Below are 144,179 nucleotides of genomic sequence, written 5' to 3'. Positions count from 1 at the left end.
GTGAGGGTAGACACAACCACATCTGGAGCCTGCTTTGGATCTGCCTCAAAATGGGTCAGAAGCGAATACCTCTTAATGGGTGGTCTCCCTTACATTTTGGGCCAGAGTTTTTGTTCTCCAGAACATTTTCTGCTGATGATGCAGCAACTGCAAGTGGCTAGAAAAATGAGCTGGCTGCGACACATGGGTTCGGGTGTCCCTGGGCATGTCACTTTGCTCCTTTTTCTCTACCAGCCCAACTCTATTGAGCAGGGATCATATCTTCAGTGACTCGCCCAGAGTGGAGTGAGGGGAACGGGGCATCTCCAATTTGGACTGGAGCTTGACCCCTCCACCATAAAATACACCTGTAGTGACTTACAAACCAAACAGTTTACTGCAGTGCTGCTGATCAACAAGGCCAAGTTGCATTTTTGCCTGAGGCAAAATCTCTTTAGAAGGTAAAGCACTCAAACAGCAAGAGACATTTCTTTTGCAGTTTTCCGCATCTGGACCTCCCACCAGGAGACAGTTCAATGTCTGAGAAGCTTTGAGTAACAGAAGGAAAGAAATAATATGTATTATTTAACATGTTAAAAAAGAAACAAAGTAAGATTTGCATATTGCTTTGCTTACATATTTTTTTAAGGCGGTTTAATTCTGCGTAAAACAGCTCATAGGGACCTTAAAGAATAACTCGTATGCCTAGCACAGATAGCATAGTGGGAAAATCAATCAAACTTGGTAAATGTACACACAGTTCACATCCAGTGATTGCCTGGTTAGTACCAAGGGTAATTTTGTGCACTAAGCATAAATTATGTCCATCTGCCAACAAGTATTATAACTTTCCTGGGGACTTATCATCAAACATAAAAGCCTTTTCTGTTAAAGATAAGTGTTGCCACTGATCTGTAAGCAGCAGGCTTCTTTTTGTTATCTAGGTCCCAGCACCAAGGATTGGTATGACCATGTGCAAAAGACTGATCTCTTTGAAAAACAAGGTGGGCATAAAGCTGGGGCCATTTCATGAAATCTCAGGCAAAAAGCCTTCAGAGGGTTTGCCCAAACATCTTTAATGGTTACAAAAGAAAGCACCGCAGCTCAACTGACAGATGATTGGCAAGAAAGAGTGATGAAAGAAAAGAAAAAGATGACAAGATGAGTGAAAAAATAATATTCCTCTTTATTTTCCAAATAACAAAGAAAGCAGTCGAACACAAAGGGCAGCACAGACACATGGAGCTGACAGCTAATGTGAACACTGAAGAGGATGTGTGGGCCCTCCTGTGTGAGTCCGTTTTTGCAGGTGAAACGTCAATATGTACAAAGTAAAACCACAGTGGGCACTGACATTTGAACAAAAAATCAGGAAGTAGAAACATACTCATGCGGCCACTTTCCAGTGAGGTGTTCGATATGTTGCCTTTAGGAAGAATAGGCACCTACCTCGGGGGAAGAAAAATGTGCCAGAAGCTCATATTTGAGGTATCTTTGAGTACATCTAACATGCCTTTATACGCACGCAGGTATCACTGATCTGTGGGTGCTCGTTCTGCATCGGCATATTTTAATTCTGCATCAATTCTGGCGGTCGCTGAATGAGCTCCTGGCAAAGCGATCAGGGTCGTGGCAGCTCAGAGGACCGAAACATGCTGTTCCCTCCGGGGACGCATCCAAATGCCACGAGTTTCCCTGCCCAGCAGAACTGGAGGGAAATCCTCCCCACCTCCAGCCATTGCAGTGTTAGGAGTTTGCATTCATCTAGCTGCGCCTCTGATAGGGTTTGCTTGGGGTGAAGCCTGGTTTTCATTATGAAATTCTAAGGAAATAGTACCCGGGGCCAAGTTGATCCCTGGTGATGTAAATTCCCCTAACTTAGAGGCGCTGCCTTACTGCTGGCCGCAAATTCCTCCACAGCCACGTTTGCTTTGGTGTAAGTTAGTAGCCAAGTTATATGATGCAATAATCAGAACCCCCTCCCCCCAATCCAAACCTTCACAGAGTTGTGTCTTTAAATGAGGAAAAATATGAAAATAGCCTGTGGGAAGGGTAGGTTTACTTACAAGCATTAGTAAACACTTTCAGGAAAAATGGGATTTTTATAGCATAGGATTTTTATTGTAAAGCTAAAAATAGGGATATATATATGTTTTTTAACAGAATACTGTACAGACCCAGTGTGTATTTGGGTGTCCCTCCAGAGATGTTCCCAGTCACACAGGCCACCCCATGCAGCTGAAACCAACCTCCAAAGCTTTGCAGCAGCAGCACAAAGGGAATGAGGCCAAATCTTTGCTGCCTGAGGCACAGTTTTCAGCCTCACTTCTCCCATGGGCAAAGACATGCCTGTTTACCCTCAGCTGGAAGCTCGGCTAGTTGCACTCCTGCACAGTGTGACCACTAGCCAATGGCTAATATCCATGGGGCTTCAAATCCTTGCACGCAAACTGGGGCTAACGCCAACTCCTCATCTGTACAGCAATCTGGCAATTCACTTTGACAGGTCAGGAGCAAGGCAGAAGTATCGACTGAGCTAAGGACCACCACTTTCCATGGCACCATGTCCTACTGCCCTTGAAACAGGACAATTTCACCTGTAACACCATGACAGTGTGTAGCACCTTTGCTAAACCCCTCAGAAAACCTTTGGAAAACAGCTATTCATCACAAGTATGCACCTTTAGAAGATCTGTATGTCTGTGCTGCTGGCACCAGAGGAGTAAATGGGATGGTGTACTGGCTGGGGTTTGTAAACTGCTGACTTCACTTCTCTTCCACAGTTATTCCAGTTGATCTGTGGCCTTGTTCAAACCACTCCTTTTCTCTATTTTCATTTTCCCTCCTTGCAAAAGATGGTCATTCCTTCTCTAGGAAGAAGATGCCCCAAGCAACCAACTGAAGCTAGTGGCAGCCAGGTCCAAAGCCAAGCAGGGGAGGTGGTGTCAAGCAGGGGAGGTTGCTCCTCACAGGGTGGGTGAATGCTTCCCCACAAGCTGTCACGGACACAACCAGTGCAAGGGGAAACCACGACCACTGTACGGCTTCTTCCTCTCTCTCTCTTGGTGGTGCCTTCACCTGAGGACCACCACCACATTGGTGCAAGAGTCCTGTGTGCCACAGGTAGCTGTAATGGCAACAGCTGCACAAGAAGGTGATGCCTACAGTGCCATGATTATAAACTGAAATCACAGCTGGCTAAGGACAAAAATACATTAATAAGGTATGTAACAAGGTGAACAAAAGTACCTGGAAATGGAAGAAAAGAACACCTTTATCAGCCTAGCACCACCTTCCTTGATAATGTTGTGTGCTTGAAAGTGGACCACTGCTGCAGAGACCTGGTCCTCAACAACCTACTGAAGGTTGCCTAAGGAGTGCATAATTTCTGTGCCTGATTGTCAACAGCCAACTTTGTGACACAGGAGCACTACCCTACTGCAGGGCATCCTGCTTCCTCAGCTGGATGGGAACTGGCTTTCTCTGGAGGTGTGAGCACTCACAGCTTTGCTGATACCAACTGAATATCATTTGTGTACTTAATATGGTTCCTCAGGCATGTGCAAGGGCACGGAGCCTCTCTGCCTGCATCATTGCCCATGTTTTCACAGTGCAAGTTAAGTGTCTCCAGTTGTTTTGTCTCTGACTTTCTGTTTTCAGAGGTGTTCAGGCATCTGCATGCTGCTGCTGCTGGAGAGGACCAGAATGGCTGAGGCACTGAGCAGGGACAAACCTTGCTGCCTCCAGCTCCAGCTCTGCATGTGGTGAAATCACACCTTTCAATAGGAGAGAGAAGTACTCCAGCACCTGACTTCTAGCTTTGGCTGCAATCCTCTCCTCCCCTCTCTCTGCGTTGAAGGTAGAGGTCTCCAATGAGCAGCACACCATCAGCGATGTCTTATTTTAATATGAGTCCGAGGGCTTTCCTTGAACCAGGGATTTGGCATCATTGGAGCAGCATAGTATCAAAGGTTGGGGTACCTTGGCAGCACTGCAGCAATCACCGTGCACAGGAAGATCTCCAGAGCACCAAGAGGTGTGCTCTTGTAGGGATCTGGGGTCCCCAGATGATACCAAGCTGTGCTGCACACCAACAAGAGCCAAAACAGGACCTAGGTGAGAACAGGACCTGTGTGCATGGGTCTGCCTTGTGGGGGAGATGAACCAACACGAGGCTGTATCTTCACCTAACTTTGCTGGTGCAGGTGGATGTGCACATCCAGCAGCCTCACTGGCTTTCACTTACCTGCTAAACATCTGCTGAGTGGAAAGAAGAGATTGTCCCACCATGCCACCATCCCCTCAGATCTCTTGGACAAAGAGTTGGTTGCTCTTCCCACTATGTACTGCAAAGAAGCAGCACAGAGCCCAGAATCCTACCCAAATGCTTTCCAAAACTGGAAGACTTTCCAGAGCTGTGCTGCCTGTAACAGACTCAGAGGAGTCACTGCTACCCATCTTGGCCATGTGGAAGAGCTTGACCAGATGATAACCTGAGGCCTGACTTTAAATTTTCCACTAGCTTGTCAGAGACATCACTTCAGAATCTTATCAGGCACCTTCTCTTTTTCCAGTTCATCAAACCAGCGTGATCTCAGAAACCCTTCACAAGCTTGCAGTATGGCACAAGTGCACATGAAAACAATCTGCTCCATTGCACCAAGCTGGGAGGTACTGAGGGCCAAGTCTCAAGTGCCTGCCAGGGGAACAAAGCCTTTAGACTGGAGGGACTGGTCTTTATCTCAGCGCAAGCAGCCTCCCCTGAGATGCCTGCCAGTCTTGGAGAACACCAAGATCTAAATGCGAAGGTCTAAAAGGAAAGGAACTCCTTCCAGCCGCTCTCTCAGAAAAGAAAATATTTCAGAGGGAAAAGGAGTGCAGAGAAGAAGAGGTGGATCTGGTAGAGACAAAGGGAGATAGACAGAAAGAACTGGTCTGGAAAGAATTTTCTTTTAATAATTTTTGTGGAAAGGGAGTAATATCATAGAGTGGGGAAAAGTTAACAGTTGCAGCAGGTGCAGAAGTCCAAGCCAGCTAATCATCTGAATGTGCTTAAGCATCACCTTCACTTCCAGCAACAGCCTCCAGCACTGCAGTAGAAAGGCTTGCCCAGAGAAAGTAAACAAATGAACCAGCTGAAATAAAATGGGAAAAAGGGGTAGGAATACTTGATGAGGAGCTATTTTAGAGAGAGCAGAAGCAGTCTGAGAGCCTCTTAAAACTTGAGAGGTTGTGTTTAGGTTACAGCACTACATATCTTCTGCTGAGTGCTCAGATAACAGAACCCATTTAGTGGTTGGCAATGTTGGCTCGTGCAGATATTGGGGTAGCGCAAAAGTTGGAGAGGAGCTGGGAGTGTGGCATGCAGCAGGAGGGGTTGGTAAGAAAGGACCGAGTAAGAGAAACAGATTGTTCTGCAACATCCATCCAGCACCACCAGACCTTGTAGCCAGAGTGAGTTTTACAGTCTGAAAATCTGTGAAAGTTATGTTGGGAGGGTTTATATTGAAATAGTTTTATTATCTCCAATAATTAGTTGGAGAAAGCAAGTTTTTATTGTTTTGTTCATGTTTGCAAGTGGGGAAAACTACCTCTGCAAACACCACAAAGTTTAGATTAAACATCACAGATTTTGGGAGAGGTGTTCAAGCTCAGGCTTTTTGCAGTAAGCCCTATGTACACCAAGGCAGTCACTGAACCCACATAGTCATCTCCACCACAGCTGGAAACAGAAGGAGATGGCAGCTGAGGACAGAGGGAGAGGAACCATGAATCTGTTCCCAAAAGAAATACCAAATATTTTTTTCAGTTTTACCATTCTTTACAGAAGCCTTTCCTGTTTCAGTCACGTCAATTCGTGTTGCCATCCTGCTGCAGTCAAGCCAGGCAATCAGATATCTGATGCTCCTGTGCGAAATATCAACATAGTCTAAAAAAGCAATAGCAAAGCTGAGTAAGTACACAGTTTTTGTTTGGTGCGCTGAAATCACTGAAATCTTTGAAAAACATTGAAACAACCGCTTGCATAAGAAAAATATCTTTAAGAGTGTCATTCCCTGACCTCCACTTTTACCCTGGTTGTAGTGGGAAGTTGTAAATACTCAGTCACCCTTGGATCTGCCGGAGACTGCTTTCCCTGTTGGCATCAGCCAGCACAGTCATAGTAACTTTAAATACAGGTGACTCACTATTAGCTGGGCTGTTGCAGGCAGTGTGGGGCTCCCCTTTTAGCCTAAACTTAACGCTCCTTGAATTACAGGCAGTGCAGAACTTAAGCTAAACTGGGACTGTACAATCTGCTTGCCTTAACCCTCTGTACATAGCTATGTGCATTTCAGATTTAAATAAGAGCAAAAAATAAAGCTCAAGGGTGAGGCTTTGCAGGTGGGGAGGCAAAATTGGTTTGTTTTCCTTCTCTATCTAGATTGGTTTTGATAGCGGTGACTGCAAACTGAAACTTAAGAATGACTGTTGCAAGTTCCAACCAGTGCAAGTCACAGTTTTCCCTGTCTTGTTTCAAGTGAGTTAATAATTGTTTATCTTTTGGTCCCTCCATTTTTACAAGTTTACAAAGTTCATTCCTGCAGGCAAGTCAGTATGGCAGCATAAGGCCAAGCTTGTTTTTTCTATTTCCTGTAAAGCCTAAAGAAATTACTCTCTGATCCGTAAAGCAGAATAAAGTCCCTTTTGGAACCTCTGACACAAACCAACATGTGATCAGCCCAGCAATAATCTTATCAGGCTGCCATTGTGCTTTGCACAAGCACCAGCAAAAAAAGGGCAGCTGGCATTTATTTTTAAACTTAAAAATGATCATGAGAGATGGAAGTGCTTTGGGAGGAATTAGTCATGCTTCACAATGATAATCTTTGTTAATGAAGCTCCAAGCAGGCTTCTATCCAGAAGTGACAAATAATGAGGTGCAGAAATGTTTACAAGCCTATGGAGAATTCATTAACGAAGATCCTCCAGTAAAAGAGCTGAAGGAGTCTGCAGGATTTGAAGAGTGATATTTATACCAGGGACAACATTAGAATGCCAGGCTGGCGGTACATGCACAGGCAGGAGCTCAGCTCATTAGGAGATTGCTGTCTATGCTTGTAAAAGTCTTGCATTCCCCCCAGTGCCCTCCTTCTCTGCCTGTTGAGGGAGCAGCAAGAAGGAAGGCAAGCTTGTGGTTGAAGTTACCTGTGATTTGGAAATCTCTGCAATTTACTCTGTGGCAATATCGCCTGGGGTCTCCATGGGTGCCCCCCAGTGCCAACACATATGTGTGACTTTACAAGCAATTGCAAGCCTGCTATGTGAGGTTTCTCCCTGAGAGCTGCCCCCTCCTACCCTCATTGCTCAGTGATCCAAAAACCAAGCCATCTGTGAGATCCCAGCAGCCACCACAGAACAGCTATGGAGAAGTGCCATCTGCAAGTGGATCACCACCTGGGTCAACGGATCACAGATGTATGTGAATGGTCTTTTCTGAGTAGCAGAGGGGTATCCCCCATACACAGGCATCATAGAGGCCAAGTGGATGTTCACACTTGGGAGGTTAAAGCTATAAAAAAAGCTATTTAATCTCATTCCCTGGGCTAATAATCACAGAATCACAGACTCACAGGATGGTATGGTTGGAAGGGACCTCTAGAGATCATCTAGTCCAACCCCCCTGGCAAATGCAGGTTCACCTACAGCAGGTTGGACCGGAACACATCCAGGCGGGTTTGGAATATCTCCAGATATCAACAATTACAGATGGGAGATCTTCCCAGGGGGGTCATGGCTTGTGACGGACAGTGTGTTGCAGAAGCTAGACATACTAGATCTTGGACACTCGATTGTTGCTAAATCACAGCACGTATCTACAGACTCCCAAGCCTGCCATAACTATGGAGGTTCCCTTGATGTTGCCTCTGTTTGTGGCTTTGAGGAAAGCACAAAAGCTGTGTGAAATGCAAGGGTATACATGAATTTCAGTGCTCCTTGCTATTCAAAAATGGGAGGTACCAAGTCTCCTTTGTCTGGCACAGACAGGCAGCACTAACAAATGTCCCGTGCTGTGTTCTTTTCCCAGGAACAAACTCTTTCTGAAGTCTAAGGGAGTTTTGTCCAAAGGCCAACCATAGGAATGAAACCCAACTTCCAGTAATTGCAAAGTGCCATGGCCAGTTCTCAAACGCATTGTAGCAGGAGCACAGTGATTTAAGGTGCCAGGCAGAGCTCTGCCCTGTGCAGGTGCTGGATTCTGGGCGGAGGGGGGGCAAGGGTGGGTCAGATCCTCTGCAGCTCCTGGCCAACGAGGTGACTTACAAGCAACATTCGTCATTCCTCTCTCGTTCCTGCAAAAGATGGTCTTACAGCAGCTGAGCCAAGCTGAGACTTGCCAAGCCTAAAGGAGGATCACCAAGAAGATGGAGCCGTACTCTTTGCAGCAGTGCACAGCAAAGGCAACTGTAAAACGTCGCAGTAAAAGAAATTCTGGCTAGATGCGAAGGCAAAATAATTTACCATGAGGACGGTGAAGCAGGGGAGAACAATGCCGAGAGAAGCAGTCCAATTTTCCTCCCTGGGAGCTTTCAAAACCAGGCTGAACAAAGCCCCAGTCAACCTGACCTGGCCCTGAAGGTAACCCAGCCTTGTACAGGAGGCTGGATGAGGGGTTTCTAGTGACTCCTTTCCACCCAGACTAGTCTATGTGTCTGCACTTTTTTCCTCCTGAAATTATGAGTCACTGCAGTAATTCCTCTCACAAGATCTTTCGGACTGGGAAAGAGGCTTGTTAGGAATGTTGATTTTAAACTAGAAATGCCAGCTTGCAGCAGATTTGCTTGTTTAGGAGAAGGAAGAAAATTTCCAAAATTTCCAAAATTACACAAAGTTATTGGAGCCATTTTCCATAGCATATACAAATTCAACATAACCCAGCTGTCTTTAGTTTATTGTGTGTAGAGGTCTGGTCCCACGGATCTTTTTGCAAGGTTGCTTGCCTAGATTCTGTCTGAAACACACAAGCTTTCTGAAGTCCACCACCACAGTTGTCAATAGGCAATTTGGTCATGAATGAAGTGTTTAAGGGAGTGATTTGCTTTGCCTTCTTGTTTTTTCTTCTTTTTTTCTTATTTCTTTCTTCTTCTCTCATTTCAGATTACTGAAGCAGTTTCTTAGCCTTGATTGTATTTCATTAAATACTTTACAAATAAAAAAAAAAAAACAAACAACAAAAAACACCAAAAACAAAAGAAGAAAAAACATTCCTTGCAAATATTGGACAGCTGCAGGTGACACAAAATGGGAGTGGACCAACCAATATGCACAAGGTCTGGGCTGCTGTATGGAGGGGCTGGGGCAGGGCGAGGAAGAGGACAAGGAGGACCCATGCACTTGCGCAGGAGCAAAGTGCAGCCCTCCCCCTGGCAGGCAGAGCCTCGGCAGTGATGCTGGTGGGGTCCAGGCCTGAAGCAAGCATCACAGGGACAGCACAGGGAGTTAATGCCGCCTCTGCCCTTGGAGATTTCCAAACCTCAGCTGGATAAATCCCTGAGCAACCTCATCTGATCTCACGTCTGACCCTGCTTGGAGCAGAAGATTGGTCTAGAGACGTCCCAAGGTCCCTTCCCCTCCCTGCTACTTCTGTTTTATTTTGTTTGTTCTCTTCTTTGCAAGTCTCTGGAGAGGATCATTGCATAGATACAGAAGATATGTAAGCCTTATCTTCAGGCTGGGGTGGACATTTATCTTTTTCGAAGACCTTGTTCTTCCAATGCTTTGTCAGATGCTCACAAAGAACAATAAATTGAGGAAAAAAAATCCTTCAAACTGCGGCGTCCTTCCTGATTCAAGTCTGGTTTGCTTTTGAATATCATTGTATTCCAGTACTCCTAGTTCACTGGATATCTAGAAGCTGCTAGAAACAATGGATTACACAGATTGAATTCTACCCTTTTTCCAGAAATATGCAAAAAGTTCCATATATAAGAAAAAAAAAATAATCCATTTGCTTTTTCCTACAGAAGGCCTTTAAAAGCTGCATCTGGACCTCTGTAGCTTTTGTGAGTAGTTCTTTTCTCCAAGAGAATAATATTACTTTCAGCTTTCTATTTAAAATTAAAATTTCCTTTGCCTTGTCTCTCTTAGGATTTTATGCAGAAAATCCAACTTGCTATAAATCCACTCCTGTACACACAATTTTTTGCACAACCACTAATGATGCAACGGTGAGTTGCTGGAGCTCTGCAAGTATTTTAAGATTGTTTTCAGGAGCTGATCACATTATTATCATGGTCTCTGTCAGAAGGGTGTTTGGGGAGTTTTCAGAGCTTTATTCAAAGAGGGAGGGAGAATATCCCAACCTGCTGTCACACTGGCAGCTGCTCTTCCCATCTGAAAAGTAGTAAGTAGATCTTTTTCTATTGTGGTTGGTTCGGGGCTTTTTTTCTTTGTTTGTGTGGTTTTGTTTTGTTTTGTTTTGTCTTGTCTTGTTTTGTCTTTTCTTGTTTTGTTTTGTTTTGTTTTGTTTTGCTTTGTTTTGTTTTTAAAGGGGTTTTCTTTGCATAGCTTAGAGGCTGAATTGGAAAAGAATAAAAGACCAGGGAGTGTTTCTGCCCAGCCATGGGGAGTATCTCCGGTGCTACATGAGTTTCCCAAGGGTACTTCCCGCTCTGTCCCACACACTGCCTCTCTGCTTCCAGCACCACCAAAGCCCATATCCTGCACAGCCTGGATGGCAGGGACAAAACCATGGTTCTCTTCCAGGAATGCAGATGCTGTGCAGCTATGAAGACCCAGCGACTTTGCCCCCTGATGTGGATGCTCAGAGTTGCCTGTTCCCTCTTGTGGAATATTTAGCAATGTTACCATCAGTGCACTTGCCAGCACGCTGCCCTGGTTCAGTCCTCCTTAGTACTTTCTACAAGTCACACCATTTACTCCTGAGACAAGTATGAGCCAATCCCCAAGCAGCAAAACATGATCAAGCTAAAAGTGGATACGCAGCTTGTGTCAGGAGGGGGGGGAAACGGAAGTGACAGCCCAAAGCTAGAAACCTGGAAAAATCAGCTGGGAACTAGCTGAATTAGCCAACATCTGCTGTGCTGCCAGGCACTGGAAATAACACTGCTGAAATAAACCCAGACCAGTGGATCAGCTGGTGTAAGATGGAAGCAGACAACCACTACAATAACAGGATGCACCACTGGCAGGCAAGCTGTTGAGCCAACACTTTTCAAAGGTGCAGCCACTGCAATCTTGCCTTCATGTCAGGAAATGAAAAAGAAAAGGCTGTTTATTGTAGAAGCATCAAAAATGCTGAGAGAGCTTGCTCCTCCCGCTGTGGGAAGCAATAGCAGCAGCGCTGAGATGCTGGTGGGACGCAGGAACATAGGAAGTCATGGGAAAGCCTGAAAGGCAAAAACAAAATCATCCCTCCAAGCCTAGGCTCTTCCTAGGTTAAGAGGTCTCATACTGTGACTGCACATTGCTGCTGAACTGGCACTGAACAGTTATTATATTAAATATACACTTTGGGCCATCATACCGCCAGGAATACAACAACATCTTCAGCCAACGAGCTGGGTGTTGATGGTGCACAGCTGTTACACAGACTCACAGAATGGTCCAGGTTGGAAGGGACCTCTGGAGGTCATCTAGTCCAACCCCCCCACCAGAGCAGGGTCACTTACAGCAGGTGACACAGGATGGCGTCCAGGTGAGTTTTGAATGTCTCCAGAGTGGGAGACTCCACAACCTCTCTGGGCAGCCTGTGCCAGTGCTCGGCCACCCTCAAAGGAAAGAAGCTCCTCCTTTTGTTTGGATGGAACTTCCCATGTTCAAGTTTGTGCCCGTTACCTCTTGTCCTATCACTGGGCACCACTGAAAAAAGACTGTTCCCGTCCCCCTGGCACTCTCCCTTTAAGTATTTATCAGCATTGATAAGATACCCCCCAGTTACCTGAGGGCTACTAAGCCACTGTCAACATTGCTGCCTGCCCAGGCCTACAATTCTTACTTATTTTATTCTCACACAACATAATACCAAGAAGAGAAGGTTAAACAGCAGAGCTGCTGACTGTTCTCTTCAGCCAACTCAGTGAAATAGGAAACCACGGACATTTTCCAGCTATTTGCAGAGCTGAAAGCTCATGGCCTTCATAGATGTTCCACGAGGTAAATTAGATACTTGACATATTTTATGCTAATGCTTGGTCTGCTGACAGCTATCAGGTGATAATTTGTTAGCCTTGTAATATAAACAGCACTGAAAAGCCATCACAGGGCAATTAACAACTGCCTCAGCAATTATTTATTCTTTAAATCTCCATTATTTCTGCAGAGGGGAAGTTTTTTTTATTTTAACTTGATTACTCAGTGGGTGCCTTAAGATTTGCCTGATCTCCATATTAATCTCAAGTCTTATAGGAGAGGATTTAGGTTTTTGTTACTCTAAATCTAATGTAGGGACAGCAGCTCTGAGGGTTAGAACGGCTTCTTTGATTTTTGCTGGGAGTTTCGATTCTCTACATGAGACGACATGCAAGTTTGCCTGCTGAAGCTCTGGTTTAAAGCAAAATGTTGTTATGGGACTCTTAACAGCTTGTTCTAGCATAAGAATTTACTTTCCAGTTAGCACCAACAGACTTCAAGCTGTCCCGAACATAAGAGACTTCCTCTTTTTCTCAGCATATTTCTCTTTTTATCCTCACAAGACGTGTGGCTGAATCACTTGACTGTCTGCAGACAGGAAAGGCTGTCCAAAATACAGTACGATGCATTGCAAGGGTGTCCCTCCTGGGACCAAACTGCTGATTATTCAATCTTTCTATGCTGGATGTAGGTTAGAAAGCTGCTAGCAAAGGCAGGCCAGTTTTGGAGCAGTGGCTGCTGCCTCTTACATGACCGAGGGTTGTATAGCTCATAAATTTATAAGCACCGCAGTGCCCGGGTTGAGCCTGAGGTATACTGTGTGAGACAGAGCTGCCTGCACATCTGTTGGGTTTTGATTTGGGCTGCTCCCTAAACACACTGAGCAATGTTGCCCGGTGTTTTCTAGAATTTATCTCCACAGAGAGTGGAAATGAAGTCATTGATTTATTTTATGCTGGTTATCATTAAATTATTAATTTAGCAAATAGTTGGATATTAAATACAGAAATGTTTTTCTCAAGCTATTGTCTCTATTCCTGAAGTTATGAGATTTTGCTATTTTGTTAATATCTCCTTGTTGATATGGAGCCTTATGCTTTTCAATTCTACATGATACAGACGTTCTTGAGCTGCACCACCAGCAAGAGTTCCAGTTCCGCACAGAGTTTTTCCCAGTGTCCTCTTCAATTGTGCTTCATTTCTGCATTTTCTATCAAAAGAAAATATTTAAACAACCTTCGGACTGAATGAAACAAATCCACCTTGACATCCTTACAATAAGGAAAAATATCCATGGTCTAGTGAATGTAAATTTAGAATTACAGAAAAAACCCCACCATTCTTTATTAAAACTGCAGAATAAAATGAGTGAAAGTGAAATCTGGTTTGTTTGTTCTAAAATACTTATTTATTTCTAGGCTTGGGTGGCATATGTCTTCATTTGGCAAATCTTGTATTTAACTTGAGGCCTAGATACAGGCTTTCAGAAATGGAAATGGGATTTGGTGCAGGTTTCATGTCTCTCTGTACTTAGCAATCAAAAATAATAAAATTGAAAATAAATACTATCTAATGTATAAGAAGCATTTTTTTCCTGACACAATTGTGTCAGGATGCTGCTATTTGATTTGAATGTGAACTCTTTTTCTGAGCTTTGTGTCTTCCTGTTAACAGACTAACAGAGACAAGATTTGATCCTTTCTAATATAGTATTTTAATAACTAATATTTATTTTCAGTAAAAAGCAATGCAAAATAATGTTTTTTAATACTATTCCAGGAACTAATTGGGTTTTTGTTTGGGGTGCATGTATTTCCTTATGATTTAGCCTTTTCACTCTAAGGAGAAATATGTTTAAAAAAAGACATAGGAAAATTTCAATACTGATCTTCCGAGAAACACTAGATATAATTCATTGTTACCATTTGCCTGGAGAATAAAGTAAAATTATTTGTCTTTTAAAATCTCTAGTAAATCTGCCTTATGAATGTCTCTGAGAACAGTAGTAACCATAGCATTAGACCAGCTAGTAATGGATATCCCACCCGTAAACTTTGTATCCCTCTACTTGAATTAGTCTATCATAAGGTTGATGTACAGCTGGAAGGTTTATTCCTGCTTATGACAAATATTCTCAATATTCATTGATACAAGTATTTCTGAATATAAAACGTCAATATTTTTGAAGTCTTCAAAGGAGTGTAGAGCACCTGACTAGTGAAATCACGTTTAGCACAGGTTTGTACTGTATAAACCGTCTCATGTTGGTTAAAAAATCTGAAAGATGATTTCCAGAGGGTCAAAGCTCCTTTAGATGTTCCTCCCCATAGTACAGGGAGTGGCTACTGCACCGTGCTAAATAGAAGCATTTTTCTGGTATCACTATGCATGATTTGTGCAATAAACTTAATGACTTTTTTTCAAATGGGCATATAAATTTTATTGACAGAATTACAGTTTGTCCACAGTTTTACAGAAGAAGCTAACCCAGGCTGTGCAGTGGTTTTATCAGATCCACAGTTTTCCAAGTCGTATCCCTTTCAATGCTTTTCAGATAATGGTTTAGCTTTCTGAATGCCTCTCTTTGGTCTTTCAGCTGCCGGACCTCTTCGAGATGGATAATTACCGTAGAAAGGTATTGACCATTTCCAGCTCACCTGTAGTCAAAATAGTCCAGCCCTAAATGAACAGCGTGATCCAGAAGCAGCAGCTGAGGCCCAGTAAGGACCTCAAAAGTAATTTTCCCCAGGACTCAGCCTGCAGACAGGAGGTCCCAGTTGTCACCACTGTTTTTTTAAACCTATTTAAGGATCCAGTTTATTCTTTTTACTGTACAAGACCTTTGAAGTCAGTAAAACAAGTAAAGCTTTTCTTCAGTGTCCAGTAATTGTGTGAGCTGTACAGACCTCTCTGCCAAAGGATGATCTTTCACCAGAGCTAATTTTAAAGCCAAAGTGCCCCTTCACTATAGATGAACTCTAGCAATGACTTCTGCAGTAATATTTTTTATTATATACCCTGGACTTCAGGAAAGCAGACTTTGGCCTCCCCAGGGATCTGCTTGGCAGGGTAACATGGGACAAAGCCCTGGAGGGAAGAGGGGCCCAAGAAAGCTGGTTAATATTCAAGGATCACCTCCTCCAAGCTCAGGAGCAATGCATCCCAACAAAGAGGAAGTCAAGCAAAAACACCAGGAGGCCTGTGTGGATGAACAAGGAGCTCCTGGTAAATCTCAAACAGAAAAAGGAAGCCTACAGATGGTGGAAACAAGGACAGATAGCCTGGGCGGAATACAGAGAAACTGTCTGAGCAGCCGGGGATCAGGTTAGGAAAGTTAAAGCCCAGATAGGAGTAAAACTGGCCAGGGATGTTGGGGGCAACAAGAAAAGCTTCTATAGCTATGCCAGTGATAAAAGGAAGACTAGGGAAAATGTGGGGCCTCTATGAAAGGAAATGTGAGGCCTGGTTATCCAGCATATGGAGAAGGCTGAGGTACTCAGTGACTTTTTTGCCTCAGTGTCCACCAGCAAGGGTTCTAACCACACTACCCAAGTCACAGAAGGAAAATGCAGGGACTGGGAGAATGAGGAACTGCCCACTGTAGGAGAAGACCAGGTTCGAGACCAGCTGAAGAACCTGAAGGTGCACGAGTCCATGGGACTTGATGAGATTAATCCCTGGGTTCTGAGGGAACTGGCGGATGAAGTTGCCAAGCCACCATCCATCATATTTGAAAAGTCGTGACAGTCCAGTGAAGTTCCTGCTGACTGGAAAAGGGGAAACATAACCCCCCATTTCACAGAATCACAGAGTTTCAGAGTTGGAAGGGACCTCTAGAGATCATCTAGTCCAACTCCCCTGCCAAAGCAGGATTGCCTAGAGCACATTACTCAGGACTCCATCCAGGCGGGTCTTGAAAATCTCCAGAGAAGGGGACTCCACAACCTCCCTGGGCAGCCTGTGCCAGTGCTCTGTCACCCTCACCGTAAAGAAGTGTTTCCGTGTATTTGAACGGACCTTCCTGTGTTCTAACTTGTGCCCATTGCCCCTCGTCCTGTCACTGGGAACCATTGAGAAGAGCCTGGCTCCATCCTCCTTCAACCCACCCTTTAGATACTTGTACGCCATAATAAGGTCTCCCCTCAGCCTTCTCTTCTCCAGGCTAAAGAGTCCCAGCTCTCTCAGCCTTTCCTCATAAGGCAGATGCTCCAAGCCCTTAATCATCTTAGTTGCCCTTCACTGGACTCGCTCCAGCAGTTCCCTGTCCCTCTTGAACTGGGGAGCCCAAAACTGGACACAGTATTCCAGTTGTGGCCTCACCAGTGCAGAGTAGAGGGGGAGAATGACCTCCCTCGACCTACTGGCCACACTCTTCCCTATGCAGCCCAGGATTCCATTGGCCTTTTTGGCAACAAGGGCACATTGCTGGGCCATGGATAATTTATTGTCTACCACAACCCCCAGATCCTTCTCCTCTGAGCTACTTCCCAGCAGGTCCGCCCCTAACCTATACTGGTGCTTTGCATTCTTCCTCCCCAGGTGCAGGACCTTGTACTTGCTTTTGTTGAACCTCATTAGGTTCTTCTCTGCCCAGCTCCCCAGCCTGTCCAGGTCACGCTGGATGGCAGCACGGCCCTCTGGGGTGTCAGCCACCCCACCCAGTTTGGTATCATCAGCAAACTTGCTGAGGATACACTCTTTACCCTCATCCAGGTCATTAATGAATATATTAAACAAAACTGGACCAAGTATTGACCCCTGGGGGACACCACTGGTTACAGGCCTCCAACTAGACTCTGTGCCGCTGATCACAACCCTCTGAGTTCTGTCACACAGCCAACTCTCAATCCACCTCACTGTCACCTCATCTAGCCCATACTTCCTCAGCTTCCTAATGAGGATGTCATGGGAGGCAGTGTCAAGAGCCTTGCTAAAGTCAAGGTAGATGACATCTACGACTCTCCCCTCATCTAGCCAACCAGTTATAACATCCTAGAAAGCTATCAGATTGGTCAAGCATGATTTACCCTTGGTAAATCCACGTTGACCACTTCCAATAACTTCCTGTTCCTCAACGTGTTTGGAGATGACATCCAGAATGAGTCACTCCATCACCTTCCTAGGGACAGAGGTGAGACTAACTGGTCTGTAGTTCTCTGGGTCCTCCTTCTTGCCTTTTTTGAAGATTGGAGTAATGTCAGCCTTCCTCCAGTCCTCAGGCACCTCTCCTGTTCTGCATGACCTTTCAAAGACGATGGAGAGTGGTCTAGCAATAACATCCGCCAGCTCTCTCAGCACTCACGGGTGCATGCCATCAGGGCCCATGGACTTGTGAATGTCCAGCTTGGCCAAGTGGTCTCTGACACAGTCCTCCTCAACTGAGGGAAAATCTTCCCCTCTCCAGACCTTCCCTTTTGCCTTCAGAGTATGGGATTCATGAGGGACAGCTTTAGCAGTGAAGACCGAAGAAAAGGCGGCATTCAGTAACTCTGCCTTCTCTGTGTCTTCCACCACTAGGGCACCTGTCTCATTCACCAGTGGGCCTACATTTTCCCTAGTCTTCCTTTTTCTATTGATATACTCAAAGAATCTCTTCTTATTGTCTTTAACTGCAGTGGCCAAGATGAGTTCTGATTGAGCTTTGGCCCTTCTCATTTTCCCCCTACATAGCTTTGTTATACCTTGATAGTCCTCATAAGTTGCCAACCCCCTTTTCCAGAGAATGTAAACTTGCCTTTTTTTCCTGAGGTCCAGCCAAAGTTCTCTATTTAGCCAGGCTGGTCGTCTTACCTGTCTGCTCGTTTTTCGAGACAAGGGGATGGCCTTCTCCTGCGCTTTTAAGAGCACCTGCTTGAAGTATGCCCAGCCTTCCTGGGCACCTTTGCTCTTCAAAACTGCCTCCCAAGGGACACTCTCAACCATGCTCCTAAACAGGCTAAAGTCTGCCCTTTGGAAATCCAAGGTGGCAGTTCTGCTGGCTCCCCGCCTTACTTGATCAAGAATTGAAAATTCTATCAATTCATGATCACTCTGCCCAAGGCGACCTCCAACCTTTACATCCCCCACAAGACCTTCTCTGTTAACAAACAGTAGGTCCAGTAGTGCACTTCCCCTAGTTGGTTCCTTCACCAGCTGTGTTAGGAAGTTGTCTTCCACACACTCCAGGGACCTCCATGACTGTTCCCTCTCTGCTGCGTAGTATTTCCAGCAGACGTCTGGGAAGTTGAAGTCCCCCACAAGAACAAGGGCAGATGATCGTGAGACCTCTGCCAGCTGTTTATAGAATACTTCATCTGCTTCTACATCCTGATTAGGAGGTCTATAACAAACTCCCATCACGATGTCTGCCTTACTGGCCTTCCCCTTAATTCTTATCCATACACACTCAGTGTTGTCATCCACACTGTTAAGTTCCAGACATTTTTAAAAAGGGAAAAAAAAAAGGAGACCTGAGGAATCACAGGCCGGTCAGTCTCACCTCTGTGCCCAGCAAGATGATGGAGCAGATCCTTCTGGAAACTCTGCTAAGGCACATGGAAAACAGAGAGGCGATTGGTGACAGCCAACATGGCTTCACCAAGGGAAAATCATGCTGCACAAATTCGGTGGTATTCTATGACAGCATTGCAGCATCAGTGGATAAGGGAAGAGCAACTGACATCAACTACCCAGACTTGTGCAAAGCATTTGATACTGTCCCGCACAGCATCCTTGTCTCTAAATTGGAGAGACAAGGATTTGATGGATGGACCACTCAGTGGATAAGGAATTGGCTGGATGGCTGCACTCAAAGAGTTGTGGTCAACAGCTCAACGTCCAAGTGAAGACCAGCGACAAGCGGCGTTCCTCAGGGGTCAGTACTGGGACCAGCACTGTTTAACATCTTTGTGGCAATATGTGGTTGGTGGGATTGAGCATCCCCCAGCAAGTTTGCTGATGACACCAAGCTATGTGCTGCGGTTGACACACTGGAGGGGAGGGGTGCCACCCAGAGGGACCTGGACAGGCTGCAGAGGTGGGCCTGTGTGAACCTCATGAAGTTCAACAAGGCCAAGGGCAAGGTCCTGCATCTGGGTCAGGGCAATCCCAAGCACAAATACAGCCTGGGCAGAGAATGGATTGACAGCAGCCCTGCCAAGAAGGTCTTGGGGGTGCTGGTGGATGAGAAGCTCAACATGAGCCAGCAATGTGAGCTCACAGCCCAGAAAACCCTTCAGAGACATTTTTCAAACTATTTTCTGGCAAACTCTAGGGTCACTCTGAACTTACAGAGTAATACCACTATCTCATGCACTTTGGTGTCCTGGTGAAAATCTTATTGGCAGAAAAAGGCTGAGTATTTTGAAGAAAATTGCTAAAAGAGTCTTAAGTCTTTGAATTTTAGTTGGATTTTTTTTGCTTTCAGAAATATTCTACTTTCTCTAAATATTAAAAATCTGACTCCAGTGTCTACTAAGTCTTTTTCTTTCAGAAGAGTTAAGGGTCTTTTAGAAATGTTTGAATGGGAAGTTAATTTCTCTAAAATGGCTTCTAAACTTTCCCCATAGTTCCTGTACACAGTTTAACTGGCAGCTAAAATGGCAGATCTTGGATATTGTTTTTTCTTGCAAGGAGATGATGTCACAGCTATCAAATTTAAAGCATGATTTCTTTTTCAAAGGTATAAAGACGCTGGCATAACATTGCAGTGTTTACAAAATCTAGGTTTTAGTATTAGCCACAAGGACCTGATAAGAAGTTTTCCTTCCACCTGTGCTGAACTATGTGCTGAGCTATATGCTGGCGATTGCTGTTCGGATGAAAACTATGAAATCTTGCAAGTCTGCGGATGGTAGGATTGGTACGCATACTAAATTGGCTATCTTTGTCCTTTTGTTTGTTTGCTTTTTTTGTTTGTTTGTTTGTTGTTTGGTTTTTGTTTGTTTGTTTTAATTTTGAAATCTTGAGCATCTGGAGACTGGGAAAGTTTTCTCTCTGTGGTTAGAAGGCACAATGTCTACCATAGCAATTAACTGTCAAGTATTACGAACTTCCACTCCACAAACAGACTGCTTTCTTTCAGAAATTGGGATGGGAAAGGGGGACGGCCAGGAATTTAATTTGCCTGATTTAATTGCGACCGGTTAAGAGACCAAGGAAGAAGAAATAGTCCTTTTTTTTCTATCGTATTTCTTCTTCTAAGCTGAAAACGTGACCTGCACTTCTAATGAACCTCTACCTCACTGGATCTCCTGTGGTCCAGCCACCTGCCCCCGCAGCAGCAGGAACAAGACAAATCCTTGCAGAAACAGGCTGGCAGGTACCTCCTTCACCGTAGTCTCTGACCTGTGATCCTTCCCACCCCCCACAGCACCCAGCGTCTAGGGCAGTACAGTGGGTCAGAGCTACTTGCATTAACTCCTTTCTGCGCTGTCTGAGACCTGTGCATTAATTGGGAACAGCCACTCACAGGGACCTGATCTAACTCTTCATGTACCAGAGGCAAAAGGAGGATTTTTTTCCTGTTGATTTGAAATAGGATTTAAGAAATCTAAACCATTTTTTTTTTTTGTCCTTGGAAAACACATAATTGTTTTGCTGTTCTCCTTTCATTTAATGTTTTAATTGCTCCCAGAGTCAAGAGCCTTGACACAGCTGGAGCCTGGCCTACTTGCCCTATTTACCCAAATAGCTTCAGGACAAAGAAAGTCTACCACTGATAGCAGCACACTCCTGACCTTGTGTCACTATGCTCTGGCATAAACGAGGACTGACCATGGTCATGAGCTAAGCATAACGCGGTGTTGTGCACTGGAATTTGCTCAATCTCTCCATGGCATTTCAAAGTTAAGATATTATAATATTTCAAAAGCACTCATTAAGTTTCTACCTAGAAGTGTTAAGACATTTTAAAATAGGCCTATTTGTTCACACCACGTTTCAAAAGTTTACAGTTTCTTTTCAGTATCTTTTCCCAAACCAATGCAAGATATAACTGACAAATCCATAAGACTCTCCAAGTTGACCGTATTTTTACTCCTTGTTCAGATTTAGAAACACTGATATTGACAAAACCTTTAGACTGTGGTAATTTTTCTGCAGACATTACCTTGGCTTCCTGCTCAATGTCATAACACTTTAAAACTCTGGGTTGTTTTGTCTCTTTTCTGTCATCTCCTGAACTTTTCCTACGTTGAGGATCTTCTGGAAGGGAGCTCCCTCACATCTCCTGCTCCAGCCTCTTCTTGAATTATAACTTGTATACTCTTTACAAAGCAGGTATCAACTCTTAACAAATACATTGTATATTGATTTCATGTATCTCACTCAGGAAATAACAACTCCCAAACACCACACAGGCCACACAGCAACAAGGACAGACTTCTTGATTTAATTTTAAATTCGTCTGTGTGCCTTGGCAGCAGAGTTCCTCACACAGAGCACCAATCCTCTTATAAGAACTGGCCTTATAACTGGCCTATAAGAACAAGCTCTTAACTTGTAGGCCACACTTCTTCTGATGCAGCCCAGGATGCGTGTGGCTTTCTGGGCAGCAAGCGCACATTGCCGGCTCATGTTGACCTCCTCATCCACCAAAACCCCCAAGTCCTTCTCAGCAGGGCTGCTCTCAATCCATTCTCCTCCCAACCTATATTGATAACAGGGGTTGCCCTGACCCATGTGCAGGACCTTGCCCTTGGCCTTGTCGGACTTCATGAGGTCCATATGGGCCCACCTCTCCAGCCTGTCCAGGTCCATCTGGGTGGCGTCCCATCCCTCAGGTGTGTCAACCGCACCACTCAGCTTGATGTCAGCTGATGACTAATATCCCAATAGTTTACTATACCTAAGTTTCTTACAGTTAGACTTTCTGTTTTGCTAAGCTGCTGATAGTGCTGTTTTGCCCTGTTTTTAATGTTACCTGTGTAATACAGCAAGGCTTATTAAAGCAGTTAAGAATAATAATACATCTAAAAAACATGTGCCCCCCCTCCTTTGTGAGGAGCAGGGAAACACTTTCTGTTTATGCTCTGCCTTGCTCTAAAAACTGGTATTCACTCGGGAAGCTTTGAAAATCGTTGTTTCTCAGCACAGACGAGCAGAGACAGGATTGGAATCCTGAGCAGGGAAGGAGCAAACCAGCCGGGCAGTTGTTGCAATTCTCCGTGTCGCTGGGTCTTACCAGCCTGGTTGCCTTCATGTCCTGCCCACCCCATTGTAGAGCAGCGCACTGTGGTTTTTTCCCTCCTGCAGCTTACTCCCAGGTGTGCACCCTGCTCCTTGCCCCAGGGATGCTGTGCTAGGAGCTCCGGGTGTTGCGGCTCTTGCTGTATGAAAACGCCAGTGCCTGTGAATGCCTCTCTGTCAGCGTGAAAGCTGCAACCAGCAACCTCTTCCCTAACGGGCCATTACAAGGAATTAAATTGATTGCCATACTGTTTACTTTGGGTGGATGTTTCACAGAAGAGAAAAAAGAAAAAGAAAATAAAAAAAAAACGGTGTATTTCCTCATGCCTCTTTTTGTTGAAAAAGCACCTTGCTGAGTTTTCCCTGACCAAATTCTGCTCCTCTCCCATGGCCAGGTATTGTGTCGGGGCAGATGAACAGCTGCCAGTCCCCTGTGTCCCATGTCCCCTCCGGCCAGCTCCTGGTCGAGCAAAGGGTGCCCGCGAGGTGAGGGGGGGAGGCAGCGGTGCAGCGTGGTGAGCAGGGGCTGGGGACGTGGGAAGCGGCTGCCATTGCCAGGCTGGGTGCTCGCCCCGCAGCCCCAGCACGGTGCTGCACCCTGGCGAGGTCCTGACACTGGCTGAGGCAGCAGGGCAGGAGCAGTGGCGGCTGTTTGCAGCACCCCAGCACACACTTCAGCCGAGGTTAGGGTGCTGTCACACCAGGTCCACGCTCGTGGAAACACCAAAGGTGCCCCTAACCCAACCCCCCTGAGCAAACAGCACCCAGCTCCCATTCTGCTGGCGGACCATGAACACCTCTCACTGGGCCCGCAGAACAGCAGGAGTGAAAACTCAAGTGTTTCATAGTTTGCCTTTTATGTGCTAGGCTTTTGTTCCTAGAGATCACAAGGGAAGGGTGCCACAGGAAGAACCAGAGGAGATGACAGCAGATGATAAGCCATTGAAATGTTCAGGTAGAGATGAGCCAGGAGACAGGGATCAAACTGGCTCACATAAACACATGGCAGCAAAATTAGATTAAAGAATCAGGTGTAAAGTGAACAGAAATGGGATGACAAACTAGCCATGTGTCTGCTTTCCAGTCCTGTCCTTGGACTCTGCCCCATTCCTGTCCGCCACTGACCTGCTGGGCAGGGCACTCTGCATTTTCTTCTTTTTTTTTTTTTTCTGCTTTACAGCTGCATATCAAAAACACGAGCAAGACTTATCTCTGCCTGGCCGTGTATGTGTTTCTTATCATCTGGGGGCAGTCGGTGGCCGGCACAGCCTGGCTCCGATCTCGCTCTGCCTTTCCCAGCCTTGCCTGCCCCAAGCCCCCTCCTCCCTGGGTCGGCTCTTGGGCTCTGCCCTTGGGAACCTCAGAGCATCGCCCTGCCTGCTCCTCCGCCTCGGGGGCAACACGCGACCATAATGCGATCTAGAAATGGCCTGTACGAGAAAAAGCAAGATGTAGGAGGATTTACTTTTAAGGGAGGAGTATCTGGCAGCCTAAGCAATGCGAGCAGGCTCCAGAGAGAGCTGTTTAAATTTGTGACACGTCAGCAGTGGTACTGTGGCAGATAAACACTCTCTGACTCATCCTCCTTCATGTGCTAGGCACAAGCTCTCAGGGATTGCTGCAAGACAGACCTTCAGCCTGGGTGCAGGACTTGGGTCAGAGGCGGCACCCACACGCTCAGTGTGATCCCGTCCCTGACCCTGCACCCCGCCGAGCTGCCCCCTAAACGTACTCACCATTGGAAACCCTCCCGCAGCTCCCTGATCGGAGAATTGCTGGGAAAAAAGATCCACGTGTGGCCGGGGCGGGGGGGGCTCTTCCCCTCGAGGGAGGCTCTTCTTTTCAGTTTCCCTCTTCAGCAGCCCCCGCCCCGAGTGACATCCCCAGGACTGGCCGTGGTCCGGGACCTTGCTGCTGCAAAGCCACAGCAGTGACTGCGTGGTGTCAGCTCCCCTGGGGAAAGCCTGAGAAGGCCATTTTTAGAGAAACTGCTAAGTTTGAGTGCCTTTATATAATTATTGTGACATGAACAATTCAGCAGTTCATTTATCTTCTCTTTCTTTTAATTTTTTTTTCTCATAAGCTCATATATTCTCCCTTCTCAATACTGCCAACTCTTCCTTTCGCAAGAAAACTCATTAGCTCGCTGACTGCTAGCAGATACCAAGTATGTAGCTAAGTACACAGAGATTTGGGTTTTAAAGGGCTCCCGGAAAATACACGTTTAAAGGCTTGCTCCTGAGAGATGCTAACTAGCTACACCTCTGAGCAATTTTAGGCTATACCTAACCCCCTGGGACATCATGTCCGTTAGCCCATGACCTTCTGTGTTAATAAACCCCAAATGGCATACACCGATGAATGTACACCAAGGTAGGCAGGGTCACCTTCTGTGTGCACCACGTACCCTGGGCAAGCCCTTCCCCTGAGACAGGCCAGCCCAACTGGGTGGCTACAGCTGGTGCTCCCCTGGTCACTCCTCTGCCAAGCTGTAACGGTTCCCCGGCTCTGCCCGCCCTGGGCAAACCCTGACCTCAGGGGGACAGCAGGTATTCTGGTATCCTGGATGCATGAACATCTCTGTGAAGCTGTGGGCCCAGCTTCAGCTTTGCAGATGTAAATCAAAAGTGCTTCTGTTACGTTAGCTGTGAATTGGAAACAGGACCAGGTGTAGCTGCTCTTACCATAATTTGGACTGGTTTTCCCTTGGATGGTTAAATAAACACTCATTGCAGTTGCATCACTGCCTGCAGGTGCTCCCATTATTATGGCCTGGTGACTTAGTGGTTACACTAGGCTGAAGAACACGATTTGATAGGGCACCGACACTGCCCTGCGATTTCCTAGGACACAGATTTTACTTCTACCCATGGACCCAAAGAGGCTCCATTCTGCTTCGTCTTACGAGAGCCATGCCTGAACAGTTCGTCTTTGCACAGCTCAGGAAAACAGCACCTTTGGCAAATACCGCACTATATTACTGCGACAGGATTTCAGAGAAAGTCCTTGCAGAGCTGATCCATGTTGCCAAAGGGCAGAGAGTGAAAACATAGTGACTGAAGGGTGCTCAGCTGGAAAGCAGCCATGTGAAACTGAGGGTCCTGCAGGATGCTTTTGCTTTGCCTTGTTTTTCTGCTTCACAAAGTTTTTCAGTCCTCACAGTCTGAGCAAGGGAGACATTCCAGCCCTAAAGTGAACCTCCTGTTTGTCTTACCCATCCCATTACACAGGAGTCTCCACCCCTTGTCAGCCTCACTGCAGCCCATAGGGCTTTGCAGAGGAAGGAGCCCACAAAGCTGTGCTCAGAGCTCTTCCCTGTCCAGCATCCCCTCTTATTTCTTGATGCCGAGATGTGGTCTGCAGCTTGACTCAATCCAGTTTCAGAACCTTGCTCTGACAGAGAAAACATGTGAAGGTGCACAAGCTGGCTTCCCATCTGTTGTGTGGCTGTGATTTACACCAACTTATGGGCATGGTGGCAGGTCACTTGATGGTATGTTTAAGACTGAGAGGTCCCAGTCAAGATCCCCTAAACCACATCTCCCTGCTTTCATCTTTCCTTCCTTCCCTGGGACCATTTTACTTCAAAGACATCCTGCCCTGGGCAGTATTTTCCCTAAGAGAAAAGACTTTTTGTAAAGCAGAGTTCAGTCTCACACAGCACATGAGCCAAAACCACAGGAGGCAAAGCACACCACTGCATGCAGAGCTGTGCCTGGCTGGTGGCACAGCGCCGAGCGCTGGTTCCCTTTCCATTTTTACTGTCTGCCTCATTGAATTCATACCTTTCCTGTGATGAACGGGATGGTGTGACATTCAGCCGCAGATCAGGAGAACAAAGGCCACAGTCAGCAGAGGGAATCACATGAATGGGATTTCCAGAGATGACCAGTTCTGTTGCCAGATACAACTGAATGTGGGCTGAGCTCTAAATAAATTAAACAAAAAGACCCAAACAAACACATACTGGGTTTTGTTTTCAGATTACTGAAAAGGAGTTAGCAACTTCTATGTGATGCTGGATGACCTGATGAAGATACAAGTGTGCTCTTAGCCTTGATGCTGTAGAAAGACTGGCTGCAGTTTGAAGAGGACCCAGCCTCCTCCTCCCCTGATGCCATTAGCTAAAACCCCTTCTCACTGGTACTCAGCATTAAGCAGTCCGGCTGTCTGTGGATCTGTCAGATATGCTCACCAGGTGGTATTTCCCAAACCGAACTAAATCATATTTATCATAACAATTTCCAAAAAAAAAAGAAGGCAGAAGAGAAATGTCAAAGATGGGGATTTTTAAGTTTATGGAAAATCTGGTGGTGCTGGCATAAAATTACAGGTACTCTAAGGGAGAATGGGAATTCAGCTTCATATGGCTTCAAAACAGCTTAGAACACGTGTGCATATTTGTTGGAAAACTATTTCTGCCAGACCAAGCCATAAAGATATGCCTGGTCCCTGACAGTTCAGGGGGAGCAGCTGGAGGGGGCAGGCAGCCCAGGTACAAGATGTTGTGTGGAAGAATTGACCCTCTTCCAGTAGACCTGCTTTGCAGCAAGGCTGATGGGGGTGATCAGGCTCTACTGCTCTTCACCAGTATTTCCAGGCATTCTTGCCAGGGTCTTAAAGGAAGAACAGTCATAATCACCCGTATTGCACAGAGGGGAAATGGAGACAGGGAGGATATAATACATACCCTAAGGAGGTGAAAGCTGAAGACTGACGGAACAGCTCTATAGTGACTCCTCTGCTGGCAGAGGACTCACAAGTATCTCTTTCTACTGTGTGCTTTAACAACACCTGTCCTCTTTAGTTCACCCTTTTTAGACGCTACTTGTAAGACAATGGCTAAAACTATCTCAGCAGCTAAGCTCCCTGCACTCACTCTACCATCCTCCCTCTAGTGAGAGAGCATTATTAAGTGCAGTTCCACATCATACAGTGGTGTTGCAATGAAAAATAAACTACAGGTGCTGTGCAGTCAAACACACGGCAAAGGAACCCATATAAATACACGCAAAGCTAGTGCGAGACACAGGTCTACAATTGTATCCACCATTCATCCCTTCTCCATGTAGGTGTATGTAAAGGGACACCAGAAGGCTAATAATCAAGAAATGAATTTAAAAAATATTCATCCCTAAGCAAACATTTCTGTGGTTTGGGCGTCATCCCAAGAGCTAAAGGGAATTGTTCTTTTTACGGATGTGCTTTGGCTCATACGCTGCGGGCTGTTCTTTGTTTGCTTGACCCTTTCCCGCTGGAGAGTAAGTAAGAAGTCATTTTTCGCTTCTAACACCAGAACTTTCTAGGCCTTTAATTTTCCAGCTTGGGTGCAGTAGCTGTACCAGGTACTGTCGGTTTCGGTTCCTGTAAAACTTTCTGTTGTTTGTAGATGCCATTGCGGCTTTCACAACTTCATCAAGAAAAGCAAAGACATCAAAATGGCCCAGAGGTGATCAAAGAAAAGCTGTGCTGTGGCAAACTGCAGTGGAAAGATCTTGTGTTTCTCCGCAAGTGCTCTATCAAACAAGAAACAGGCTTTGAATTTGCAGGGGGCACCTTCAGGGAGTTCCTGGCAGGACGCAAAGTTTCCCCTTGACAACCCTAAGCAGCAGGACAAAACATGAAGTATCTCCCACCTTCCTGAGAAATCCGCACCAAAGGACATCAGATCAGTTCATTCGGCAATGACCTGGAGGCATACTGGAACCTGGGGTTCTCCCAGCTGCCACTGCACCTCCACAGCTGCGCGGGTATGCATCCAGCCCTCTCAACAAGCTTTCAGCCGTGCAGCTATGTTCTTAGGGGTGTGGCGATGTGATGTGCTGGTAAAAACACCGATGGAGGAGTTAGAAACCCATACTGCCCCTTCTTTTGCTACAATTTAGGTGACTTCAGGGGTTGAAAGTAATTTTATGCAGTCAAAAGCCTGTTTATGTAATGTGAAAACCTTTTATCAGAGGCAAGAAAATGCAGCATCAATATATATACAAATGTATATTTATATATGCAACTCCCAGAGACTGGCAAACACGCATTCTCTCGATGCCTGTGGCTGTAAAGGATTACTCATTTGCCACCACAAACACCCATTAAACAAATATTCCTCAAGCACTTCACTGCATCTCCCGGTTTGATGCTGGTAAAACCTGCACTCTTAGTTGGGTTGGTTCAGCTTTTCATGGGCTTCACTTCCTAGGGAGAGCGCTACTGGAGCGTCACTCCAGTCCAGACGTGCCTCTCCAGTTACTGTCGTCTTCACACTCAACCACCGGTGGGCAAGGGGACTTCTCCACAGCACTGTGGGACTCCAGCAGAGGCCCACTGATGCCACTGCGCTGTTTCTCATCAGAACCACCTTTACCTCATCTATAGCACACAGTAAGAGCAGCTATTGCCCTTTCCTCTCCTACTCATCCAGAACAGCTCCAGACATCTCCATCCTCAGGAAACCTAATTTGTGTGGGTGCAGCTACCCAGTTAGATGTTCATGGGCATTTGCCTATCCCCCAGAAGAACTGCTAGCGCCTACGCACCTTAGAGAATACTTTGTGGATAGAAAGCCCAACAGAGCAGCTCAGGCTGAGTGCTTGCCTTTGGATGTGAAGATTAAAGCTCAGGCGAGCACAGAGGCGGAAGAGGTACTCTGACTCTCCCAAGGGATACTTTTCTCTCTCCAGCTGTTCCCTTACATGGGGAACACTATGAAAAAAGGTGGTTTTAAATCGTTGGACTTTCATAAAGTTTGTACTTGACAAAATGTCTGTTCATTTAATTATTTCATCAACCTTTCTGTAAAACTGTGTTACTCCATAGGAAAAGGATTATTTTTGTTACAAAATTATTATTGTGCTTGACAAAAAAATCCTGAAGCCAGTAGAAGCCCTGGGGTAGGTAACTACCAACAACCATCTAAAAGCTGGGAAAAATAATATGAGGCTGTGAAACCTAGCTGTATCAGATTTTAGTCATCTCACTTATCTCACATTTCTCACTTATGTTAGCATTTGGGTAAATCAAAGTCACAGTCTTAGGGAGACCCTATGTGGTGACAGCAAGGCCACTACTGGTCAGTAGTGCCAAAGCAGGAGCTGTTTTTTCAGTTTGTTGGCATCTCTCAACCAAACCAAACCAAACCAAACCAAACCAAACCAAACCAAACCAAACCAAACCAAACCCACACAAAAGAGATACTTTATTTCAACCTACAATGTTTTAAATTTTTTTTATTGAAAAATGTGAGTTGTGAAAGGGGATGGGGGCTTCAGTGCCAGACACAAAATGGATGAGGGATGGTAGAGCTCCGTATGGGCACACAAGAAGCATCAAGGTCCCACGAGCATCAGAGGATGCAGCCAGTCTTCCCACGCTATGTAGCACAGACTCAGCCACGCAGCTGGTGTGCAGTTCCTGCCCACATTCAGATCATCGCTGTGTTACACCTGCAGATTGCTAGAGCACAAGCACTGGCTGTGTGCTTGGGTATTAAAACAGTGCAAACACACTGCTTGTTAAAAAAAAAAAAAAAGAAAAGTGTAAAACAAAAGCAGCAGAAAGCCTTGTTTCCTTAAAGGGATCTCAAGAAGCTTAGCATGGAAGGCACTGGAACATGATTTGGTGGGTGGATGGGGATGCAATTTCTACGGTTACTATGAAAGTGTCTAGTGTTATGATATTTGGGGCCTTCTGCAAGGGAAGAGATTTAAGTTGAAGCTGCTGCTCTCAATGGTTTAAAGAGAAGATCTGAATTTTGATGGATGCCTGAACAGCCAGGCTAGAAAGCTGTCTACTGGTGCCTGCTTCCCCCTGAGCTTTGCAAAATTTAGTCAGGGGCAGACTTTCTGTATTTCTGGAAGGGAAAAAAAAAGTTTTCAGGGGAAAGTATGATCTGATCTCTAACCCAAAAGCTGCTTCAGCTGTCCCCACTCCTTCCGCTGCACGATTTTTTCTCTGTAGGTAAACATTTTGCTGGGGAAATAAAATTTCTCCTGCTCCCCCCACCAGCACAACCAGAGTGACCATGATGTTGCAATTGCTATGCACATGATGCTGACTTGCAGATGACCTGTCTGGCTACCCCTTCAAATTGACAACTAAACATGGGTGGCTATGACGGACCCCAACAAAGATGGACATTGCAAAAAAACAGCACAAAAAGCAGAAGTGGTGCACTCATCTTTTCCCAGATTCTGTCTGTTTTCTTTTCCTGTATCTCTTGTGCAAGTCATTCCCCTCCTTACTCATGTTCTTGTGATAGAGTTTCTTTTCCCTGGCCTCTCTCCAAAGATTCCTTCAGTGATAACTGTCCTTTCCCCTAGAACATGTCTGTATTTTCCACCAGTGACTTCGCTGTGGACTGAGAAGATGATTGTCAACCACAGCGTAGCACTGTTTTACAGTTGTCAATGAGGTGTTTCTCAAAGCAGAGCAGGAGAAAGGCAAAATTAAAGTTTCACTAAAGTTGGCTGCATTTATTGTTCTTACTCCTCCTTGGACCTAAAGGATTTTCAGACATTTGTCATGCAGTGGCCAGAGTATTCAGATGACAACCGTATGCTCAAAGCCTAAGGCCCTGCTAGGAGATGCTTCTGACATTTCCAGTCTCTGCATCTGTTAGCTTGTACCACACACTAGCAGACAAAAAGTATCAGAGAGAGCAGATAACTCCACTGGAGTCCCACAGCAAGTACTGTCTTGTTCTGCCTCCCACTACCCTTCTGGAGGTGTGCAAACCAAAGTACTATGGGTTTATCCAATTCAAAGCAACAGAAACTGCAAAGATCACATCATAGCTGAGGCGAAGTGCACAGGAAACACTGCCTACTGTTGACACCACATTTACAGAATGCAGACAGGTTGCTTTACTTATAGTTTCTTTATGTGAGTAAGCTAACAGATCTAGTAGAGGCTTATGACCTTCTCCTCTTGTCCAGAATCAATACCAGGCACATAGCTACAGAGTACACAATATTTTAATATTTTTTTTCACAGCTATAACACCTTCCAGTGTAACATTCACACAGGTCACTTTCATCAGCTAAAAATAAATAATGCATGAATTCCTACAGCATGGAATATTGTTACTTTCCACTTACTTTCAAAATGTGTCACTCTAATGACGCACACAAAGGTGACTAAAAATCCATGTGAAATACCCCTATATTAGCACGCACCTTATGTAACCACCTTGTTCACCAAAGTAATGTAAAACTAATCATCTGTGTCATGCTACTGAAAAATAGGTCTTGATCAAAGACAGGTATGTGCAGCAGAAACACCCTCTAAGCCATAAAAGATGGTTATCAGAATACAAAGGGATAGCATTGTCTAAATCAGTGCTCATGATACAAAACTGACAAACCACAACAGTATTATGTTTTTAAGAGTTCACTCTGCAGCAGACAGTGCAATCCCTAACTTCTCTGTTCCTCGTGCTTTCTTATGGTAAAGTGTTTTGAGTTCTTCAGGAAAAAGATGTTGTGTGAAGAACAGGTACTGAAGGCAGGGAACAGACTGACAGGCGTGGGAGTAAGATGATTATCTACATTCAGAACCAGAGACAAGGTTCTTCATCCCAGTGAGATGCACTCTAAGATAATGGGGGCAGGGAATAACTTAATGAAATACAACAAGGGAAAGTGTAGGGTCCTACATCTGGGCAGAAACAACCCCAGGTTCCAGTATAGGATGGGGAGCTACCTGTTAGAGAGCAGCGTAGAGGAAAGGGACCTGGGGGTCCTGGTGGACAGCAGGATGACCATGAGCCAGCACTGTGCCCTTGTGGCCAAGAAGGCCAATGGCATCCTGGGCTGTATTAGAAGGGGGGTGGTTAGCAGATCGAGAGAGGTCCTCCTTCCCCTCTACTCTGCCCTGGTGAGACCGCATCTGGAATATTGTGTCCAGTTCTGGGCCCCTCAGTTCAAGAAGGACAGAGAGCTGCTGGAGAGAGTCCAGCGTAGGGCAACTAAGATGATTAAGGGAGTGGAGCATCTCCCTTATGAGGAAAGACTGAGGGAGCTGGGTCTCTTTAGTTTGGAGGAGACTGAGGGGTGATCTTATTAGCGTTTATAAATATATAAAGGGGGAATGTCATGAGGATGGAGCCAGGCTCTTCTCAGTAGCAACCAATGATAGGACAAGGAGTAATGGATTCAAGCTGGAACACAAGAGGTTCCACTTAAATTTGAGAAGAAACTTCTTCTCAGTGAGGGTGACAGAGCACTGGAACAGGCTGCCCAGGGAGGTTGTGGAGTCTCCTTCTCTGGAGACATTCAAAACTCGCCTGGACGCCTTCCTGTGCAACCTCATCTAGGTGTTCCTGCTCCGACAGGGGGATTGGACTAGATGATCTTTTGAGGTCCCTTCCAATCCCTAGCATACTGTGATACTGTGATACTGTGATAATTAGCCCCAGCTAACCAGCAGAGGAAACATAAAATTAGTTTAGTTGTACAAAGGGAAGAAAGAGCATTTGGTACTGACAAGATTTGTCCCCAAGTACAAAGGAGAAGCAGCAGTTAAAAAAGAAATAACTGAATGTAGAAATGCCTAGAAATACAGTTTGCCCATACCTCCCATGTTTCTGTTTCTAAAAAAGCAAAATTGGGTGATTTAACAATGTTTTTTCCACAAAGCTCCATATTTATTTTTAAAAAACTCTGTCAAGATACATTTTTTTATTAGCATTTTTCAAATGGATGAATCCATAAATGATTCAAAGGGGTGCCAAAGCCTCAATCCTGCAGAGCAGCACAAGCAAATGTGCAAACCCTGACCACAGACACATATCCAAGTCCTATTTCGAAAACACTAGGACTCTCCTTTTGCTCAAGGTACATGCCCCAGACTTGCTTTCCAAGCAGAACTTGCCTTGGTGCAAACCCTAATTTACTTCAGCAACACCTTAAGATCTTGTCTACCTTATTCTTTTCCTTCTTAATCAAGTTTTCTGATTTTTTTTTTCCAAGTGAAGCAAGGAGAGAAAGGTACAGAATTTGAAAAGAAATCTAAAGAAGTTAAGAGACAAAGTCTCTCCCTGAGCCAGTCAAGGCACTTTTAGAAACTGCAGCTTCAAAATGACAGCAAACCTTCAATCATCTCTCAGGAGACTATGTGGATAGAAATGCTCAGTCTTGACACAAACACTGTTTTCCTTTAAAAGCTCAACAATTACACAAAAGAACTCCTCTAATGTCTGTCAGCCCAATCCCTCCATTTAGTTGGATCTCTAATTCTGTGGTAATGCTTCCCTACTGACATATATGAAAGTTGCAGTCTGCAAGGCGGTCTTTGGCACCCTGAAACCGGAGTGAAGAGAGTGGTTCTATCATTTGCTCAACATTTAATTTGCTGATTCCTTGATTAAAAAAAAAAATAATCTATTGGTTCTATTGGTGAAGATTATCTCAAAAGCAAGTATCTGAGAACTCTTTCTGCCAAACATGCTAGAAAGATTAACAGCCATGAGCACTGGTCTTGAGTCACAGAGAGTCTGTTAACACTGCCATGGAGAAACATGAAAGCTAGATAAGCAGTGGATCCTATGCTTCCAAAAAATAGATTCTTAAATGCGATGGCAGACATCCTAAGAGTCTGCAGGGAACCATGACAAAGGCAGATCCCATGACTGAAGCAGAAGAAGCAATTCCTTTGCAAAATTCCAGCAGGAGAAGAGGCAATTCCTTTTAGGATGGTGCTCTTACACAGTTTAGGACAGTCTGCCTCTGTACTTTTTAAATATGAACTCTCCCTAGGATTTTTTCTTAGACCAATCATCTATCATGAAGAATCAGGAAAGTTTTGTTTGTGTCAGATTGCAAGACAAGGACTGAAATTATATTAGCAGGCATTTTTTTCTCTCTCTCTGGTTTTCCTGCTGCTGGACAGAAAGTTCCAAATTTAAAGTATATCCATGCACCTTTTCCGCCTTGATTTGAAATCTGAGAGGAACAGTGCAAAAGAGCAAACTCCATAGTAAGCACATTTGAAATCCCAATCTCTAACCTCAGACTGGAAGACTTTTAAAATACAATGTATTTCCTAGGGATTTAACTGATAATTTTTTTTTTTCTCAACAGAAAAAAGCCATCACTCCTCCCTCCCTATGAAGAGGAAAACAATGCAATCATATGCTCCCACAGGATGTGGACTCCATTGGGAAAAGGACAAAAGGAAATAAATGTAACTTATAACGTAGAAGAAAATGAATACAAGATAAAAAGGTATCAAAGTGAAAGTCAAAGAACCGTATGTTTGCTTAAGGATGTCAAAGGCAGGAAGAGAAAGATTTATATTGCTTTTGAAAGTTGCTTGTTTACTTGGAAAAACAAGGACTGATTATAGTGATTTGCACTCAGGAATGGCTGGAAAGAAACCTGCTGCTTCTGCAATTTCAAGACTTGCATCTGCAGCCTGCGATTTCCCAGCAGCCAATAGCCACACTTCTACAGCTGTGAGAAAGGCTAAGCCTGAAGTGGAAACTTCTCCCAGATTCTCTTTTCTCACCAAAAAGCAGCAAATTTTTGCTAGAGCCGGGCAACAGTGGAATTAGCATATAAACTATAAGCTGCGAAACCAGCAATAAAGTGCAGCTAACGCACACAAGGACCTGTAATCAGCAGCCTCTAATACAAAGCCTTAGAGACATTGGTACCTGCAGACTCAGCACAGTCCCTGGAAAGAGCATAGATGTGTAAAAGCATGAAGAGAAATGGTTTTAGAGGTCACCTTTAAAACCCACTCTAAAAGTCTGAGACTTAGAGGCTTTTGTTAACTGAATGAATCTAATCATTATCTTGCTTCACATTTAAAATCTTCTACACTGATCAGTTCATTACAGCATAACTGCAGACACCTATCTGATTCCTCTATTCAAATGAACACCAAGATTTGTTCTTGTAAACCTTGTCCTATGCACTCCTTGTTCCCTGGATATTGTTTGTGCTGTGTCCATCTTTCTGAGAACACCAGAGCACTGGGAAAATATGTTCCTTGAGGAAGCCTGAGACTACCTGTGGTCTTCTGCTTACATGCCATCATTCTGGACCGGCAGTTATCAGATAAGACCTACTCAAGGAAAGCCTGCACTTGCATTGATTTTTTCCCTTTTCAATTCAGAGAGGTGAGTTCAGAGAACGTCACTGTTCTTTTCTAGTGAAAAAACACTTCCGTGATTCTCTATGACAGCCTTCTTCAGGTCCACTGATTCTTCCGATGCTCATAACAGGTTTTAACAATTAACAGACTGCAAATGAGTATTAAAAAACCACCAACATTGCTCTATAACTGTTTAAATCTGTCTGCAGAGAACAGCCTGCAGGCATGCTGAAAAAGTTCAGATAACAAGCAGATCTGTGAACACTGGGCTCAAACAAGCCTGGCTTTCCTTGGATTTGTATCTTGTGATTGACCTGAATTTCTAACAGAACTAGTACATTGCTGTTAAATGAGCTCAGCCTTTAGCAGACACAAGAGACTAATCACATACTAAGCAGTAAAAGATTGTCATTGCTGTTTGCATGCAAGAGACGTAGAGAATTGACTGTGCAGTGGATTCTTCTGTATTGCATGTTTCCTAACGCACAGACAGAGCATTTGTAACATCGTTTACTTGTGCAGTGGATCCTCTGTTGTCTGGCAAGCAAGGAGGCTGGATCCTAGTCCTTCTCAACTGCTCACTTTCCCTGAACTCGCAACATGATGACTTTGTGATTCCTGTTGCTCTTGAATGTGCTGCAGGCAAAGACATTATTATTGGGAAATGGACAGAGTTTGTAACAGGCTCATTTCTTTAGAAATCAGTAAAACTGTGAAACAGTTACTACATTCAACTAACACAAATGAACTTGGGACAAACTGATCCCAAGCACACAAGAGGGCAGCGGGGGGCAGCAGAGAGGGAGGTGATGATCTCTCTCTGGTGACCAGCAATAGGACACAGTAAAATGGAAAGGAGCTGTGTCAGGGGAAGTTCAGATCTGACATTTGGAAAAGGCTCTTCACTGAGATGGTGATCAGTCACTGGAACAGGCTCCCCAGGGAAATGTCATAGTACCAAGCCTGTCAGAGGTCAAGGAGCTTCTGGATGGCACCCTTAGTCATATGGTTTAGTTTTAGGTAGTCCTGCAAGGAGTAAGGAGTCGTACTCGATCACCCTCTATGGGTCCCTTCCTACTCAAGATATTCTAGCATTCTATGATTGTAAATCTCGACTCACATGCCACAGGTAGAGCATACTATCCAGAGAACGGAGGGCCTGTGTTGTGAAATAATGTCTTTTTTAGGTATTGCAGTTTCCACACACTGTACCAAAGCACTTCACACAAATTTCACCAGGCCGTTATTTCTGTAGAGAAGCATATCCCAACTTTACCCATACAGAAAGAGCAATTTAGGATATGACTGGATATGACTAAACAGAGGAAGCAATTACTCAATACCCAAGGCAGACTTAAGAGGAAAACATCCGAGAAGGGAAATTCCAGGTACCTGATAAAAAGCCTGGAGGCAGAAATATTTCACTATCATACTAATTTACTATCATCTGCTGGGACATGTTTATGGATAAATGCAAAACAGAGTGACATCTAAATGGTATTAAATTGGATCACTTCTCATATTAATGTAGTATTCCTGCTTGCTGATGCTCTACCAAGTATTCTGGTTTCATCACTTCCATGATTACAAAATCACTGTCATTTAAGCTTTACGTTGTAATTCTAAATGCAAACCCTTTTCGATGCATGAGCTCTGCCTTTTGTTTTGGAGGGTGAACCTGGGCAAAGCAAGAACTGGTGCTTGCATTAAGTCATATTATCAGATAAGATACTTGTCAAAGACAACACGGCTTTTCATTGCAAAACGCCCAAGCCAGTACATGAAAATGTGTTCAATCTGGTCTGTTTGAAAAACATGAATCAGTCCTGCCGTGGTAATTATCAGGAGGGACGTGGGATTAAAAAACAAACTCCCAGGACTCCAAGCAGAAAGCAGAACAGATCATCAGGATCCTAAACTAACTCAAACAATCCTACTTAGTCTCAAATGCTGTTGGACTGACCAACAGAAAAATCTTTTAAGATGGAAAAAGAACAGGATGAAATTACATCTCCAAACAAGAAAGGTAGTCACCACAAAAGCAATGTGCAGCTGGAAATTCCCATCTACCTTGCTTCACACTGACCTCCTGCGTAGACAAACAATGGATAAATAATAGTACTGCTAAAGAGTCTTTGGATACTGCTGTGGCCATACTAGGAAACATTTTTACAGCTACTGCTATCAATCTCTGCAAAAACACAATGTACTCGTCTCTCTGGTCTCCTCTTTGTGTCTTGAGTGAAAACATAAGAGCAGATTCTGAACTAATGTAAATATGTATCAATGCACTAAATTTAGAAAGAACAATGTTAAGTGACACTGGGTGAGAACCTGGATAATTCCACAATTTCAAGGGAATTTCACAAAAATATTGGGCAGAAAGCTACATTCCTTAGAATATCTGGATGTATGTCCAATTTTGAGCCTGTTTTATTGTAATCAAAATTAACATCTGGCAGATTAAAGCCATGAAGAATAAAGGGAATAAGGTAGTATTTAACCAACTGGAAAGAGCCAGATTTCATTTAGCCACAAAGCACTCAAATCACCATTCTGAAATATGCTGCATAATCACATAATAATAATTTTATTCATTTGCCAGTAAGAGATTGGTATACTGCAAAAATGCAGAACTGCTGTTGAAGCACTTTTTCCCTGCCTCTCAGCAGATAATTGCTGCTCATTTGGCATTCCACATTCACCTGGCTCTGTTTTTGTGTGCCTGAATCAATATTCCAGGTTATAGGTATTGTACACATGAAAATAAAATGGGTCAGAATTCACAGGAATGCAAAACAAAATGGATATTCCTAACATCTTCATTAGCCCAGAGCCAAACCAAGTTGGTCATTTCACACAGCTAAAAGGGAAAGCTGAGAACTGGCTTATACCATCCTTATGTTCTTATAATGTTAGGCGATATCCAGTATATTGGCACAGCTGATTTGTGCCCATTAGCTTGGAACATCTTCACCAGACCACTCCAATCCATTTTGCTCTCTTTTCACTTCTCCCAGGATAGCTGCAGGAGAGACTTTTATATGAACTGTCATTAAAGTCAAGCTAAAACATTCCAGGCTAAAAGCTGCTCAGGAAAATCTGGGCCTTTGGAAATACTTTCTATTAAGAACTGACTTTACTTCTATAATCCTTTCTCTGTTGCTCCCCAGTCTATTAATATTTTTTATACTCCTGGGGGCAGAAACTGAACTTCCCCACCCTTGCTGTGAAATTCTGACTATATCTTCAGTTACTTCTTAAGTGAAATGGAAGAAACAGAACAAACTACATACATGTACACACACACACACACATATATATTATATATATATAATGTATACAGTTTTTCACAATGTGGTGATCCAATGAGGGCACCAGGGAACACAAAACATGAACTGCAACTGAAATACATCAATTGTGCTGCCTTGAGGTGGGAAAACACCAATAAAAGGTCACTCTTCCTTATTCAGCTGTGAGACTGCAGGTACAAAAGCAGCATTTCTGGAAAAAATACACACAAACATCTGGGGTAGGAGGGGGAGGAGGAAACCCGTAACTTCAGAGGAAATCCCCCTTTTTCTGTGACCGTAAAGGTGCTGTTTCTGTGAACCTCAAAATGGAAATATCTCCACAATAGCCATACCACAAATACTGTCATTGCCCTCTGCCTACTCAGATCTCACCTCCGTCAGAGTCAAAAGGTGCAAGTGTGTGTGCTGTACACAGAGTAGTTCCCCAGCTACAGGAAACTGCAGTTGTGGAGGTGCTTTTGCAACGCTGACACTTGTTCCTTTCCACTACAGCTCAGCACTGAGAACACTGACTTAATTTCAAAGCATCTCCTCAGAGTGTCATCAGAAGGCACCAGCTCTACCCTTGAAAACAATGCAACAGTTACTTTTTTCAGAGACTTTTATAACGTCCTAGAAATGCTGTCTCTAGGATCAGAAATATTTCCATCTGAGCTAGAAATCATGGATCTCCCAGTGTACACTGGACTCTGGCTGAATTCTGCTGAACATGAAATGGCTCTGCAAATTAGTGCAAGACCTGGGAAACATGAATAGTGACTGAGAACAGTTTAATCTGAGACTACACATAGAAACAAGGAGCACACTGGCCCACCTATCTGGCCCTGTATGTACAATTGATTGAGACTATAAATACTGAAACAAACAAACAAGCTTTGTATGGCTTCTGGCTGTCTCTATCATGCCTAGAACAAAGAAATCTCACCAAAAGATTTAAAGGACCTATCAGTGACATGGAGTAGCAACTGTATTTTACAATAAAATTTTTTTCATTCTAAACACCATCACAACGACATGCATAAATGCTCAATTTTTACAGTAACATGTATGTTATCTCACTATTACAGAATAGCAGATAAAAAATAAAGCTTACACTGGTTAAGTTTATCCAGGGCTAACAATTTCCTGTTTCCTCTACAGATGAAAACACTTTGGAGATAATGCAGACATTGGTATGTATCTAAACCAAACAGTTTCTCAATATAGCACATCTCAATATAGCACCATGAATGGGTATAGATCAGCAGTAAAAGCAGAGCAGCCTTTTGGTTGGCTTTACCTTACTTGGCCTGGGTGTGGAACAAATATCCAAGGAAGCAGAGCAAAAAACATTGAAAGAAAAAGAATTTCAGTGTTAACCGAATGAACAGAAATGAAGGATCATTAGAAATGTCTCTAAAATGTCTCGAACACACACGAGGGTGTGATTACATCAATGTTGCAACGGATGCTATGCATAAAATACAGAAATACAAAGCTGCTAGATCATTCCTTAAACTTCAGTGTAAGAATTATAACTCTGAGTAACAAAAGTATCCCTACAGACACACATTTCTTACTCCAAAGTCCCATTCAAAGTGGTACCAGTTAGGACTACTTTCTACCAAGAAGTAGCTTTGTAAATCAGCTATCTGATCAGAAGTCCAAAAGTTCTTATTTGCAGTGAAACCCCTTCTAGCATAGTGGCGTATTTCCTTCTAATGAAATGTCAGAAAACTGGCCTTCATTAGCATTACTCTTAAACAAGATTAATTTCACTGTACAAGCTTGTTTATGTAACAGACAAAAGTAAGTACAGCCACTACAATTTAGTGTTGTTCTTTTTGTCCAGTCTTATAACAGTTATTCTGAGTAAAACTTTTAAAAACCTTCTTAAAAGGTTCAAGCTACTTCTTAATTTCCTACTGTTTAAACTTTTTTACTTTCCCTAAAAAATAATTCAATAAATATAAGTGGAAAGCTTGGGAGCAATACAGCAACGTTTCTTAAAGAAAGAGGCTTTAACAAATGAACTGTTAACAACTATACAACTATCTGAGGAAGACAAGGCTAAATTATTTCTCTATGCTTCCCACATTAAACAGAAACAGATGTAGATGGAAGAAAGATAAATACATGACAGATGAAGACAGGCGCACAGTCAGAGGTAGGTCTGCCAAGAGTGACAAAGGAGGCAGAGGCAAAGAGGGGAAACTTGCAGAACTGTAGCTATTTTTGAGAACTTAAGATGGCAGGGAGTCCTCACTCGTGTCTTCTCCCTTATCAGTCCATTCCCGAGTACTAATATGCTGCACTGCTCTGCTGTGCAAAGACGTCCAAATGAGTCGTTAAATGCATTATGTAAGTCCCAGCAGAAGTGTGGACGTTTGGTAAGAAGAAACCTTGCTCTGAAAACTTTACATTATGAAAAGACAAGCTAGGTAAAGAAGAGGCACATCAAACAAATTACTTGAAGTTTACACGAAGACCTCCAACTTTCCAATTATACCTACTGACAAGACAGACTTTATGGTCCCGGTCCTGCATAATGTACTGGAACACTGCTGGTCTTAATAAAAGGTGAAAGAAGGAGAATAGCATGTCTGTCTCTTTAAATCACTTCCTCCCTCTCCAGCTCTCCCTTATTCAGGAACAGCTGCTGATGAACTCTCACAGGACGAGGGCAGCAGAAGAATGAACCAGAATGAAGTGGTACAGCTTGTACTGCTATGCCAAACCTTGGCAACCTATTCCATTGAGAAAGGGAAGTAGGAGCAGGATGTGTGAGAATGCAGGAGAAATCAAAAAATGAAGTAACAGTAGCTCAATATGAACAGTTACGTTGTTCTTTCTCCGTCAGTGAAGGAAAACCTTACCAACTCTTAATTGCTAATGTAGACAAAGGTGTTCTTACTCAGGTACTAATTACAGAAAACTTAATAACCTGAAGGGCAGATTCAGTAAGCAGTGGAAATGCTGAGTAACAGAAATTATATCAAAGTACTGCTACTGCCCAGACCTTAAAAAAGTACCCCCAGTTAGCTGCAGTCGTTAGAAGCTCTTTCCTGTAACTCCAATTGTAATTCCTCCCTGGTACCAACGATGAAGTCCGCTGTTATACTTTAAAATACCCTTTTTAAACACCAAAAAAAAGGAATTACACAACCCAGAGAGACAAAATGTCTAAAATTATAAAGCAAGGAAGAATCAGAAACATTTAGAATTCCAAAAAGGGGTATCACATTTTCAAAGTAGTGAAACACAAAACATAACTCGGAAAAAATGACAAAACTTGAGTAAAGCCCAAAACTCTCATGTCTTTTATTTCACCAGTTAACAGAATGATTTTGATAGTATATCTCAAAGCAACTTCTGAACAGGAGTGGAATTAATCAAAGGCACTTGATTTTTTCTTACAGAGGAAAAAAATATTAACGCCATAGGAAATTGGTTAATTGTACTTTATTAAGTGACTCTAACCAGATGTTACACACCAGCTCATTAACCAGACAATGATTCAATGGCTTTATTCAGCTGTAATTATAGAACAGAGATTAACAAAACTGCACTTAACACAGGTACCTTCTTATTTAAATTAGTTTCAGATGCCATTAAAGCTACTCAGCTTTTTGGCAAACTGCAGTTTTATAGGTTGGTATATTATTTGCATTTATTGCTAATTGCTATGAGCAATGATTGCAGTATCTCTGGAACACATCTGTTGCTGATACTACTTAAATGCGACGATTTCATGTACTTATTATTGAACTACCATTACCTATAAATGACTGATGAAAGTCTTCTACCTTTATACTTAGAAATGCAATAGGCACCTTATCTGATATAAGGGTTTATCTGTATTTTGTCTCATAATGGGCCAGTTTATTTGTCCTAAGCTATGTAAAACTAGCAGTTGATCCTCAGACAGTCTCAACTGGATCAGGGGATTGTTCATGTAATAAAGTACAACACAGACACTCATTATGAGGCATTCATGTGGCTGGAATAGCGGAAAGCCTGTGGTCAACACACAGGACAAATGCTAATGTCTCTAACACAAACCTGTTTGTGAGGGAAGGTTCTCCTTTACATACCACACCATCTGGAAACAAGGGGAGACAATAAACATCTCACTCCAAATAACAAACACATTTCAACTGCCCATACTATAGTACATATGTGCCATGCAGATATGTCTATACCCAACAGATGCCAGCTTTGGTAAGAAGAGTGCATTTACTCTATGCTGACTTCATGGGATAACACGTCAGAGAAGAGAGACATTTTCAGTCTCTAGGAATGATGATGTAATCCCCGTTTGTGGCATGTCCATTGTAGCAGACAAATGTACAGCCTCGCAGGCTAAAGCAGCAGGCGGGGAGTGCACTGTGCTGTGGAGATAAGAGCTGGAGAAAGATAAAAAAATCCAGTTAAAAAAAAAAACAGTTAAAAACCCTTCAAGACACAAGCATGAACCTGAAAGAGAACTTGCATCACTCATATGGATTGGATAAATCACAGTTTCTGAAGTGTGTTGAAGAGCTAAGGTGCTAGTATAAATTCTGAACACTATAGGCAGTGTGAGATGGGTGGGAAACATTCCCATAGGGCCTGATGATTACCTTATCTACATTAACCTTGGCATCAACAACACTCATGCCTAATGCAGATCTTCAGCAGGCTGAAATTTTTGGTACTGTCTTTATCCATCTGAATGGGCAATACATATAAAAGGAAGCAAAGGATTAGGAAGAATGAAGCAAGGTGAATGTGTGACAAGGCGCCTTAATGATCACAACTGTGGGCCAATGTATTTTTTAAATTTAAAAAAATCGTAATATCTAAGGACATCAGCAGTCAGGCTGTGCACTTTGTGAATCCAGTGTCAGACTTTTACCAACTAAGGAACACTTAAAACTTCTGTCAGTAATCATGCTAGTGGGAATTCACAATCTGTCCCACTGTGGTAATATAATCCCTAAGGCAATAGACATGTGGTAAACGGGTGAGCACTTGAATACAGTGGTTCTTTGTGACGGAAGCTGCACAACAGGAAAGCTTACAAGAACCCCAAGAAATAATCCAAGACCATTCACCTAACACCATGTCAGGATCAGCTGTAACTGTGTCATTCCTAACAAATGTTTGTTTAACCTGCTTTTGCAGACCACCCAGAAGCCGCGGTGTCACAGCATTCACAGCAATCTGTTTCCATGCCTCCCTCTCCTACTGTTCAGAAGCAGACGGGTATACTGCCAATGGATGGCGCATGCACCATGTCCACTATGGATGAGAGGAAATTGGTCTTTCTACAAATGCTTTTTGTATGTTTGTCTATCATACTTCTTGGCAGTCTTCTCTGCCCAGGTAAGCAACCTACTAGTAGATTACACTACTTGCAGTTGGATCAGATAGATCTCATGTCTCTCTTGTTACATTCTTCTGTCTCTTTCTCCTGATGGGCCACATCTTTCTTGGAGTACAGTGCCTAAAACAGGACCATGGCCTTACAATGGACAGGGCAGAAGGCTGACTTCACATGTTTTTTCAAATTACATTCTTACTCAGAAAGACATTAAACTGATGCTTATTTAAAACTAAAAGAGTATTTGTTATTTATGAACATTACAGCTACTTCTTGTGAGCAGTGTGAAGGGTCTTATCACAAACGACATCTGGGTTTTCCCTTCTCTGCCTCTTAGTGGGACGGGTCAGCTTTAATTTCTGCCAAGGATTCTGTCTGATCCTCTCTAAAACAGGAGAATGGATTCAAGAATTTCTCTGTACATGGGATTGAGGACCTGAAAGATATTTGTTGAATTATCAAGTCCTCGCCCCCAATATTACACCACATTACAGCATGACCCCCATCAAATGTACTCAGTGTGCTCAGCTCCCTAAGGATGTCACCTATTGGGTTTTTGCTCTCACTCCTTTTAAAAGACGACTGAAATGGAAATTCAGGACCTAATCTCTACACTCATTCACAACTGGTTCATACTCACACGATTCGTCCAGTACTGTCTGTTACCTTAAATAGTTCTCCTATCATCATAATGTTAATTGATTTGACATAGTTTTATTTATAAAAAGTATTTATATCCTTCTGTCACATTTTTGCCAGAGAAACTGAAGTAACTGAGGAGTCTTTCACACAGGACAGCCCAGAGCCGCCCTTCCTCCTGCAATAAGCCCTCTGGCAAGAGTGCTAGTTTAGACACCAAGATAGCAGATCTGCCTCAAATGTCAAAGCTGATTCTGACAATGTTTTTCAAAAAGCCAAAACCACTCAAGACTGCAAGCTCAAGTTTACCACTGCATCCTATTACCAAGGGAATCCTGCATTCTATTTCTTTGATTACTCAAAGAAAGACACCATGGAACGATTATTTTGGAATTTAGATTGTAAGAACTGATTTGAAATTTAGACAACTACAAATAAACCAAATAATCCTATTTTCTCTAGCCCTGTATAAGACTAGCCCCTTCTGTTTCTGAATGCCAAATAAGCAGCTTAATTGATCAATGCTCTGTACTTCACAGCCCCCAAGCTGGAGGCTCCTGACCTTTCCAGGGACATAAATCACAAGACTATTCTTAAACATAATAAAAAACCAACAAATATATATTTTTTTTTGTCAGATTTTACACATACACAGACATTCACAATTACTTAAAGCCACATGTTTGGTTTACCTTTGAAAGAACAGTTATAAAGTTACTGCCCCTGCATGAAGGATCACAAAACAGAAAAATTAATTTCTTAAAATTTTCTAACACTTTTTTTTTTTTTTTGTGGCCTTTAGCTAAAGATCAACCGCTACTGAAAAAGAATCCTTTTAGGCCTTTTGAAGGAAGTTGGGAAGACTAGAAATTGGCATAAGATATAAGCAAAGTACATCAACATTTCTGTTGGTATGACTTCACTTTTAGAGTAGCACCCAAGAGGCCTAAACCAAGCAGGTTGGCAAGAAATACTGTCTGAAAAGAAAAATATGTAAGCCTTGTGCAGGACTACAAAATTGGAGTTATCAACAATACATACCGTGCTGCTGAGAATGACAGGAACAGTATAAGGCAGACAGCAGCAACTGACCCTAATCCAACAGCAGTCATGTATTGCAGAGTGGGTGATAAATCTGAAAGAAAATATCAAACCGTTCAAACAAACAAATATCAAATAGTATAGCTTCAGTCTGGTGACTGACCAACCGAGTCTGCTTAAAGTACTGTAACAAAACTCAGATGTTGGACTTACTGCTCGGTCAAGTGATAATGGAGCTGACTATCTAGTAGTTACCGTTCAGTTAAGGAAGTAGATTAAACAGTGTTTCTCAAAAGTGATTGTACTTCTCCATCACAGAGATTCCTGCCGCCTTCTTTCTTTTTTTTAATTCAGATACTCAATGTCAACATCTTCCTCTCTCACCCCTGGCAATTTCAGTCTATATCATATGCAAAGGTGGTCTTGGGTCCCAGAAAATCCTAGTGCTCTAGTAAACGGCTTGATGCATCTGTTTCAAAATTTTTTATGATCTAGGCATTATTTCTCTTTTTTTTTTTTTTTCTTTTTCCTCTCCAAGTGACAGAATAGAAATAAAGCTGGCAATGACAGCCTTACTCAAGCCCATAATACCAGAAGCCACCCAGGGACAGAAGAGAAGACTTACAGTGATTTGCTGTCAAAACCAGAATTACGAAGAAGTACTGGTGAAGGTACACTGAAAAAATAGAAACTCAACCCTTTCCAGCCACCTCTATCCCATTTTCAGCATTTGTCAACAGTTACCTATTTCTTACTGGATTTCCCACAGGCATATAGGATGCTGGATCTTATTCTTGCAAGGTTCCACAACTCTACTTGGTGTTAAATTGTGCAAGCATGAGTAATGTTTTAGCAAAGTTTAAATTCTTGCACAAATGGCACTTATTCAGTGAAATTACTGTATATGTCTGTGATGAGACTCCAAGTGCCTGAACACCAGAAAAGCAACTTCTGTTACTTCTGTTATCCTTTTTTGGCTCATCTGAATGCACAGGCACAAAGCTGGCTGGGCATTTACCCAAAACACCCTCAACAATTGATCTGAAGCACAAAAAAAATCATACAAAGCCATAAGGAGAACCTGACCAGTTTACCATCTTTGCCTAATGCTGCTTAGTGAAACATGGCTTGTATTTGTGCAGCACCTCCCACCTGTAAAATTACTGTGAGTCTGGCAAAATTAAGAATTTCAGACAGGGACTCTACAAGGAAAATCTGTTCAATCTACAAGCATTTTCAGTTTTGGTAAAAATTATTCCTGTCCTTATATTACTGTAACACCAGTTCCCATAAGCAAGTTATGCATCTGTAGAGCAGATGTCAGCCCTCCGTGAAAATGACAGAACTGTCTTCCCTACACATTGTAGAATATGTATTTGGTGAAACACCTTCAAAATTCATTTCACTTACTTGTGACAGAAGGAAGCATGCTTTTAACAGCCTTATACCACTTTTTATGACAATGATTTATCATACGATGTGTAGCTTTGTCTAGACAGAATCTGAAACAGGCCAATTTGGTTTAGACTTAATTTACAGGTTTGTCTTCCACACAAGTTGAATTAAGAAACACTCATCAATGGATTCAGTGAGCCAAAAATATTCTGAGCCTGTCCAGCTGCAGTACATCAGGCCAAGGACACCGTTTGGCTAGAAGTACACTCAATATAAAGGCAAACAAGTTTACAATAGAAAGCCAAAGGCCTGACCTGTCCTACTCTCATCTTCCAATGCCCATTCTTTTCATCCCAAAACCAAAGTCCACCTATACATAAAACAGTCTCTGACAATGGTCTATAAGCTGATAAAGGACAAATTCAGGAGAGGACAGTTTTCTGTCTTTCCAGAGGTGTTTTACAGCTCTTGCCTATACAGGTCTAGTAATTGAGCCCTCAAATCTAGGCAATCCTAGGTATTCTAAGTGTGGTAGTAAATGAACTATGTCACAAGAGTAAACAACAAAAGGCAAACAATAAATAAACAGATGGTTGTCACCAAAAAATCAGTAATAGCAGTAGTCAGATGTGGGTTTTGTGAACAGCGGAGAAGATGCATCTCAAGCACTCCATGCACCACATGATTTATTATCATTCCAAAGTACTACCTCACTCTCCAGTGTCACTGCATTTCCTAACTCCAATTCATCAGGCTTTCAACTCAAAAGCAGTATTTAGAGTTTGTAGGGGATGCCAATGGTGCAACTTTCTTTGTCAGGAGACATGAATGTTTGCTTTTCGCTGAAATGTGATGAAATGGGTGGAAAGGAGGGAAACTTGATCTCTGGTGGATTCCAAAATCCTCTGAGGTAAACTCATTAACTGGAAATATTTTATAGTCAAAAAGTAAAACAAGGATAAAACCATGCTAAGAAATTCACTGGCTTTTAAAGTTATGTCATTATACTTATCAGAAACTGTACTTACAAGTACAAAAATTAGGCACATTTTTCATTTTTGCATGGTGACTTTTATTTTCCTAAATTCATAAAAAGACTTAATTCTCCAAGGATCACCCGAAAATAAATAATCTGGCCTCTAAAAGCTAGAAAACATCTTTAAAAGAGATATCTTTACGCCAATATAGAATTATCTTAAAACAGGCTTCTAAAACTTCACAGCTTCTGTGCTTCAAATCCTTTGTGCAAAAAATCACTGTAAAGATGCATGGATGTGATGCACAGAAAGAGTACTATTGAAACCCAGGGAGAAATCAAATAATCTATTTTAGAACGGGTTACTGAATCCATTAGAATGGAACACTGAAATGCAAGGCAAATTTTCTGCCTCTAACCTTTCCAATCCTCAAAGTCAACTGACCATTAATGGCAAATGAAGAAACAGCCACAGCAATTATTAGTTTATCCTGCCAAAGCCATGACAACTTCTGTTTTCTCTCTGAAGGAAAAATTAACTTACTTTTAATTTGTGCCCAAACAGCACAGGACTGTGTTCTCACCTGAAAATGAAAACATAAAAATCATTGTTTCTCATGAGAGAAATTTATTATCACTAACACACTCTGCAAGAGCAGCCATCCACAACAACTGTACTTTATTACTACTGGGAATTCAGTTTGTTACTCTCCTGGTAGCAGCCTCTAGCTTGTCTAAAAAGATTATAAACTGTAAAGATAAGATTAGAGATAGAGAGCTTTGATGAAAGCCTGGCTCTAGTCTTTTAGATCATCACTCTTCCTTTCTTTCTACAACCTAGGCATGCAAGTAACATGAAAGGATATTTAAAGCTGCTTGGATAAAAATTCAGAATTTGTGAAATGCTAAGATAAGGCTGAACATGCTGTATTAACTCTATCCTCGTGTTGAATATGTATATTAAAATATGGTACTCAATAGAATGTTTTTCAAATACTAGATGTAGAGTTTTTTCAGTTATGACAACCTGCTTGGTAATTTTTAAAACAATTTTTCTAGAATACTTATAGTTGTTAATGTTCACAGTAGACGTTTATCAGGGGTCTGCTTTTGCAATTGTTTAGCAAGTTTGTTTGGGGTTTTTGTTGGTTTGTTTGTTGGTTTTTTTTTGGTTTTTTTTTTTTTTGTTTTGTTTTTTTTTGGTTTTTTTTTTTTTTTTACAGTAACCTTTGGTCCCTGTAGAGTTTTTTCCCCTAGCATTTCACACTCATACGCACACAAGAAGTTCTATTCTAAGTTCAATTGTCCATTGTATAATTACTGTGAAGACTATTTTTGTAGTGCTTCTGTATGTGCTTTCCTGCTAAATGACTTTCACAGACTTTCATAGAACACATACACATATATTTTTCATGCTTTGGCAAAATGTGTATTATGTTGCTCTGAGTAACAGTATGTTTCTATGAAAATGAAGGCTACATTTTGAAGCATTTGCACAAAAGGACAAAGGCACATTTCTATGATTAATCTTACTTTTGCGTGTCTTCATGCTGAATTGTGGAATCTCAGTGTTTCTTACACTCATTTTTTTTTATAAGGAATTTTCTGGTTATTTAGGAAGACAAAACACTGACAACAAAAATCCTCTTAGGAGAGGAAGAATAAACAACAAGGGGTGGATTTAACAACCTAAGCAAATGCCTGATCCTGGAGGCAATGGTGTGAGTGCCATCATCTTGAAATAGTTACCTCTGTGGTATACACTAGTTTGCAGTAAATCAGTCATCTCCTGTCTGTCAGAGAAGTTACAGAGCTCCCATTAATCTCAGCAGCAAACTTCACTGATCTGTAGTTTATACTAAATCAAATTATAAATCCCTTCTTCTGATGAATTAGCACCTTTCCAGAAAGTTATCAGTGAAATTACTCCTCCAAATATTTGAGTATTCATGGATCTCAAAGTCCATATTTCAACCTGCATATATTCACAGGTAGCTAAACAGGAGATAGAAACCCCTTCCACAGCTGCACACTTAAGAGGGTTCTGGAGAAAAGACAAAACATTTTGCCTTGCATTTACACTTTTCCTCAGATTATTTTTTATAAGGCTAATTTACAGACTTTTCTCACAGTAAGGGTCACTTTGATTCCAATTTTCCCAAAGCTCATGGCTTTTTTTCCTGAAAAGACTGCATGTCCTCTTCACCCTTCACAGGCCTGCTCATACTTCTGTTACACGCATGAACTGTTTGATCCAAAAAGGCTGATGCTGACACTGAACAAAAGCTATGCTAAAGAAATTAAGTTTAAACTCCAAACACTTTTTTTGTTCTTGCCCTTCACTATGAGACTTGGATCTCTGCACAGCATGGAATTCATAAAGTAATCTCTAAAGATTAAAATAGGTACCAGATGGGTTTGAGTTATTTAATTAGCAGCATCCTTCATGGAGGACACTTCCAAAGGTGGACAAGTTGTTCCACTTAAGTAAGTTTTTTATGATAATGACAGTGAGTTCTTGTTTGTTCCCAAATCCTCCCTTGGTCTCCACTATCTCTATACTCCAATTGCCAAATTCATTAATATTAAAAATGGTCTTTTCCATTGTCTCCAACTTCCGAACTGCTTTCCTTGTACATCCCCAACAATCTCCTCAAATCATCTGATCAGCTTTTTAATGCATCTGAATGTCCTGCACAAATGAAATACGTGTTTTAAATCCTCCACCTTTAAAAATAAACGGAAAGTAAAAACTGCACAACGGACACCTTTCTCAGGACCCCCAAATCTGAGCAAGGGATAAATGAAAGCGGACTCAATAAAATGGAACAGCTTACTTGTCTTAACTGTGTTCACGTAATTTTATATGAACTGGGTTTTTCACCCTTACCACAAAGAAAATATGTCCAGTATATTGAGGAATAATGGCAATAAAAAGAACCAAGCTATGATTTTGCAGCATGTATGATAGAAATTGTACCATTCTCAGCATGAAGGGGTGTGGAGCCAGAATGGACTCTGGAGGATGCCAGAACATAAAAGTACAATAACATGAACATTAGTTAGGGGTCTATGACATATATTTCTAGTGTGTCTCTATTCAAATGGAAATATGGTCACAAGTAAAATACGTGACAGAAATGCTGACTTCACATGTATTAATAATTGAGAGCCTATTAAAAGAAGAGATTTTTTTTTAAAAAGCAGACTTCTAATTATTAACCCTTGAATCCAAATTCAGTTACTTAAGTAATAAGATTTTCAGAAACTCTCAAAACTCAATAGCCCTCAGTTTATAATTCTGATTTTTTTTAACTTCTTTAACTACCAACAATTGCACAAAATACAAGGGCATGAGAATTGAAGATACACCAGTACTTTTGAGCCAAATGGCTAAGTTCCATTTCAGAGAAGCAGAGCTGGGAACCAAAGCTGTTCGGTATTCACAATTCTAATAATAATTTATAAATATTGTATGTAACTGTGTGCTTCATCAAGTAACAAAAGCCATACAGAAAAGTGCGTATTAAGGAGCTGATGCATTCTAAATGGAAGAAAGCAATGAGTGACTTCTACAGGTAACAGTAATAATGTTCCATTAAATCAGTGGCCAGAAAATACTTCTGGCAATGCTAGAAATGAAACATCAGGAAATACTCTATATGAAAGAGGAAGAATAATATAACTTGGAAGCAGTTTAACAAACAGCTGGCAGAGATGCATAAGCAATCTGCACTGTTCTGTGCAAGAAAAGCCTGAACACGAGTAACAATAGGAAATGTTCCCCAGTATCAGAAAATATTGAAGGGAAAGAGCTAGGCAACGCAATGCATAAAACCCAATGATACATAAACTGAGTTCAAGGATATATTTAGGAGTGCCTAAGGAGGATAAAGTTGTATTCATTTGACTCACTAGCAGTCCTGCTGCACAGAGTAAATTCTTCTAAAAAATACAGTTCATCATCCAAATTTCAGGGTACTTTGGGCTAACAACTTTATCTGTGAACTGAATGCTTTCAAATAGCATTTCCCTACTTATTCCCTCACACAATCAATTAAAAATCTATGACAAACAACAGATTTTTATCAGGATCAGAAACCACCTTATCTGTGCTATAAAAACTTCAGACTGTTGTTAAAGTAGATTCCACACAAATCATATGCTGCACAGATTAGTAGATGCCAGTAACAGCTATTACGTGTACTTGTTTTATTTCACTCACTTTGGACTGAGGTAGAGCTACACTTCTTAACAGAAGCTGTTTTCACTTACTGAGATTTGGGTATAGGCTTCCAAAACTGTAGAGAATTATGACTCACAGGTCAGTTTTTGCTTGCCTCCTTGCTTTGTGCTGTATACACAAAGTCCTAAAACTTAATATTATTTTTTTTTTTGGGTGGCAAGGTGAGGCACTGCTTAGCTGTTTGGTTTTTTTTTTCTTTATTAGGGGTTGCTTTGTTCTGTTTTTATCTACATTTGACATTCAGGAACTGCACGCACATGAAAAGTCTATCACTTCGCCCGTATGAGAAAAACTTTCTACTGCTGAGATTTACGTTATGAAAAAATTACAAGCTGTTGACCCCTGAGATAGATAATGACTGGAAAACTAGCGGCATAATGACATCATGGGAGGCAAGACACTGGAGTACAAAACAGCTGAGATGTACATTTTAGAAACTTTTTGTTTCTAATTAAAATATGTATTTACTTTGAAATGACAAAAAATTAATGCTAGTAACACACTTTTTTCCACAAGGCTTTCTCAAGGGAGCTGGAGTTGACATTCATTGCTACGTGGAAGGTAACACACATGACAAAATATATTTTTCCTTGTCATCTGGAGAACTGGAATATTTTGCTATGGAACATTCAAGTAAAAATTAAAATGGATGAACTTTTTATTGCTAAGGAATAATTTTCAGATTCTCATACTAATCTCGCTAAATTCTGGCCCAATAAGCACAGCCTCAATTACTGAGGGTAGCAATGGCTGTTCACTTTTAGTTTTTTTCCATTGTTTGCCTTTTGGAATCCAGAGTTGCTCCAACATTACAAAGACAAATATCTGTAAGGAATTACAAGACTTATTTAAAGAACTTCACATTTAATCTAATTCTGTCAACTAACAGATCATTGCAACATCATAAAAAATTTAATAGAAAGCTAACATTTTCCTTTTTTTTCCCCAGCAACATTTCATTCAATAGGTGTAAAGAAAAGGTTTTAAAGCATCCATTACCTTATTCCACTCACTTATTATTCTCAAAAAAACACAATACTCTTCTCCCAGCTTTAAAGGAGCATTATAAAACTTCCCGTAGTAATGTCTGTCTCCAAGAGCAATTGGCATGTTATCAGCAACATCCTTCGCCCGAAATTCAGCCGCCACATATCCTTTAACGTCACTGCTGTTACTAAAGAAAGTTGCAGCAGCAAAGGAGTCACAAATAAAAGTGCTTTGCAAACCCAGAGGAAGTACAATCACTTGATAAAGACTAGAGTGAAACAAAAAAAGCAAACATTAACCCTCACTTCAATGTACTAAGCATCAGACATTAATTAATTAACATTGTCTTTTGTATTTGTAGCCTCTTAACTGTTTTTCATTATCAATGTCTATTATGAACACTCATTATACTAAAATATTTCTCTCTGTGTGTGTTCCATCACATTTTGAACCAAAAGTACTGCATACACAGCTTGGACCTGGTTCTCCTCATCTCATGCCCAATTAACTTTACGTGTTCATTCATGTTCAGAAGAGCATCAAACTGAGTTACTGCAGGCTCTCTCTTGCTCCTCTAATCTAACACATAAGTTCATCTATGAAACAATATATCATTGGCCTCTAAAAATGATTCATAATTTCCCAGAAACAAGACTTTTTCTGTTTAAAGAAGGAGAGGACAAACACCATTTGTAAAAAATTAATCAAATCTGTCTTCAGACTTGTCAAAACAATGTTTAGTCTACAGTGTGCAACCATAGGAAAACTAATTATTAGGGCTGTTACACTAATTGTTTCCTGGAACATTACTAGCTTTCAAATATTTTCTCCTTTAGTGTAATGCTAAGTTACAATTACCTTTTCCTTCTATCACAAACAGCACTTAGTAAGATGTAAAACCTTGTTCTCTACAAATATATTTTGGCAGTAATACACTAATATGAGAACACTACTTCAGAATATGCATAAATACAGACAATGTTCACCACTTCCTCTGGCTCCTAGAAAAAAAAATAATATACTGGCTGCATAAGTTTGTTGGAAAAGAAAAATCACACTGGTGATTTTTGGATCTATGCTTAGATCCATCAATGAAAATCTACCGTGGCTTTGCTGTGGATAAAGGAAAAAAGACCAAAACCAACAGTGAAAACTCAGAATTATCAAAAACAGAATTTTGTTCCAGAAAGCAGGGAAGAGTCTGAAGCCAAATATTACTCTGCTAAGGGAGGAGAAACTAGGAGTTACAGCTTAAGTTTTCTCCCATCGCTAACAAAAATAATCTAACCCCCCCTAAAAGTTCCAATATGGAAGTAACAAAATCTGCAGAATGTTTTTTGAAAGGGTGAAGATTGCACAGAGACAAACCTGATCGGTCCATTTCGATCTTCTGCTTTCCGGAGTCTGAGCAGGGGTGCAGAACCTCTTACTGCAACAAATTCTACATCTGGGAAAGGGGGATCTAAAAAGTAAACAAATACCAGTGCTTCAGAGAGGTTTTAGAAATATTTCAGTCATGAGGGTTCCTAGCTATTTTTTCCTCCAAAACCTCCTCTGTTTACTAAGCCTCAAATCCCTGATGGCTAAAGTCTGCAAGCAACATAAATAGTCTGGTCAAGAAAAACACAGAGCAAATACAAGCAGGATGGCATGGCAACCCCTGTATTGAAGCATATCTGCTAGCTGGGGAAAAAAAAAGCGATGCCCAAAAATGAAGGTAGACTACAGAGAAATGAGACAGGAAAGACTTGCTGGAAGAAGCAGTATTATTTATTAGACTAACTGAAATGGTCATGGAAAACAAAAAGATTAAACTCCAGGCACACAGCCCACTACAAGAAATAAAATGGTATGAATAAAGGAGAATCTATTAGCGCCAAAAGCATTTCCAAGAAGGCAACTTAGCTACTGCTCACAGTCAGCTAGGAATATCCAGTCCCTTAAACTGGATTTCAATATGGGTACAGAGCTCTAATTTGTTTTAGTGGGAATTTGCATCAAGACCAACAGTGAACAAACACTTCTGCCTCTAATTTCAATAGCAATGATGACAGCTGCACACAGACAGAGGCTGGTGTTATGACAATGGAAATTACCACTATCAGCCTGGAAGCAAAAATGAAGAGAGCTTCAGGGTGCATAACCAAGGTGGCAGAGCGTGAAGCATGGATACTATCTACCCCAATAGTCCAAAAAGAACTAGCACAAATATTTACAGGTATTGCTAGACTGTTTGAAAACTGGTCTGTCAAGCTGCTGATGGGATATCTGACTAGAGAGTCACAAATTCAGTGCTTATATACAGAAAACCAAGGCTTCAGAGCACCGTTAGAAAGAATAATCAATGTAACGTAGAGAAACAAAAGTAAACCAATGCAATTTGCTAAGATAAGCCACATCAGGCAAAATCTTGATGAGATGCATGGATTTTTCAAACAGGTGGAATATGGATAGCTGCACGTGTATGTTGAAACATAGACAACCATTAGTTCAGCAGGAGAAAATGAGGCTTGTTAGAGAAACTGTGAAGTGGGTAAGTAGCTGGTAAATAGAGAGCTAGCAAAACACAGCATGTTGGAAGCAAAAGTACTGGGGTGCAGGAAGGTTTTTAGACAAATCCCTCCAAGATTAAACAAAGTAAGTACTAAGTCTGGCAATTTGTTAACAATCATGGTGCAAAATCCAGATGCGTACAGATGAATTTTGCTGCTCAAACAATGTTAGACAGTGTAAAACAGAAGCAATAAGGAGACATTACGTAAGAAGAACTGAGTCACCTTTACAGCTGTTGTTTTGCAAAAATGGAATGAAATTCACCAGTATAAAGTACAAGGTGATAAACTTGGCCTACTGACAAGATTTTTTTGCTATATATTTTAAGTTCTTTTGAGTAGTAGGAAGATCGTATTAGTGCACCTCAGAATGATAACAGGAAAAAAAAAAGAAAAGGCTGCTAAAAAGTGTAAGAAACAGATTAGTACTGCCAGGTACAGAAGGCCCAGGTGCGATCATTTCAGTGTCTGCAGTTCCAATCATCAGTCCAACAGAGCTAAGTGAAACCAGTGCAGAGGATGACTACAAGATCCAAATAATGGAGAAATTGTCTTATATGAGGGAAGCAACGACTTGCCTTTGCAGCCTATGAAAAAGAAATTTGAAACCCTACATGATCTCTGCTTTAAACAGATGAAACATAGGAAAGGAACAACTTAAGCACAGTACACCCAAAATAAAGACAACAGGCCATAAAAGCATCCCTAGCTAAAAAAGAAAAAACAAAAAACCAACAAAAAAAACCCCAACCAACAAACCCTACCTTACTCTTGGCAAAAATCATCCTTAAAAGAACCTCCTGAAAGCTTACCTAGCCAAATTAATTGCTCTGGTAGTTCCCTTTACCAGGTCCTCTTCAAAACCAGGCTATGGCTGAACTAGCAGTGAAGAAACCAGCTGCGAATGTTTAGGATTGAAAAGAGAGGAAGATTTACATCTAGCAAAGCCTTAATGTTCTACAGCGGCTTCTCTCTAACAGAGACAGGGCAGAAAACCCTTTCACATAGTTTTCTGAGTTAATGAAGCATATTGCATGGCTACCTGCAAGAACAGGAAATAGTATTTTTTTTGGAGGGTCTTTCTAATACTTCTGCAACTGTAGATATTGTAAAATGAACAGACAGGATTTCTATCTTAGCAAAATAAATTAACAAAAAATATTTGACAACCAACCCTTACGTCCGACCTTAAGAACTGTAAACCCTCCCTTAACTTCAATGGTTCCTCAGCGCAGGCATTGCCAGTGGACAGAGTGGCAGGAAAATACATCTGCCAGGGTTAACTCATCTGGTACATTTCTCCTATCTTCCTTTCCTTTGGCATTCAATACCACCAGCAGACACCGTTATTAATTTGTCTGGAGAATTTTCCAATTTCCAAGAAAAACTTCAGAATTTCTTCTTTAATGCCAGCCAGAATGTGTATTGCATGCAACAGTTTTGCATCTTTTTTCCAGATAATCATTGCAAGGGCGAACAGGGGACAAGACGACTGCTAAGTTCATAAGAATTGCATTTTAAAATTTTCTTTAATTTGACAGGAAAACGCAAAACATGAAAATAAACAGTCATCCAGCAGTGAAAGCCCTAGTAAACAGGCAAAAGGGAGAAACATCTGAAAAAATACACAGTGCTTTAAAGCTTGGCGTCTTTTGCCATTTTCAGTTGCTGGTGGAAAACACTAATTACTAGAAACATCAAGCACACCAAAGACAATCCGTCTGTTTTAAGTGAACAACCTGCAACAATGTGAAGTAGTAATACTACTACTACTAAATGAAAGGAATGGATTTCATTTTTGCTTCAGTGACCAGAAAAGAAACTCTGAAACAGTTATTCCATATGCAGTATTTGGCCACTATGAACTTTTATTAAAAGAAGCACCTTTCCAGAAATTTAATGTTGTTTTTTTTAAAAAAAAAAAAAGTCGGCTGTGAGGTCATCATAATTTCCAGATTTGAAAATTCACGTAGAAAAAACACTAACTTAACACCATCTAGAACAGGTGAAGGGAAAGGGGGAATGATACGGAGAGATAAGAACTTGCACTAGGTGAGCTATGAGAAGAAAGCAAGGTCCTCCAGTCTGTTCTGGTGCTGTTAGGACCCCGCCTTTGTTAAAGGTTTTGGGGTTTTTTGGTTTTGTTCTTTTTTTTTTTTTTTCCAACTCTTCACCAGCAGAAGAGACTAACATATCTGCAGCAGCACCAGAAAAATGCAGAACATAGCAAGAAATGCAAGTATATTCAGAGACAGTCCCACTCTGAGCACTTCCTTGTCATAGCACTGCGGTGTTACTAACACTTGGATGTTCTATATGCAGGCTTATTTTCTACAGTAAGAATCCATCTGCCAAGTCTCCCTCTGAACACGAAAGCAGTCTACAGGAAAGAAGCACACGCCAGGCGGTGCCTACCACTGCACCAGCACAGGGAAACAGTTCATGCCTCAATGCTGAAGCAAAAGCCTGCTTGGTGTTATACTGTAATCATGCTCTTCAGAAAAAGCTAGCAGGTTGGAAGCAGTTAACTATTAGTTATCATGAAAGGATTTCACAATGGAACAGCTACATTTCTTTCTTTAATCCTGGAAATGAGCGGTTTACTTCTTGTTTTAAAGCCCTGGTTTTTGCCAATACTGTTTACTGCTACAATCTAAGGACTTCAGAGGTAAACTGTGGCAATACACAGAACATGCGCACTTTCATGATATTCTCCAGTAGTGATAACAGGAATATTTAATGCCTTTCCTGTCATCTGACCTTTTTTACAGCTCTTAAGCTGCAACTCTGGACAACACTGTGCTACTTACCTTTGGATATAGAACGCAGACAAGAAAGGTTCTAAGTTTCCTATACACAGACATGTCAAAAATGAATGCACAAATCCATTTCTATCTCACCCTATATATGGATATGCACAAAACCTGTTAAATTGAATGATTTCTACCTTATGAAAAAACCTTTGCTTGGTGCCAGCGTAGCTCTCTTTATGGCTTCCCTTCATCATTTTGAGCTAATGATAAAGCTTTAAAAATAGTAACGGAATTGAACAACAAGTCCAAAACCTGATGGCAACTATTCCCAAGTTCAGGGAAGTCAAATCAAAGATTCCTCTTACAGCAAAGTTCTAACTGAAACAATCCTCTGCCGAAATAACACCGTTTGCATGATCTTCATTTCCTGCAAACAGGAAATTTTTAATGGTTATTTGAGGGCTCTATGTCCAAAAAGTTTTTTACTTAATTTTAAAACAAGGAAGTCAAGAACACTGCTGTAAAATTTAAAAAATAAGTAAGGTAGAGATATTGATACAGTAGAAAACATTTTTTGCCCTTTCTATTAGTGTCTGAAGAGTAATTAAGTCTACTGTAATATTACAGTATAATTGCTTTAACAAAGAGTGAGAAGTGATTTTTACCTTGGAGAAAGACATTTCGTAAAGAAGGGAGGGAAGGGAGAAGGTTGAATAAATCAAGACTACATCTACAGAAAATGATTGTTCAAATGTTCTTTAAAGATTGTATCTTAAAAACGGAAATATTAGCAGGGTGAATGTGTGACCTTTTCATGTATAAATTCATAGCTGAAAAGACCTTAAGATCTATATTCCTCCCCACTGTAACCTATTCTTATGCTGTTTTTTTTTTCCATTTTGCATTTCATTCATTTTACTTAATGCTAATTACACTAACTAGTCGAGGACAACATAAAGGCTGATGCAGATAAATCACTATAAATTTGTAAAGGACTACCTGAAGCAAGACTAAAGAACCTCCGGTTCACACAGATGGAAAAGACTAAAAAAGCAGAGAATTTTGTTCAGCGTGTAAAGCACTGGCTATAAAGCACAGACCGCAGCAACTATATCAAGTGCTTTGTAAACAGAATGACAGAGGTGATCAGAAAAATCATGACTTCACAAATATTTATGAAAAAAATTTTTGCTTTGAAAGAGGTCAAAACAACAGTGGAGAAGTAGAGTTCATACGAACTTAAACATTGTGCATTTGAATAGTCTCTGCATTAAAATACAAAGTGCACACACGAACATGTGTGCAAAATTGCTTAAAGCATTGGCAGCTAATTTCCTCCCTACATTAAAAAAAAAAACCATCAATCATGTTCAGGTTTTAATCACTCCCCTTTCCCCATTCATAAATAAGAAAGTCCCTTCTTTGCAATACTCGTGGTTTGAAGCTGCACACTGAAATGGACCATCTCTCTGGGGGTACATGATGTGCTGTCAGAGTAAGAGCTGTCAGATCACGTCTCCAAGTCTACTGGAAAGTAGATTTGGGTTGTCCCTCCTTTTCCAGACCTTAAAGAAGTCCCTTTATGAAAGAACAAGCGTAAATCTTTTCCAAAATAGAACAAAGCAGAACAATAATGTATCTTTTATGTGTGTGTGTACATCCATGAATTAGACATCACAACCTGATCTGTAACGCAGTACGTTTTTCACAAACCAAGACGCAAGTGCAGGCCTCTAGACGGGCATACTTAGTATGTGATGGAATTCATTCTTCTAATTCAAATCACTTTCTAGATTCCCTGCCTGTGAGTCTACTTTCTCACTTACGTGCTAATACAAAGACAGAGAGGATACACACACAAGAGTATGTGGCCTGTAGGTATACCCTGGACTAAACCAAGAAGAACAGCAGCTGAGAAACATAGGAATTACTACAACTGAGGTACACAGGCTTGAGGTCAAACCTACCCAAACCCACTGGAAAGCTTACAAACAGATCCAAATATCAGTAGTATTTTAATAGGACTCAACTGAAGTTACTCATATTCAGGATATTAAAAGCAAAAGCCAAAGCACTAGCTTTTTCCTCTATTATTCTGTTTTTCATACCCTAGAAGTGGTTACAAAATTCAGCCTTAAATTTTTATGTGAAAACAGATAATGAAATTCAGAACAATGCCTCGTCTGAGCATGCCTTAATAAATGATCTTCATTAAGGAAAGGAAACAAAGCCACGCCTAAGTAGTGTAAACCCAACAGAAATAATGAAGGAGAAAGTACACCCACAAATCACTCCTCTCCTTGCTTGGAAACAGACATGAACTCCCTTCTTGCTTAAAAGACAATCTTGCTACCATCTTTCTACAACTACAATATAATCACTGCCTAATCATTTTTCATAATTGACTCAATTTCCTATCTCAAGTAGACAGCTGCTGAGAGCTTGTGTAAAGTAAGTTAAGATGACATACGTGACTGTGCAAAATGCCTGTTACTGGAAGTATGAAAGGAGCAGAATTTCAATGATCTGTGAAGCATTTGCTAGACTATATTTACCATCCACAAGATAATGGGCAAAATCAACTTTGGGCTCAGCACAGAACTATTTTTAAAGGATGCTACTTGCCAGGGAGAAAAGCAGGTTTTTAAGTCCCAAGTTCTTGCTTTTTCTCTTTAGAAATACTATGGATATAATACATCCTCATTCAGGAGATATACAGATATAAATACAGATATTCGGAATATAGAAGTAGCTTTCTTAACATGCATTTACAAATATTCCTTTTTGAAAAAAGACCCAAACATTGCTAGCATTATACACGCTTATTGTATTCTGCAACAATCTTTCAGAATTTACACAGATTACTATCCTTGACAGGAAATTAAGCCTGCTAGGCAGCGTTCAGCCAACCATCTGGGACATGTCTCTTCAGAGTAGCTGAAACTCCACAGTTAAGATTTCTCGAACTCTCAAAATGTGGGAGATGTGCAAAAGTGAAGGAGATACAACATCTGCATTTGCCCTAGTTGGGAAAAAGACCAACTGACTGTGCATTTGTTAAAGGATGCCATATGAAACCTTAGACAACAAATGAGGCCACCTCCAGTACATTAACAGTAAAACGCTTTCTTAGAGCCTCTGTGCTTAAAGCATATCTTGCATTTATGTTGTATCATTCAGCCAGAAAACCACCGGAGCCAAAAAACACTATTCAGACTTAAGCTGGCGGATAAATTGAGATCATTCCACCCACCACGGAAACACAACCGTCTGGTTTAACAACATACATGACTACAAAATAAGTAGACAAATGAAGAAATAAATTATACACCTACTCATAAATAGTTTTTATATAAATTAAGTTGCTTATAGAGATAATGCAATTCCCAAAACATAAGGCACAGAAGTCAAAGGGACATTGGCAGAAGAATTATTTTAACTATATACTTTTAATTTTCACTAAGATGAAATAGCAATGAATTTAAGACCTTATTTAAATTATCATTATTTGGTGAGCTTTGCAGCATGATAGCTGTTAGCTTTTTAATTTTCACTCAATTTCAACTGCGAAAAGACCTACCTTTATTCTTTGGCTTCCATTAAAAAAAAAAAAAAACAACGTTGTGTTTGCATGGCAAGTTTTCGATGAAGATTTCTAATGACAGAGCAACACCCACCTTTTACTGCTCACTGAAAAAAGTAACTACCAGATTTAAAATGGCTTGCATAGCAGGATCTTCTTTCAAAATGGACATGACCTAACTTTTATGAGAAGACCTTTCTGGGGCTATGCATGTGCATTTGTTAAGCACTAAGTCAGCAGAGAGGGAAACATGCCAGCTGCTAAGGGACTAATACCACTTCACAAGCACCTGCTGCAAAGTGTTCTCTAGAGCTCTGCTGAGTAACTGATCTGACGTAATCCTGCAGAGTTTAGGAAATACCACAAGATGACAGCGTAAAGAGCTACGCCTTTACTCTGAGTATGTATTCAAAAATTACCTCAGCTCTGAGGTAATTTTTCTCAACCAAGCTCTGAGACAGCTTATTAGTTTTTACAAAGCTACATGTACTCACGAACTCATGGACACTACTTTTGAGTGACAGCTAGGAAACTTCTGAATGTGAATTATCAAATAATTACCGTAATTTCATTTAAAACAACAATAAATCCAGGTCATTGCACATCCAAAACAGTAGTTTTAGAAAACAAGAGATGTTTTGCCTTTCATGAAGCTTAAAAATCTTAGATTTACTATTAAAACTATTGTAATACCATAAATTTCAAAAACACCACAAACCCTGTTCTTTGGTTCCATCTAGTGGTTGAACAGTTATACACACTCAGAGAGCTTTAATGTTTCTTACCTATTCCAATTTGTGGCCCCAAAGGCAAGAATGATACCAGCACCAAACACTGCGTTTCACAGTGTAACAGTAATAACTTAATACAGAAAGCCTGACAGTACAGGGATTGTGCAAACCTGTTCTAAACAAAAATTGAGCTAAAAAGTGACATATGTATTCTTATCATGGCATTTTAGTGCCATACAAGTATCTTGCTAAATAGTGAAGCCGAGATTCTCCCTACCAAAGCTTATTTGCTCAAATGCCTTTTATGTTTTGTACTTTACCAACTACAGATGAAAGTATCCGTCTGAGGTATTTGCAGGACTCTCTGTAGTTTGAATCCTTACAGACTTTAGTGATATCTGTTGTCATGAACACACATATGAAGAGCAGCTGTGCTACTCACTTCACAGTAGAGAAAACTTGTACTGAAAAAGTGACATAGCTTCTAATAGGGCAGGGAATTTAACACAGCTCCCCTAGATTCCAATCTTGTGTCTAACTCACCAAACTATCTTTTCCCTGCTGTGCCAAAATGACACTTCAAAACACTGTACCCCCATTTCTCTTCCCTTTCTGCTGCTGGACTGTCAACCCTATGAAAGCTGTGAAAACAAACAACAGTTTTGAGCGTGGAAAGAGCTCTTTGACAACCCATCATACAACAGATCAACAATGCTGTTTCACTTGAGCTTCTTGAACCCAATACATACTCTTCTAAATACATAAAATAAATGGCAGGACCTACCTGTGATTTGTGTTGTCATGGAAACGAGCAGTGAAAAATTCAAAGCTACCATGGAAATATTAACGGAGTAATTGGTGCCTGGCCGCAAGTCAAAACAAACTTCTGGAGCCTGCTTGTGTGTGGTAAGGTCGAAGGTCATTTCATGAAAGAACTCCTCCTGATACCAGCGTTGGCCCTGCACATGAAACTGTAACCAAACAATCACAGCATGGAAACTGCAATGTTTAACATATCTGCATTCAGTCATGTCATGTCTAAGTTAGAAGAAATAGCAGAAAATCACATCACTGCATACAGAGTACAAAAAATGTTGGCACTGACAGGTATTCAAATTCAAATGCTTCCAAAATTGACAAGAACTGCAGTGCCTCTTTATCAGCTCTGACATTGTCCTAATTCTTTCACTTCTCCTCCCTCCTAGTCTATGCTCTCTTTTATTAGTACTGTAATTTCCCCCAATTCTTGATTTCCTGCTAACATATACGCTTCCAGTAATAGTGCACTTTCACTGTACTATTTCCTCATGGTGCAAAGTGACAAGTTCTAAAGTAAACTCACATGAACAACTCTCTGGTTTGACCCTGAGGATCAAGTCAAAAACAAGTCACCGTTATGACCTATGTCAAAATGACACATACCCTCTAGGATCTGCCTACAGACAGCTATGATTCCAGGCAAACTTACAGACCCATGGGGTTTTTTTGTTTCAGTTGGATTTTGTGTGTGTTTGTTTTGCTGTTGATGTCCCAAATGATCACAAAGTTATTAACTTAAGGCCTCTCCTGATCATTCCTCTGTTAATGAAAACTGACTGCTGTATTTTAACCATGTGCTATTTTTCCTTTCAATACACCCTATGCCTTCAGATAACCTCTGAGCACCTCTTAGCAGACCAAGATTTGAGACAACAGCAGGTGGTCAAGAGTCTGGCAGAGACAGTTCACGTAGAAATGCCCTGCTGGGACAAGGGAAGATTGAAGGCATATCACAAGAGAGAGTGACAGGTTGCTATGCAAGGTTGCTCCCTGGGATTTCAGAAGATACATTATTAGGATAACGAACACTGCTAGCAGCAACTGTTTGAAAAACTACAGTTTTTTCACATAGGTAATTGTTGTAAATTGTTTCTAGATTCAAAATACAGATTGTCACTTACTGAGTATCTGTCTTCCACATCAGTTCCCCTGACACTTCTCCGCCATTTCAAGCAGGTATCATTAAAAATTAATACATTGTTGAAAGCTTCCTTTACTGTAGAGGCAATCAAAAAAGGGAACAACTTATTACAAAAACTTAACCTTCTTCAACTCAACTGAATATGAGTAGCTGAAAAAAAAAATTATTTTAATTCTCTTCTGAGAAGAAGGTATAATCCCATTTCTTTCTGAATGAACAAACACAGCAAATAAAACATGAATGTGTTCCAGAGAAAATGTCTTTCGGAAAAACTCAAGCGTGTTATTGAGAAAATCAAGATAGTATTTATTTGTCCAGACCTAGGCAGGTTATAATAACAGAAAGATCCAGGGGTTCAGACCTTCTGATGGAAATTATTATTACTTAAAGTAATAGGACTTAGTTATCATAGAATAATTTGGCACAGCTGATGCCCTTTAGGAAAAAGCACATGAGAAAAAGCATTTTTGTGGATTCCAAAGGCAATTATTTCTCAAGGTCTGTCTCATCAGAATTAGTATGTCAGAAGGCAACCTTAAAGTTTCCATGACCAAAATACTACAGAAATCTGTTGTTAGAAAATGCCTTCTCTACAATTACTGAAAAACTGCCAGAACACTGCTCATCACTGCTAAACACAGGAACATTATGTACAATGCTCACATTACTTAGATTAGATTAATATCACACAGCTCAGCAACAGGGAATTCTCCCACAGGCAGAGAATCAGTTTTCAAGGCAAGGAATGGAAACCAGTAAGCACTGTACCATGGATTGAAATTCCGGCATGTAGCCAGGAATGCCACTGCACCAATCCTGCCTCAGCCAGAAGACAAATCCTGAAGAAGCAAGCTTGCCAAATCTTTCTGAAGGGGACTTACTGCCACTGCTCTGTTTGCTTATAGACTCAATGGCCACAGTGAGCAGGAAAAAAAAAAAAAAGTCTTGCAGAAAAAGAGGATGTAGATGGTGGCTACATGTGTGTAGTCAGCATAAAGAATGATATAGTCTAGGAGACAGCCTGTTACTGTGCTGCAGAGTTTACTCTTTTGAGTCTAGCACACAGGGTAAGTTCTTCTATAAGCACAGAGAATCCAAACCACAACCTACCCTTTGTCTGAACTGCTACTGTAACTGAGACAGTGATGTTTGTGGAAGAGATGGTAGTAATATTCACCACGTAGTTACTGCCAGAGCTGAGATCTAAACACACCTTTGGATTATCTTCACTTGTGGTAACGTTAAATATTGCATCTTCTGAGAATGTCTTCTCATCCCATCTTTGGCCCAGTATGTGAAACTATTGAAGGATTAACAAAAACAATGCTGTAATTGGTTGTGGCTCTCCAAAATTCAGAATACTAGTTCCATTAAGCCTTGAGAACATAGGATTACATCTGTTTTAGAATATGAGCTCAATCAAAAAAAAATAGGCTTGTGACTGAGTGTTTTGGTGCACAAAGACGGTTTAATAATTAGATATTTAATTTCTCCTGGCTGTTAAGATTATGAATATTTTTTCATATATTTCTACAATAAATAGAGGAATCTATAACGTAGACCCTACAAACACCTCCAACACAAATATTAAGGCATAAGTAAATATTCTTTCTTGTTTAGAGCACACAGATGGAAACTACATCTGCTTGCTAATGTCTTTTCTTTCTTCTAGTTTTTCCCCCTTGCCCTACAGAATCGGTAAGACTGAATGCCAAACAACAGTAAAAGACAAACTTCCCTAAGATCATCCCAGTGCAATGAAAAAGAAACTTATTGTTTGTAGGAGATGAAGGGACAGACAAAACTTATCTAGTTAAGCTCAAAGTGGTCCAGATTGTGTTCTGAACTTTACTGCATGTATTCTATGCCCACATCATCCTCAGGTTTGACTATCCTGAAGTGTCTTGCAGACAGGTGAACTCACGCAAAAGCATGTGCACAGAGCACATCACAACAGAGATCCACAGCTTGCCATTTACCACTGGGAACACAAAATGCACTGGTTTTGAACTGTTACAGTAATTGGGAACTTCTTTTTTCCATCTCAGCAGCTTCACCCAACCTTGAAAGATATTTTCCACATTAACCTACCCCCCCAGATCCTAAATAATCACCCCCTTTCTTTTTCCCCTATTTGTACACAATCAAAAAGCCCAACCTTTCTTGGGATGTTGTCATTCTCAAAACATGGGAATTCTTATCATATTGTTTTGGCTTTCGGTAACACTGACTGAACTATTTGTTTCTGAGAATTTGTATCTTAACTTTTATTTTTATGTTTATAGATGGAAAAAAAAAATAGTTACCAACATTGCTTTCAATTTCCATGGAACACAGTTCTAAAATGTTCAAATAAAAGATCATTGAATCTCTTGAGCAAGGCACAGTATTTCAATATACTTTGTATTTCCAAAACAAGTTACATCCAGTATCTGCAAGTGATACACTATTTACTTGAAAAGTTTGCATCTCAGACAGGGACAGAACTCTAGTTTTGCAGTGTTTTCTATGTGAACGTGACCTGGAGCTCTACAATGGAATTTCACTAAAACATAAACTTGCACTGAAAGGCGTCTTATAGTTTCAAGCAGATGTTTGGGTGATTTACTGGAATGGGACCCCAACAATTTTTGAGTTTTTCACCTAACTTTAGGACAGGGATTTTTTTCTTTCCTAACCCAGCCACCTTTAAGTTCTAGGCAGTTCACTGGGAAGAGCGAAACAAATTACCATACAAACAAAACCCACAAAACAAATATCCACAGCTGATTCACTGGAATTAACCAGCATAAAGCTACTCCCAGCCTCAAATATTGTCTCACTTACTGTGTACGTTTCCTGCATTCCAAGTTTTCCAGTTTTCCTTTGCCACTTCACACACGTTTCATTGAATATGGTCAAATTACTGAATAATTCCTCCTCTGCGAGCAAAAACATGAACGCAGAGTGAAAATTTATTATTTCTCATGCAAATCTTAGTATATCTGGAGCAATTGTTTATTTCTTCTTTTTTTTTCTTTTTTTTCAAACAGGAAAAATAAAACAAGGTAGGCAGAAGTTAGGTAGTAAGTTTTCCCTTAACTGCGTCAGCTCCTAAAATTAAAAAACAAGGCTAACTGAAGAAGCATGTTCTGAGCTAATGACTGCAAAGACCTTAAACACACAGCCAGCATTACATAAAATACCGTGACTAATGAAAACAAAATACTTTGGCAGGCTTGCATTTTAATGTAGAACAATTTAATTCTAATGACTTTACAGATCTTAAAGAGGACACTAAAACTACATTACTGTTTCCTGACAGCAAAGGAACAAGCTCATTAACTCCATCAGACTGCTGATATGTTTCTACATATAAGAGCATACATATACCATAGCATTGTTTCTTACACAAGGATCTTCAGTATATACTGTACTAACGACTACAATCTTTCATATTGGGTGATCCATCCAGGCAGAAGAGCCGATGAGAAAAGACATTTTGCTTCGCTTCAGACATTCCTCCTAGTCATAATACACTAAACTTTGACCAGGAATACTGATGCATGGTATAAGTCTTTCATTAAAGTGTGTTTATGACAGTATTACACCACCAAAAATGAAAAGCAATAAACAACGCCCCAATTCCGCTACTTCTGCCACTGATTCTATATTCTCCTTGAACTTGGGTGTCGGCATCTAAATCTCATGACATGCAATGGTCTGTCTTCTAAAGAATGAGACGCTCACAAATCAACCTGAAGACTCTGTAGACCATTAAAAAACAGATTTAAAAGAGCTGTCTGTAAGAAAAAGAGCCTACCAATAAGCCAACAAACTTAGAAACAAAGGCTTTCCTGAATACAACAACCTGCACTAAAGCATTTTAAGAAAGCTTCTGTGTTTGTGTTAGACTGGAAAAGAGCTTTTTTTGTCGCTGAATGAATGTTTTGGTTCATTATTTGTTTGGGGTGCTTTTTAAAAGGTGTCAACATTTCTCCTTTTTTTATGATAAATAAAATTAAATAACACAGCCACAGTAAAACACTTTCCAGAACAAACACCAGATTATAACAATGAAGCCCACAAAACTAAGCATATAGGGAGTACAGGTGTAGCAACCAGAGATACATCCCTCAACATACCTGTGTTAATTTACAAACTTTTAAGAGGTGGCTTATGCCTCAGAGAAAAAGCACTACCAGGAAGATCAACTTATCCGTTCTTTTTTTAGGCAGTTGTCTCACTGCTGTCATCAGACACAGAGCAGTTGCCTTCACATGACAAGATAATCAAGTGTCCTCCCAGAGGTAAGAACAAAGCTCCTTCTGGTCACAACTCAGATTGACAGCGAACATATTTGATCCTCTTCTTCCCTCCACCAGCCTTCAAATAGTCATTCCTTTGTCTTACTATCACATTTTCTTATTACATTTACTACATAACCAAGGTCATACAAATACAAGGTCATATAGATTCTAATCAGAAAAGCCCTTACTAGCTGCTGAAACTATGAAGGGGTTTTATAGGACAGACTTGGGAGATACTTCAGAATTATTCACTAAATAGTTGGTGTAATACCCTGGTGTAAAAACAAGCATAGCTCAGGGCACTCTTACTCCATATGTAAACTTCATTACCATTTCACATGGACCCCATTGTATGGACATGGATATGAAGCTGTCACTGAAATAAATTAGTACATTGATAATCTCTAAAATTCCTATATGTAGACAGCTATTTAGAACTAAAGTGTAACTTTATGTATTTTGCAGCACTTCATTTTCTTTTTCCTTTCCCTTTTTTTTTATTAAAAACTGTCATAAAACTGTCTTCTAATGATATCTCCCTCTCCATATTTTCAACAAATAGATGCCTTGCTTACTAGACCAGTTTATCTCCCAACTAATTTTAATTCCCCTATTCCAATCTGTTGTTAAATATGGAAATGCTGTTGAGAGCTTTCTCTTCTACAGAACAGAAGAAGAAACAGATTAATCTGCAGGTCCTCTAAAACAAATTTCCTTACAAATGGCCATGTGATTAATTGTGTTTAAGTGCTGCTTATTATTATTATCTGTTTCACAGATAACATCTACAAACTCTGCAGTATTAAGGCTTCTGTACCAACATAGAGCAAAATAATATGTTCATTTGTTTTATTCTTTAAATCAGATACATTTTTATTAAAAAGGAGGATGGCAAAAAAGACTCATCAGAACACAGCCAGAAGGACAATGTTTGCATATCCATGGCATCTGAATTCAAATGCATGAAAGAAAGAAAAAAAAAAACAAACCACACAACAATCTCCGAGAGTGCTCAGCAAGAAAATCAGGCACTTGATTAATGAGTTTACAAAATACTCAATAAAAAAAACAAAGCAAAATAAAGCAGCAAACAACAAAAAGGTGATTATGCCAGGTATTCAGGCAAGGAAAGAAATCTTATACAGTGGCCTCCTTGGAAAAAAGAAGGCAGAACTAGTAGCATTTTTTTGTGCAATTACATCAATTTTTCTGTTCTGCTTTCTGACCTTTCAGAAGGACAAGGCCACCATGCAATTACCGTATATCCACAGAGCAGCTGACAGACTTTTTCTCAAAGTTTCCACTCTAAACGGGTAAGAGTGAAAGAGGACAAAAAGCTGCAACATGCACAGAGCAAACACCACAACAAAGTCCTGGGCTTTCTGAGGAGACTGCTTTTCCTCCCTTACTCTCGCAGGTCTCACATTCTTTGTTTGGATAACCAAATGGACAGTAAGTGCTTGCTTTAACATGAATCCCAGTAGCATAAACACATTATCCAATAACAGCACAAATGTATCTCTGAAAAAACTATCCTCGCACCTAGAGGGAAAGAGGTTCCCTGACAGATTAGTTTTCCTTTGAAATCTAACAGTGCCAGTGACTTCCAGAGCTTGGGAACTCCCGATGTGAAATGCCCTACACATGCCTGGCCTCAGAGTGACATCTTAGCAGACAGCGGCATCCAGGCCCTCAACATATCTGATTTTGATCAACGGCTTTCACTCAGACTCACAAATGAGATGGGAGAAGTGAAGACCCTCAATTTTCCCACACTTCAGCACTAGAAATTTCAACTTGTGATTAACTGCTAAGGCCACTGGATGCCACTGCTGCTCCACTGACCTCCAGGTTACCCTCAGCGTCTCCTTCCCATCCCTAGGGAAAGGCTCCTAGAAATGACATGCAAATGCCAGAAGACCAGAGCAGAAGGGTGGAAAAACATTCTGGAGAAGCCAAATACTGAAAGGCGAATCTGGGAGAGGATAGAGATATGCAAATAGCCCCTGGCTGTTAGCAGCCAGGAAAGACAGGTGCTGGTAAACAGAAAAAAGTGATTCAACAGTACTAGTGAGTGTCAGAGGAGGAGAAATCACGTTAGGAAAGCCGAAGAAATTAATTCTAGGAAGGAAAACAAGGAGTGAAGGTCTCAGTCTTCTTTACTCCACTTATAAGACCTCTGCTAGGAAGGAGGGCCTCTCTCTGTGCTTGAGTGTGTGGGGAAAAAATCTTGATAGTAATTATATCCAGTGCCTAAATGCCTGTACTGTCATGATCTTCTGCCTTAACCCTGTGCTGTGAGGGTCAACCTTAATCCTTCGCTTATCAGAGTCTGCGAGTTGAGGTCCCAGTACTCAGCGTTATTGTTTGCTGATTCAGAAAAAAAAAAAAAAAAACACACAGACAACTCTATGTCTGAACAGTCATTAAAACCACATGACTTCTTCCACATATACAATCCACTAGTCCTCAGTTGAAAGAGCACTTGACTACCACTAACCTCTGCCCGAGATACGTCTTATCAGTGAAGCATTTTTGAACTTGCATGAAAAAACTGTATTTACCAGAAAGCTGATAGAACCAGCACCAATCTGATATTTCACCTTCTGCAAGTAGCTAAAAGAGCAACCACATGTGCAAATTCACTTACAGAGCTCTTCCTACCAATCCCCCCACACACACACACAATTTAGGGGAAAGAAAAAATCCAAACATTAGCACTTTTTTATGTTTTGCCTGTTCAGTTCTGTGAAAACTGTGAATGATGCTGCAAATTCCATCTGCTACTAACATGCACCACATACACGTTCAGACACAAATTAAGTGAGAGCAAACAACATTTCAAAGAGAACTTCTGCTCAGACTGTTTCAAGGCACCTACCTGTTCCATACCATGCAGGCAAACTCCTCTCACGCAGAAGCTTTCACAAGTATACATGGAATTTATTTTCCAAAGACATATCTTCACTATTAATACCTTTTAGGGTAGCATGCTAAGTTTTTATGAGTTTTTCACATTTTGAGTAACATACTTGCTTCCAGTTTAACTAGCATTACAAAATTTCAGCAGGTTTTCACCTTCAGTCCCAAACTTTACACAGAGGAAATCCACAAAGAAACAGCAAAGATGTAGGCAGAGACAGTAATGCAGGAAGGAGCAAACAGACAGCTAATGATTTACTACTTCCTTTGGTCTAAAAGTGTTACCAGGAGTCAATCAGGAACAGAGTAATTCATGTATTGAACCAGACTGACAAAAACATGAGATGCACTTGTGAGTACACTTACAAAGAAAAGATGTATCAATCAAGGGTGTCAAACTAGACAGGATTAGATGGGCTGGAATTAGAAATGCACATAATCCCCAGCTGAAAGAGGCTCCCCAGACACATTTGCCATAACAAATGGGGTAATTATTAATTTGGTTTCAAACAAACAAACAAAAAAAAAAACCCAAAAGACTAAATATCCCTGCAAAAAGCTACACTTTTTGTTTTGTCAATTTGATCCAAGAAGTACCATCTCCCATAACACAGACTCCACCTGTGTTTTTCCAGGCAATTAAAGAAATTACCAGATTACCAGATATGTGGATTTAATGTATCAAATTAGGCCTTTATAAGAACTAAGGCCAATCAAGTTCTTTTCATTGATGACTACAATTATCCTAATTGTTTGATGGGGTTCTTATTCCTACAGACCTATAGGTTTGGAATCAACACCCACAGATGTGTTTGACACCTTTTCTATTAAGCTCATCACTGTTTACATGAATTATTTACACACAGCTGGGAACAAAAATTAAGATAGTAATGGTTAACTCATTCATTGTTGTGTGGAAATTACCACACAAACATTCCAGCTGCCTTTCTGTATCATGTCTTATTGCACAAATGACAATGTAAAAACTGACATCCCAGAGAATTCCAACTAGAAGGGAAAATTGTCATTGGGAATAGGGATAAAGCATAGGAGATTAAGAGAACGGGAAAACAAAGGGAAAACAACTCTGGATTAAAAGGAGAGTAACTAGACCCTCTCACTTGCATGGAAATAACCTTTGCTGTAGGACTACAGTTAAATTACACTTGAAGGATGATCCTGCTATTGTTATTCCAGACTCAATTCAGATTTTGGTCTGGTGTTTTTTCTTTTTCTCTTTGTTTTATAGTGCACAGTGTGGACAATCTGCTATGCCTTCTCTGGACTGATTCATCAAACTGCTCTTCCTTCAAATCTCTGAAGCATATACTTAGCAAGTATCCTCCACCCTCTTAATCTGTTAGGATTTTCAGTGCTGGCATACAACACCTATTTTGTGGGAAATGGCTCAAAACCAATTAACACCTTATTCTCTTGATGCTTTGAACGTACTCCTCAGTACCATAATACCCAAGTTCCATGTGACTATCTCAACAAAATCTCCATAGGTCAAGATATGCAGCTAAATTCTATTCGTTGATGGGGAGCAACTACATAAAAAATGAAGTATTCTGAAACAGAAAATTAACCTTTAGTGAAAGATAGGCAGTTCACATTGTATATAGTAAGAGGTAATGTAAAAAAGAGCATGCACACAAAAGGTTATGACAGAGAAGCTCCAAGCTTAGGATCAGAAAGAATGTGCTTTGGTGTGAAGAATGATTTTTCCCCTATTTGAATTCAGGCTTCACAATATTTTGGGACTGGATCTTTTCCTCTGTGCACCATCCACACGAAGCCTACAATCTGCTGACAGCCCTTACTGCCTAACACTACTTCGGAAGGGTCTCTTAACCAAGCAGTAAGATTGCTATGCTGTCAGACTCAGCATTAAAGGGACACAGACGTCAATTTTACCTTTTGACTATAACAGCTGTTTCCCACTGCCTGAGTTTTGGAATGCTTTATCAATAACATGCATTACCTTTCTAAGCAGATCATATTCACTCTCTCCTCCAGTGTTTTTGCGTTATCTATGGACTCTTCCTACCCATGTGCAGCGGTTGCTTCTTTTGCAAGGACAGTATTTCACTTAATACATCAAAAAACAGTAAATGCATTTCTAACAATATAGTGAATAGTGGTACTGGAGACTTATTTAAATACTGAGAATTTATTCTTTAATGCAGACTTGTATTTTCTTTTCCTTAAATAAAAATAAGGAAATTGGTGTCTTCTTAGACACCATATTGTTCCTACCCACATCAATAGATGCTAAACCCACTGAATACTAAAAAACTCCAAAGAAAACAGAAATTTCTAGAGAAGGAGTTTTCTAGGATCAGAATAATGAGCAGCAGCCAACCCAGCCTATGTGCTTATAGCTGGGACTAGAGCAAATTGTTACAGAAAGGATAGAACAGACACTGTGAAAAAACTCTCGTGATAAGAATCTCTCTAGGACTTGGGACCTGGATATTGGAGAAGCTTCACGGACAGTAGAAGGGAGGACTCTGCAAACAGGATTAAGAGAGCTGCAGTAGGTAAAGGGACTATTTCCCTCCAAATATCCCTAATACTTGTCCAATTAACATAGAAAACTGCATCAAACACTGCTCCCTTTATGCATGAACTGACCCCTTCGTAACTGTGAAAACTGGAAAAAGCACCAGTTTTAAAGCTGCACATGGTATTAAGAGCAAGACAACCCTGTAAGCACCCTATACTCCCTAATTCATCTTAACTTTCCTGGGATGCCCACAAAATAAGTTCTCAAAAGTTAAGCTCTGTGTGTGTGTATATGTGTATGCGTGTACATGCATGCACATGCACAATCTACATATATTACAAGGGGAAAACATTTTACTTCAGCGTCTATGTTAGCCCTTCCTGACCTTTTACTATCAAACATTTGTATGCAAGTTCAATGAAAGACAAAACCACGTCACTTATACATTTTCATTTCAACCATCCTCCAGTTCCTCTCCCTGCCCTTCTTAAAATTATACACTTCATGGACTTGGTAACAACTTACAATATATGTTGAACACTGTGCCATTTGCAAGTACAGATTTAGGAACAGATAGATAGCCAAGGTACAAACCACCTTTTTCTGGCCTTCTTACAGCCATGATAAATTAAAAAAAAAACAAAACACAAACTGTGGAATCCACTTGAAAAGAAAAACATGAAGGGGAAGGCTACCTTTTATACTTTTCCCTTTTATAAAAAATGCAACTGTAAGTTTTACATTACCTTATGTCCCATTTTGAGCCCACATCAGAACAACCTCCCTCATTAAGATTATTATCAAAAAAGCTCACGGTGACAATTTCTCCTCTGAAATTCACAACAGGAAAACCAAGCTTGTTTCAGACTGTCTTGTATTCCAACACTGCATGCTATAGCACTTTATAGCCAAAGCCCTTCCCTGAAACAAAGTGAAATATTATTCCCACAAGGGAATCTTGTTTTCATTCTGAAAAAAACTTCCCAGGTTTACCATGAAATCACACCAGAGCTCAACACAATGTGTGCCTGGAATAACAGCGTGCCATTTCTGCAATGACAACAAATGAAACCACACATTCCTATCCACAGGAGAAAAAGAAGTTCTCCAGGACAAGCTGTACAGGATGTCCAGACTCACACACTGAGCATACTGGACAGCAGGTATTTCATTGCTTGTATGTTCTCTGTACTTTAGTCTCTTAAGTTGACGTATACAGATCAAGGGTTTGTGAAAGGAAGAGTGTAATCCAGCTGACTACTGCCAGACTTCACTGCTGATGGCTTAATCCAATCAGCAACTCTCAGTAAAACTAATTTTGTTAAGCAATTTTTTAATATTTAAACCAGCTACTATTAAATGTACTTAGATACACACACACACCAATGTACTATATACCTCAACAGACAATGAAACAGACAATGGCATTCCATAGCATTTCTTAGGCAGTGATTGAAGAAGTGATTATTTGCCAAAGGTAACATACTCGGGATTTTCTTACCTTCCTTACTTCTAATGAGGTTTTTCAGGCAGTAGGAAAAGACAAATGGTTTTCCGACTTCTATCATAAGTTATTTTGGAATGGTACATGATTTTCTCGCACTTTAATGGGAATTACTCATTCATTACACATACCCTTAAGATCATATAGATCTGAAAGGCATCATTACTGAAACAGAAATTTCATTTCATTTGAAAGTCATTCATTACCCCTAGTAAGTGTGAAAAATGTAGAAGTTAAGAAGCTGAAGACCTTTGTACTAATTTCTGTTCATGATTATTTTTTATTTATTTCTTTTTCAATGGAGCCTGGACTTGTCAGGCTGTTTTTTTAAAGTTTTTTTCCATTCTACTTGACCATAACTCTGACTCTTTTTTGGCCCTCTGATTCAACAGCCAGAGCTGTAGTCTACGTATTTGCCTCTGGCAAAGCCCTTGCTGAAATCCACAGTAAACCCGTGAGTGCAGTCTGCAGATTCAGGCCCTTCAAAGCTTCAGAGTGCTCAAGACAGAACTCTCAACATTGCAAAGACTGACATACCTGATTAACTTACGCACTCTACACAATGCTGGCTTCAAAACCAATTCAGAAAGTACAGGCATGCAAATTGCCTAATGACATATGAATTATGACTTTTAACAAGACCAGTTCCATTTTTATTAGGGCACTATGAAAAGCAAGAGAACTGATTTTCTGCATGCTCATTTTAATTGATGTCACACGTTTTATATTTGCAGCAAATGCTCAAGACATCAAGTGAGGCAAGGGATGCATCAAACGGCAACTCTCTGTGTAAAGGCTTGGTCTGTGAAGTGGTAGCAGCCAAAGACACACTTACAGTCCTTTTGAAAAACATGTGGATGTTACAAAGCTACAGAAACATTACCATCTGCAAAAGACAGCACTGCTCCTTAAGAACAAGAGCTGGATAGCCATAGAGCTATCTGGAGACACAGAAGAACACTAAGGAGCACAACAGCCACAGTCCAAAACATCTGCTAGTCTTTTGCTATTATTAAAATGTCAGTACATCCTGTCTCCAAGCCCCCAGTATGACACTACCTTCACTACAGATCTTCCTTCTCAGGACTCATTCTTTTATAAGAGAATCATTCTGGACTGAAATTCAGGCAACTAGATCTAGGCTGGAAAGGCAACCATGAAGAAATTTTACTTCAGGCATCATGAGAGAAGAAAGAAAAAAAAAAGAAAAAGGAGTTTTGAATTCTATTGTTCCTACTTTCATCGCAGTGCACTTTGCAGTAGTAGGCCCACAACAAAATATCGTTAAGTGTCTTCTGCTCATCTCATGACATTCCGCTGTTTTTTAAATGTGTAGGTTCTCAGTGCTGCAATGAAACTCCAGTGCATTAGTCCCTTTCTGTTTGAAATAAGAAGCAAGACAGCTACAGAAATATCTATGGCATCCAAGAGAAATTGTTTCATGGCTAACATTCTCCTCTGTGACCTTTCCGTCCAAAAGTACCACGGCGTTCCCTACGTTGAAAGGGATTTACTGCCTTCATCCTTCCTCCTGTTCCTACCTTCAGAACAGGAATGAGAAGCTATTTAAATAGCACAGCCCACAGCAACTTCCTACAGTAATATTTACCTTTGCATATGTATGTAATATTCTCCCATGACTTAGCTACCGTGCACTCTGAAAAATTCCTGTCTCCATTGAAATAATATCCTTCTTTACATTTATAGTACACTCTGCTCCGTAGAGTGCTAGAGTTGTCCCAGATCATTTCTGCATGTGGAATCAGCAAAGGTTTGCCACAGTCTATTTCTGGAAGAGAAAAGACAGGGTAACAAAACCTGAACATGAAAACAGGCAAGGCATATGAAAAGTGTTTAAGGAAGAGACACAAATTGTCCCAGCAAGTAACACTTGACTTTTTTTCATTTCCCAGTGATTTCTAGAAATCAGGTCAGCCCTTAAGAACCCAGAATTTTGTGACTGATTACTTTCTAGCAGGGTGGGGCATTTATCCTTCAAGATGGTTATGGTTGGACTTGATGATCTTAAAGGTCTCTTCAAACATCAGTGATTCTATGAACCATAAAATAAAACAGTTTCCTGTTTAGGAATGGAAAACAAGGTTCTCTAAGCAAATTTTTACAAATGGATCTATCTTCCCACAACACTCTCCTATCCCCCTCATGCTATTTATTAGTTTATTTTACCTATCATTAGTAACCATAGATCTGAAAAATGACACATGGTCCAAAGAGTGACATGGCAAACCAGCATCAAGAAGGTTATGTTCCTTTGCCAGTGGATTTAATTCACACTTTGAAAAAAAGGAGAAGCTGCTACAGACAAGCAGAAAGAGCACTTCTAGGGGAAAATTTGATGGATTATTCAGATCACTTTAGAGTTAATTAGAAAGCTGGGGCAATGCACTTATAAATGAATTAATTTGCTGTTGTTTTCAGGGGCTTCATAATAAAATTAGGGAACAGAAAAGAATAAAGAGTGAAGATCAAATCAATGGAAGAATAATACTTAGGGTTAAAATTCCCTTTCAAATCCACAAAGAATGTTACACCCCAATAAAAGATTCTGCATCACTTTGCTTATAAGAAGTAAACAATGCAAGAATTAAAATCTTACTTTAACTAAAACTTATATGCAGAAAACAAGTGCTTTTAAAACTTTTTAATAAATAATCTTAAGCGATTCTGAAATTCTACTCAAAAAAAGGAAAACAAAGAAGGAAAAAGGAAAGTTTATAGAATCATGATCTGTACAACCTTTAAAGGAAAAATTAAACATATTAATTTCAATGGCCAATACATCCACCATCTTGCCTACCTTCCTTTTCATATCCCAATGTGTATTAATGTATGTATCTATTCTAAACCATCAAAACAAGCTTTAAAGAACTAATGCACACACAAAGACTACACTTAACTTATAGAATGACAGTATGTGATGAGATACAAACATTACTGCTGTTTAACTCCAGCTATCTGCCCATGGCCATCCTGTAATCAGACTGAAAAGCAGAAATGACGAAGTATATGTTTCTGTGTAAAACAGTGAACCTTCTATTTATGCTTGTGACTCAGAATAAGAATATTAAAGAAGATTCTAAAAGTAGAGAGTGGTTGTAACATACATATTGCACATTCAAAAAAATTACTATATTTGATTGCAATGAACAGAAGACTCGACCCAGCTGAATCAAGCTGAAAAGATATTCATCGTCCAGTGAACAGAAAAGTGAAGTTGTGCCAATGTAACAACTAGCTAAAGACTGTAATTATCCTGAGGTTACATTAATTAGTCATATGAGCTCAGAGTTAAAATACACTAGAAATTTTATTAGGAAAAATACTTTTTTTTTTTAATGTACATTTGTGTATCTTCTTATCAAGGAACTTGTTAGGCTACATTCTTCCACATCATACTAACAAAAGGCACTTATGACTCATGTCAAATAACAATAGCATGTTTGTGCAATCACAGTTTGCAACTGGAAACTGTCCAAATATGGGAATTAAAGGGGATGCTAACTGCTAATAGTGGTTCAGTTTCTGAGTAGCAGCTTCAATCATGCAGTAGATATTGAGCCAGAAAAATGGCAGCAATTTAGGCTGAATTTTCATCTCATGGTAACCCCAATGCCTGACATGCGTTCGGATTTTGTCCTTACCACATTAACTTTTAACAATTTATTGCAACTTCAATAGCAACACAGATAAAAAAAACCCTGCTTAATATATAGCTTTTGTTTTGTGGCTCAACTTCATATGCCAGAAGACTCTATAAACTAAATGCCCAAAGAAAATGTCTCTAACTGATGAGTGCTATTTTTTATGGGGGCTGAAACAGTACCTATGCTAAATAAATCTGAAGGCAGATTTGATTTACCTTTGCACACCAAATCGATACCATCCCACTGTCCTTTGGCATTGCAGATTGCAGTACGACTGCCGCTTGCAATAAAGTAACCATGATCACAACTGTAAGTAACTTCACTTCCATATGTGGTCCCACTTACAGATGCTGGATGTGCATTTAAAACAGAAGGTGGAACTCCACAATCCACACCTTGGAAGAAGAAAGAGGAAGATAAACTTGTTAGTCAAGCAGCAGAAGTAATGATGCAGGCACTTGCATGAGTATTATTCTCATCATTACAAACCAACCCTCTTCTCCTGTGGTAATCCAACACTCCTCATGTCCTCTGCGACACCCCCACTGTGACTGAGAGTACTACAGCTACTCCAGAGCCACCTCCAAATGAAAATTACTTCTCTCTTCCTTTCCCTCAGAACAGCATGCTAAATCTGTGACTCTTTCCTCAGCCCAGTTGCTAGTATACACAAAACGTCCTGGTTTTTTTTTTTTTTTTAATCTCTAAGATTCTCCTGCTTTTACAAACCTGATTACAGGTGGCAAGTTGGTTCTATACCATTTGCAGCGAGCAACAGTTAGAAGAAGGCAGATCAGCAGACACTGCCTTTAGGAAGCAAAATTTTTAAAAGCGCACAGGGACCAGAGAAATGCAAAACCATGGAACAGGTTACAACATACAACACAAAAGCTTCCTGTTAAAGCAAGGGTCTACTTCATGTTCAAAATGCATTGTAACATTTGCTCTATTCACAAACATGCTGAGTCATCATTTACAAATGCATAAAACAAAGAAGCCAAGTAGCACAAAAAAGCAATCTGTCTGATATGATGTCCATTCTCTAAGGTAAGCAACCACCTACAAGGCTTTCATGTTACCATGACACAATGCTCACATTCAACAGTTTAACTACACCTCTTCACATACATCACACCTTCCAATTAAACAATCTGACTTTTCATCTCAAGATAATTATTTTATTAATATTTAACAGAAGCTATAGTCTTCAAAGACACATTACATCCATATACTTATATTTAAATAAAAAAGGGGATCTGCGCCACTCACAGTACCCTGGTGTTAGGTCATACATCTTACCAAATTTGACCTACCTTCAATGGCCAGTTTCATCATGACTATATAAAATAAACTCCTAAATTACCATAGGAAAGAAGACAAAAGACAAACTTACTGCTTTTCCTGAAAAAGAAGACATTATACCTGGCCAGGAAAAATTCTTAAATTAGCAATAAAGACTTACCAGGAAAACTCTCAGAGTTTAAAGAATTATTTAAAGGTGCCTTTACTAATATTTGGAAAAAAAAAAAAAATCAGACTTGATGGTTTTACCAAAAGGGAAGTCCCAACTGAAATCCAGGAAAACACCTTGCAATACAAAGGGGAAACAAGTTTGTCTCTTCAGACTCATGGGCTGTTTCTTGGTATTTGATGTATTTTATTTCAATTAACCATGCGAGATGTGCTCAGAAACTCTGACCTGACTGACTGATTGTAAAAGTTAAAAAAAAAAACTCATGAAAGAGCAACCAGTGAAAAATATTAATAAAAACCAAATGTACCAACAACTCACAAGGACTGCATTCCACAAGCTTTCTTTAGGGACCTCTTGAGACTTTGGGCACTTTCTTTTTGTTTTCAAATTCATTGTCCTTTACTTATTTTGGGGGAAAAATGTTATTTCAGTTGTTTTATTTTTGATGCCAGTAATTTAGTATTAAATTGTTTTCGCTCTACTTTTGTATGAATTTTCTACTGCTATTTAATATTTCACTTTTCCCAGCTACACTGATTTAGCATCCTTATTCTAATTTATTCTCTTCCCAGAGACACACATACAAACATTACATTCCTATCCACTCTCAAAGGGAGAAAAAAAAAAACAACAAAGAAATCAGGGAAGAATTAGAAACCAGGCGGGCTTTTGTATTTTGAGAGAAGGAACTCTCCTCACTTAGTGGTAATTTCCAGAACAATAATTCTCACCTGTAGAATCATTATATATAGTGTAGCTTCTGTTAGCTAGCACTTCAAGTGGCATTTAACTACATTTAACTAATATACAGACTTTATAACTACTCACGGGAACACAAAATCCTGCACTTGTAAGCATTAATATTTCAACAAGAATGGGCGATTGGAACACCAAAGCAAGTGGAAGTTTTAAAGATGCTCACGGAAAACTTAACACTTCAGAGATGTGAAAGCATTTGCTCATGCACAAATGCTCTTAAAATCATGAAAGTTATCCAGAGATGATGGGTGATTTGATGCCTCTCTTTTGCATCTACAGTCAACCTTCGGAAAAAATTTCACAAGCTGTCAGAAAAATTGTTCTTTTCACAAGAGGTCACTGATGCCTTCCATCTCAATGACCTTTCCCATGAAATACAACAGAAATCTAGTTGTTTTCAAAGCCTTGATTCACAGGCAAAAGGATGCATTACACTGTCTGCAAAAATGCAAGGACCAGCACCGGAAGTGTCATTACATTAACAAGAAGAGATGGCACACTTTTATAACCTGTCCTTCTCCTTTCTTTTTTTGCAAATAGCCAGATCTTGAAAAATTATCCTTTGGATTGAGGAAACAGTCTACCATCTTTCACAAACACACTTTCCCATACACAAACCCCCTTAATGTAGAATTTAAGAATGATTTAAGACTCTCTTCACCTTTACAGCTTAAAGTGGCAGGTTCCCAAGTTTCATTTGCAGTGCAATATGAGAACTTTCCCTCGTTGCTGTAAAACCCTTCTTTACATTCATAATGAACCGCACTTCCTGGTAGCAAGCTGTAGTTCCCCACAATGTAGCCATGCATCATTTCAGGAGGAGAACCACATCCAATTTCTGCAAAGAGATTGGGTTAAAAGATCTCACAGTACAAAAATCACAACACACGACCACTTTAAGATGAGCTGAAACAAATGGTTACATCACAAAATACACCCAGCTGATGAATCTGAGTGGTCACCAAAGGAGTAGAAGATTATAGTTGAAGAGCTGTACTGGCCACAGGTGGAGGAGCACAGTGATCCAGGAATTGAGCTCCGTCTTCACTAACATACAGTTGGAGCCATTCACAACACCAAAGAGGAAATACTGCAATGTGATGGTGTTTTGTATGTGCCAGTCTCATTACAGCAATGACTGAATGACCCTTCAAAACGAGAGGAACATTTCAGGCCCCAACGCACAGCTTTATTTCCCTGTGCATGGGAAAGGAGAAGCACACAGACAAGCTGAAATTAAATAGTCTGCCCCTCAATTCCTCCACCTCACTGAACCAGCCTGCATACAAAAGCTACATTCCTTCAGCACAGCTGCTTGACAGGGCTCCCTTGTCGGACTCTGCAAGCAACACTGCCAGTACAGACACACTACTTTACCAGAGCATGTGGAGGGGTAAGTTGGTGAGACAAGCAGGTTTATCAGCAATTCTGGCAAAACAAAGTGGAGCGCTCCAGTTGGAAAAACCAGGCGAACTACAACCAGTGAGCTTTACTGACGGTTCTTGCAATAATTCAGAAACAAGAGCTGGATATAATCAAGGTGGTTCCTTCCACATGGGATGCCTGGATTCATTACATACTCTGACAGCTACAGCTTACTACTGCTAGTACTTTGCATCTGTGAAAACCTACACTAGAGCGGAAAGGAGAACCAGTTTCAAATTTAATATTTTTTTTTTATGGCAAGATAAACAGAACAGTTTATTTATGCAGGTGGCACAGTATGTAATAAGTAGCTAAACTATTATTTTATTATTCCCCCCCCCATTGTTTCATTCATCTGACCTCTCTTACCAGCTATTTCTCATCTCTTCCCTTCCCCATCATGCAGTTTGATTATACAAGTGGATTATACCACACTTCCTTCCTGTTAAGAAACGAACTACTTCACCTTCATGGCATTACTAAGCTTCTCTGACCCTGCACCTGAACCACTGCTGAGAGCCTGCAGAAATCATACCTGGCGTCAACTCTACCATCCAGACATCACGGGAACAAAAAAAAGAAGGAAAAAAAAAAAAATAAATTGCACTGCAGGCAAGGTGCACAGAGACGGCTTCTGCTCTGCAGATTTAAAAACACAGGTCAGAGCAGGTACTACTATATCACGTAAGATCTGATTTTATCTGCTAGCAAAAACAGCATCCAAAGACTCTCACCTTTGCAGGAAACTATGTTCCCATTCGGATGAAAAGCATGCTCTCCATTTTCTAATTTATAACCATCATTGCAGTAACACCTGTAGCTTCCTTCAGTATTCATGCATCTTGCATTGTGACCACAGAGCCCAGACTCCTCACATTCATCTATATCTAAAAATTCAGAGAAAAATATAGGCACTTAGTAATAGGGTCGGTTTTTTTAATTAGTTAATGTAGGACCCAAGCTTAAAACAACTATAGCATTCCATGAAGGGTTCTACGTAGCTTCTGATGGCTCTTCTGGGAAACAAAGGAGCTTATTATTGCCTGGTGTTCAGTCATCTGGAAGGAGGACACTCTCAATTTTGTAGGTAGCTATCTTTTAAGTTTTTTCTGTTTTACCCAACAAATAGTTTCCAATGTTATCTCCTGCTACAGCAATCCCAGAAAAATCCTCTATCTGCAAATATCTTAATCAGTTACAACAGTTCATTACTGTAAGAATGAGCTGGCTAATATTCTACACTACACTAAACACAAATACAATATTCTGGGGGAAAGATAAGTATCATCTTATTTTCTTTAATCTAGCTGCTTCTTCTGTAAAGATTATTGCTTGAATTTGACAGTGAACCAATGATTTGTAACACAGGAAAGAATGCAAAATGGAACTAATTCATAGCTGTTAGAACCTAGATGTCAAGTAAGTGTTTGCATCCACAGCAGAAAGTGCTCTGAGACAGTTTTAGAACCCAAGTTCTACAGTGATGGGGAAAAAAAAAGATTTGTGTAGTAGAAAATTAAGTTCTGGATTCCTGGTGCTCAAGATTCTTTGTGATGTCTACCTGTACAGTTTGTGCCATCATTGGGAATAAATGTCTTGTTGTTGTTGGAGGCTCGGTATCCATCAAGACAAACACAGTAAAAACTTCCATGTGTATTATGACACAGTGTATGATTTCCACAGATCTTGCTGGCTCCGATCTGGCATTCATCTTTATCTGTCAGCACATTGAAAACACATCAGAGAGAGATTAAGAAAAGTAGAATATCCTTCCCTCCTCACTCTTTCTTGTGTAACCGGAATTCCCCTTACTGTTTTTCTTTCTAAGTTATTCTAATTTTAAAAACACTGCTAGTAAGGTGGGGTATTAAGACCAACAGAGGCTGTTGTCCCTGGATGAAACTGTGAATAAAGTTTCGTGACACAGTCTGAGCCGATCTAAGAGCTGTTGAAACCAGACGGCCCAGCTCTTTGCTTTTGCTCTTCCTTATGGCATTCACTGGCTGCAGCACTTGATGGAGCTTGTGCTGGTCTTACTCAATTCACTCAACGGGCAGAGAACTAACACGGCAAAATATAACGCTTGCCTTGTCCCAAAATAATGATATAACCAAACTCTGTGCAGGGTCCAGCAGGTGCCAGCACTTGTGAAAGAAGGGGAAAAGGTGGGAGCCCAAGAGATCAGAGGTGGAGAATTTTCCCCTTCAAGCAGTGGTAAACCATTACATACACTCAGACACAGCATTTGACATCATCCTTTGATTCACGTATAGATTTGTATCAGATAGTACTAAAAAGACACTATCAGCTACAGTAATAAAACAAAGCTGAACAATACTTCTCATGTCATAAACATTTGCACATAAGAAATCTGTATATATGTACAGTTACTAAGAACAGACCTTCAACTTAAGAAATTAATTTTCAGTTACTTAGTAATCTGAGATAACTGGAAAAATCAGCAAAAAAGCGCTAATTTTAATTGTCGGTTTTATTGTCCGGTTTTCAGTTCAACAATGCTTAGGTTGAAAAGAATAATAAAGTGAAGCCCATGATATTTAATTTTTTTTTCTGAAGCTAGGATAAAAAATATTAAATAAACCATTCCAATACATTATATTTAAAAATTAAATGTTTCATGAACCCCTACATTTTCTAAGACAAAATTAATTCAAATCCTTCATTATATAGCAGAAACTGAGTAAAACAGTTAAGCAACTATAATACTTACATCAAGTGCAAGTAAAATACAGCTCATGGCCAGCCGTTAAAAAAAAAAAACAAACCAAAACCAGAAAAACAATCCACTCATATTCTAGGTTTTGGAAATTCTGCCAGGAAATGATAAAGCTTTTACCGTGTTTTGAAGAATTCAGCAATATTACTCCAGAAAGAACATTTTAGGAATGTACACAGTTTCTTGCCATTTTACAAACAGGCAGCTTACCTTGACAATGGGTTCTTCCATTGCCTACAAATCCATAGTTACAGATGCAGACGCTTTTTCCTTCAATTTGATGACATGTAGCATGGATGTGGCAAGTTGCACAGACATCTGAAACTGACCTGTTCACAACTGCTTGAAGAACAAAAAGACACAATTACTTTTCTTTACCAAACAAAAAAAAAAAAAAAATTATCATAAGGGTGGTCTGGTATGGGTAATTGGCATAGAACTGAAAGTGGAGATAAAGTCTAGATTAAAACACACAGAATAAAATCCCATCTCCTCCCACCTCATTTTCAAATTTGCGGGAAAACCACAGACATAGTATTCCGAGACCAAAGACAAAAATATAAACACAAAGGATTAAATAATATAACCATACTGAACAGTTTTCTCCATCCATCTATTCTTCAACAAAAAAAAAGCTTTTCAGCAGTTAGCAAGGCTTGAGAGACATATAATAAAGAGCTCTATCCAATATTATTAATCTTTTCTCCGTATTAATTTTCTTTCACTGTTGTCTTGATTTGTTTCCTCATTTATTCCATTATTTTGTTTCTATTATTTACTCATAGGCATTTGGGCTATTTATCAACCTATTTGTATCTTATATCATCAAAATGTATATGGCATAAATGTTACTCATAAAAACGATGCTGAGAATGCTGCCAGCAGGAAAATGACTTACAGTGAAGTCATTTTAGAAATTAATTTATATTAGAAGTAGTTTAGCAGCATATGACACACAACCTAGTTTACTGTAATTTGGCAGGGCTATAAATATACCTGAAACTAGAATAAAATACGAACTTATACCCTTAATTGTATTCATACTTCTGGTGCATTATGTGCATTTCTCTCCATTTTTTGTAAGCTCCTTCTGTTATCCTCATACACAGTGGCTTTCCAAATGACAAACCTCAGAATGGGTGGCTTGAATGTAGAAAAAGCATGTACATGCTTATATCCCTTTTAGATTTTTAAAGAATTAATTAATACTGCAGAAGACGATGATGTGTCATGATACTGGACACAGCAGTTCGGAATTTTTTGGCTCTTCTAAGAGAGCTAAGATTGACAAGGACGGTGTGGTTCTTACTGAATACAAACCTTAACATGTATTAGCAGCTCTGACAAAATTTTGTATGCCTTTATATGGTGTCTAAATACCTAACTGTACCTGGAAGGAGAAGGCACTGAACACTCTAGACAGGGGTTTGTTTTTTTTTTTTTACACACTGAATTTATCAGCGAGACAAAACCGGTCTTCCACACACACAGTGTTTCGTTTTACTCACAGCACATTTCTGAGTGCACTAAGACTCATGAGAAGCATCACAGATTCCTACTCCTAATTCTCAATGCTTTTATATTTTTTTTTTGTGCATGCTCCTAATAAGAACACAAAACAAAACCCATAAGCGTGTAATGGTAGTTAATGTAGATCAGAAAATTAAATTTAAAAACAGCCATAGCAAGAACTTTCTCATGATACCTCAATCTTCTGATAAGGCATAAGAGCGTCCTCCTCAGATTGCTGCTCCGGGAGATAAAAAACGGTTTTCTTCCCCCCACACACCCCCTCCCCCTTTTCCTTTTACAGATGAAACTTTGCGACTTACATCTCCTGAGTAATCTACCGTTTTTCACCCCGGGACTAAAGTCACCTCATGGTTTCAGTCCTGCCCAGGCGCTCCCTCAGGCGCGGCTCCCGCCCAGGCCAGGCCCTCTCGCCCGCCGCCACCACAGCCCTCGCCGGGCGGCGAGGACAAACATGGCGCCCCGTGGGCTGCCGCCACCGCCGCCGCCGCCATCACCCCCGGGCCCTCGACGTCCCGTCGGGGCAGGCACCCACCGCCCGGCCGCAACTCTCCCGCCGCCGCTCCCCTCATCTCCTTCGCGCCTTCCCCGCCTCGTCCGAAAGGCGCCGCCCTGACGGCCCGAGGCCCCGCCGCAGGCCCAGGGAGCGGGGCCGGGCCGCGTAACTCGGGGAGGGGCCGCACTTACCCCGCCGCCGCCCCGCGCACTGCAGCAGCAGCAGCGCCAGCAGGAGCAGCAGCAGCAGCAGCGGCCCCAGGGTCCGGCCGACCCCCGGCCTCATGTCCCCGCTGCCGCCGCCTCCGCGCCCCTGGGTGCTGCGCGGGGCCGGTGCCTCCGCATCCTCCCCGCGGGGTGGAGGGTGGGAGGGGAGGGCGAAAGGCCGCGGCCCCCCAGCCCTTATCGCCGCCGCGCCCTCGGGCCCCCCCCCTCGGCGTTGCCCTCGGCGAGGCCCCTTTCCTCCTTCGGCCGAAGAGCCCTTGCCCGCAAAACCCACTCTTTTCTTCACTTTTTTTTTTTTTTGTGTGTGTGTGTTTTTTTTCTCTCTCCCATGGCACAACCCCTTTCCTTCCCCAGGACGCCGCCTCTGCCCCGGCCGGGCGAGTGGCAGCGCTGATAAGGGCCGTTGCTGTCAGCAGCAGCCGGCCCTCTCCCCGGGGGGGGAATGGAGGGAAGGGTTATTTATGATTCCTGGGATAGACTGTACAGTTACGGCTGTTCGTAGGTGGCGGCTGTGGTGGTCCCTTCCCGGCCCTGTCCCCTGCGCCGGACAGCTCTGCGGGACCGGGCTCAGGGCCTGCCTGAAGTTGGCCGGTGGGTTCCACAAAGGTGTGAAAATTTGTGTAACTGCACACCCACCCCTCCTTGGTACTTGAAATTAAGTAACGCTTTCTCGTTGCAGGCCTTCACCACCTTAACAGGTGAATTACAAAACTTAAATACTGGGTTTTAATCGGTATCAGCAGCACTGCCTGAAGAGTTTTCTGCTGTAGAAGAACGGTAATCCTCCTACAGCTCACGGTCCTTGTTCGGGTCTGCAAGCCTGAGTTTTTGGAAATCGGCATAAACTTGTGCTTATCTACAAATGCAGTTGCCCAGTTATCACACCTACAATAGAGGAGTGCCAAGGAGATGAACGGGGGAAGCCTAACGCAAACATAGATTTAGGCATCTCTGATGTGCTCTAATGAGCTTCCTGAAGAAGTTTTGCTCATGTGCTACACTGGCTTTACATTAATGCCCTCTGACGTTAATGCAATTCAGTCCTCCATCATGACTGCATTTAAGTGACATAACCTGAGTTTCTACAGCTGTGTGCTGTGTTTTAACGAAAAAGACCCATCTCTGTCTGATTTCAATGGAAACAAACCCCATTTTCATAACACTATTAGCTCTATTGATTTACTTTTATTTATGTAAGTTGGTCTGTTCCAGTGTATTTTAATTACAATTCTGCCTATTTAAGCATGTATACATTTTAAACCATCTTCTGCTACCCTTATTCATCTTGACCAGGACACAGTGACCTGATTCTTCAGCAGTGGCGAGTGACACCACAAGCAACCCCACTTTTGGAATAACACACTACAGATATCAGTACTGCATATTTCTTATTCTTAATTTCTTAAATTACTGAAATTGAAGGCACAGTGGTAAGGAGTTTATCACTACAGGGAATGCTTCAGAGAGGAATTGTTCTGCACAACATATTAAAAATTATTTGGAAATGACTTTTTTTCTCTCCCTTAGCAGCCCACCAAGTTGCAGACACACTAATCACTGCAATTTCTACTATTCCTTTCATAAAAAGTAGCGGGAACAACTTTATAATTATAAATACCTTGCACAGCAAACACAAAAATATTTTTGGCAGCAAGCCTGAAGAAATATATTATTATATTTACAAAGAGAACAAGTTAAAAATGAAATATAAACATTCTTTAAAGAAAATAACAGGGAAGTGTATCAGTAGAAGAAAATACAGGACCTAGACTGGAACAAACCTCCTCGTTTTGTTCCAGTCTAGCATGTCTTAAACAGGTGTTTAAGACATAGTTCAGTACCAGATAATTAAACTACACACAAAGGCTACTTTAAATCACACATATGTTGTTTGCATATCTAAATTCAAGGCACAGTCATACAAAGTAAGTGTCAAAAGGATATTGAGAGGTCATATCTATTTTGTTTTTCTGCTCTAGAAAAGACAAGAGAGACTCTGCATAAATGATTCCTGACGTACTTGTCTAAACTGCTCTTTATAGTGAGGGTGATGTAGAATTCACAGCATTCCCAAGCAACCTGTTCCAGTAGTTCGCTCTCTTTGTAATCTGAAAACGGTAATCTGAGGTTCAACTTAACTTTTAGTTAAATTGCTAAGTCTTTTTTCAGCTCCCAACAGCCTTTGTGATGTGGAGCCAGGTTTGAATCAGCCGCTGAAATGAGAGTCATAGATTACTTCTGCTCTGAGGTCACCTCCCCAAGTCCTGAGCTAATTTATTTAGAAAGACAATTAAAGATTCAGGAGGGTAAGACAGGTCAGTGTCCCAACACGCTGATCCTTACAGCTTAGGCAAATTTAGCTTATTTAATACAAAAATCTGTCTAATAAAAATACAGGGTAATATCCACATAGGTTTTCTGTTCTGGATAGGATGAGGTTTTTAATCTTTACGCGGTCAAACTTAAAGGACCTAGTTTGCAGTTACAATGTTTCCTTTGTCCTTAACTGCATTGAATCTCACTACCCAGAAGGCATCTGTACCAGTACTTGCTTCCAGTTCTCTGCTTTGTGATAAGAGTTGTGATGGTCAAAGTAACCGAATTCATACAGAGAGACTTGGAAGTTTCCTGTGCAGTTTTTCCTTGCAGCTGTCTAAATGGAGATAATTGAAAATCAGAAAGGCAAGCACAATTAAACATCTCCTCAGCCGTCTGTACTTGTTCTGTCTCCTTTGCAGACAGTGAATGTCACTATGTAATCTAAATCACATTCTTTTTGTAAGGATGTTTGGCATAGATTACACTACTTATTCTGATATACAAAGACAAAATATTAATGGCTCTTTCAGCAAAAAGATTTTTAAAAATACAGCAAGCATCTTCAGCCAGAGTGAATAAATATAATTCATCATTGTTAGATCACTCAGCTATTCGTAACGCAGTTGCATTTTCAAACAGCTTGCTATCAAGCACTTCTTTCCAGCTGGCTGTGAAAAGAAAACCTGCAACTTGATGGAATGTGCCTTCCATATGAATTCTGCTTCTCTTGCCTATTTAAAATGAATCAGGTTAATAACTGGTTTCTGGTTATCCACTTAATTTCCAGAATAAGCAACAGACATTGTTGAAGCAGAAATAACTGAAAATTGGCTGACCCTCTCCAGCTTCTAATGAAAATGCTTCAGTAAATATTGTGCAGAAGAAAAGCATTCTCTTGTAATGAATTTTGCTAGAAAGGAAATATTACCACTCGGGTTGTTTGCAGCATTTTTGTGGCGCCCCTGTGCCACTGTCTCAACTCCTGACGAATGAAGTCAAGATGAAAAAAAGAAACGGAATTTCTGCAAAAGGATTAGAGTCAGAGATACCTGAATTTAAACCTTAAATATTGAATGCTTCTGTACAATTTCCCTGGAGGATAGGCCTTGGATGAAACAGACATCAGAGTATGCCATATACACCTCATAGCAAGAGCATGGTAGGTGATAAAGCCTGCTGACCGTTGCTGCTAATCAGAAAAGCAGCTCTACAGAGCAAAAGGGCTGCTATCTGTGGGTTTTAGCATAGGAGTAGGATCTCAAACTGAGCTTTGCCACATACTCACTGTGACCTTTGATAAGATAATCCCTTTCTGCCTCTCTTTGCTTCTCCCTGCCACTTAGTTGTGAAACTGGGATAATATCCCTACATAGGTGTGTTGAGGCTTAATACCATAAAAGCAGATCTCAGATGATGCAATGCAACTTCTCCGATAGAAGTTTTGATGTCACTACACCCTGCCCCAACTCTTAAACCGTGAGGACTTAGTGTGAATTGGTTTATGGGGCAGCATCCTAACGTTGATGCATCTTGGAATATCATGCAAGAAGACTGCTGACTAGTCATCACTTCCGATTGTTCCATGCTGTTACATACACGCTGTGTCATTATTTTGAGGCCTAAGCTGACTGAAGACAACCGCTAAGAGGAGAGAGGCAGAGAGTCACGAAGGTGAAATAAGAAGGGAAAAAAAAAGAGTAACAGCACCCCCTTCATGCATTATGAAAAAAATAGTAGTGTGATTTTCTTAACTTCAGATAAATGACCAGACATCTTTTCCTTTATGATCCTAGAATACCTGCTAAAATCAGAAGAGAAAGAACCGGGGAATGAGCTTAATGCTTCCTTCTCTGCCAGACTCCCTGAGCTCAACCACAAGGTTGCTGGCCTTACTATTGCAGCTGCACAAAACTTAGTAACAATTTATAGCTAAGGCAACAATTAATGATAATTTCTTTGATAGGTTCAGGAAGAAACCCAAATCCCACTGAACGTATTATCCTTGTTTCATTATTAGCTTTGCTACATTTTGAGGCAAGGTCAGTCTAGAAGTGCCATCTTTAGATGGTAAATATGGCAACTTGTCAAACTATATCTATGAAAATAAAATACTCCATACGCACTTCTTAGGAGAAAGCAAAATGAAATATCAGCTAGAGACTAAAAACAAAACAGCTCTCCTCTAGTTGTTGAGGCAGCTGGGGATTCTTCTCCCATGGCTTCTTTCCCTACAGACCAACTGTATTTTGTCACCTGGCAATCTCTTATTTGCATCAACACTTTGTAGTGGGAAAGAAGAGAGGAAGAATCTAATAACCAAACCTTTCCTAGTAAATACCGTGGCCTTCGCTTCCCAAGTTATTTTGTAAGCAATACAGCTTTCACATGCTGTTTATCCAGTTTAAAAAAAACTGTTATCTCAATTAGAAAGCACCTCTAGTCACTGTATTTTTAGACTCTGGGAACACAAAGCCAGCAGGATGAGTTGGATTTCAGATTTATAACATTATGCATTCACTTTTGGCATACAAAGAGAGAGTGCTTTTGTTTTGTTACAAAATCAGCATGAGCTCTTCTCTTTGGTCTTTCAAAATTCAATTAGGTATAACTATTATTTCTATGTTTCCCGGCAATCAGAAGAGACCCTGGGTGATGACATTCTTATATTGTCATAAATTGTAGTAAAGACATAAGACTGATATTTCTAGGGTAATAAAAGGTCACCTAGTCTTTTTTTTTTTTTTTTAAGGTATTAATTGCAAAGCTGACAGCCCTGCTTATCTTCAAATAGTTTACAATACTCCTACAAGACTCCTCAAGACTATCAGTAATGCTGCTATCCAGAAATTGATTGGCAATTAGAGACCACTTGCCACAGTAATTAAAGGTTGAATTCTGCCTAGTACTGAACATTTATTATTGCACCACAAAAATACAGTAGCTAAATGACAAAATCATTGACCTTTACAGGGATTTTATCTACTACCTCCTTCTTCCCACCACAAACAGAGTGTGCGTTAGTCAACAGAACCTAAATAAAAATTAAGGATCAGAGATATGCTTAAAGATGATGGAAACTTCTCTACAAAAGCAAAAGAAAGTATTTTGGGGATGGGTGTTCACATTCTAAAGGGTCCTAAAAATTTGGAGGAAAAGATTCCCACAACTAGACTAATGAATTGTTCCATTTATATAGATCCAAAATTAGGAAGATTACTGTACGTCTCTGATAAAGGTTCTGTGTGTGAGATTGCATTTTTGTATGTACTGGCTTTGGAACACTGCTTATCAAACCTTAAAACCACAAGTATTTGATACAAGTACTTGTTGGCTTTTAGAGAGATTTTTTTAAAGCACTGTCTAGGATTAAAATATTTCCAAATATTAAAAAAATTCCAAATCAAGATATTTCCAAAATGAAACTGTTCTTTAAATGTAATCATCCCTGCTTTAATCTGAAAATTAAAGCAGGGAAGTGTCACTGTAGATGGCAAAACAGCTAGGAAACAGGGGAAATGTTTTTGAACCTAGCCTATTGCTTAATTGTCATCAGTGTTATGGTGAAATGTTTGAAAAAACAAAGCATTGTAGGCATAAAAACAGAGACATCTGTGTATTACAAGTGTAGAAACCTCTACAGGCATTAATAACTTATTTTGTGCCTAAGGAAAAATAGCTACCTCTTGGAAATCATGACATTTAGAAATAACTTGCTCTGCCGTTGAAATCCTTTTTTTTCCTCTTTGTATCAAAAACCCACCCCTTAATGACAACCTGAGTGTTTCATTGCGGGTTATCACAAAATTAAAATATAGTGCATATTAGCTGTGCTATTCTAATGGTCTTTGAATGATAGATTTTCCCAGCACAGCCTTTCTCAAACAGCAGCTTTTCCAGATCTTGTGAATCCAAATTTCTCAGCATATTTTTTACTCAAAACAGTTCAACTTTCACTTTGAGATCCTTCTACACTTATGATTCTAAAGACAATTATGCATAAAGAGAACACTTGGACCAACAGTAAATATTTAAGACCCAGAATTTTGGGCGCTTTAAACTTGTTGTAGCTTATCTTCCTGGGGAATGCATGGCCAGGTTGCATTCTAGAATATTTCCCCAAAGTTACCCTGGACAGGGCAGTAAGTAAGCATACAATGCATTAGTAACTGCTTTTCCTAGATTACTTTTCTGACCTTGTAATTAATATACGCTTTAGAGTTGCAGATGAGGTGGCCTTCCAGTACCTAAAGGGGGCCTACAGGAGAGCTGGGGAAGGACTTTTTACGAGGGCATATAGTGATAGGACGAGGGGGAATGGCTTTAAACTGGAAGAGGGCAGGTTCAGATTAAACATTAGGAAGAAGTTTTTCACTCTGAGGGTGGTAAGGCACTGGAACAGGTTGTTGAGGCCCCATCCCTGGAGGTGTTCAAGGCCAGGCTGGACGTGGCCTTGGGCAACCTGGTCTAGTGGGACCTGTCTCTGCCTATGGCAGGGCGGTTGGAACTTGATGATCTTCAAGGTCCTTTCCAACCTAAACCATTCTATGTTTCTATGATAATGTAAGTCTGTGGGAACTAAGTGATGACTGCCTATTGAGTCCTGCACTAGGCCACGTTTTTTTTTTTTTTTCTTTGTTATGTACTACATCAACTCACTGTCTAATTACAATTACAGAATTTTTTATTTCATACCCATTTGAAATACAACTATTTCATCTGTGACGTTATACGGCTACATAAATCAAATATCCCAATTTATAACTGCCTTATAATATAACACTGTGCATTAACATAGGTAAGTGATTTTATGCTTCCTTGCAGTCTCTAAAACACAAGTCCATGGGTCCTGATGGGGTGCACCCACGAGTGCCGAGGGACCTGGGGGAAGTCATTGCTGGGCCGCTCTCCATCATCTTTGAAAGGTCCTGGAGAACAGGTGAAGTGCCTGAGGACTGGAGGAAAGCCAATGTCACTCCAGTCTTCAAAAAGGACAAGAAGGATTACCCGGGAAACTACAGGCCAGTCAGCCTCATCTCCATTCCTGGAAAGATGATGGAACAGCTTGTTCTGGGCATCATCTCCAAGCATCTGGAGGAAAAGAAGGTTATCAGAAGTAGTCATCATGGATTCATCAAAGGGAAGTCATGTCTGACAAATCTGATAGCCTTCTATGATGGTGTGACTGGATGGGTGGATGAGGGGAAGGCAGCGGATGTTGTCTACCTTGACTTCAGCAAGGCTTTCGACACTGTCTCCCACATCATCCTCACAGGCAAGCTTAGGAAGTGTGGGTTAGATGAATGGACAGTGCAGTGGATTGAACAGTGGCTGCCAGACAGAGCTCAGAGTGGTTGTGGTTAGTGGTGCAGAGTCTAGTTGGAGGTCAGGAACAAGTGGTGTCCCTCAAGGGTCAGTACTAGGTCCAGTCCTTTTCAATATATTCATCAATGACCTGGATTAAGGGATAAAGTCTACCCTCAGCAAGTTTGCTGATGACACGAAACTGGGAGGAGCGGCTGACACACCAGAAGGCTGTGCTGCCTTACAGCGTGACCTGGACAGGCTGGAGAGTTGGGCGGAGAGGAACCTAATGAAATTCAACAAAAGCAAGTGTAGGGTACTGCACCTGGGGAGGAATAACTCCATGCATCAGTACAGGTTGGGGGCTGACCTCCTGGAGAGCAGCTCTGTGGAAAGGGACCTGGGAGTCCTGGTGGACAACAGGATGACCATGAGCCAGCAATGTGCCCTGGTGGCCAAGAAGGTGAATGGCATCCAGGGGTGCATAGGGAAGAGTGTGGCCAGCAGGCTGAGGGAGGTCATCCTTCCCCTCTACTCTGCCTTGGTGAGGCTGCATCTGGAGTATTGTGTCCAGTTCTGGGCTCCCCAGTTCAAGAGGGACAGGGAACTGCTGGAGCGAGTCCAGTGAAGGGCAACTAAGATGATTAAGGGCTTGGAGCATCTGCCTTATGAGGAAAGGCTGAGAGAGCTGGGACTCTTTAGCCTGGAGAAGAGAAGGCTGAGGGGAGACCTTATTATGGCCTACAAGTATCTAAAGGGTGGGCTGAAGGAGGATGGAGCCGGGCTCTTTTCAGTGGTTCCCAGTGACAGGACGAGGGGCAATGGGCACAAGTTAGAACACAGGAAGGTCCGTTCAAATACACGGAAACACTTCTTTACGGTTCAGGTGACAGAGCACTGGCACAGGCTGCCCAGGGAGGTTGTGGAGTCCCCTTCTCTGGAGATTTTCAAGACCCGCCTGGATGGAGTCCTGAGTAATGTGCTCTGGGCACTCCTGCTTTGGCAGGGGAGTTGGACTAGATGATCTCTAGAGGTCCCTTCCAACTCTGAAACTCTGTGATTCCGTGATTCCGTGATAGTCAGCAGGATTTCTCAAGTTACATTCAGCATCTTAATCAAACCCATTTTTTCTATGCAATTGATCACAGTTATCAGCAATTTTCTCCTTAGGTTACATGAGACAGTGACCGAGATATTGCAGGCAAGACAGGATGTTGTTGCTAACATCTTATGGTTGTGTCAGACCCTTCAGAAGTAATTTCTTCCTTATCTATTTTCCTGATGATAAGCGGCAATAATGACTGCAAAAATATTTTTCAGGGGCCTTGATTAAAATCTGATGCATCAAAATAAAAGCTAAGTGAAAAGTGTAATCTTATATAAAATTGGGACAATCTAAGCCCTGCAGAATCAGCAGTTTATATAACAACTAGAGATAAAGATACACAGTAATTTAACATCTTCCATAAAGAAAACCAATTTAGATAAGCAGCAGCCATAGTCCTGCACTGAGTGCTGAATAAAGGGCTCCATAAAGAGCTCCAGGAAGTTCTTTGGGAATCTTACAAGCATATATTGCGTGCCCTGAAGATGAAATTAGCCCAGGCAATCTTGCAACAGACAGGCTGTAACCAACAGTGCGAAGCCAGAGCAGAAAGAGAGAAAAAGACATTTATACCATAAGAAGTCTGAGCATCAAGGGGCAAGGTATTGTGTAATAATTTTTATATCCCTGTGGGTGAATTAACATTAAAATATCTTATCTTTGGAGATCCTTAAGCCCAAGAACTCAAATAGGATAGTGCATTGTTGTTTACTGTTGAAACAGAAGACATTTAACAATTAGGTTAAGTCTTCTTTCACAATCTTCAGCATTCAAGTTCCACATCTGACAGACCAATGAGGGCTCTGAGAAAGAGGGTAAGCTTGAAGCACATACAGGAACAGTGTGAACTCCCTATGCTTTTGACAAGATAATTAAAGCCTCAGCAAGAGAGAATTTGAAGCTCTCCAGTCACACCGAGAACATACACACAAAAAGGAAAAGAGTATGTAACACAACCACACATCATATATGAAGGAAGGTGTAGAAACAACTTTCAATTAATAGATGTGATAGAAGAGATTATGTAGGTAGCAAGCCCTTCTCAGAAGCTTACTGGGCTCTTAAACAGAAAAAACACTTTCACAGCTTTGTTACATGAGGAACCTTAGTTACACAATTCACAAGATATTTCCAAATCTGTTGAGCAGTTGAGTCAAATTCTGCATATACAGGAATGACATTGTGCTGAACGCATGGTATTGCTGTCATTAAATCTCACACTGCTTTGGGGAAATTTAGCCATGGGAGACAATTGGAAATAAGAGGGGAGGGAAGGAAAGAACACGTTAGAACTCCTGAAAAATCAGCCAGAGATATTGCCACGTTCTTTGGTAAGAACTAAGCCTGACAATTTCAATTTTTTGTCAATTCTCAAGTGAATGTTTTTAATTAGAAAAGAACCCACATCCCTCCCTCCAAACACCCACTCACATTGCACTAACTAAAATAGTTTATGGAGCTACATAATGGGATGTTCTTCCCAGATCATCAACAGAATTCAATTTGGCCAAAAAAACAAGAAGCCAGATTTTGGCCACCAATAGCTAGCATTTTCTCTAGAATGTTCATCAAATATTTACATATCAAGGGCACAATCAATAGACTACTGCCTGTTTACCTAAAATCTGGATGCAAGAATAAAAGGGTCTAAATTAGTGTTGTGTAGCACACATAAGAACAAGCAGAAGAGTATGAAAGAAAAGGAATCAGCAAGGAAGTTGAGAAACAGGAAGCTGAAAGCAGATCATCTTTTTCAGCTACTATTCACATTTTTTAAAGTCTTTGTGCAAATTATACAAACTTGAATCATAAGGCTGGAAAAGAGTACAGCACGGTAAAAGAGAAAACAAAAGACTTCCCACTGATGAGGCCCCAAGGTGCAAAGTCTCTCATCCCTATCTCAAAGACTGAAGCAGTCTTCCGCTGCTGTATTGGCACAAGGTCGTAGAATAGATTTCCACCCTACTGAAAATGAGAATTTTTACCCTGATCAGGGGAAAGTTTAGGTGCTGTGGAACTTCAACTGTTGTTGATGATGTACATTAGCCCTCTTAAAATACTTTTGATACAAAAAGCTTTAGCATACACGGCGATCTAAGCAAAAGAAAAAAAAAAACAACCAAACAAACAGAAAATAAGGCATTAGCTGCACAATTATAAGATAACAAAAAACCCAAATCAATAGACAAGAACACCAGAAAATTTAAGACAGTAGAGCTGTAATGACATTTATTGATGTTACTGCTGTAATGACAGGCATGCTACAACAACTAGAGTTAGGAAAACAATTAGGTATAGGTACCAAGTAATCACCAAATACACTAACCTGAGAGAAACAGACTATATTGCAGCATAAACAAAATCAAATTAACTATGCACTACACAGTCAGAAAATAGGTTTCTTCAATATTGTATCTTTTCAGTTTTAAGTTATCTCAACAGACATGGAATCCTTTTTATGCAATGCCACAAGATACTTCACAAATGAAAGCTATTGCTTATTAAAATATATGCCAATTGTTTTTTTATATAAAAACATTTTACACTTCCATTTGTTCCCCAAAACACTTTTTTGCCAGGTTTAAAAAAAGACATACAAACAAACAAAAAACCCAACCATGAAACATGATGTTACAAATGCTTACAGCATTTTCTTCTGTTAGATGAACTTTTTTATAAACTGAAAGTGAACTTTTATGAACAGATCGTGTAAAATCAGGGAATGTCAGCAATTCTTAGCCATGCTTTGTGTATCTTGAATACAGGTCCTTTCCATCAGAAGGGAGTGTGAGAGAAAACACAGGTTTTCTACAAAATGTCTCAGTAAAACCAGAACAGTCAGTCTTTGGTCAGAGAGTAAGTTGATGTTCTGATGCAAGAATCTGCTTGGTTAGCAACCATTTGTCTCGTGCTGCTGCAGTGCTAGGATAAACTTTTGCAGAAAGTGGATAACGTACTCAAAAAGAATTGGAAAGTCCTTAAAATGAACTAAGTACATAAGTGGTAGCTTCCCACTTATAAATAATGCACAGTTTCCAAGAACTGAAAAACTGCTTACAGTGATGAGATTGGTCTGCTAAGGTAAAAGCTTTCTTCATCTATCAAGGACCTCCAACTACGTAAGCATTCATTTCTTTGGGACTGCTACAGGCACAATTTGTTGTTACTATTCAAAGTTGGAAATATGTGGGTTATGCTTGGATTCCTGCATATTGCAGTACAAGAGAAAAAAACTGCAATGGTAAAGGCAAAAGGCAGAGGGATAATTAAATCTGTGTAGAAAACAGCTGTCATTTACTTCTTGTATAACTGGTGGACAACACTAATTTTTAACAATATAAACATACAATTCCAGGGGAGGAAAAGTACTTATCATACTTAAGACAGCAATAAGTATGAAAAAACCCTACATGTGAAACTACTAAAGGCACATAAACTTTGGTCCAATTTTGTTCCCATCCCCCTTCCTTCCCGCAATAAAACCCTGAAGTTAAATACCTCAGAAATTTTCCATTCTTTCTTGAAATAATTCACAATTCCTAACTGTTAAGATTTGCTTTGAACAGAGCAGGCAGAGAGTCTTTTATATAGCAAAGAAATCATCAGAAGACAGTTGGAAAATAAAGTTAATTTAAAGAAAAAATTCTGTGCAATCTGACTAGTATCCTTTCAGCACAACAGTAACAACACTAAGTCTGGTAGTTCTGCTCCAGTTAACAACATACCAGGTAAAGGCAAAACAATGCTTTTTGTAAGAAATTGACCTGTCATTTGAAAAACAGCCATAAGAGCTAACAGTATACAATGACAAGTAGTAGGTCCACATCCCTTATAAAAAAAGAACTCATCACTTTCGTACTGATATGGATCGGAGGAGCACAAGATATTTGGTCACACAAACCACGCTGGCAGTATTATCAACAAAGGCGAATAGTTTTCTCGGCATATAAACACAGGTCTGCCATCTGTAATCAGAAAATGTCATATATAGGCAAATCTCCTCAGATATGTAAAATATCTTGGGCATGAAAAGGACCTCAATCTATCAGTGCACAAAAAAGGTGCAACTGAAAGAACCAGTGGACAAGGCAACCAAGTCAAATTATGAATCAAAGTTTCAGAAATTTGTTCTGATGTTCAAAGACATTTGAAGAAATTTAAAGAAGCAAAAGTTTTATGATTATGCAACAAATCACAGGTAATTTGAAAAGGCACTAAGCTGCTCCTGAGTTGTTAAAAAGGCCTTACTACACTTCGAACCAAGTGTGCATCCACCAGAAAAAATTGAGCTAGAGGCAACCCAGAGCTGATTTGTGGACTTGACATATACATAGGCAGAGAACTCTATCCTCAGCCATTTCCAGTGCCTGTAGCGGATACGACCGCTAGTGTTTTAGAGTACAAGTTCCAGGTTACACTATGCACATTACCAGGTACTCCACAAATTATTTAAACAGAAATTAAGAATCTGTATTAAAGAAATTATGAGTCTATCTTTAACAATTTAAGGCCACAGTATAGAGAAGATGGAGCCAGAATCTTCTTGGGACTTGCACAGTTAACAGGACAAAAGGCAACAGACATAGAATATGGTATCTTTAAAGCCTAAGTACATATTAGTGAAAAAAATTCACAACGAGGGCAGTCAAATATTGGAACAGTGAGAAGAGCAGAGAATTTGTGAAATCTCCATTCTTGGAAATATTGAAAACTTAACTGGACAATTCTCTGAGCAACTGCTCGAAGTTGGCCCTGTTTTGACTGAGAGGTATGACTAAGGCCTCCAGAGGTTCCTTTCCAATCTATATCATTGTAAGAATCTGTAGAATAATCCCACTCTTTCCCAAATTCTGTTCTTTTCACAGATATCAAGGGGTCTGCTCATATATGCTTTAGAGAATCAAGAACTGAGATGCGACTGTGCTTTTGCAGCCAAGCACTGAGTAAAGCACAAAGAATAAGAATTATTATAAGAATTATTCCTTTTATCCTGACCCTTCACTAACAATGCATTATGATAAACAAAGGGTTATAGTTTTGCTTTTAATTATTTAAAGCAGAATACTGAATGAGATAAACTAGCCTCAACTAGTGCCTTCATTCTGCTAAGCAAACATTAAGATGTACTGTTAGTTTTGAAGCTTGTCTGCACTCCTTGTAAAAGCAGATCTCCTTAAGAGGCAGCATCTTGAAGATATACACAAATCTAAAAGTAAGTTGAAAAGAATAATTCAGCTGCTGAAACAGAACAACAACAAAGGAGGATTTAAAAATACACAACAAATGTATCACAAAAATCAAAAAGCATATATAGTGAGTATCCACCACCCAGATTTTTCTTAAATTAAAAAATAGTAAATCTCTGCTAACTTAAACCGTAGGCTTCTACATTTCAAGCTGCAAAAAGTCCAGAGCTGACATTAGCTATACTCTAACATTAAGTCAAAACTGAGAAATTATTCTTTTTCTCCTGTTTCGTGAGAAATCACAACAGTATTTTTGAGAGAATGTCAGAGACCTTCATCCATTTATGTTTCAGTAAGCTTCCCCATCTTCTGCTATCAGAGTCAATAAACTAAAATGCATGTGATTCACATGTCTGTATACAGGCATAACATATTACACAGACAGTATACATATACTGGTCCTGATATTATACATGCCAGTATTAGCTCTCAAATTTAAGGTTCTTTTTTTCCCACTTTAGAGTTACATTCAGATCTAATATGACTCCTCTCCTCCGCAGCTGTAATTCTTAAGAAAAGTGACAAAGCATATTTTATGGATAATGGCCTAGTATTATGAAACCAATTTATGTAAACAAAAGCATTCCTAGCCCAGCAAGATTCTCTTTACATGATATTAATGTGACTACTAACAATGTAAAACACAGACAGGAATTAGAATTACGTATCTTGGTGAAAAAGGGCCTAGGCAAATGGATGAGCCTGCTTACAACTGCACTTTGTTAAAATCATAAATGTGCAACTTTTCAATATGGTGCTCTGGCACCAGGCAATTACTTCCTTTCCTGAATTTAAAAAAAAAAATGTTTTCAAAACGTACCAAACTGAATTAGTTATTTCAGAAGGGGGAAAATGGACAGACTATCTCAAATCCCAAAGATAACACGGTCTATTATACCTAAGGCAATTTAACTTTCCAGTAAATAGTACATTCTGAATATTGTTCCCTAAATTACATATACTACATCTGAATATAAATCCTGAATGTGGGTTGGGGCAATCCCAAGCACAAATACAGGCTGGGAGGATAATGGATTGACAGCACCCCTGCCAAGAAGGACTTGAGGATGTTGGTGGATGAGAAGCTCAACATGAGCCAGCAATGTGCACTCGCAGCCCAGAAGGCCACCCGCATCCTGGGCTGCATCAGAAGTGTGGCCAGCACATCAAAGGAGGTGATTCTGCCCCTCTACTCCACTCTTGTGAGACCCCACCTGGAGTACTGCATCCAGCTCTGGAGTCCCCAACATAAGAAGGACATGGACCTGCTGGAGCACGTCCAGAGGAGGGCCATGAGGATGATCCAAGGTCTGGAGCACCTCCCCTATGAGGAGAGGCTGAGAGAGTTGAGGTTATTCAGATTGGAGAAGAGAAGGCTCCAGGGAGACCTTACAGCAGCCTTCCAGTATATGAAGAGGGCCTATAGGAAAGATGGGGAGGGACCCTTGATCAGGAAATGTAGTGATAGGATGAGGGGTAATGGTTTTAAATTGAGAAAGGGTGGATTTAGATGAGATATTAGGACAAGATTCTTTACTGTGAGAGTGGTGAGACACTGGCACAGGTTGTGCAGAGCAGTTGTGGGTGCCCCATCCCTGGAGGTGTTCAAGGCCACGCTGGATGGTGATTCGAGCAACCTGGTCTAGTGGGAGGTGTTCCTGCCCATGGCAGGGGGCTTGCAACTAGATGATCTTCAAGGTCCCTTCCAGCCTAAGCCATTCAATGATTCTATGATTTATTTATTTGTGTCATACAGCACTTACTATAGCTACATACAGATTTAGTCAGCATTTTATCTACTGTCAAATAGCACACTTTTGTTGCTGTACAGAGGTCTGGCACCTTCTTTATTATGACTGACTGCTGCATCTCTAATTAATTTACATAGATTAAAAGAAGGCATGCTAGTATCTTGCTGATTTTGAAAAAATAATTCAGAGAGAAAATTTGAAAAATCTTACTCCAGAATACTCAGATCATGGTAGAAACTTGGCATTTCTTCTAGAAAAAAGTCATACAATTCATATAAATTAATGAAAAAACAAAATGAATGAGTGGTAAAACATTACAGCAGAAACAAATTCTGCAGAAAAAAGCTGTGTTTGAGATAATGTCTCTTTAAAAGGTGGTTAAGTAAACACCAGGAAGAAAAATCTCTTAAAACAAAATCTAAATTTTTAAAATACAATCAGAAGTCACTAAAGTTCATATGTACTTTCAACACCAAAACTAAGTGCATCTCAGATCATTCTCCAAAGCAAAAAGGACATTCAGAATCAAACACATTTTTGTATTTACAAAGGAAAGAATGGTAGCTCTTTACTACTTGAAGTTTAATACTGAGAGAAAAATGCAGGAACCCAAAAGCGAATATTCTGATACAGCCAATGCCTCTCAAAAGTTGGATGAAGTCCAGAAACTGGATTGAATTTGCTGTTTGGTCTTTCTGTGTAGGTTTTTTTTAGTGCAATTTTCTGCATGTGAATTTTTTTCAGCCAAGGACCGGTATCAGAAAACTGCAACCAGATAAATTCAAAGAATCCCTACACAATTACACAATGAGTTAAATCTCATTCGCACCTCCATCCCATCTCTATACCAAACCACAAGAAACTAGAACCCAAGCCTTTATTCAGTGAAAAAAAATATTTTGAAGTGTCAAGGGAAACATTTCCAAAAAGACAATTTTCACAAAGCTCACAATATATTTTTCAAGGTACTTCAGGAAAAACTCTAAGCTATTGTTTCATAAGTACCTAGTAAGGCACATAATCAGAAATTAAGTAAATACACAGTAATTTAAGTATTAGACATTATAGTGGTACAAAACACTCTTGAACTTTGATTTTTCTGCCCCCAAAGATGACCTTAACAAAAATAACTTCTTAAAAACTTGTCAAACCACGATAGACCTGAATAGTTTCCATAAAATTATAAGCATTTTGTTCTTGTAAGAAATCTAAAAAAATCTTTGCAATCAGGACTATTTTCTTGTCTTATTTTCTCCGAAGTACTATTATACAATATCACTTCATAGTAAAAATAAGACATCAAGCTTCCATGCCATTGTTGAGTTAAACTAAGTCTGATACCACATCAAATATCTTTTACTCCACAGAGAGAAGGCACTGCCTTTTCTTTAATAATTTAACCCATACGAACAGCACAGACTTTTTGTTTTCTTTTTTTTTTTTTTTTAAAAAGTTATTTGTAAATATTTGCCAAAGTATGAACACACACCCTGGTAACATAAATACTATTTAGAGGACACTTACAGTCAGTGCTTGCTTTTCTTCAGGAAACCCAAGCACTATTTCACATTCAAATTAGTGTTTACTCTGTTTAGAGTAGATTTACCATTTTCTGTGAAATACTCTGTTATATTGAAAAGCACTCCAAAATGTTTTGTAAGGCTGATTTAGAACACAAGCTAAAACATGTTCTCAAAATATAATTTTAAGTAGGAAATTTCATGATAAATATTGTTGCTAAAGAAATTTCACAGAATAATCTTTCTATGGATGAATATTAAACTTTGATCACGTACTGGCAGCTAAAATCAGAAAAGATCATCACTTAATTCTTTGTGTATGAGTGAACTTTTTCTCTTAAGAAACAGATCTGGTCACAACTGTTTCAGTCTCCATTTCAAGATCTTACTTAAGACTGTGATGCAGCCTGAAAAGGAAAATTCACAGAAAAGTCAGATTGCACATTTTGAGAAGGAAACTCGGAGGTGATGGTTTTCTCCAAGGTCATAATTGTGAAGTTCAATGAGAGCCTGAAGTGCTTCTTCCACACAGCCCAGCTGGATAAGAGCCATTTTGTAATCTTTCCTGAAGTACAATAAAAACCATTATTAATCCTAACTAAATTTTCATTGTACTAGCCAACATAGAAAATTACACAAGTATTTTTTCAGTTGCATCACGCACACTGAACACTTGTACAGCAAAAGAATCAGAACTAGTTATGCACCTGCTAAAATGAGGAGATAACAAAACTATAAATATTTTGCAGATCAATGGCTTACAGCCATGCCATTCTGCCACTACACTGCACTTCTAAAAACAGGGTCAAAAGAAGGCTTGAAGACCTCTAAGAAACACTTGCATTGTCCATATACATGGAATTATTCTAGCAGTTATGATCATGCTAAAATAATGCTGCCAATCAACCTTAATGAATGTTAGAGCACATTCATTGTCATCTTTTACCTAACATTTTACATATACACAGCTTGTATTTCTTTTTAAAGAAGCGCATGTGAACACGTGGAATTTGTCAAAAGGCTGAATATTTTTCATTCAATTTTGCTAACATAGTATTTCATTTAAAATTTAAAGATTAGAATTATCATAAAAATTGTCATAGCTGTACAGCTTTTGCCTATAGATATATGCACATGTAATTTTGCCTATAGTTATACATACACAGAATTTCCCGAAAAAGCAATTAGCCATATTCCTGGATGAAAGCTTGCTCAGCATTTTTACATGAGAACTTACTGGAAGAATCTGAAGGCTTTCACAGTAGATCCCACTTTTGCAAAAAGGTCCATCAGATCATGATCAGTAACAAAATGCCTATTAGAATAAAAAACAAACAACCAAAACAAAACCCTCTCAACTTGTAAAGCAGCACAGAGTTCAGTGGTAGTGTCAAAATCTCAATTCTGGCTTCTAAATTAAATTTGAACAGCAAAAACTATCTCTACCAATTCAAGCCATGTCAACACTTTAGCCCAAACATCTTGGCTTTGACACTAAGATTTAGCACCACAGTGTGCTACAAAAATATTTCAGATACACTCTACAGCTTTTCATCCTCCCCCACTTCCCCCTTAGTTAAATTCAGATTGCATAAAAATCACTTAAGATCTTAACTGGTACCTTCAGAAATACCTTTCATTTTGTAAATACTGTGAGTGTGCTTCTCATATTTTAAATTTTGAAAGTTTTCTATTTTACTTAAAAAGTCATTTTCTAAGTGTCTTTTTTTTTTTTTCCTCTTATTTGGACAAAATTCCATCGTTTTCCCTTTTCCATCCCTGCACAGCTGTCGAAAAAAAGCAGCCTGGGAAAACTTACGTTTGGCTGTTATTCTGCACATTGTTGACAACATTTTAGATAGGAAAAAAGGTTTTTTCAGTTTTAAAGAACATGCTTCTTACTACTTCTTTTTTAAGACAACTTCCCCTCTATGTAAGATGTCTGCATTCTGTAGAAACTATTATTTAAAGTGTTAGAATTATTAGAAACTGCCAATGATGAATTTGATGTAACTCCAGTACATTATGTCAAAAAACATCTCGTTGATCTTTGTAAAAAATTTATAACACAGAACTTAATATGTGAAAAACAAAAGCATATTCTCAAGAAAATGTAAACTGTATTAAAACTCGTAAAGAAGAGCATTCAATCAGTTATTCTCTTTGCAAACAATAAAAAAGTGACAGTTAAAGGCTTCACTTATTGTTAATTATGCAGCAGAATGAACCAAATTCTCAGGAAACTGTAAAAGGCCAAAGAAATCTAAAACTTATGTCAGACTTTGTAACTTAAGAACATAACCTAAAAAACATCTTCACCAGAAGATCGCGCATGTAGATACTCACGGGATGTTGGAGAGATGCAGGGTGGCAGATGGAGGAAAGATATTATGGAAGTTCTTAGAGCCAGGCTTCTTAAAGCGATGTAAAGGGCTATTGGTATAGTCTTTTGTCAGATCATGGTTCTCTTGTCCCACACGAGGAAGTTGAATTGTCTGGTGTTTTGAAAGAGTAGCACAGAGAACCTTTCCATAAAGCCTCTGTCCATTCAAGTAGGTGATAGCTAACCAGTGGAAACATAATTTGAATAGGAATGAAGCGGGAGGGAGAGAAAAAAAGCATTCTTTGAATAGTAATATTGCCTTCTATTTAGTGTCAGATTCCACATTCTAAATTTAAACTGCAACTTCCATGTCTACCAGGTGGGCTATGTCATAACATTATATTTAAAAGAAGTATAAGGATGTAATATAACCTCCAGTCTAAATGCAAGAAAAATGCAAAGCAGCGCTGCAATAAAGAGCAGTTGGTTATTCTTAAATAGCTAGATATAGGATAAACTACAGGAAAATTGTATGATGCATTATCAAGATATACCATGGGAAAATTGTAAGATGTTATCTAATATTTACTAGATTTAGATTCACAGGCTTATTTTTTTAAACCACTACAGGAAAATAATTTTTTACATGAAAGCAAACAGATCATTATTAACATATACAAGGAAAAGTTTGTATGTAGTAAAGCATCACAATGATGGATTCGTTTATGCTTGTCACTGACAGATGGCAAATTCCTCATCTATATCACACTCATGCTAGTTTGAAGTATAACTGTGCCTTAAAAATCAGTACCTATTTGAGCCTGGACTGCATCTGCCATCTGGACCAATGCATTTCCTTTTTTCTTAAACATGATCTTCACACGATGCACATCACCATACACACCTGTGAAAATCCAGAAAAGAAATTTGTCCAGAGCCTTACTAGGAATAGCACAAAGGCAAGTCTGTTTCTTTTGACTAACATTGGTGTTACAAAAAATAACCATTGCATTAAACAGTTTGGTTAGAATATTGGTATGAAGGAGAGCTTTAAAGTTTGTGTATTATTTTCTGAGGCTCAGAAATAGGGGAAAAAAAACAAGACCTTAGTCATAAAACTGCATCTTTGCGTTCAGCTTTTAAATAGTCCAACAGTGTCAAAGTCCTCTTAACAGATGCATATTAAAATATTAGTATGCCAACAAACATTTTCCTCTGCAACTAGTGTATGTGCCAATTCTGTACTCCATTTCCCCTGATGCAATCTTTTGTTTTTTCATCTTACTTTGCTTTCCCATTCTTTGGAGTAAACAAATTGGACCGCACATTGAAATTCTTCTGACACTGTAACCATTTTGCCTTTTTGGTACCTGTGGCCTACAACTACTGACTCAAATTATTGTCATTTTAAAACCAGCGCACTCTCTTGTGTGTTTTCTGGACAAGGACAGAACAATGGGGCTTGCATTAACCAGCATGTGTGAGATAAATAAAAAGAATACTAGCCCTGCAGTTTTTCAAGGTATATTTGACATATCTTACCAAATAGGATGAAAAGTCCATCTGGTGTGATGACCTGTTTAAATGATAAAATAAGTATATTATTTTTAAAGCCATGCAAATAAAGAAATCTATTCCATAAGAACATGGTAAACAAAAAGAATGGAAGAGATACTGCACACTAATACATAAACATGTCTCTCCAAAAGCCATTCCCTGTTCTTGCTAGTATGTATTTGCTATGTGCATATAAAATATTCAAATAAGCTAACACTTCAGCTCATGCATTTTCATCATTCAAGACTCAGTCTGTCATGCTGCTGCAATTATTAATATTCTAAGTGGCTTAATTATTTGAACTTATTCTTTCCAAGCTAGCAGTTCACTCCCTGAAAAATATGACATTTGCTAAACTAGAAACAGAAAAGAGCATTCCAGAACCCCTTTGCATTTTCTAAACAGCAGAAAACACCTACAAAACTAAAACCAGATTTTGTTTTGCCTTCAATTTTGTCCCCATCTCTGTATGTGACCATGACACCCTAAGTGATACACATAGTGTTTAACTATTTATATATGAAGTATATAGAAAGTAGTATTTAAATTTTGTTCAATTAGAATCTGTCAGCAGAAAGCTAAACATTGAAAGAAATAATTTTTCTTCAGTGATTTTTAATTAAATTCTTGTGTACCAAGCTCCTCAAGCACCGAAGAAGATAATTTACACCCTAATGCAGCCAAATTTTATTTAGCTGAGGCAAAGGTTTTGCCAGTAATGTACTCATTACTAAAAATACCTGGGTATCAGAAGCACTACTCACAGTCTCTGGCCCTATTCCTTCTCAACTCACAACATTTGAAATGTGTACCAAGCATACCTAAATTATTTAAAAACAGAAGATACAGCAGCCTGAGTGTAAGTCCATAGCCTTTTATCATCAGCATTTAGTTATAAGGAGCAATTACAATCAATGTAAAATTTAAGTGCTTCTAGAGTTTACCCTTCTGGCCCAAATTTTTTAATTCAGCATACAGTTTATTTAAATAAATTTCTTAACCAAATGAGACTGCAGTATTTCTACTAAAAAAGTTTTTGGAAGACAAAACCAGCTAACTTTAAAAGTCATAAGAGAATGTTCAAATGCACACTAAAGCGCTGTAAGAGGGGAGAAATATAAATTGAAATACGGTCAATCGGATTTTCTGTACACAGAAAAAGAAATGACAGGGCTCAGACAACCACTACTGAAGAACAAGTGTCACACAGCAATTTATATTTCCAACAATTAATGTTGTTGTACATTCTTATTTTTTACCTTTTAAGAAGTTGAGCATTATTTAATGCATTTATGTTGCATCATGTATTGCAACACAAAGTTCTACATGACAGCTTCTTAGATATTAGTATTAAGTTAAGCAGCAATGTCCTAAAAATAGCTTTGACCTATGCTTCACATACACTTATTGTTAAAAACCACACTCTCTTAAGACTCAGAGAATCATTAGCTGCAGAAAGCACATCCACTGCAATCATCAGAAGCTAACTGATAAGTTACATTAACAAATCAAAGAAAAATTGACTTGTCTTACAGTCCTAATCTGCAGTTGTTTCTTTTGATGCTTACTGTGGAATTCAGCTATTAGTACAAAAATGGAAACACAGCAATTACTTAAAGATTAAAGGAATTGATCGACAGATTTTTAAGCCTCAATAATACAAAGATAACTTCCATTTTGCCAATAACTTCTAATTTTATCATTTTTATGCTTAAGTGAATCTAATGAGTGTGTAATACAAACAAGAATTTTACATTGCTGTAATAGAACTGCTTACCAACTGTCAAGTAGAATTGTGTCTTAAGTCTTGGTAAAGCTTGATTTTTATTTTTTTTAAGATATGTACATTGCTTTTAATTAAGCACAGATCAATGTGTAATAATTGAGTAACAGGAGTAAGTTTATAGAGCAGTCTACATAATTTCCGTTATAACAATAACTATCCAAGTTGTCCTTGGCAATTTTACTTCCAACACACAAAAAAAAAAATGTGTGCAGTGCTGTGTAAAGTGAACACGTGTTTATTAACTTTTGAAAATGGATTTACAGTGATGTCAATAGCAAAGTGCACCTGTGTTCTTCTCCAGCCTGGGAAAAAGTTGCAAAACTAGAAAGATCCTATCAATGTTTTGAAAGGTACTTGATTTGGCATGCTTTTACCTCCTTTTCCCTCCTGTTTCTCTAACTCCTCACATTTTGTAACAAATGAAAAATTATTTGGCTTCTCTAATGATAAAGTAGCACACAGAGGAGTCATATTAACAGAGATACCAGTAAGTGTAGTCATAATATATGTTGTTTACCTCTTCAAACATTTCTCACGTCTGACCATAGATTTTTCTCTAATTACTAGCTACACTGCTAAGATTGGTTTCCTAAAGTAAATATTGTGTTAGGAAGCTTTTCACTGTGGACTGGAGTTTTTAAACCTCATCAATATTGCAAACTATCTCAAACAAGAATAGAGCTGCCCTGTTTTTTATATTATTAGCATAGAGATTTCCTCTTTTACTCCTTCAGCCAATGTCAATTTGCAAGAAGAATTCTAGCAGTTGGTACAAGTTGATAGTAGCATCAGTTCCACCAATCAAACATACTTCAGAGTTGAGGTTGCTGACTAATAAAACAGAATTTCCTGGAATACCAGTAACCCCAGGAACAGTCACGTGTCCAGACATTGCAGGTGGGATGACTGCAATTGCTCCAGGAACAGCTGGAACTGAAAGACATGGAAAGGTATCAATAACATCACTTGATAACTCAAAGTAGAAAAGACATTTTAGGAAACAAAAGCAGGGTATATTTGGCAAAAATATTAAATCACTATTTGTATATATTAATAAATATATATTAATAAGTAATTAATATATATTTGTTTGTATTAATAAATAATTGTTTAAAAATGCTTTTAAGGAATTTAGTTATTCCTAGTACCCGACCAATAAATCAGGAAGCACCTCCCCTCCAGAGATGAAGAAATATTCAGCTACACCAACAGACACAAACAAAAGGGGACATAAATTGCGGCCCAAAAAAGGATAAAAATAATTTACCACAAGTTTATCCTGTGCTTGAAAGGAAAAGATCACTGAGTCTAAAAGACTATTTATTTCTCATTCTATAGCCAGAAAACGGGAGACTTCCTGTGTTAGCTTTGAATGTTACTGAAGTCTTACAATTCTTAGAAAAACAGATACTTAGTTTCTTCTCTTGCAGGTAATCTTTATCATGGAGTTTGATTTCTCTACTTATTAAATGATAAACTACATCAGCATATGTTTTTTATTATGGAAAGTAATTTTATTGAGTAATACGAGAAAGAGAATCAGAATGACTCAACCTCAGTCGTGTTCTGACTGCTATATTTGAAAACAATTTGCTCTGAATGCAGATATATACAGATAGACCACTAGCCCCAGATGCAAACACCACATTTTTGGAAAATAGAAACTTACCAGCACCTTGAGGAAAGCCCATGGATGAGGCAAACCCAGCAGACCCTGGATATGATGGCACGACAATATTTTGGGTGCCTAGAGAGAGCAGACACATCTAATTAAAATAGATTTTAAAATTTTTAGAAAACAGAAGAGACTTCAGCATTGAGAATCAGCTTCCAGTGTTGCTATTGACTTCGGTCTGTGATTACATCTGTTATAAAACGTTTGGGTTAAAAACCCTAATTGAAATCCAAGATTCTATGTTTTACAAAGACAGTTTTCAGCCACTTTTGAAGGCAAATATTCCCATCAGCTTCAATGTCCCTCTCTAAAATGAAGTCAGGGCAGAATGTAATTTAGACAAGTTTGAATAGGAACACACAGCATAGATTAGTATGCATTAAAGTTAAGACCTGTGGTGCAATGTTCAACAGTTTTTATTCACACAACTGAAATGTATTCTAGAAATTTTTTGAAGGTAAATACACTCAAAGACATTTTGCAATGATGAGATACAACTATTTCCTAGATATTTCTAAAACCAGTATGGGCTAAATAATACAAACAACTACAATGAATCTGAAGTTCTGAATTTTACTAGCTATTGAGATGCATAAAGTATATGTATTTTGCTTTTTAAGGAGATGTACTTTCTCAGCTTGTATCATTTCATAAATAACTAGTGCTTTTTATGGTTCCCCTGGCAATCACAAGGATTAAACAGATTTGGAGTATCACCGTACGGAGAGTCCCAGACTCGAAGATACCTCTTGAGCATGTGGAGTTAAGTGCTACCTGGGGCACCACACAAACTTGTGTTCTAAGAGGAAGTTAGACACAAGCTTGAGTTGTGGATTCTTCCGTATGTTAGCACACTGGATTTTTTTAAATGGGGCATGTATAATCAGCAAATACATCCTGGAAGCCTGGCAGGGTATCTGTTTTACTACTCAAACCTCCACCATTGACTAAAATAGCTACATTCACTAACAGATGGTTATTGACAGGGAAGATACAACACCATAAGAAGTATCTGTTATGAATTACAAAAACAACAAATGAAACAGACACCACAGATCAAGTATTCATGAATACTGCATCACATTACACCTCCTCTTATCTGCAGCAACAAAAGTGTCTTTCATACAAACAACTGAATTCATTTATCACACCAAAGCAAGTCATTGTGTTCTTGAAATACACGCGCTGGTGCATTATACTGATCAGTTCTGGCAATACAGGTATTAATCACTTATTCACAACCCAAGAATGGTAATGGAAACATTAATGAAGAAATAGATAAAGCACTTTTATTCTGCAAAATAAGACCAGCATGTTGCACACTGATACCAAAATAAGGCACGTAAAAACTGTCAAACAGAACTAATGCAGAAAGATCTGAAATTCTTTGTTGCATTTTTTTCATGCGTAAAATAATTTGCTTCATGGCTAGTAGCTAGCTTTCAAAGCAAGCCAATTCATGTATCTCTGCTTCTGCTGGGTGTGGGAACTCTGTAAACGCAAAACATTCACAAAATCTGATTCTTTATAGTGTAGTATGTTTTCCAACAAAAAGTAAAAGAAAAAAAAGAAAAAAATGCCAAGTTTCAAGAGCAGATCAGTTTTGCTATTAAGATAACTTCAGGTCTACAAAAACCCCAGATGTTTTATTCTGATAGTTACCTGCTTTATCTTATAACTCTCTCATAGAAACTATGTCCAATAGTAATAACACAGGAAGTGTAAGTACTGACATGACTCCCAACATATTTTCCTTGTGTCATGTAACTGAGGACTATCAGAACATGCCTATGGCAACACATGCATGTTGTCACCACTGACAGAAAGCATGCTGCTCCCAGTTTACAGTTATTTTTTTTAAAATGAAAAATATGCATGTAGCTGCTTCTCTGTGACTGCACCACAAACTTTTATACAGACATTAGACTCTTCTTTACACCAGCACCTCTGCTATTCTTACTATTACAGTAAATACTCAGACTGAAGACAAGATTGCTAGCAATGACAAGCTTAGAAGAGTGAGGGGGAAGGAAATGGAGAAGGATTCATGTGTTATCCTCCAAAAGCCTGTATAAAATGTTATCTCTGCCCTACAAGCAAGTTTGTCCTTAATCTACTCTAACCGTACTTTTGCCTTTCATTGACATTTCAGATTGTGTAAGTAAAATTAATCATAACATATCAGATTTATAACAACACATTTCCATTATGCTGTATAGCAAAGCCTCAATAAAAATATAAAGAGGGTTGTACTATACGTAAATGTACTGCCTGCCTTCAAGGGGACCAGCAAAATCAATCAAGAAAGTAGTGAGTGCAACTCACCTTCTTACGCTAATCTAAGCTACTAAAGCCAACTGCCCGAAAAAAACCCAAACCAAACCAAACTCAGTATCAGCCTTAGTAATCACAGAAAACTATAGGGGAAAATGAGAATTCTTCCCCAGTCCCTGCTACTATTCTAACCAACTGGATGGCACTTAGATAGCTATTCAACAGCGGAGGGAGTTCTTAGCTGTGTATTATTGCTAATGGTTGTCATAAGAGAGAAAGAAAAATAGCTAAAATTGCTCAAATTGCACTGTAAGCACTTCTGCCAGGTCTTCAGATTAATCTGCTTGGTGATTCAGATTAATCCAGCCTGGCCTTGAACACCTCCAGGGATGGGGCAGCCACAACTTCCCTGGGCAATTTGTTTCAGTGCCTCATCACCCTCATAGTGAAAAATTTCTTCCTAATATCTAATCTAAATCTCCCCTCTTCCAGTTTGAAGCTGTTCCCCCATGTCCTATCACTACATGCCCTTGTAAAAAGTCCCTCTCCAGCCTTCTTGTAGGCCCCTTTCAGATACTGGAAGGCCGCTATAAGGTCTCCCTGGAGCCTTCTCCAGGCTAAACCAACAATATAATTTCACAGCATTCTACAAATGTAGCTTTTTGACAGCACTTTGAATTGACCCAAGAGCATTACTCATGTTATAGTTTCAGATATTCATTTAGCTGAGTAGGACTGTCTGCTTTCCATACAAACTTTACTTGACCTAACAGAAACATACGCAAACATCTATGAACCTGATGTAAAGCCACAGCATAAATGCAACACAAAAGGCGTAATGATGCTTTTATGCATTTACCATGAAAAGTCAAGGTTTCTTACCATAGGCAGCAAGTATGTATGGTTCCGAGGGTGAGTGTTGATTACCAGAAGGAAGGTCACAGCGAGTAAAATCTCTACTTTTGTCATTGTTGTACCTTATCTTAAGGCTATTTAACTTGGAGAAATCAACACGCAGATTGCAGCAGCCAGCGTAGACACTTTGACCATCCAGAGCCTGAAGAAAGATAATTACGTTTTCCGAAAAAAAACACATAGTGGCAGCCACCACTGTAAGTTTATTTTATTTTCACCTCGCAATTGTATCCAAACAGAAATTCATCTTCTGTTTTTAAGGTGCTGCTTTTAAACACCAAGTAGACAATTATACTGCCACTATCCTTACTTAAACAGCCTGTGGAGAGTACTACTGTAGTCCACTAATTAATAAGTATTATGTCGGCTTGTGCCAATGGACAAAACATAGCTTCAATCGTGACCTGTCTTTCTAGCTGTGCTTCTAATCTTACTTGTCTCACACTCAACACACAATATCAGATACTAGTAGACATACTAATTTGGAGGTTTTCATTGTATGGAACTGCCCCTTATACAAGCTGGTGAAGGGTCTGGAGCACAAGTCTTATGCAGAGCAGCTGAAGGAACTGGGGTGGTTTGGCCTGAAGAAAAGGAGGCTGTGGGGAGACCTTCTCGCTCTCTACAACTACCTGAAAGGAAGTTGTAGCAAGGTGGGTGTCAGTCTCTTTTCTCAGGTAACAGGTGTTGGAATGAGAAGAAATGGCCTCAAGTTGCACCGAGGGGGGTTAGAAGGATATTAGGAAAAATTTCTTCACCAAAAGGGCTGTCAAACATTGGATAAGGCTGCCCAGGGAAGTGGTTAAGTCACCATCCCTGGAGGTGTTTAAAAGATATGTACATGTGGCACTTGGAAACATGGTCCAGTGGTAGACTTGGCAGTGCTAGGTTTACAGTTGGACTCAATGATCTAAAGGGTCTTTTCCAACCTAAATGATTCTATAAAATTGATCTTTTTAAAAGCAGCTATGCTCAGAAAGACCACTGAACTAGTATTTTCTGCCTATAACAGTCATAAAGGAATCATGATGGATGAAGGGGGGAAAACCCACTCAAAAGTTACTGGTTTGCTAAAATTATTTAATATAATCAAGACTGAAATTATAATTTCTATGAAATTTTTAATAAGGTATAATTTATTATTAATATTGTTCTTCAAGAAAAGATGCTATTGTTAACAAACAGACTGTAATCCCAACTACCTTTACTAATTTCCAATATATACTTAATCTCTTAAACACATAGTGAATTTACTTACTGGACTAAAGTGCAAGGAGCAATAGATAAATATTCTGTGCCTTTAATTTTGAGGCTGAGAAGAAAGTCAACTTCAGTAACAAAAGTAGGGTAGAAATTCCATTCACTCTAGTCTTTCCGTAAATTTTTAAAAAACTTAATGCTAAATACCACTTAATACTTAGCAGAATCTATTTTTCTATATACCTATGTGAACATTCAAATTGATTTTATTTATTTACTAATATTGAGATGACCACATAGGTTAAAGAGAAATACAAAGTGTCTCAGGTATGTGAAGTATTTTATTTTCCATCTTTATTTTTTACTTCACAGTTCAAGTATTATAATGTGATGATTTTTAACACTCTTGTCCCTTCTGCAAAAATCTTTGAGGTCTCATCTATCAATTTCATTATCAAACTACTCCCTACTGAGGAAATTAACAATATTTTCTAGAAATTGAAATACTTAGCTATTATAAGGAAAGTAATTCTACAGGTTGTTTGGAAAAAAAATGTACTGGGTTTACATGGGAAGGTTTTGGTAGTGGGAGGGTTGCTACCCCTGTGTGGGAAGAGACATGGGGCTGCCCCATGCTGGACGGAGTGAGTTCCGGCTGGCTCCAAAACAGATCTGCCACTGCCCAAAGTGGAGCCAGTCAGAACACTGGAGGCGCTTCTGTGATAACATGTTTAAGAAAGAGTAAAAAACACTGTGCAACAGTTGGCAGATAGAGTGAGGAAAATGTGAGAGAAACAACCTTGCAGATACCAAGGTCAGAGAAGGAAGGGGAGGAGGAAGTGGTCCAGGTGCCAAAGCAGAAATTCCCCTGGAGAAGATCATGGGATGCAGGTTGTCCCCCTGCAGCCCATGGAGCTCCACAGTGGAGCAGATATCCACACTGCAGCCCGTGGGAAGGACGCATGCTGGAGTAGGTTGTAAATGACTGTATCCCATGGGGATGCGGGGGAACAGTGTGAGGAAGGAATGGCAGAGACGGTGTTATGGACTGACTACAGCCCCCATTCCCCATCCCCCTGACCACTCAGGGGAGGAGGTAGAAGGGTTGGGAGTGAAGCTGAGCCTAGGAAGAAGGAATAAGGGTGCAGGGAAGGTGTTTTTACTTTTGGTTTTGTTCCTTCCTATTCTACTGTATTTTTAATTGGCAATAAATTAAATCAATCTTCTCTAAGTTGAGTCTGTTATGCCTGTGATGGTAATTGGTAAGCCATGTCCCTGTCCTGATGTTGACCCACGCGCTTTTTCATCTTACTTTCTTCCCTATACTGCTGAGGGAGGGGAATGAAAGAAATTTAGTGGCTGTCTGGCAGCCAGCCAAGGTTAACTCACCACAGAAAATACACCTAAATTAGGTGAGCTTTTCTTCATTACTGAGAATGTACATTTTAAAAATCAGCTTATCTGAAATTAAGAAGTTTAAGGTGAAAACATTGATTACCGTAAATTTCTCACTGAAATTCAAACAAGTAAAACATGTAACATTCCTCTAATCTCTGGGCATTTAACTACACTACTCTTAGTACAGAACCTCACTGAAAATATTCCACTTGGTTTGAAAGGCAAAAGACTTTTTTGGTCAACTATAGTTACCATCACTCATCGCTACTGACAGGTCTGATTTTTGTTTTGGTAGACTCATGCAGGTCTTGGGATGTGTGCTATACATTTATGTTTGCAGTTGATGATAGAGTGCTATCCCCTTAACTAATGAGGCATGTCAAAGTTATTCATGTACAACAAAAGCATTAGAATGCTGAGAAGTTAATGATCAAGCTATTCCTAATGTTTCCCATTTGGCTGGAAGGGAGGAGGGAGGGAACCAACAACAACAAAAAAAATCAAGCCGAATATGCTACACTTACGAATTTGGCATAACATGCACTCATTGGATCAGCATACTGGAGCAAAGCTTGGAATTGATTGTTCCTAGTGAAGGTGATAATCTTCAAGACAGATCCAAATTTAGAGAAAATCTGAGAAGGAAAAACATGGACTTTCAGAAACAATTAATAATTCAGGCACACTAAAAATGATCATTTAATACATTCGGATACATTTCTGACAATTATTTCTTTAATGAGAGCTGAACAGAAATTGAGGGAACTCAGAATTTTGTTTCAGGTTAAAAAAAAAAAACTGGGAGAGAGGCTACAAAAGTTGGGGAAGAAGGTTAAAATTTTCTTAAAGTTTTAGCAATGACTGTTCAACGAAGTGCAGGGAAGGTCAGTCCAAAAAGGCATTTGTCCAATGCCTGCAGAGAAATTGTGAATAATTAAAGTTGAGGTTTGAGAAATGGACTTTCACACGTCAGTTGAGATGGGAAGTGCAAATTGTCTTTCAAGGTATCCACCTTTACATTCTGTACTTCAAACAAATTCTGCAAATTTGGTGACCAAAAATACATCTTAAACAGTTGATGTGTATATAAATTAATTATGCAGAGCCATTATCCAAACTAGAAGACAAAGAGGGAAAAAATTCAAGATAAAGACCAAGTTTGGCACCTAACACTAATTTACAATTGAATGGTATTTATTTATTTATTGCAAATGCAAGCATCGCAAAAAAAAAAAAAAGGTGGGAATTAAATATATATACACTTAAAATGAGAGTGTGCACTACATGAAGGTGTCTATACAAAAATGAAGCTACAAAGAATTAGGACAAAAGTATAGCTACGACATATCATGGAAGTGCAGAAAAACTATGTCCAAATTAACAGTGGAAGAGGAAAGGTGATTTGGGGGAAGTACTAACAGTTTTAGGACAAACTGTTAGAATCGATGCAAAGTCAGGAAAGCAGAACACCTCCGACAAGTATTAAGCCTGGAATGGAAGGAAAGACCAGAGATAAGGACAAGCATCTGGTGAGACTATTAGGTCTAGAATCATAGATACAAGACACACTGACCTAACCCCTTGTGCCCAATTTTTCAATCTCTCAGAAACAACGTTTTCATGCTGCAGTTATCATTTTGTGGTAGAAGACAGGACAGAAACCTTTTTCACAGCAATTTAAAATTAGCCATTGAGTTCCTCTTCATAAAGCACTTCCCCTTAAGAAAGGCCTAAATACAGCTTCTGAACATATGCTTTTCCATGTTTATCCACAAGACTAAATAGACCTTTTTAAGATAATGAAATTAAATGTGTTCCTGTTTGGTATATATCAATTCTGTTTCTGCCAAAACAACACTGAATATTCTGTCTCTTATAATACATATTTTAAGGTGAATTGTGCTAAAAAAAAAGTGTTAGTTTCTTGATAAGCAATTATAACGTACAGAATACAATCGAAGTTTTGGATGACAGCTTGCCTACTAGCGTTCCATATGATGCTATACTTATTGGTGAAAATTTTAATTTCCATTAACCATACCACACTTAGAAAGTAATGTTACACTGTAGCTATCAGGTACAAAGTGCTGCTTTAATTAGAGGAGATCACGCCTGTTAAGAATTCCAAATAAGATCCCTTTTCAAATATTGCTTAATTTTCTAGACCTATTGCAAAAGTAGTTGAGTGAGGATCATTGGGCAATTCAAAGCCTGAAAATATAATTCTGCTGCACTGAAGAATACATTAATCAAATTAAATTAACATGAATGTCCTCTTCCACTGCCTGCTCAGTTTAAAACAAAATAATAAAAAACAAAACAAAACAAAACAAAACAACAAAAAAAATCAAGACAAGGTTAGATCCAGGAATTGCTGTTGCACTATTAAATTAGTACAGCTCCCATAACCACAGATGCTTGTTAGGTTATTCTGAGTGCACTAATCCTAAACAGTTGACATAGTATTTGCACAAGCTCAGTAACAAGTCAACAACACTCAGGTACAAACAAAAGTCTAGATCAGGCAAATTGCTACATCAATGTGACAACTAGTATACTAATCAGTATGATAGTGGGGAGACACAGAGAAATAGGAAATATTAAATGCTAAGACGATAAATAAAGTGTTGGTAACAATCAACTATTGCTTGGGATGCTAGTAGAGCAGCAAAAAGCTTCTTCCAGGACTGCAGGTTCTTGTGAAAACATCCCAGTTATTTTAAATCACACTAATGTTAGAAACTCATATTTGGGGCATGTCTTTTACTGCACAAATTTACTAGTAATTACAAAAGCTTCAAGTATGAAACCCTTTGCAATATTTGAAAAAAAGTATCGACAAATCTTTCAGGGACAAAGAAACAGTCTCATAAAGTTATTGGGTTTTAATTTATAGTTCTTAACAGCATAGCACAACCACCTGTCTTTCATAGCTATAGCCTACCACTATTCCAATCTACAGAGGGAGTTAAAGTAAAAGGCATTCTAACAGTTGATCAATCAAAACATTTGTCCAAGCAACTATACTTGTATATTACACCACTTGCATCGAATTATAAAAAAGAATAAAAAACCCTAAAATATAATGCAAATTACAAAAGTTACTCAGTACAAAGAGTACTAAAATATTGGTCCACAAGTTAATAACAATCAGTGTTTTTTTCACTAGTTCATCATGTGGACATAAATTAGAAGTAACACCTCAAGTTTGTTGCTGCTTCCACAGAAACCAAGGAACTAAAAAACATGAAAGACAACAAGAAAAGTTGAGTACAGAAGTCTGGTTTACTTTTAATTTTTTTTTATAAAACTGATTGAAGCCTAGGTCCCTAAATTGCAACAAATCACTTTAAAGTGACAGTACTCATTCAAATGATTAAGGATCCACAGGTACTTTAAAAAAAAATAAATTAATGGATCTATAATGGCAACACTGGAACAGATTTTAACCATTTTTTTTTAGCAATCCTCATTACCTGATACAGCATTTCTAAAGTGACAGGGTAGAACAGATTTTCAACAATGATTCGAAGAACAGAATTTTGACCTGGAAGGAGTCGACCTTCAACAGCAAGAGCATTTGCCATACCCATGTTTCCAGGCTGCATAGCATTCACAGCTCGCAATGCAGCTCGGGTTCTCTGAAATCATGACACAGCAGAGACCACAATTAACTTACATCCAAACAGATTATTCATATCTAAACAAAGTTCTCTCACAAAAAAAAGCAAGTAAAATGCATTTAAAATGCAACTTTTATAAAACATGTTCCCTTAATCTGATTACCGATTGAAATCCCACGTTAACAGGTAAATCATACCTCTTCCTTCCCTTGCCCCTCCCCTAAAAAATCAGATCATATTTTCACAGAATGATGACTTTCTTTTTTAGTTAAACTGTTGCTACTTTGTAATGCCACACGGTCAAAATTTTGCTTTGATTCAGTAAGCTTTTGTCATTCTAGAGATTTTCTAACAAATCAATATGATGACAATATTGTAATAAACTAACAACCAGTGTACTAAAGTCTATTTGCTCTGTTTTATTAGGATTTCATTCTCTTCAGGAACTAAGTTTTGCTGGGGATAAACTTAAAGGTGCATACCCTGCTCTTTTTTCTGTGCCAAGCTATCTACCACAAAAAACACCTTTAAATCTCACTCCTCAAACTGCCTCATGGGGACTTTGGAAGTCGCTATGCTTGTTTTTGACAAGCTTTCCTCAAAAAGGTCTTCAGACTACCTCTGAGAGCACAATGGAGAGATGTTCCTTTCCAAATGTAGTGTTGTGACCTGAAGTCATGTCTCAGAAACACTATATCCTTGGAAGACGGACTAAACATGGCACACAGTACGGATGTCACCTAGTTTCAGAAACATGTAGCCCTGCAAAATAATCTGTACTTCAGGCCTAAGCCTAGATGCTAGATCGCTAATATAGTGTTCAGCTGCTCTGCTAGGATCTCTAAAATTTAAATGAAACTCAAATGTAAGAGTCATAAGTGCAAAAAACAATATTTAAAAGTAGACAATGTTGCTTTTATAGAAGGAGAAAGCAAGTGTCATGCACTGAGTTGAAAATACTCTGAGAAATGGATGCAAGAAGTCTTATTTGCAAATACAAGTATAGTTCTCCTGAGGCTATTATGTACACCACATCCTTAAAAAAACCCTACTTATTTTATGTATTTGTTTTTGCAGATGACAAACCAATCCAGCAATTTGGATGGGGAAAGAGACAAATAACATTTATCATATTGACAAACTTGCACGATTTCAGTGTTTTCTGTGTCAGCACAGATTAAAAGTGAGCACTGATTTTTGCCGCAATCACTACTTGCAACATTCTTAGAGAAAACAAAATTGTGATACATACATCACAGTATATAATTTATGCATCTAAATGGAAGTCAATTGCAATTCATCCAGGAATCCAAAAATCCAAATGAATTTCAACTGCAATATGATGGTTTGCATACTTTGATCTTGCTGTGCAAAGAGTATTTCCTTGTTTAGAGATTAGGATTTAAATCACTCATCTGCAATGTTCAATTCATATTCTTAAGAAGCCAACTTTTAGCACTTAAAAAATACAAGGAAGAAATTAATTCTGGTGTTTGGCATGAAGTTACACATAAAACTGATGTTTTATCAGTAAAAATATCCATTTTATTTGATCTAGGGTTCTTCTTAGAATAAACAGTCAACATTAAAAAAGATAACACTATTAAGAATCAACTTGAACAACCTAAAGATGATAATTTGCTATGTCTGGGTTTGGCAAGGCCTTGGAACAGTGCCAACAATACCAACCTTACAAAAGCAGGTTACATGACCCTTCACAACATCCATATCTGATAAAGCAAAAAGCTTTGAAAGAGCTACTTTTTGGGCAGAAAGTGGTTCGTCAGGTGTCAGCTGGGTTTGCTCTTCTATGTGTTCTTCAGATAGCATCTACAGACCTATGATTAGCAATTAACTTTAAAAAAACACAGATATATAAAATTGAAGTGGTGTCTTCTTGTGGTATTCTTGCTAGTATATTATGGACACAGTAACAGGAGGAAAAACATCAGGACTAATTATTCAGAGAAAAGATTTACTGGAGAAGACATGATATTTTCTTCATATTCTGAAGCTATTGAGAGCTGTTACCTAATGCTAAAACTTAGGAATGGCAAAAGTTCTTTTGAAACATATTGTAAGCAAGTATTTCTAAGTAGTGTAGAATATAGTGGCAGGGTCATGTACTCCAGGCTGCTTAGGACTCTTTCCAGTCAGGTTTTTCATGTATCTGAGGATGAAGACTCCACAACCTCTCAGAGTAACCCATTCCAATGTTTGACCACTCTCACAGTAAAAAAGTTTTTTTTTAAGTTTAAGTGGATTTTTCTGTATTTGAATTTATGCCCATTGCCTTATGCCCTGTCACTGGCCACCACTGAAAACAGTCTGTCTCCACCTTCTTTACTCCCCCCTCAAAACATATTTGCAGACATTGTTAAGTCACCCCCAAGCCTTCTCTTCTTCAGGCTGAACACTTCCAGCTCTCTCTGGCTCTCCTTGTATGACAGATACTGCAATTCCTTAATCATCTTCATGGCCTTTTGCTGGATTTGCTCCACTATGTCCATGTCTCTCCTGTACTGAGGAGCCCAGGACTGGACACAGCATTCCAGATGTGTCTCATCAGTGTTGAGTAGAGGGGAAGGTCACCTCCCTCAATCTCCTAGCAATGGTCTATCTTCTGCAGCCCAGGAGGTTGCTGGCCTTATTTGCTGCAAGGGCATGTGTACTTCCCACCAGGACCCTCGAGTCTTTCTCTGCCAAGCTGCTTTCCAGCTGGTTGGCCCTAGTGTACAATGGTACCTGGGGTTGCTCCTCCTCAGGTGCAGGAGTTGGCATTTCTCTTTGTTGAACTTAATGAGGTTCCTCCTGTCAGTCCATTTCTCCAGCTATTCAAGATCCCTCTGAATGGCAGCACAAGCATCTGGGGTGTCAGCTACTCTCAGTTCTGTGTTTTCAGCAAACTTGCTTAGGATGTTACCCATCCCATCATCCAGGACATTAATGAAGATGTTAAACGGTATTGGATACAGTATCAACCCCTAGAGTACTCCAATAGCGACAGGTCCCCAGCAGGACTTCATGCCACTGGTCACAACCATTATAGCCTTTCAGGTCACTTCACAGTCTACTTATCTAGCTGTATTTAATCACTTTGTCTACTGGGATGTTATAGGAAAAAATGTTGAAAGTCTTACCAAAGGCAAGATAAACACTCTTCACTGCTCTTCTCTCATCCACCAAACCAGTCATCTCACCATAGAAGGCTATCACATCAGTCAGGCATTACTTCCTTTTCAAAAACCCATGCTGACTTTTCCCAACCACCCTCTTGTCCTTAGAATGTCTGGAAATGGTTTGCAAGATTAGTTGCTCCATTACCCTCCCAGGGACCAAGGTAAGGCTGATCAGCCAGTGGTTCCCTGGATTCTCCTCCTTTTTGTTCTTTAAGATAGGAGAGAGATTTGCTTTCTTCTAGTCCTCAGGAGCCTCCTCCAATTGCTATGACCTTTCCAATATTGTAAGAGTGCCTTTGCAATGACATCAGCCAGCTCTGTCAGCACTCACAAGTGCATCTCATTACAGCCACAGACTTTTGTTTATCCAGTTTGTTTAAATGTTCCCTAATGAGATTCTTCTCTACTTCCTTCATTAAGACATTGCCACTGTTGCTTGGTATTCACAAGGGCAAGTCTTAAACACTAAAGATAAGGGGAAGGCATGCAGTACTTCAGCCTCTTCCATGTCCTTTGTCACCAAGGCCCCTGCTCCATTCAGCAGAAGGCCCACACATTCCCTAAATCTTCCTCCTGCTGATGATAAACTTTGAGGAGCCATTCTTGTTGCTGTTCACATCTCTCACCAGAGCCAATTCCACGTGGGCTTTGACTTTCCTAACCACATTCCTGCATGTTCAGATAATGTTCTATATTCCTCCTGGGTCACCTGTCTATGATTCTACCTTTTCTATGCCTCTTTCTTACATTTGAGCTCAGTCAGGTGCTCCCTGTTCATTCAAGCAGTCCTCCTGCCACCTTAACTTGATTTCCTGCTCATCAGAATGAAGCTTGAGCTCCTCCACAATTATTTTACAGATACTGAGAAGTCCCTGTCTGATAGAAGTTGCTGCTTAGATAATAACTAATAGAAACAATATATATCAGAATTTCACTATTGGCGTAGCAGAAAGTGTTGTGTTGTAACCCTGGTAGGCAGCTAACATACCTGCTCAGTCACTTCCTTCCAGCAGGACGGGGGAGACAATTGGAAGGGTAAAAGTGAGAAAACTCATGGGGTGAGATACAGATGGTTTAATACATGAAGCAAAAGCTGCACATGCAAGAAAGGCAAAATAAGGAATTCCTTTACTACTTGCCATTGGCAGGCAGATGTTTAGCTATTTCCAGGAAAGCAAGGGCTTCATCATGCACAGCAGCTACTTGGGAAGAAAATGCTGTAACTCTGAACATCCCACCTTCCTCCTCCTTCCCACAGCTTTCATTGCTGAGCACAACATCATATGGTGGGGCATATCTTTGCTCAGCTTTGCTCAGCTGGGGTCAGCTGCCCCAGCTGTGCCCTCTCCCAGCTTCTTGTTCATTCACACTGGCAGGACAGTGCAAGGAGCAGAAAAGCAACCCTATGTAAGCATCACAAGCTACCGTGAAGAAAATCAAATTTATCCTATCCAAAACCAGTACACAACTCATACACAATTCTATCCTGTTAAATGGAAATATTATACTTACAGCCTGATTAGGTAGATTGTCAGTCTTAAGTTCTCTGTGATTGGAATACTGAATATAAATAGGCTGACAGTGGAGGTAAGGTGTAGCAGGAGTATAGTAGTTCATCATACTAACAGCAGCTTCTTCAGAAGCCATTTCCAAAAATGCCTGCAAGCAATACATAGCAGTTTTTAGTGTTGTTTTGTTTACAGGAGAGAACAAAGCAACAAAGCACCATTTATTCCCCATTCCACTTTCACTAGAAAAAGATCATGTGAAAGTACAGTACTGATTTGCTCAGCATTAAAATGCATTTGTGTGTGCCTGTTTATGGGGACATTTTATTTGATTTGTGGGTTTTCTTAAAAGGTTTTACATTTTAAGTACAGTAAGTCTTTAAAGAAAAGGTGGAATAAGTACCACATATGGGAAGCAATGGTGCTAAAAACACCACACTGCTAATTAATTTATTAGATTCCTGAATCTAAGCACTACTACCTAGGTAGCAGAAACACATACTGATTGAAAAAGTAGAAACAGGACACTGAACATCTATCAGTTTGTGCATTATATTAACCCAGCTCAGTGTTCTAGACAATTTTTGAATGAATGCCAATTATTTTTACGATTTCAGTGTTTATTTATGATGTGAACTACCCCATCACATCTAAAAGGATTAAAAAAAAGCAAACAAACCCCTAAGTGATTTATTTTACATTAAAAACCAGGCAGGTTATTTCAAGACATACATCAACGTCAATAGTGACAATGTAGTTCTTTATCATCTATATATTCTTACATAAGATGGATATAATGTTTAGCAGTATTATTAACAAGTTACTAGATCATTACTTAATCAAAAAATATATTAAAAACTTAAAATAAATATCAAGACACCCTTTCACATTTGAAAATATTAAAATCTTGAGCTCTCAATGACATATTTAGGCATTGTTGCAATCATTTCAGCCAAATGCAATACGAAAATCGTCATAACACGAACCACATTGTCAGCCTTGCTCTTATAATTGAAACATTGAAAATTACATACCTGTCTTTTTCCTTTTAGCATCAAGAGGTTGGTTACTTTGCCAAAAGGGAGGCCTAATGAAATTATTTCTGCTTCAGTAACACCATTTGGAATATGGCAAAGATGAAGGACACGTGACGGGGAGCATGGCAATCTGTCTCCTTTGAATTTCTTCTTTTCATTCTCCTGATCTAAAATATTTTAGGGAGGGGGATGTACAAGCAAACAAGACAAACATTGCACAGTATAGATACCAAAACTTAAGAGATAAACTGCTGACTTAGCACTGACATTGACTTATCTATAGCTCTTTGAATCCTAAGAAAGGACAATTGATATATAACCAAAGGACAGTTTAAGAAGACTCCTTCAGCTGTTCCAAAACTTCACTGCAAGGGGAGTGTGTGGTGTGTTTGTTTTGCTTTGGTTTGCATTTATTTTCTTGTGTTTTGCTTTTTTTTTTAAAGTCTTATACACAGAGACAGCAATAACTTCTTCCCAAAGGCCCATGTAACACATTTAGAAAATGTTAATTACACAGAAGAGGGGTAATTAGTAATTGGGAGGTAATATATTTATTTTTTTTATTACTAACTTAACATCCTGCATCCTTACATGATTGTAAGTTTTAAAAAGTCCTTGAAGAGGACAGACAGCAGTGAGGCAGGAAATCTATACAGATCCTAAAAGTCTTCCACTTTGGCAAACCTTTTTTTTTTTTTTTTTTAACAAGCCTATTTGGATCCTGTAACAGGTAAGTGACCAGTGGTTACATTTCAAGGAGACGACTCAGAATCTGTGAGAGCACTTTTAAACAGAACACCACATCTGGAACAGGTATATTTTTCTAGAAGCTATCACAATGGAGTAATAACTTAAAGTAGTAAAAATGAAATTCATTAGCCAAATTACAGATGCCATTAAGAGATCCTCCCAAAGCAAGCTACAGAGGGTCATGAGACTTGATGAAAATAATATCCTAAACTGAGAGGAAAGACAGCATATTTGATGGAAATTGTATTGAAGTCTAACTGCATACCACCTAAGTTAAAGGATGAAACAGCATTCTTTTTTTGCCTATGTGCCATAAACAGCTTCACTTCAGCAAGTGAGATATCCTTAACACCTCACATTTTGCATTTAGCCTTCCAAGAAGAATCACAAAAGATTAGTAAAAAGTATCTCTATGAGCTTAGCAAGTAATTTCAGATTTTGCTGTAGGTTTTACCTACAGTCTAAGACTGAGAAGCAGTTCACACAAGTCATCCTGTATAAGGATCTTCACAGAGGTGTTTTTTAGTAGTGGAAGTCTGTAAAACTCCAAGTTAGAAGATCGAAGCCCCAGCCATGGCACACTTATAAGCCAAGTTAACTAATTCCCTCACCTGCAAAACAAAAAGTCTGTTATGCATTGATTTTTCCATCAAGAAATTTTAAATGGCATCATGTGCTCTGTGTGCATTCTGAAAAATTTGAGCATGCGGTGCACTTGTTGGGGATGAGACTTTAAGACAAACAGAAACATATTAAATGCACATCAGTACCAAGCCATGACAGGATATAGTACTATTAAAGCCTAACAACCCATCCTATTTTGTTAAATCTACTTTTCAGGTTCAAAAAGGACAAGATGTCCCTGACTTCACTAAGTCAAGGACTGCTTGACTACAGAAAGCAAGAAATGAAACCTAAAAGGTTTTGCCTTTAGTTTAAGATGAGAATCTCTCACAGAAGCAATACCTTCTGGGTTCTGACTCATTATCAGAGGCGATGAGATGGAGCTAAGTGGCAAGCATAGCATTTTCTCTCTGCACCTTCACTGAGTATTACAGGAGTTTGCAGGTCATGCATTCAACCAAAAAGGATGGTGCTTACCAGAACAGTTTCAGCCTGTGTACATGCAGTGTGCATCCTCTATTTCCCTATCTACCCATTAGCATGCGTATGTTAGCTTTAGTAGATCTGACTTCTGAACAGTGACCAACGCCTGACCTAAAAACGTTATTAAAGTGCTGTTTTTCCTGTTACAATTATATTAAGTTTTGTGGAACTTTAGCTAAGTCACTAAATCAGCAATAAAAGCTAGTACTCGTTCCATCCCAAGTATAAAGACCTCAGCATTTTTTAAATCATGCTTCTTTCTCCAGCTACTGTTTGATACTAATTTTGATGCAGAGTGATAATCATGTGTTTTTTCTGGCAGCTAAATTTTCAAAATTGATTTAATAATTTTTTAGCACATGCCCAAGGCAACCACCTCTTCCATATTTTACACTCATGTGAAAGCAAAAAATACTTTCAGACAGACAAACGTAAGAGAAGTCTTATGAACAAAGCGAAATTTGGGACCTGGTGGTACAAAATAAAGTTCATTACAGTCATGATTCATGACTGGTACAAATATATTTTTCAAGTGAGTAGCCTCAGACCAAGAAACCCAAAATGCAATTTAGATATGTGACCCACCAGATGAAAAACCTGCTGCAGGTGGAGCAGTTGTATTAGGTAAAGAGTTGCATTCCAACAGAGACTGTATAAACCCAAAACGAAGCATAGAGTCATCTATGAGAATTAGAGGTGTTTTTTTGATTTATTAGGAGACAAACACATCTATCTTATTTTAAAGTTTAATATCATTTAGACACCCTGGACATCACTATGAAGGACCAGTGGTTGCAGTGGTAATTAATAAAAGCCATTTGAACTCAATACAAATTTACATTCCTTGCCAGATGGTTTCTTCTCACAAAAATACCATCTACACAGGCCTGAAATATATTTCAGCTATTAAATTACTGAATTATAAGCTAATGCTGTTTCAAGCCAAGCAGAAGCCTCTGGATGTCACCCTGAATCGATCAGCAGATGTATGAACTATTTGACATGTGCAAGTCAAAGAAATCAAAATTAAAAATCTTCAAGTTAGCTCCTCAGACTCTTCCTTCCCCTTATTTCCTACCGGAAATATAGCAAGTAAGTCTTAGATGTTTATCAAGAGGTCATCTGCTCTGTCCCTTGCCTGGTTATGAAATCAACTATTTGGAAACCACTGCTGACAGGCAACTGTCTATGTAATGAGTTACTTAATTTATGCTCCTTAAAGTTAACTTATGCAGCCATGGCCCATTAATACTTCAAGCCCACCGAAGCTGAAAGTACCTCTAAAGAAAGCATTCCCAGCTTTCTCTCACTTTCAACTTTTTCTCTGGTCTAAAACTACAGGTAACCAAACACACTTACTGCATCTTTCTCAACATATGGAGTAGGGCAGAGCATAAATTTCTTTGGATAGTAGTACTAGTTTAGCATCTTAACCAGGACCACCTGTGCTGCTGCTCAAGAAATTCTGGAAGTAGGGTAGGAAGCAGGAACAAGAACACCCAAGGGAATCAGCTTAAATCTTTATCATGAGTCCGCATAACATGCCCTATGTTCCACCAAACTGAGATTGATATAGGATATTCATCTTCTGTCTGTGTAATCCTGACAGCCTTGAAATACCTCAAAACAAGTTCCTTTCAAATGCACAACTACAGGAAAATTGTGTAGACACTTGAGATTCTGTACAGAAGGCTACTTGCTTGGTCATGATTATAGAAAATAGACATTTTTTGCTCAGTCCAACTAGTCGGTTTTGGAGTTCCTCAATACTGTCATTGAATTGGGTAGGCTCCAGTGGCTCTACTTTTGGAGTCAGATTACAGTTCAGGCTTGGTAAGGCTGCTCACGGTGACAATAAAGAATAATAATAAAAAATACATTTAAAGAGAAAAGACACACTGTTGAAGAAGAACTGTGGTAAAAATCTTTTTTTTATGCATACCTGGAGCTACACTAGAATTCTCCATGGTAAAAGGTGTGTTACGGACACCAGAAGCAGCTTGTCAGGTCCACACTGAAAAATAAAAGACAAGATTACTAGTAAAAGCTGTCACAGAGAAAAAGCTTGATGTGAAAGCGCAACAGCTCCTGTAATTTATTCTTCCCAAGAACACCCCCTTTCTATACACATTATCCACTATTGATGTGAGCTTATTTTTCAGGAGAAAAAATGCCAACCACGCAACTTTTCATTCTGTCTCAAGATGTTAGCTAGTTCAACTGTGTGACACTTCTTATTCCTCTTATTATTTATCCTACTACAGTTTGATTTAACAGATCAAGAATAACAAATGTTTATGAAAAGAAATGAGCTGATTGCAGGCTCTGGGTCTGCAATACAATATTGTTTCCAGATATGAGTAAACACACAGGTAAAGTCAGCATTTGTGACTGGGCACAGTGGACCTTGAGCAAAACTAACTAAAGGCATATTTAAATATACCTATGGCACATTTTTTAAGCCTAATTCTTGTCCTTGTCTTCCCACCTGCTCATGGTCATCAGCTGTTTATCTTGCAGCAGCTCTGATGCCCAAGAGATTTTCCATGAGATGACTCAATCCCTCAACCTGCCAGCACTCCACGTTGATTGAGGTTAGTTAATCAGCTGAAAGAGGGGCTGAAAAGTGCCAGGATCCAGTGCAAAGAAAGAGGTAGGAATACTTGAAGAGGAGATGGGACTCAGAAAGCATCCTTTTGGCAGCAGCACTCCATCATGTTGGTGTATATTGGCTGTGGAAGTACTGCTCATAAAGGACTGGTTTATAAGCTGTCTGTGCTTAAAGGAGTAGTTTGGTTCTTTTCATCCTTGCAATTAACCATGGGTTCCTGCTGCTTCCCTAGTGTTGGGACAGTCATTCACAACAGAAGGCTTTGACTAGGTTAGGATGCTGAAAAACTTTTTCAGCAAAATTTAGCTGCTTGTGAAACAGCACAAGTCTTAGTGTGGGGTGGTGGAAAACATGTTTGTGTTCATTCCTCTCTGGCAGTAGTACAGATTTATTATTGTTAACCATGAAACTGCGTCTTAACAGTATATTTAAATGCAACATCTAATTGTGGTAAACACTGTGAGAAATCATTTTCACATTAAAAGCCATAAAAAACATAGAAAACAGATTTTAAAGAAATTCCAATTATAATTGTTTTCAGTGGCCACCAATTAAATCAATTTGCAACAAAAATATAGGCTAATGTAAAGAGCAGCCTATTAAGCTGAGCACCAAAGTACACCATACATCATACAGCCCAAGGTAGGCTTCTTTGGATGGTCACATTTTAAACTAATCTTGTTTGTCAACGAAATGGTTACCAGATGTCTGAAACACATCACACCCTATTTGGATGGCTACTGCAATGTAATTAACATCCAAAACCAGTATTAGGTTTTAGTTATTAGAAGCACCTTGAGTATGCCAGCATCCAGGTATCAAACATCTAAAGTGCCTGTTTTGATCGTAAAATGTATATCCTGATAATTGAACAAAAGCAGCAATATGTGCAGCTAGTAAGTGGTAGTAAGTATTAAGGATGGTCTTTTATTAAGCCAACCCATCCTTTTATTTAGAGGACGACAGAAAAAAAACCAATCCACTACTGCTGTAACTCCAGTTGTGGGGGCTTTTAGCTTGTTTTTTAACTTAGCATTTATTCAACACAAGAAATCTGCATTTTTCAAGAAGGCTGTTAAAAAATTTGGTGTTTTAGCACACCAGACTCTGGCAGCAGGTCCGTTTTTTTGAGAAACTTGTAGCTATTTTGTGGTTTTATTATAAACCCTGGCCCCAAATACATCTATTATTATTTTGACAGATAAGTTACTTTCAAGGACTTAACATGTATTCTCATATTTTCATATTTAAGTTTCTATGCAATGATATAAAAAAACAACAGACTTTTTCATAAAAAGTATTTTTTTGTCCTCTTCCATTTTTAATAGCTTTCTTAGTTGATTCAACTCAGGATTCAAATAAGCATCTTAGTACAGAAACAAATCTACTACTTATAGTTTATGCAGAAGTTAGGAAAATGTGTAATGGCAAGATTTTTACAAATTAGTATAAGCTGTCTAGGTATTAGTCTACAAATGACAAAAATCTGTAAATTATGCACTATTAGACATAAATATTACATGGAATTTATAATTTACAACAAAAAATTATTTGTTTTCAACTTAAATTTTACAGCCTGCATCAATAACTTACAGCTTTAGATAGTTTGTATGTTTGGCACGTGAAAATGCAACTGATAAATTTGATACTGATTTCTGGGCAAAATTCTTAGAGGATACCACAGAAAATACTCACTAACTGTGAGGATTTACAACAGAACACCAAGATGAGCAGATAGATCTTAAAAACAAATTGCAAAGACCAGAACTTAGTATCACAGATAATATCGAAAGTCTATAAATCAACCATAACCTGAAAGATGATCTTTCTCAGAACAAGTTCTAGCATATTCCAAAAGAAAATGCATGTAACTTCAAGAAGTATTCATCCTTTCTAAGCCACCCCATCACTACAGTTTCATCCAGTAATAATATTTTTTGTGGGATTGTGCTGTAAACCAATGAAGCAATTGCACGTTAAAAAGACACACGCACAGAGTGAAACACAATTCAGATGACTGCAGTGGTCTGTATTACAACTCTCTATAGAACTGCCCTGTATCCATCTAACTGAAGCTGTAGCTCACTGCAGCACAAAATTATCTACTCCAGGATGGGAGACTAAACCTGCTTCAACAGGGGAAAAAATGATACCACAAAATTACAGCCTTCAGTCATGGCACATGCTTCTACCTACACGGATACATCATTCAAGCACCATCTCCTAGGACAGCTCCCTAGATTCTGCCTTTCTGCTGACAACCAGCTGGTAACACAGCACCCAAAACACTAAAGCTTTTTTAGACTACAACTTCATCACCTAGCCAACCATTTTACTAAGTCTAATAAAAGACTAGCAAGGCTTTGTGCCTCTTATAATACAGGGGACCATCATCATCACAAACTTACAACTGCCTTCGTATCTCTAAATGGATACAAGGAGGATTTTTAAATGCACATACTTTTAACTGCGTTCATGTTGAAAAAAACAAACAATAAACATTACATCAAGACATCATAGAATAACTGGCCCACCACAGCCATGCTAAGTCTAGAGCTGTTATTAAAAAACTTAGTTTCTTACAACCATGAGATTTTGATTACACTTTTGCTATTATTTAAATGCTCCATGGAAATGTTGTTCCAATTCATAACTTTTGATACCAATACTAAGTAACATACCTACTCATACAATTACAGGCTATTTTTTTATTATAACATGCCCCTCTGGAAGGATGTGGTATAAAAGAACTGCTAGGAACTCCACTGTTTTTGCAGGGGGACAACCAAGCTATTTCTGAAGTGCAAGAACTATAAAAAAGATGCTTTTCAGCATCTCATCACTTATCCAGCAGTAAAAATGAAAAGCCTTCTCATTCATTGATTGAAAGCAAAACCAAACCCAAAGCAAAAATGTTGTAGAAGAATGCAAAGATAAATTGACATCATCACAGTTCTCCTGCAAGTTGAAGTCCAATGTGCATATGTTGGGGATATTCTGGACTAGTAAAGGAGATGACATTTACCTCATCAGCATCTTCCCACCCCTACTCATACAGCATCCACAAAGAAATGACAGAAGTCGAGTTCATGAAGCCCATTTGTTTAATGTCCTCCTTGCCCAGATGGAGATGAAAGAGATATTTTTGAAAGACTTTGTAACATGACGCATTTAATGTGGTGACAAAGATCTACTACAGATTGCTCTGGCAAAAGTGTTGACAAGGCCTTGAGTGCTGAAAAAGTCTACACAACAACTTAGTGTGGCCTAGGTAGCGTGTTACAAAATTCTTACTGAATCTTTCTAGAGGCTAGAGAGTCCTACCATACCCCTAGTCTCTCTCTGTATACAAGTTTTGGGTTGGCTATTTCTTGGTTATTCACTGTTAAAGTCCAGCTCAGAAGCAGTCAGAGCAGCCAAATCCTGCCCACAAAACCACCTTAACATCCTTCCTCACCTATATAGACACTTGACAAGCACTTCTTTCAGCAGGGACACCAGCTTACACTGCCCTTATGCCATCACTACTGCTTCAGTTTTCACAGCACAACTGTCCGAGATGAGGCAGTTACTTTAACCTAAGTGAGCTGCTTATGTCCATTCTTGGTGAGGCCCCACAGGCAAAGGTGAAGAGGCTGGCAGGACAAGTAAGCACGGCTGCCTAACCTCCCACTGATAAGCACTTCTTCCAGAACAAAGCTACAAGCACAGAAAGCAGCACCATAGTTCTGTTTGAGTGTCAGAAGGACTGTACCAATTACACGGTGAATATTCCTTCTTTCAGACCTGTGGGAAATGTAGGTTAAGTTCAACACAAGGACGGCTACCAGGCCAGGGCTGGAGACCCTCCTCTGTTCCCTTACTCGTCCCATCATTGCAAATATGTTAATGATCTCCTAACATGTTGAGACTGCTTTTTCTTAAACCATAAGGCTTTCCACCTCTCCTATTTCACGCCAACATTTTTGCATTTCTTTGTGGTTATTAAGTGGTGATAGGTGATAGATAAGAGCAGCAGAGCACCTTACAGCTAGTTCAAATTTATTTGTTCCTCTTGACTAGGAATTAGAAACGAGTTGCTTGGGAAGCATAATTTGATTTTGGACATTTCTTTAAAAAAAGGTAAAATTTGTAGTGACAAGTAACCAGTCCAGTAAGGGGCCTCCATAAAGTGTAGCACTCAATGATAAGTTAATGAAACAAATTATTATTCTATATCTACCATGGCCAATTTCCCTGACCAAATAAGGCATGTTACACAACTTCAGACTACAGCAACAGATGCCTTTCCTGAAATTACTTAACCTTTTCTACGATTTTTGTATTTCTGATAGTAACAAATGTTAATGATTCTGCAATTCAAGTATAAAAAAAAGTTGCACTCACAGCAAAGAGGTATAGAAAACATCTGAAAGTCAACAGCTGTAGGTTTCTAAAGTCTTTGCGAGTCACATATTGTTGGAAACAGGAGGATAAGTCCGGTACTCTAAAATATTTCTTTAGAACATGTTCATTTGTCAAAACTATGGCAGTTGTATAATTCAGCACTACTTCTGGAATCAATTAATCCAATAAACAAGTTTTAATTTTTAAAAAGGCTGTATGTAAAAACACCCCACTTTTTATCGCCCCAACTTTCAACTGCAGTATTTTCCTCCTCTCTTCCTTGCTAGTCACAAATTCTTCAGTACAGTTCAATTAATTACAAATAGGATAGTCTCAGAGAAACTTACATTTCATCTGAAATATGCATTGTTTGTTTTCCTAGAATACAGCTAGTCACCTTTCTGATTATTTCTAAGTTAACACCAGGAAAAAGATGATCACAGCTTTTTACTATGAGATGGTAAGAACAACAAAAAAAAGGTGCCCAATTTTAAGGGAAAATAATTCTTCCAAAAAGTGTCTTTCTCCTTGCATATAAATTAAAGTTTTGTACACTTTTCTAAAAGATTCTACATGGCAACAAACAAATTTCTGTTCCAAAAAGGGCACACTTTGAAACATGACAATTTCAAGCTATACCAATGAAAAAATGTTGCTAAATGTAAATGAACTGTTCTAATGCCTACCTTATTAATTTTTATAAAATCTAATTATGAAAAAAAAAAAGCTAAGGGTAATGAGAAGAGTGAAAATTTCCATTATCTTCTACTTCTGCAGTAAGGTCTCTAACTACATGTTACATTCCTTTATTCTTTCTTCCACAAACCATGTTTGCAACAGAGATGCAATTCCTACTTCCAGAATGAGGAAGCCCAATGTGAAGTACAATGCCATTGATGCCAAAATAAAAATATTTCAAAGAAAGTGGAGGTAAACTAAGGGGTATTTCAAAGTCATACATTTGTATTAAAAATAAATAACCTGGCCTTACACAGAAAAAGCTGCCATTTCAGTAAGCTGAAACAGAAGAAAATTATAGGCAGTGATCACAAACAAGCAAGCCTCCTTTTCTCCACTGCAAATACCCCTCCCAAACACGATGGCTCAATAGAAGCATGTTGTTTTAGCACAGATAGATGCTCTTCTGCATTCTTGGATGCCCAGTGGCTCTGTTAGCAATTACTGAAGCTCCCTGATACACTTGTAACAAGATGCTGTACACTTTCAGAGAGTCATGCAACAGTGATTAAAAAGCAAAATGGAAAAGAATGCATCAAGTTTTAGGCTTGTTGATTTCATTAATGAAAAGATACAGGGTTCTTTTTAGAACAACAAAGAATCAGTAAAGCTGCTGCAGTATATACTGTCACACAAACTGAACCATCTTTCCTAACTGTGACAGAACATTTTCCTAAATATGACAAAAAAGTAACTTGAATAAATAGTTCCTAATGGCAGATACCATACTAAAGCTGGAAATATAACATTAACTCCAAAATAGCCCCAAATATACTACATAAAGTAATTAGCAAGAATTTCAAATCCAGCAGTTTCAAGAACTGCATATAAAATAGCTGTAGAAACTCTCTAGTCATGCCATCTTAACTTTTGCAATGTAGATAATGGAATAGCAAAATTATTTCACCATTTTTCTATAAAACAGATGGAAAAAAAATGGCCCAATAATAAAATTGACCCCACGTACACATTTGTTCTGTTGCCTTCTTTTAAACAGCTGATTCTCTTTTTACCACTATAGATTGTTTTTTAAGATTGTTGCAACAGTTTAGAATGAAGAAATCCAAATAAAAAAAAAAATGTATTTCACTTCAGATTTTGACTAAAAATCAATTAAGAAGCATCAAAATCAAACCAACAAGTACTCTAATTTTATACATAGAGAGCAGGGGAAAAAAATGTAGCTCTGACAATTAAAGCCCCGAAGTAATATTTTAAGCAATTTCAACTTTTTCCATGTAGTCAGTTTCATTACCATCTCTTAATACTCATGTTTACCCTGCACTATAGTAGCAGAAACCAGAAATCCAGATACTTGTTATTTAAAGATTTCAGTTTATATTGAACTGAACATTTTTTCTGTTATTAATGGTAACTCACCAACTACAATAACAGAAAAAGTGAAAATGTAAAGTCTGAAAGGATCTCAGCCCCATGCCCTAAATATAACCTGAGCCTACGTTCTCCACTGTCCACACATTCTAAGAATTTTATTCTTCCCTTCTCCCTAACATAAAAAGGCAACTAACTATATGCCAGGTATAAATACCATGAGTTTTCATTAAGCAACAAGGTCAGGAAGAAGGCAAGAGTCATTTTGTCTGCTTGACTCCCCACAAGCCTTTGTGTAGGAATATGCAAGGGCCCAGTAACAAAAGCAGTTCTTAAATTGAGAGTGACTCAATCATTATTTGAATGAAATAGGATTATTTTTTTTAGTATAACATAACACTCTGTGTTTTTTCTCTTTTCTAGAGACAGTTTGCGTATGTCTTCACCAATATTAAGGCATACTATTTGGCTACTTGTTAAAATATCTTCCTAAGAAGATGAATTGCTGCTTTCAGTTTTAGGATGGAGAGTGGGAGAAGGCATACTAGTAGTTTGATTCACTCACTTGCAGAATCTAATCTTTAAAAGATGTTGTAATTACTACTTAAATGTACCAAGGAAATCTGTGTCTAACAAATATATGTAAGACTCATAAAACATTTGATCCGATGGATGTAACAGAGACAGATAGTTGAACAACAACCTAACAATTAATTCAGATTATAATTCAGAAATAACAGAAATTTATTCTTACTAACACTGGAGCTGAATTTTCTGATGCAAAATCTTCAACAGAAACACCATCTTAGGCTCTTCTTCCCACACACTTCCATCCTACTTTCCTACTGTGAACCAAATGAACGAACTAATTTGATGAAAAAATAATCCATGATCTTGTCTGCAGGAAAATCACAAAGCTGGGTCTGCATACCTGATGGCATGGTTTCATCGTACATCCCAGCTAAATTGATGGTTTATTGCCACAAAGGTGAATAAGTGGCTCACTGCGTCATTTCCTACCCCTCTGTTCCACTCCATCTTGCTAAAAGGGAAGCAAATCAAACAAAAGACAAACTTCCCTCCAAAAACCACTTTTTTTTTTTTTTTAATAAAAAAACCCAGCCTAGTCTCCTCAGATGAGCAGGATCTGGCAGTAAGAGTAACAGAGAAGAGACTCAAACAAAAATTCACTTTTTCAGCATCACTAACAGTGCTAAATGTCATTCATGAAAACATATCCTCATTAGCGACATAATGTGAAGGCCAGAGTAAGCAGCAATGCAAAGGGGAGGAAGTTTTGCCTGTATTGCTTAGGTTTAATAACAGAGGTCAGAATAGACATAATACACTCCGTAGTGGAAACAGCAAGTAGAGTTATTTGTTAAAAATCAGTTACGTCTATTTTTCTCCAAGCAAGAGATATTTACATTCAATCTGTAACTGATTTCTTCCAAAAAGAGTTTAACAACTCCAATACTTGCATCATTTACTTGCCTACTTGTAACCATTCTTTAAAGAGACAGACTGCATTTTTATTCACAGGAAACTAGCATCATCCAACTATAAAATTTAGGTGGAGACAAGATATTGTAGTTTTATGGGGATGTAACCAGAGAAGTTAATACCAGGCTTCAGCCTCTCAGAGTCTGCCTTCTCTCAATAGCATAAAACCTTCTGTGTCCTTTTTCTACTATGACTTTCACAGGAGGATAATCATAGGAAAATACTGTCACAGATACAAACTTCATGAATACCAGGTCATGTTTGGGCAATTTTAATAACTTGCACACAAAATTTAATTGTTATAGCTTTACTTTTGTATCAAGCCTGTCTCTTGAAGCAGTGTATCTACACTGCATTCTGAATTCATAAGACTTTACTTGCGTACACAGGTTTACTTGCCAGCTCAGGCTTTCAGATTAACTCTCTCCAACATTTCCAACTTTCGCATAACTTATTTGTGCCAGGCTCAACTCCCAACATGCCTATACTCTTTCCATGCTTCATCTAGTTCTATGCATTCATATGTCACTTCAGGCAAAACTAGTGAGTAATCCCAGAACTGGACTGTCTCTATCAAAAGAAGCAATCAAAGAACAAAATGTTGTTAAAGAAAGATCTCCTAATGCTAACTCAGTTTGGTTCATGTATACTCAACAGATTTGAAAGTTGCTCTGTTTAACTATGAAGTATTTAAAAATTAAAGTATTTGGTCACTTTGTGAGCATTCCAGTTCCTATGTAAACTGAAAATAAGAGAATGCACAAATTAGGTCAGTCCAAAAAAATCTGACACTTCTAACAGGTGATGCGCAGGAAAGACTTTAAGAATAAAGGAAGTATACAACAATATTTTCTCAAAATATTATCCCAGAACCACACGAACATACATGCACACAAACACAAGTTAAATGAAGTAGAAGAAGCCACATGATACATATCTGAAAGCAAGAATAAACATTAGAGATATGAACGTCTTAAACACTTAAGTAAATGTGTTAATATTGTGTATCATTCACAATAATGACTTACATCACACAGTGAAAATTAACATCTAAGTGAAGGAAGAAGTATAAATAACATTTGCCTTTAAAAACAATTTATCTGTGGACAGGAAAAAATAAGTTTAAACATTACTTAAACTAGATGTTTTAAAACAACCCATTCTGAATGTCAAACTTCCCTTCAGGGGAAGACTAACACAAATAATCAAATAATGTATGCTAACAGCAGAATCCACTGCAGAATTTACAGACTTCTAGACTGCCTTCCCAAATCTTATGGCAGTTAATCTACGGAATAAGGTATATTAATATACGAACCAAGCCCCAAGTAACAGACTTTTATAATTTGAGACATATGTTCCTTAAGCTTTCCTTATTGGTTTCAACCTTGTGAAATAGATTGCAGGACTAGAGAATACAGTGATACACACAAGGTAAAAAAATGTTTACAGACAAGGTTTTGTCTACTTACACTATACATGCATATTTATCTCATTGTTTTCATAAAATGCAATTTCAAGCCTCTAACAATTGTAAGCAACCATTTTAACAAATGCTAAGTTGTTTTTCACTGTACGATATGTGGGAAAACCACACTTCTCCCATCCACAGAATACTAACACAATCTTCAAAATATTTACCAAGAATGAAACCTTAAAAAGGCAGACGGTATCACATGGGCTCAGAGTAAACTGGTAACAGTTTCAGCTTCATGAAACACAAATTTCAAAGTTCTATGGTGTCACAGTTTAGGTCAGTACAGGCTAAACACATTAATTAGCATGCAATAACTGTTTTAATTATTCCCCCTGTGAAAGAGTGATTATTAATGCAAAGAACACTACAAAGGGTGGTGTTCTACAGAACACTACAGAAAAGCATTTTTCGCTACTTCCCCTTTCCTTGCTGAAAGGAGCACTGTGTACCAGAAGGTCAGACTTCCAGGCTTGCAACGTCACCCTAATTACTTGGGTGATGTCACCTCAGTAGGCCAATGCACATTCCACCACCGCTCTACACCTCAATAGCACACATTCCTCTGACAATAAGTAGCAGGAAGTTTCTCCCATCTTAAACTAACACCTTCTGCAACAGTTTCCAGATCTTTATATACAAGACTGTAACAGCCATGGTTAAGAGTACAAGTGTCCCAACAGTATGACAGTGGGGAAAACAAGGAAGTAGAACAAAGTATTAGAGTTTGGACTCCAACCAGAGAATACGTCTTAACCACGTGCTTCAGCTGCGGTGGCTATGCTGTGAGCAGTCTCATGTATATTCCCATGCCAATGCAGCACTTTGATTTCTACCTCCTGGCAAATGTCTAGGGACCCTAATGGCTTTGTGATTGGTGTCTTTAATCCCACGTAGTTTTGGAGAATGCTTCTCTGCCCTTCCAGATATGAGTAGTTCCCATTTATACTCCCAACCCAGGTTTTTATTGATTGTGGTGATCTCTGGTGCCTGGTCCTCTTGATGATTGTCAATTTGTTTCCTGGTGGGCTCTTTTCCCTTTGAAATATAGGCATTTTCCTGTTGCACCTGTGCCCTGAGTTTCTCCAAATCCTATGTGCTTTTCCCCCCATGTTAGCCATTCACACTAGCTTTCCTCACGTCTGCCAGTTCTTGCTTCCTGTCTGTGAGCCAGACCCAAAGGGCAATGGCAACCTCCAAGCACCAGTACACAGGCATAACCTGGGCCACCTACTCTGTAACATTACATCAGTGGCCAGTCTTGTGGCTTAGACTTCCACTGATTTGATTGTCCTTCACCTTCATGCATTTCTACCACCTGCTGAATGGGACTCCAAAGAGCACCTTTCCATCTTCTGTTAACTGCCTACAATGAGACAAGAAACATCTGTCTAGAGGGCATATAGCTTGTCATATTCCAGAGTTTCTTGAGCATGGGTAGCAGTCCTCCTGCTGACTCTACTCCTGCAGAGACAAGCAGTTAAGACAGTAAAGTGGTGTTCTGATTCATCCACAGCAGCTACACCAAACGCCTATGATGTCCTTATGGGTCCTAAGTCCATTCCTTAAAAAGACAATGCACAAGATACAAGGGGCAACAGATCACATCCCCACTTTGTGGTGCTTCCAGTTTCTTTTAGTAAGACTGAGTTTGGTTTCCACCACACAGAGCTTTCACTGGCCTCTGCTGACTCCTTTGATAACGACTTGCACCTTTCCACTGAGTGCAAAAGGGAACAGGGTACATTAAACCCCTATGTCCGCCAAGGCTTGATGTTTTCTCTGTCAGGCCACCAGCCTCACAGTTCAGTAAATTCCTTTATCCCCTGTAATGTAATCATCTGCAGCTGGCTGGGGGCAGAACCTCCACTATTGGATGTTTACCAAAGCCAGTTTTTCTTGGAGAGGGGTGTAGGAGAAATCTTATGCTTGTAGGGCTGATAATGTGAGGCCTTCCTCAGCTTGTTGTGTCTTAGCAGCTGCCTGTTATAAATGACAAGGGCCAGCTCCTCCACAAAGGATGAGGAGTCAGGAGTGGAGAGCAGTAACAAGGCCAGCAAAGTATGCGTCCTATCCCACAGTGCCCAAGTGAGGCAAGCAGGGCAAACGCAGGGATGGTAGCCAGTGTCAACTGAG

At 39.6% G+C, this 144,179-nt stretch overlaps 1 protein-coding gene across 1 annotated transcript; it reads right to left on the bottom strand.

The window, feature by feature from the left end:
* Positions 1–41,960: 41,960 nt before the first annotated feature.
* On the bottom strand, positions 41,961–88,748 carry SUSD1 (sushi domain containing 1). Its single transcript, XM_082497457.1, has 16 exons — positions 88,393–88,748; positions 86,386–86,517; positions 85,000–85,155; positions 84,173–84,325; positions 82,675–82,851; positions 79,996–80,175; positions 77,725–77,904; positions 67,718–67,812; positions 66,002–66,191; positions 64,872–64,966; positions 63,716–63,902; positions 54,681–54,774; positions 53,325–53,580; positions 48,624–48,663; positions 45,709–45,802; positions 41,961–43,069 (listed from the first exon to the last, which is right to left on the bottom strand). Exons 1-16 carry the CDS (start codon positions 88,484–88,486, stop codon positions 42,931–42,933), a joined length of 2,262 nt encoding a protein of 753 aa, XP_082353583.1. The 5' UTR covers positions 88,487–88,748; the 3' UTR covers positions 41,961–42,930.
* Between the last annotated feature and the right edge of the window lie 55,431 nt (positions 88,749–144,179).

Source organism: Vanellus vanellus, assembly GCF_965231255.1.
Source record: "Vanellus vanellus genome assembly, chromosome: Z".
NCBI classification, from domain to species: domain Eukaryota; kingdom Metazoa; phylum Chordata; class Aves; order Charadriiformes; family Charadriidae; genus Vanellus; species Vanellus vanellus.
The sequence above is the reverse complement of the archived record's forward strand: the minus strand, read 5'-3'. Positions and strand labels throughout refer to the sequence as shown.

Excerpts from the sequence above, each read along its gene's own strand:
- SUSD1 (XM_082497457.1), bottom strand. The coding sequence starts at position 88,486 with ATGAGGCCGGGGGTCGGCCGGACCCTGGGGCCGCTGCTGCTGCTGCTG. Across the intron at positions 80,176-82,674 it reads TGCCACTTTAAGCTGTAAAG|GTGTGGATTGTGGAGTTCCA; the intron begins GTGAAGAGAGTC and ends TCTTCTTCCAAG. Across the intron at positions 53,581-54,680 it reads GATCGAAATGGACCGATCAG|TCTTTATCAAGTGATTGTAC; the intron begins GTTTGTCTCTGT and ends GTTTCACTCTAG.